The sequence below is a fragment of the Bidens hawaiensis genome, unplaced genomic scaffold (genome assembly GCF_021521415.1).
Source record: "Bidens hawaiensis isolate Kalapana, Puna unplaced genomic scaffold, B.hawaiensis_p1.1 tig00000458_1, whole genome shotgun sequence".
In the NCBI taxonomy this organism is placed as follows: domain Eukaryota; kingdom Viridiplantae; phylum Streptophyta; class Magnoliopsida; order Asterales; family Asteraceae; genus Bidens; species Bidens hawaiensis.
Window position 1 is genome coordinate 2,518,186 of NW_027491030.1, and position 144,179 is coordinate 2,662,364.

General features: G+C 37.8%; 6 protein-coding genes, 1 long non-coding RNA gene and 6 pseudogenes across 9 annotated transcripts in view; 8 read left to right on the plus strand and 5 right to left on the minus strand.

Annotated features, from left to right (window-relative positions):
• Window positions 1–16,883: 16,883 nt before the first annotated feature.
• On the plus strand, window positions 16,884–17,904 carry LOC143626633 (dehydration-responsive element-binding protein 1A pseudogene; annotated as a pseudogene).
• A 2,479-nt stretch (window positions 17,905–20,383) lies between these two features.
• On the plus strand, window positions 20,384–21,100 carry LOC143628188 (dehydration-responsive element-binding protein 1A pseudogene; annotated as a pseudogene).
• Window positions 21,101–24,379: 3,279 nt separating this feature from the next.
• LOC143628177 (dehydration-responsive element-binding protein 1A pseudogene) lies at window positions 24,380–25,329 on the plus strand (annotated as a pseudogene).
• A 5,592-nt stretch (window positions 25,330–30,921) lies between these two features.
• Window positions 30,922–31,650, plus strand: LOC143628166 (dehydration-responsive element-binding protein 1E pseudogene; annotated as a pseudogene).
• A 1,996-nt stretch (window positions 31,651–33,646) lies between these two features.
• On the minus strand, window positions 33,647–39,298 carry LOC143628196 (uncharacterized). The gene is made up of 5 exons (XM_077097847.1): window positions 39,024–39,298; window positions 36,643–36,907; window positions 36,367–36,563; window positions 35,156–35,343; window positions 33,647–34,309 (listed from the first exon to the last, which is right to left on the minus strand). Exons 1-5 carry the CDS (start codon window positions 39,137–39,139, stop codon window positions 34,023–34,025), a joined length of 1,053 nt encoding a protein of 350 aa, XP_076953962.1. The 5' UTR covers window positions 39,140–39,298; the 3' UTR covers window positions 33,647–34,022.
• A 3,411-nt stretch (window positions 39,299–42,709) lies between these two features.
• On the minus strand, window positions 42,710–60,150 carry LOC143626646 (uncharacterized; annotated as a pseudogene). Its single transcript, XR_013152454.1, has 2 exons — window positions 59,922–60,150; window positions 42,710–43,080 (listed from the first exon to the last, which is right to left on the minus strand). The product of XR_013152454.1 is annotated as an uncharacterized LOC143626646 (transcript).
• A 3,449-nt stretch (window positions 60,151–63,599) lies between these two features.
• LOC143625512 (nucleolar GTP-binding protein 1-like) lies at window positions 63,600–64,415 on the minus strand. Its single transcript, XM_077095833.1, has one exon. The coding sequence runs from the start codon at window positions 64,413–64,415 to the stop codon at window positions 63,600–63,602; it is 816 nt and encodes a 271-aa protein (XP_076951948.1).
• A 332-nt stretch (window positions 64,416–64,747) lies between these two features.
• Window positions 64,748–66,461, plus strand: LOC143626652 (MADS-box protein AGL42-like). The gene is made up of 6 exons (XM_077096659.1): window positions 64,748–64,833; window positions 64,922–64,986; window positions 65,060–65,159; window positions 65,236–65,277; window positions 65,348–65,410; window positions 66,224–66,461. Exons 1-6 carry the CDS (start codon window positions 64,753–64,755, stop codon window positions 66,317–66,319), a joined length of 447 nt encoding a protein of 148 aa, XP_076952774.1. The 5' UTR covers window positions 64,748–64,752; the 3' UTR covers window positions 66,320–66,461.
• Window positions 66,462–79,975: 13,514 nt separating this feature from the next.
• Window positions 79,976–82,451, plus strand: LOC143626662 (uncharacterized). The gene is made up of 3 exons (XM_077096668.1): window positions 79,976–80,323; window positions 80,864–81,607; window positions 82,206–82,451. The coding sequence occupies exons 1-3, from the start codon at window positions 80,066–80,068 to the stop codon at window positions 82,392–82,394; spliced, it is 1,191 nt and encodes a 396-aa protein (XP_076952783.1). The 5' UTR covers window positions 79,976–80,065; the 3' UTR covers window positions 82,395–82,451.
• A 3,246-nt stretch (window positions 82,452–85,697) lies between these two features.
• On the minus strand, window positions 85,698–101,867 carry LOC143626670 (putative fructokinase-7). The gene is made up of 8 exons (XM_077096679.1): window positions 101,743–101,867; window positions 101,603–101,654; window positions 87,672–87,889; window positions 87,391–87,603; window positions 87,016–87,213; window positions 86,790–86,930; window positions 85,921–86,037; window positions 85,698–85,838 (listed from the first exon to the last, which is right to left on the minus strand). Exons 2-8 carry the CDS (start codon window positions 101,622–101,624, stop codon window positions 85,707–85,709), a joined length of 1,041 nt encoding a protein of 346 aa, XP_076952794.1. The 5' UTR covers window positions 101,625–101,654; window positions 101,743–101,867; the 3' UTR covers window positions 85,698–85,706.
• A 6,501-nt stretch (window positions 101,868–108,368) lies between these two features.
• LOC143628205 (phosphoglucomutase, chloroplastic-like) lies at window positions 108,369–118,882 on the plus strand. Its single transcript, XM_077097853.1, has 22 exons — window positions 108,369–108,769; window positions 109,307–109,372; window positions 109,452–109,496; window positions 109,588–109,680; window positions 109,754–109,806; window positions 109,881–109,932; window positions 110,019–110,087; window positions 110,289–110,357; window positions 114,852–114,974; window positions 115,062–115,114; window positions 115,210–115,288; window positions 115,370–115,434; window positions 115,513–115,580; window positions 115,662–115,780; window positions 116,376–116,450; window positions 116,548–116,663; window positions 116,744–116,885; window positions 116,962–117,043; window positions 117,126–117,172; window positions 117,253–117,330; window positions 118,392–118,497; window positions 118,597–118,882. The coding sequence occupies exons 1-22, from the start codon at window positions 108,572–108,574 to the stop codon at window positions 118,662–118,664; spliced, it is 1,866 nt and encodes a 621-aa protein (XP_076953968.1). The 5' UTR covers window positions 108,369–108,571; the 3' UTR covers window positions 118,665–118,882.
• A 22,092-nt stretch (window positions 118,883–140,974) lies between these two features.
• LOC143626690 (uncharacterized) lies at window positions 140,975–142,632 on the minus strand. Its single transcript, XR_013152468.1, has 3 exons — window positions 142,449–142,632; window positions 141,665–141,974; window positions 140,975–141,626 (listed from the first exon to the last, which is right to left on the minus strand). It is a non-coding gene; the product is annotated as an uncharacterized LOC143626690 (long non-coding RNA).
• The window catches only part of LOC143626680 (gibberellin 20 oxidase 1-D-like), a 1,791-nt pseudogene continuing 65 nt past the window's right edge, over window positions 142,454–144,179 (plus strand). Inside the window, exons 1-3 of the transcript XR_013152464.1 lie at window positions 142,454–143,055; window positions 143,165–143,486; window positions 143,679–144,179. The exon at window positions 143,679–144,179 is cut by the window's right edge and continues 65 nt beyond it. The product of XR_013152464.1 is annotated as a gibberellin 20 oxidase 1-D-like (transcript). The remainder of the gene's footprint in view (window positions 143,056–143,164; window positions 143,487–143,678) is intronic.

Below are 144,179 nucleotides of genomic sequence, written 5' to 3' on the forward strand. Positions count from 1 at the left end.
TGATACGCGCGAGCATATGTGATGCATGAGCATATGTGATGCGTGAGCATATGTGATGCTTGAGCATATGTGATGTGCGCTGTGCGCATAAGTTTTGGCTTTGTGCCTTGATAATATCTTTGATTTCTAATGTCTTGTATATATCTTGTGGGTTGACCCGCCCCGCTCGATGTTGAGGCGGGTACATACCTCTTCAAGACCCCCCCCAGTCTAATGTGTGTCTTATCTCGCGCGAGCGCGGTAAGATAGATATTAGACTTACTGATTTGGTCTTTTAATGGGGTTTTGTCGTTTTGTTGGTTGTTTCTACCGTTGCGCGAAGTTCTATCCATTTGGTTGAAACGAAGGGTCCAAATACGTGGTTAGTTGGTGGTGACGTGCGCCGTAAACGTGTCAGACGTTTCGTGTGATCGAGGTGCTACAGTTGCCTTTCATGTCCCCTCGCACAGCTGTCTTGAACACGTGTCGCGCTCGCATTGGTTTGCACCTGCGAGTGGGGGCGCGTCTCTGCTCCGTGGCAGTTCCGTTACGTTTTCATGTCCCCTCAAACAGTGTCAAGGACACGTGCCGCGACCACGTTGGCTTACAGCTGCGAGTGGGGGCGGGTGAAATCCGATCAGTTGCCAAATTTCTCTCTCCTGGGCCTATAAAAGCAGGCCCTTAAGAAATTTTTTATCTTCATCTTCATTGTTGCAAATTTTCGAATTTCTGCCTTTCATATTCTGATTTGAGTGTATTCATCGTTTCGAATCCTCGATTATCTGCTGCTGCAGTTGTATGTCTGATAGTTCAGACTCCTCTAACCCCTCAATCACCTCTATTGCCTCTCGAAGACGCCGTGTGAAATCTGTGGTGATGTCGACATTGAAGCAAAAGGGCAAGGGGAAGAGGGTTGTTGAGACCACATCGGAGGAAGTAGGGAGGACCAAGGCCACGAAAAGGTGGAATGAAATCCCCTGCAAATTGAGGCAGGCCGATCTCGACAGCCTCATCTCGTCACAGGGTTTTCCCCCTGTGTTTGGCTGCATGTTGCCTGTGGCCGGGCAAACGGCGGCGGACCCGCCTCCCGGCTATATTTCACTGTACACCCATTTTTTCACCCACTGCAACATTCGTCTTCCGATGACAAGGTTTGTAGGCGCGGTGTTACGGTTTTTCGGGATTCATATATCCCAAGTCCATCCGTTTGGACTCGTGCGCATGACTCATTTCGAGTTCATGTGCAAATCACAGCGCGAGGAGCCCACCCCTCGGCGCTTTCAATTTTTTTACAAGCCCAAGATCCAAGATTCTTGGATCTCCTTTATTCCTCGCAGTCAGAAGGTTAAGTGCAGCACCGTATCATTCAAGAGCCTTCATGACTGGTCTGAGAGGTTCTTCTACATCAGGGCTGGTGTAATCCCCATCCGCATGACGATGCGCGCGATCGATTCTGCGCCCGCGGATGCGGATGTTATTAAGAACCCAACCGGCGCCTGGGTTAAGAAACTGACCGCCGAACCATCCCCCGCGAAGAAAATTCGCGAGGAGGCGCTGGTGGGGGTCGGCATGAGTAAGCTGTGGGCCGACAGCGCGCTTGAGCCCGTTATCCAAGTCGACGGGTTGTGTAAGTTTATTTCATTGCTTTATTTCTTTTTCTGCGCGAACATGATTCTTTTTGCTGATATCACTTGACTTGTTTTTGTGCAGTCACCAAGGATTATATCCACGCCGCTTATGATGATCAAGTGGAGGGTGGCTACGTCGCGCTTGGCGCTGGGGAGGTTGGTTTCCCAGATCGCTTCGATGACATATTCATCCCTGTGGATCTGGAATTTGATTTTGATAGCGACGCGCCTGGTAAGCCTTCGCACTTATGCTTATTCCTTTAGAATACCAAAATTTATTAACAGTTCTGTTGCTTGTATTTGCAGATGCGCTCGAAAACTACGAGCTGGAGCTCGCGGAAGAGGAGGAGGAGGAAGAGGAGGCGCCCCTACTAAAACGCAAAGCTAAGGGGAAATCTGGCGCAGGGGCCAGTAAGAAACAGAAGAAAGATGACACCCCTGTCGCTTATCCCCATGCTCAAAAGAAGGGACATGAGGAAACCCAGGTGTTTACCACCAAGGTTTCTTTAGCTTCCCTGCCCGTGAGAGTGGGCAGACCTCCTGTCCACTTGAGGTATGCTGGCGTGACCTCCTCCCTTCGCGCGGCTGAAGAGAGAAGCAGTGCCGCGGCTGCGACTGGTATACTTTGCTTATCCATAATGGTTCGATGAGGGCGATTCTGATTAAATCTTTTCGCATTTGAATGTTTGCAGGACCGGCGACGGTCGCAGATCAGCCGCAGGCGCCACAAGGTGCTGAGGCTGCGCCGGGGGCTGCTTCGAAGTCCCCTGTTCTACCCTCAGAAAAGGGTAGAATGAACTTTATGGCGATGTTCGCCGCGCGAACAGAATTGCGCCAAGGTATGTTTTGCACATTTGTCTTCTGAATTTTTTCTTTTGGACCCAGTCATAAACCATTTTTCCTTGTTGATTTGTTCATAGGAGTTGTAGCTGGCGTACAAGTTGCTGGTAACACTCCTGGCGCCGTTGCCGGCGCCGCTGGTTCTGCTCCTGCTCCTGCTAGTGCTGAGTCTCCCCTTATTGGGATTACAAAGGAGCAGGAAGCCGTATTGCGCGCCGAACTGGCGACGCCGAGACCTCCCTCGCCTCCTCCTACACGCAGCCCTCCCCGCGAGACTGGTTTGGAGCCCTCCAGGTCGCAGGAGAAGAGGCCTATTGAAGAAGATGAGGAGGATGAGGGGGTTCAAGCTGAAGACTCCTTGGGAGACCGCGCCAGCCCTGCGATGCCACAAGACTTCGCAGCGCAGACTTCTGGTGGGGCTGGCGCTGACTTTTCTGCTTCATCCCCGCAGGTATGTTTTAATTTGTTGCTCCGCTGCGCGTACCTCCATATAAGTATGTTTTATGACTTAGAACATTTCTTGTGTTTTGCAGGAAGGTGACCACGTTTACCGCCCGAGATGGAATATTAATGAAGACAGTTCCTTCCAATCCATGGGCGTATGCGAGGACTTCTGGGCTCATGCCGTGCCTCCTACTGAAAGGAGGTATCAGGAGGAGCGCACCCGCGCGGACTTGCTGAATGACCATATTTTCGCTGGGTCGGCTTTCTTTGCTGCTTCCCAAGAGCTTCATCGTGATTATATTAAAGTACGCGATGCTCTTGTGGAAGCCCAGCGAGAGGCTAAGGTGGCCGCCTGGAACCTTTCTGATGCTCGCGCGCGAGCTGAGAAACTCCAGGCGGAGCTCAGCGAAAACCGAGCAAGTGCCAACACCGCCTTTATTAAGCGCGGGCATGAGCTCCAAGCTGCGCGGGACAAGCAGCAGGTGGCGGAGGCCGAAGTTGCCAAGTACGCGCGGAGAGTGCGTGTCTTGGAACAGCAGGCGGAGGCGCGTGACCAAGCTATCGTCCAGAGTATCACTGAGAAATCATCACTGGAGAGTGAGGTTGCGCGCCTGAAGAAGGAGTTGGCGGCCGCGCAGGCCGATAGAGATGAGGCCTTGGCAACGGCAGCGTCTAGCCAGGAAGCACTTGATGCTGCGCAGGCGGAGAAAGAAAAAATTTTGGCGGCAGCAGCGTCTGATAAAGAGGAGCTAAAAAAGACCAAGGAAACTGTTGAGTTATTAAACTCCCAGGTTCCTGCCCTCGAGACGTCTGTTGCTGGCCTCGCGCAGGATCGCCAATGGCTGGTGTCACAGGGCATGACTCGTTGCGCTTTGGCGATGAAATATTCTGCCGAGTTTCAAGCCCTTGTGATGGACTGCAATGCTGCCGCGCGCTTGGTGGGTCGAGCTGAAGGGTTTACGGATGGGTATGAATATGGCATGTTGAAGAAGAACCCATCCGAGTACCCTTACAAGAGCGACGCGGCCTGCGCGGACATGGCCGCGGTGGGGGAGAAGTATATGAATACTCCCATCCCCATCCTTATGCAGGTACCTTGACCTTAATGAGTTTTTCTTGATTAATTTTCCAAGTGTTTTGTACTCAATACTTTTCTAATGATTTGCAGATAGCTGCGCTTGCTGACCAGCCCGACCTCGGCGCGCTAAAGAAGTTGCTCGATGAATGCGAGAGGGCTGGTGGCGATGATGGTGGCGCGGGGGATGTGGCCCCTGCCAGCGGCTCTGGCGCGGCGAAAGAATCTGCTCCTGACACCGTCGTGATAGAAGACTCCATTGAGGAGGAAGAACTTGACTATGGTCAGTTTGGAGATGAGGAGCGGGCCGCGCCAGATGCTGCGGGAGATGATGAGGGTGATGAAGTGGCTGACGTCGACGTGGAGACTTGAGAAGCCCTTCATCTTTCTAATTTTTTTTTTTTTTGTTTTCTGTTATACTTGTAATTTGTAACTCATCACACTTGTAAATTTCAATGCTATGGAATGAAATTTGTTTTCCCTTTTTCACATCTTGCGCATTTCCATTCATCTCTTCATGTTTGCTTGTATAGATATAAGATATGCTTGCACGTTAAAATAAGAACAAGGTTGTAAGGAAATTATTTACTTAACCATAGTCCTATTTTGTAAGTGGTTTCGCAGTATCTTGTTTATGCTGACACGCGCGATGACTTTTCACTATTCCTTTTTTGCGCGTCGTTGTCGCGCGTTTTTTATATGGAATTATGAATTTTAGCCATTACATGTCAGCATGTGTTACTCAGATATCCACTATGATTCCGCGCGCGACCTCGACCTGAAACCTTAACAACTATGATTTGGCATGTACTTTGCCTTAGTTGTGTTTAGGGATTTTTATGATCGGGCTGCGCGGGATGTAAGATGGATGTTTGTGAGTGTTTTGAGCTAAGGCTCTTTGTTTTGGGCTAAGGCCCTGACGTTTTTAGAGTTAAGACTCATTAACGTGTTTGAGCTAAGGCTCGTAGGTTTGGGCTAAGGCCCTGACGTTTTAGAGTTAAGACTCGTTAACGCGTTTGAGCTAAGGCTCCCGCATGTATGTTTTACTTCGTTTTATTTTGTTTTGAAGTCAATATAGTGTTGTCATATTGCTCCAAATTAATAAAGGAAGTGTGAAACATGTATGCAAAGGTAATAGAACAAATATTGAAAGATAGCGCGAATCATCATTCATGATGGCTTAAAAGCCTTGATTACATATTCGAATTTCTACATGAAGCATTTTCTAAGCTGTGCTGCGTTCCACGCGCGCGGTATCTTTTTTCCATTCAAATCTTTTAAAGTGTACGCGCCTTTCCCCAATTCTTCTGAAATTTGATAAGGTCCCTCCCAATTGGGGGACATTTTTCCTGGGGGTATCGCGCGGCTAGCTTCATTGTTTCGAAGGACAAAATCATTTTTCTTGAAGTGGCATTCTTTAACGCGCTGATTATAATATTTTTCCAGCTTTTTCTTGTATTTGGCTTCATTGATGATAGCCGCTTCTCTGCGCCCTTCAAGCAAGTTGAGGTCCAATCTTCTTTCGCGCTCGTTATCAGTCTTGCTCATCATGAGTACCCTATGGGATGGGTATCCAATTTCTGCTGGGATCATAGCCTCTGTCCCATAGGTTAGGCTGAACGGGGATTCGCCATTGCTAGTTTTGCTTAATGTCCTGTGCGCCCACAGGACATTAGGTAATTCTTCGACCCAAGAATGGGATTCTCCCTCCAACCTTTTCTTCAGCCCATTTAACAAACTTTGATTCGCGCGCTCCACTTGGCCATTCCCCTGAGGGTGGTAGACCGAAGTGAAGATTTGGTTGATGTGCAATTCTTTGAGCCAGCTGGATATCTTCCTGTCAGTGAATTGTTTGCCATTGTAGCTCACAATTTCCATAGGAAGGCCAAAACGGCAAATGATGTGGCTCCAGATAAATTGCTTCATCGCCTCAGCTGTGATTTTTGCTAGTGGCTTGGCCTCAACCCATTTTGTGAAATAGTCTACCGCCACTACAAAAAATTTCACCCGCCCTTGCGCTTGCGGCAGGGGCCCCACAATATCAATGGCCCATTTGTGGAAAGGCCATGCGGAGGTTACTGGAATCAAGTTGTTCTTTGGCCGCATGGTGTTTGGCGCGTAGCTCTGACATGCCTTGCATTTTTGGATTTCTTTTAGCGCATCCAAGTACATGCCTGGCCAATAGTAGCCTGAGCTCATTGCCTTGGCAACCACCATGCGCGGGCCGGCGTGTATTCCGCAGATTCCTTCGTGAATCTCCCTAATCACATAGCTTGCTTCTTCAGCATCCAGGCATTTCATGAGCGGTCCAAGATAAGAGCGTCGATATAATGTACCCTCAAGTAGTTCATAGTTCTGCGCCTTGTGTCTTATCTTCCTCGCCTGTGCGCGATCGTCCGGTAACTTCCCCTCCTTCAGGAATTCCATTATTGGAGTTATCCAAGATGAAGGGGTTTTATGAATTACAATGACAGATTGCGTTTGCACTGACGGGTTGCTCATCACTTCCACCCTGACATCTTTGCCAAAGTGATCAAAATTAGTTGATGCCATCTTACTCAACGCGTCAGCGGACTTGTTTTCGCTGCGCGAGATGTGTATGATTTTGAAGAAGTCAAACTGCTCAACGAGCTTTTTTGCCTGCTCTAGATATAGAGGCATGGTGTTCTCCTTGGCGTCATAAAGGCCGTTGACCTGTGCGGCTACCAAGTAAGAATCAACATGGGCCTCTAGCCTTTTTACTCCGAATTTGCGCGCAATGCGCAGACCAGCCAGCAGGGCTTCATACTCAGCCTCATTGTTGGTACTCTTGAAGTCCAACCTGATGGCATAAGTATATTCATGATTATCAGGGTCCACCAGTTTGAGGCCTGCGCCGGACCCTTCGCTGTTGGAGGCTCCATCAGTGAATAGCCTCCAAACATCTTCTTCATCATTTGCTCGCGGAGGGTCTACCTCGCGCTGAGCTTCTTCAATCTTTCCCTCTGGGATTTCCGTGATGAAATCCGCTAAAACTTGACCCTTTATTGCTGGACGTGGCTTATAGGTGATCGTGTGTTCACCTAATTCCAGCGCCCACTTTGTCAGCCTTCCGGAGAGCGCGGGGCGTCGCAAGACTTGCTGGATGTTGTAACCAGTCAGAACTTCAATAGGATGACCATTGAAGTATCTATGAAGCTTGCGCGACGCGTGTGTTAGTGACAAAACTAACTTTTCCATGATGGAATAGCGCGTCTCAGGGTCTGTCAGCACCCGACTCACATAGTATATTGGCGTTTGGATCCCCTTGCGATCCACCAATAATACTGCACCGATGGCGCGGTCTCCAGCTGACAAGTACAATGTTAGGGTTTCGCCAGGAAGTGGAGCTGTGAGCGCGGGCAGCTTTATGAGACATTCTTTTATCTCACTGAAAGCTTGCTCAGCCTCAGGCGTCCACTTGAATTGGCTCTTCTTCAAGCAGTTCCTCAAAGTGTTAACGAATGGAGTAGATTTGCTGGCGTGGTTCGCTAGGAACTTGTTGATTGACACCAATCTACCATTCAGCTTCTGAACCTCCTTCATGGTCGATGGTGAAGGCATGTCAAGGATGGCTTCCACCTTTTCAGGGTTCACCTTGAAACCATCCTTAGTGACCATTACACCAAGAAATTTCCCCTCTTCCGCGCCGAAAGTACATTTGCTCGGGTTGAGCTTCATGTTGACTTCCGTTAAGCGCTGAAGAGTTTCCTCGATGTCTTTGAGCATTTGTCTCTCCTCCCTGCTCTTGATCACCAAATCATCAACGTAGACCTCTAGATTTCTTCCGATTTGTTCACTGAAAACCGAATCCATAAGTCTCTGATAAGTGGCGCCCGCATTCTTTAAACCAAAGGGCATTTTTGTGTAACAAAAAACACCCTTGTCGGTTCTGAAAGCAGTCTTGTCTTCGTCTTGTGGTGCCATTTGAATCTGGTGATAGCCTTTGTAGGCATCCAGGAAACATTTGAGCTTGAATGGCGCCACGGAGTCCACCTTTGCGTCGATGTTTGGGAGGGGGTAGCAGTCTTTCGGACATGCTTTGTTGAGGTCCTTGAAGTCAATACACATCCTCCATGACCCGTTACTTTTCTTTACCATCACAGGATTGGCTACCCACGTCTGGTATCGGATCGGGCGGATGATGTTTGCGCGCAACAGGTCCTCAACTTGCTCATTCATGGCCTTCGCCTTTTCATCCCCCATGATTCTCTTTTTCTGAGCAATTGGCTCCACCGACTTGAACGTGTTAAGAGAATATTGCGCCAAGTCTCGCGGGACCCCAGTCATATCGGAGTGTTGCCACGCGAAGACCGACGTGTATTTTGTGAGCAACCTTTTCATTCTCAATCTCGTTTCGTCTGAAATGGTAGCGCCAATTGTGACCATTTGCTCTGGGAATTTTGTGTTTAAAATCCACTTCTCTGGCGCATTGTCCGCCATTGGAAGTTTCATTCTCCCTTCCCGCGGCGTACTTGTCACTGCGCACAAATGATCGCGGTAAACAAATGTTACGCCTGTTGGTGTAGGGAACCCCAATGCGCCGTGCGCTGGCGACGGTATAGCATTAAATTGGGCAATCGTTCCCCTACCCAGGATCATATTGTGGCATGACGTGGTGGGCAAGACCAAGAAGTTGACAACTTCGGCTCGCTTGTGCTCATCATCCCCCATAGTTAGTTCAAACTGAATTTGACCTAGGGGATGGATGATTTCATTTGAAACACCACAGATTGGTGCGTTCACAATTTCGAGCCGCGCTTGGTCCGCCGGGTCTAACTTTCTGAAACATTGCTCATACATAATGTCAGATTCGCTTCCAGTGTCCACCAGGACCTTTGACACTTCGTAATGAGCAATGTGTGTGGTGATGACGAGAGGGCTGCTGATTGAAGGGCCTCCCCTGATTCTTGGGAAGATAACTTGCTGCTCGCGCCAATCTCCGTGAATTTGCGCGCTTCTCTTTTTTGATGTCTGCCCTTGTCGTCCCCCCTCAGCCACACAGATTCTTTTGTATTTCTTGCTGGCAGAGGCTCCTTCCGGTTGCTCATCTTCTATTCTTGGGTTTTTCACCAAGTGAGCCAGCCTGCCTGATTTTACATCCTTCTCGATCGCATCCTTTAAATGATGGCATGCGTCGGTGTTGTGGCCCGGGGACCTGTGAAATTCACAATATTTGCCACTGTTTTGCGGTCCCTTGTAGTGTAGTTGCTTGGGGGGCTTGAATTGGACATTCTCAGTACTTAACACCTGTGAAGGTGTTTTAGTGAGGGGAGTCCATATTCTTGGCAGAGGTCTGCTTGGATCTCTGCCGCCCTCCCTCTTGTCACCCTCCCCGCGATTACGAACATCTTTTTGGGGCTGGGGTGAGCTTGGTTGCGCTTGCTTTTCTGCGGAAGAAAAACTTGTTGGCTGCAACCTGGACCATACAGAGTTCTGTTTGGCCCTCTTCTCTTTGCTGCGCGGTGATTCAGCCTGATGCGCTCTTTCTCTTGCCCTATCTTGGGCAATCTGTTTTTCATTTCTCGCGAAAACTCGCGATGCCTCCATTAACTTGGCCCACGTGGTGGGCATGCCATCTTTGCTTACGAGAGCTCGTCGTAGTTGATCACTGCGCGCGCCTTGTATAAAGGCCACGCGCAGGAGTTGCTCGGTTATACCTCCGATTGCCAGAGACTCCTGATTGAACCGAGTGATGTAATCTTCAATCGTTTCATCATTCCTGCGTACGCAGTGCATGATGTCATCAGGATCGCGCGTGTGCCTGCGCTGTTGTACGAAGTGGGCTTGGAACTTTCTAATAGTTCCTCGAACCCATCAATTTGCCCAGTCGGCAAGCTCTCGAACCATACCCGCGCCGCGCCCGTTAGGCAGCGAGCAAACATATGACACCATGTTGGCATCGTCCAGCTCTCTAGGTTTCCCGTGTTGTAAAAACCTTGCAAGAAATCGTCTGGATCTGTCGTGCCGTCATATTTACCCAAACCACTTGGCATCTTGGTCTTGTGCTGGATGGGAGCCTGCGCGATGCGCGCAGTGAACTTTGAGTGTTTCACCAAGATGGCTGGTCTGTAGGGTGTGGTTACGTCCACTTGCCCTCTGACCGGTGGGCTGTACGGCATGTGCAGATCCAGATCGGCTCTGGCTCCAGGCGCCATGTTCACAGGCGCGCGGAGCTGTGAGCCTCCTGCATGAGTATCCCGCGTCTTCCTCATGCTATGCACTTCTTCATCACTGAACTCAGTGTGTGCAGTGTGAACAGAATGTCCTTCTTCCGGCGCGCGCGGCCTTTTTGTAGTCTGCTTATCAAACGCTTGCCTTTGTGTTTGGTCGGCTTGCTTCTTCTGTTTGACCATTTCATTGTACTTTTCCATCAGACGCTGCTGCTCGTTTATGAGCCATTCATTCGGATCATTTGTTTCTTCTTCTGGACCCATTGGTCCTTTCTGTTTCGCGCCGGCCAGATTTTGTAACGTGAGATCGTCTGGAGGAGTTTCAGTCTAGCCGTGAGGGGTTGTGACGAAGGGACGGTTGCTGGTGGTACGCGTAGAATCACGCGGAACCCTCAGAACCTGCTGTCCGTCGTTAACACCCTCACGTTCAATATCCTCCAGAGCTTGATCAACGTTACGAACGCCAGAAACCATGGTGATTGATTTTTTTTTTATGTAGATCTGATGAGATCTGATTGCCGATGTAACAGTGGATGGCGCCAATGAAGAAACGTGGATCTACTCACTGGTAGCAGATCTACTTTCCTCGGGTGTGATTATACTATTTCACCGATGGTTCTTCTGGATCTGTGTTCTTCCACCTACAAAATGAACAACGCCGTTACTTACCCCTCAGAAAGGGACAGAGGGGTCCTCTTTGGGGTAACCCTCCGGCGTGAGAATAAGTATATGTAGGAGAAGATGATAATGTGTGAGTAAGGGAATTTGGAGAGTATTGCTTAATAGCTGAATACTGTATGTTACTCTGTATGATTATGTGATTGAATATGCTTCAATGTGAATCAATGTGTCTGTAACTGTGTACGTTATGATGTATTTATAGTGCTAGGGTTTCCACTGATTGAGCTGAGACCAAATTAGGGTTTTGTTGGCCTCCTCCAATCGATTTGCGCCACGTGTCCCTGGAGACACCTGGTGCTTTTTCATTGGTTATGATCACGTGGTAACCCATGAGTCATGCTGAGCTGTCCACCTTTCATTTAGCAGCTGTCAACATCAGCATATCCTTATTCCTTAAAAAGATGCCTTCTGGAAGGTTGTCTGACGTGCACAATCAAGGTTGCCCTAATCCTGATTTGGATAAGGACGAGGTTGATTATGTGCATGTGTGATATGCGCCCATCCTGAGGATGCGCGAGGTCTTCTCTTTATTCTCACGCGCAGATGTGATACGCGTCACGCGCGGATGCCCCACGCGCAGATATGGGTGGGCATGTATGATGCGCGAGCATGTGATATGCGCCGCGCGCGGATGCGCCACGCACGATGTGATATGCATAAGCATATATGATGCGTGAGCATGTGATACGCGCGAGCATATGTGATGCATGAGCATATGTGATGCGTGAGCATATGTGATGCTTGAGCATATGTGATGTGCGCTGTGCGCATAAGTTTTGGCTTTGTGCCTTGATAATATCTTTGATTTCTAATGTCTTGTATATATCTTGTGGGTTGACCCGCCCCGCTCGATGTTGAGGCGGGTACATACCTCTTCAAAGCCCTAATCCCCAATGTCACTAATCTGTTAGAATTAACTAACATGCAGCATCCTCTAACAGTCATTAGTAAAAGACCTTCTAACCACTTGTTATTTACTTATCAGTATTGAACCCCAAGTTTGACAACTTATACACGACTGGACTTAACAATAATTAATAACTTAATTGAATAAAGGCATCATTTCATGTTATAAATGGTGTTAAATATATAAACAAAAGTAATTAATAACTAACGAATAAAGGTAAGACAGAAATTAATTCAAACTCATCTTTTTAATACCAAGGTAATAAAACTTGAATAGAAGACATGAAATAAGAGTAATCATAATTCATTAGCTTTTTTATTTGTTCAACAGTTAAATGAAATAAATTATGTGTTAATTTGCAGGATTTAGCAATTTCAGTTATTTCATATAAAATCTACAAATTAACCCATCTATCATTGCCACCAACGTCCGCCGGAAAGTGGTTCTCGCAACGTACAATCAAAATGTGGACTTACCCAGATCGGTGGTGCATCAGTAAGAAAGCCTTTCTTTTCTAATTTGTCACTGATTCTTGGAATATTTTTATTTCTTAATTACTTTTTATTTGATTTTGGTAGGACAGTCGGTAAGTGCCAAGACTATGACATAGAACTATAATTGCCATTAGCCTAATCAAAAAAGGTGTTTGATTCAAAATAGACCCTAGCTCTTATCACAAAAAAAAATTACAAATAGAAAGACGAACAATAAGCATATGATTTAGTTGAAACACATAAAAATTAAGCAAGAAATTCATATCTATAAAAAAAGGAAAAGAAAAAAAAAATAGTACCTTTTGTATCTTCGTAGGAATGTAAATATTGAACCTTTTGTAAAACAAAGTTCTACCTTCAGCTCCAAATATATAAAAGTTGTGTGCACCAACAGTTTAGGTGTTTGGAAAAACATTATTTTTAAATGACTTAATAGTTTCACCTTTTTAATATTTATTAATTATTTAATATCTGTATTTTAATTATAAGATAAAGACAACTATGGTGTTTGGGAAAACATGATTTTTTATTATTTTTTTCTTAATTAACTTCATATCCTATTATTATTGAATCTAAGACTTCCTGCCAAGAAGTATAAGCTTCTACCAATTCCTTTTTTTAATATAAAGATGTTAACAGAAAAAAATAAATCAGCATACATTAATTTTGTTCAATTTAATGATTAAAAGATTCAAATGTAGTAAATACTTAAATGTTTTAGTTTGTCTTTGTTTTTAATTTAACATTAATTAAAAAAGGAATTTCTATTGAGTAAGTTTAATTTCGTCTATTAATTTTGTTCCCTAAAACTCATGGTGCTTGAAGAAACCATTAATTGATTCAATAAATAATTATTTAATATTTTGTTCTAAGAGTCAATTTATTTTGTAAATGGAAACAAAATGAGAATGATGAAAAGGATATGTAGCCCAAATAAAAAAACCAAACAAAAAATCATAACTCCAATTTAATAATAAAGCGAAAAAAGTAAAACACAAAAATGTTTTCACCGTCTTTCTCATTCTCAAAAAAAATAATAATAATAATGTTGAGTGAAAAATATCATTATGTCTTTTCGTTTATAATTGTGTTTTGTTTTTATTAAGTCATTTATTATTTCTATTTTCTTTGACATTGTGTCCATTTTTGTATTTTAACTTTACCTTTTGTTGTAATTGCTAAACATTGTATACTATGAAGATTGAGCCCTTTAAAATCACACCTAAACCACTTTAACACCCCACCAAAGTGTTCTAATTACATGTTAAATATTAAAGTCTGCTATAAAGTTAATGTAATCAATCTTTAATGCTAATTTAGTGGAAAATAATAAAAACAAGAAAATTTGGGAAACCGAGCTATCTGTGACATTAATATATCGTGGGTGTAAATTGAGAGGAAAACACATTTTATCATGGCTCAAGCATATTTAATGTTTTATTAAAAAAAACATAAAAAGTATAGAAGCATTACTAAAGTTATTAATCAGCTACTTTTTTTATAATAATCCTCAATATAATAGATCATTTTATATCATAAATCATACTAATATATATTAAATAAAACTTTTTTTTAACGACCAACTAAGTAACGCCGGGTACTCCGTACGCGGCCCCCATTGGCTAAAGAGAGCCCGAGCAGGCCACTAGTCCGGACGGACGAAGCCCCTAGCGGTCCACCTATTGAGGGATTCACAGGATAAAACCCGACCCCCACACCCGCCAAATGGCACAACAGCGAGGAGCCGGTAAAACCGGGTGAGATCAGGACTCGAACCCTGGCAAGCCATGGTCATCCCTCATATCTCCCATATAAATTGGTGGTAGTGAAGTTTGAGCCTCCTACCTCTCACTAGTAAAGAAAGTGCTCTACCATTGAGCCACAACCAATTTATATATTAAATAAAACTTAGTGGGGTAATTAAAAATACATATAAATAGTCAATGAGCGCTCAACTGTCGATGAAAGAAAGTGAAGGTTTAAGTCAGAGACTACAATGTCACAGTTTTAATCCGATCTCAACCGCGTTTTGCCGCAATGGGATTTCGGACGGCGGATTATCGTTAGAACTAGAGACAAGCGCGGTTTTCGATCGCGAGTGTATGAAGTCACATTTTACTGTCGGCTACCCCGAATAGACGAGGTTTATTAGTTGGTTGCTAAAAAAAATACTTATAAATCTACATATTTATCAATGATGTGACTTAAAACCTTAATCACATGTGAAAACACATTTTTATATAACATAATACCGCTAGATCATTTGCCTTTTGATTTTCAATTTATGTTTAATTCATATCGAATTTTATCTATTAATAAAATATTTTTGATCTTAATTTAAAGACATATGAACTCAATAGAAAAATTGTTTAGATTAAGCATAATTATCCAAGCATTTTATATTAAGACATATACAAATTTTATTATAAACTTATTAACAGAATGTAAACTTTATGCCCCATATAGTTGTAAATGGAAGATCCTTGTTAAATATTAATAAAATATTAATAATAAAATGCATTAAATACTTTAATTAATAGTAAAGATACACTACAAAACATTAATTAAAAACTTTATAAAAAGAATTTATATTAAAGACTTTAAAATTAATGTTTAGTCAATGTAAAATGCGGCAACAAAGGAAAAGAACCAGATTTATTTATAGAAAGAATTTATATTAAAGACTTTAAATTAATGTTTAGTCAATGGTTTATGCGGCAACAAAGGAAAATAACTAGATTTAGGGCATTCTCAGCAGGTCCTTCATATTATTGTGAATACGTTCTCTATATTATATAAAGTAGTTACAAGTAGTTGTAAGTGAAGAAGATAGAGAAACTTTTGTTAATGGGTAAATTTGAAGAAAACACTGTTTATTCTCTAAATTTTATAGAGAAGAAGAAAAAATATTGATAAAAGTATAAAAGATAATAATTAATTAACTGAAAACGGAGAGAAAGCGTAATAATTTTTAATGTAATATAAAGATTCAGGAGTAAACTTCATCAACATTAAGTGGATTGTTTAGAATGTTTTAGTTGACAAGAACACCATTTGGGGGTCGAAAACGATAGACTCCACTATTGGTTTTAAGCGATTGGCGAGCACCTTTGACACTACCTCCTAATGAAATAAGGTGAATGAAGGAATCCACAGCCCTCCTAATGAAACCGATTTAGAATGTTAAGAATATCTTGTTTAACAATATCCCAAAATTTTGATGAATTAAAAATTAAAACAAAAGGATTACTCGTTTCTACGGTCTCAAACTGCATCTTAGATTCTTAGTACTACAATGAAAAATATGTCAATAAAAATTAAAAAAAATATGTATGAAAAGTTTAACTGGTTTATTATTATATATAACATTTACAAAGTTTGGTGCCGCTAACTGCCGACTGTGTCACTTGGCGGCACCATGTTGGCCCATGAGTTTTGATTTTTTTTAGTTTCGGTACCGTGACAAATATAATGAAAACTGAAAGAATTCACATAGATTTATTTAGGTCCCAAATATCAATTGTTACCCCCGATTAGATATTTTAAATCATTTTTTGAATATATACAAAATTTTGGATCATTGTGGTATAACTGGTACTTGTAATCAATTTAACACGTAGTTGCAAATATAGGTAATCTTTGTGGATATATCTATCACTTTGGCCTGGTGGTAGGAAGGTTTGGGTTCTTTAGTGGAGACTTAAGTTCAATTCTCACGTGTGTCACTTTTGGTGGATTATGACAATAAATGATTTGAGCTAGGTCTTGTAAGTTTGTAAGTTCGAATCACGAGCCCACTCAGGTTTCTTCCCACGACCTATTACGCTAAAGAGTTTTGCTCTTGTGGCGGCACATACCTGGGGGTATGATTTTCCGGGGGAACGCTCAAACCAAACTTGAAGCAACATGGGCCTGGTTAAGATAACATAGTCTGACCAAAGCGGGTAATGGACTCTCTAATTTAGGTAGTACGGTGGGCTAAAAAACACAATAAAGTCTTAATTAAGTGTAAGCCTAAAGCCTTAACTTGTTTTCGTTATCTCACGAGCCACCACTGGGTGGGCGATTCATCATATCAAACTATCAACTCGGTTTCTGTCGTAAAAGGTCGGTCCTTACATGCCAACAAACACATTTGTGCGCTAGTTTGGTATTTGTAGGGTTGTCACACTTTGATAAATATCCTTCCAATGGCACGAAGTGAGTGAACCTGTGCACCCTCTGGTCTGTTCATAAAAAAACGTGTTGTAGCAATGTACGACAATAACCCTTTTTGAATTTGGTAGAAAAGAAAAAAGAAAACTCAAATGCTTGTATTCTAATATAAGTATGAGCTCAGTATCGAAAATAACGATACGGGAATCTCAAAAATGGGTACCAGTACGGTACCAGTACCGAACACAAATTTGGTAAAATACAGGTACCATACTGATCTCAAAACATTAAAAAATAGATGCTAAATTGATACTGACATTACTCGATTCAATATAATACCAGTATTTACTCGATCTCAAATATTATTTCGTTAATATCCTAATATGCAATTCTTGTGGAAACATAAAAATATTTTAAGGAATAAATAATAATAATAATAATAATAATAATAATAATAATAATAATAATAATAATAATAATAATAAAGCATCCACCGCGGGCTGCACCCGGTTTACCACGCCTTCTTCTAACCTTCCTTGCTATCTATCACACTACACACTCTTAACGTGTGTTCACACACATAATATACTAAAACCACTAACATGTATATATATATATATATCAATCAACATTTGCATATCATAACACTCCAAACTCAAACAATCACTTCACTCATAATAAAAAAAATATTCAAGCACCACCTTCTTTTAGTGCAAATTTCATTAAAACAACTAGCAAGTCGTTAGAAACCAAACAGTCAAACAATACACCTATGGACACTTTCATCGAACCACATTACAATGGAGACGGTGCGGGTTATCCAGAAGTAGAAGTAATGTTAGCTTCAAGAAACCCGAAGAAAAGATCCGGGAGAATAAAGTTTAAGGAGACTCGACACCCGGTTTACCGTGGAGTGCGAAGAAGAAACTCGGGTAAGTGGGTATGTGAAGTGAGACAACCAAATAATAACTCAAGAGTGTGGCTTGGGACTTATCCCACTGCTGAAATGGCAGCCAGGGCTCATGATGTTGCGGTTTTGGCAATGCGGGGGCGGTCCACGTGTTTGAACTTTGCTGACTCGGTTTGGAGGCTTCCGGTACCCGAGTCTAGCAATGTGAAGGATATACAAAAGGCGGCTGCTTCTGCAGCCGAGGCGTTCGGGCAGGATGAGGAGGTTGTGGTGGAAATGAAGGAAGTGCCGGAAGTTGTGTGTTATGTTGATGAAGAAGTGATGTTTGAGATGCCTTTGTTTCTTGATAGCATGGCAGAAGGACTAATGGTGCCCCCACCTCAGACATTATTGGGGCATGATGTGTTTTTGGATAATGTTGAATTCTACATTGATAATTTGTCTTTGTGGAGTTTTTAGGTGTTTTAAGTGTGTGTCCTTTTTTAAATAGATTTATTTCTCTTAGTATTGGTGGTTTATACTTTATACCACTTTTACACAAGTGTAAAATAATGCTACATAAAAATCTTGGGCTAAATTATTCATACAGAATAGACCAGGCTTTATTTATGTTCGTCTGTTAAACTTTTGTCGGACAAACAAATAATACATGACTCACGAACACAAAATTGGAGGATGCGTTCGTTCATTAAGGAAATAAACTTATTCGTGAACACGAATAAAGATAAACAATGTTTTACTTGATTTGGCTAATTGATAATGATATCATAATCAACACTTCGGTCCAGCTACCAAGTTATTGTTTTTGCTTTTTAACATTCATATTTGAATATTAATTAATATATAAATTAATCACATAATTCTCATATATATTTTTTGTTATATACAAGTAGTTAATAACTTTGCTTAAATCTACATGACAAGATTAGAAAAGCCATTAAAATATATAACAAAAAACCTTTGATGAACAAACACAAAAAAACAACAAATATTTGTGAACATAAACGGACGTTAAGGAACACATTTTCGAACGTTCACGAACGCAATTGACATACATTGCCTTTGTTCGTGTTTGTTAATTTTGCTAATCGAACAAAAATTCGTGTTCATGTTCATTCATTTATTAAAGGAATAAATGAACACAAATGAATTTTCTGCCATGAACAACTTGTCGAATATTTGATTCGTTTACAACCATATATAAATCTAGAGATAACTTACACTAATAATCTTCAAACTTTTTTTTTACATGAGAAAATAAGATGTAATATAACAAATTATTAATATCAACAAGCTGGCCCCAATGTAAAAAAGAAAAAAGAAAGAAGTAGACAATGATAATCTTTCACTTTTTATGTTTTAACTACAGCTAATATCGATGTATGTTCAATTATTCTGTGATCACAACTTCTCAACACTCAATATTCCTCGAAAATTAAATTCGAGTAGCTACTGCCAAACGATCAACAATGGTACTTGACATCCCTTTCGTAGAATGGCAAAACATAGATCACCGAAAGTCTCATGTCATTGAATTGTTCAGCTTAAAGCATCACTAAATCTTGGATTAAAAAAACTATGCCTTCCATGGTGACTTACATAGCATCATTGAGTAAATTAGAGCATTCTTAACCCGTTCTCTTTCACTATCTCTATAATTACACTAAAAAACACTATATTTCTTTATATTGTTTAATTAAATAATATTTGTTTATAATTTTATCAATACAGTTTTTCTTTTTTTCCTTAACTCAACCAATCCAACAAATATTAAAAAATAATTATGTTTCCCCAAATTATCAAAAAGTCACTATATTTTTCTCTACACCCTATAATTTACACTCACAATTACTCACAACCCCACCCTATAATTCCAAACTTCCCTCACATAATTATTGAGGACGGGCTGAGAATGCTTTTAGAGACATATACGACCCGACTGTTCATCTTCGTTTCCCAATGTGACTTGCCCTATATAAATGGAGATAACACATATAAAAAGAAGGTATTGTAATTTCAATATCACATACTCCAACATTTTTATTACCACCAAACCAACACCGAGGGCACAAAAAGGAGGCTTGGTGAAACGATAACGTAAATGGACCAACATTACTACCTCTAGAATCTTGGTCCGGTTTCTGATGGATGAGTGTCGAACACCATTTTATAGGATAACTGACCGGGATTCAAACCTTAGAAAAAAAAGGCTGGTGGACATAGTTATCATAATTCATATCATCGACAAACTTTACAATCATCGTAGCTTACTAGCGAATCACCAATGGCTCATTAAACTAAAAAAACTAATTGAAAGGAATTTGACAGTATCGTTGGTGATATCCTTATTATGACCTTTTTAATAGAAAATTTGTGTCGGTGATATCATATCCGCAATTTTATCCTCATATTAGGAACATATTAATATAATAAGGATATTCAAATTAAAACTTAAGAATTATTAAAGCGTAGCTATTAATTTTTTATTTAACTTAACATTAAGAATTTAACCAAGCGCAGGAAAGAGCTCAGTACCAAAAATGTTTGGTTATGTACCTGTACCACTGTAGGCAAAAATTTAATTAAGTGACACTATTATCAATCCACATTTCTGAAAAACTTAGTACTAGTACCTAGTATCATTTAGGCATTTACACATCCCAAACATAGCACAAACATTTTAATATACTTGTAACTTAAAGGAATACAAGTTTATTTTATTTTTTGAGAATTTGGTAAAGTTCCAAGACCCTCATAGTACCACTTGGACTCTTGAGTGGTAATACTTTTCCGTCACGTAGACCCAATCTTCACCTCCCATGTGAACTAGAAAAACTGTCAATATCAATCTAATACATTAAAATCCAATATTTTGGTCAATTTTCCATCAACTTACTAATATATATATATATCCATCCCCCCTGGCTGGATATATATACTATAACCCCACCACACTACACTTACCCATGTTCACACACGCATACAAATAACTATATATATCACACCAAAACAATTCACTCACAACTCACAACTTATTTACAAACTTCAACTACAAACTCAAAACAAAAAATAACTACCTATGGAAATTAATAATCAACTTGAAGACTGTAGCAGCAGCACAAGCGGTGTATCAGGTTACTCTAAAGACGAACTAATGCTGGCTTCAAATAACCCGAAGAAGAGAGCCGGGAGGATAAAGTTCAAGGAGACTCGGCACCCGGTTTACCGGGGAGTAAGAAGAAGAAACTCGGGTAAATGGGTTTGTGAAGTGAGAGAACCGAATACGAAGACAAGAGTGTGGTTAGGAACATATCCCACTGCCGAAATGGCGGCCAGAGCTCATGATGTTGCGGTTTTGGCTATGCGAGGGCGGTCAGCGTGTTTGAATTTCGCTGACTCGGTTTGGAGACTACCCATACCTCAATCTAGCAATGTGAAAGATATTCAAATGGCTGCGGCCAAGGCCGCGGAGGCGTTCGGAGAGGCGGATGATGCGGTGGAGGTGGTGGAAACAAATGAGTTGCCGGAAGTTGTGGTTTATGATGATGAGGAAGAGGTGTTTGGAATGCCGGGGTTTATTGCCAGCATGGCAGAGGGATTGATGGTGCCTGTGGGGTATGCTAATTTTGTGGATAATGTGGATTTTTGTGTTGACTTGTCTTTGTGGAGCTTTTAAGGTTTTTTATTTTCTTTTTTTAGATAGGTTTGTTGTTTATTTTACTTTCATGGTGATGGCTTATTGGCTTTAACCTTTTTGTATGCAAGCCAATGGAGTATATAATCAATTATTATTTCAGGTATGAAGTAAAAGATTAGTATTAACAAAAGAATAATATGAAAGAATATTGGTGACAGCTTTAATGAATTGTATTAAGAATTGTGTGTTGGGATGATAATGAATACATGAATGGTATTTTTTTTAACAATTCGTTTCAAACTACAGCAAATACTTGTGTGAGTTTTTCTGAAGTATGATATTAAGCGCCTGCACTAATTTTAGTGTTCTAGACTTGACTAACCTACAGAAACACCAATATTAAAAAAGAAACTCACAATTATGGGAATACCCCTTAAGTAAGGTTAATATTCCAAGTGTTAACCATCATATCCATATTTCATTGAACCAGAAGGGCAATTGTAAATACATGGCCTGACCCAATCATACCAAATACGAACTTTAATTGTGTGAATCGAGTTGATGATGAATATATGAAAGGTTGCAATATTTGTTATCTTGATAAAGAACTTTATTAGAAATCACGAACATAATGGGTCTTTTTTAAAATTAAATTGAAAACATATATTCGCAGAAATAACTATAGAATGCAATGGCTTTTACTTTTTTTGAACGACTATCTTCAGTATCATTAGGAGGTTGTAAATCGGCTTGCGGCCAACCCCGCTTTGAAAACCCCAAATAGTTTCTCACAAAGGGCATAACTTCTTATTCCCGGCTCCTCCCCGCATCCTAGGAGTAACTTTCCCTAATGTTACCACTTGACACCAGTTGTGTAACAACAAAAGTCGAAATCCTCTAGGGTAACACTTGCAAGATAATATCCTTGTTTAGCTCGGATTCAAACTGGCGACCTCCCGAAGAAAGTCTAGTTGTATTGTTTTTATATATGTATTTTTAATGGTATTGAATTTTTATTATATATCCTTTAAAGACATTGCAATTTTACTATGTTAAGTGATGCGCCGTGATCTGAATTATACATAAGTTATATAAATATTTACAACATTTTAATTGGTTCTTATTTAGATTTTACATGTTACCAAGAAAACAAGCCGAATTTGTTGAATAAAAGTTAGTTTTTACCGAGTATTACCTAAATTTGTTCATATATTATTGATTTTATAGCTTGCTATTAAGTTATACATGAGATAGAGAATTTCTAATGGTCGACGAGCATAACTTCATATCCTTTTTGTGTGTTATATTAGTCTCGGAAGTGAACTAGAAAAAGGAAATAAAAAGGCGATGATGTACTTGATTTTAATCACGAATGAATGAGCAAAATAAAATGGAATAAAATTGTTTAATAGTCGTATCAACATGATTGCAAAAAATATGAGTTGGAAAAAGGCATTAAATGTACTGGACAAAGATGAAATGGATGTGTGGACGGGGAGGATGATATGAACTTTCTATTTTTATGTTTTAAGTATTAGTGTGTTCATAACTTAATTAGATGAAAATATCTGGACTATACTATGTAATTTTTATTTATGTTTTACAAGATATTTATGTTTATAAATTGGTTTTTTATGCTTATGTCCAAAATATAAATTGTTCAAGTTAATGTAAACTTGTAAAATTTTAAAAAATATAGAAAAAAGGGATTATGGATCAAATGGTATATATCAGCAGCAACAAGCTAATGCCTTTTCTTGATGACATATGCATTTGGCTATTGGGCGACAACACTTGATGACTTGGCATTGGGTTTTAGCGCAGACATCCGACGATGACATTTGAGCTGTAGCGGCAACAATTTTCGACTTTACCAACAATTTTAACTAGTGGCAACGAAGAATTAATAGCGGCGACATTTTAGTGGTGAAAAGGTGCCCGAATTGCCTTTGGCGGTGATTTTCTGGGTTACTGCAAATTGTTGCTGCTATTGCTAAGTGGCATTTAAATAAGTCATTTATAGAAAAACTTGTGTATTTTCGTTCAAGTAAACCAAGCTATTTTTCACCTCTTCACAATATTGATCAGTAAAATTTAAATACCATCACGAACAAATAATATACCATATCTAACTCAAATTGACATCAAGTTAACTCGTTTGAAACTTTGAATATAAACCTAGTTAATTAAACAATCACTTCATGTTGACTAGTTCAATGTTATTTTACTAGGTTGTTATCCGGCGCGTTTTGCCGGGAGTAACTGTTCTGTGTTGGTGACACCCGGATGTTGTTTCCGTAAGTTGGCGCGAATTCGATTGTTATCAGCAACTTTCTTTACGGTACCAAAACTAAACCCAAAAAATAATTAATCAAACTAACGTATTTAAAACAAATTAAAAAACCAATGATCACACCCCATTACTTTTTCATTGCTTGATTTAGTATGAAATCTATAAATACAAGGCTCGAATTTGAGACCTTCTAGTTGCTACCATATATAGCAATAACACCATAGCAACTTCCTTTTTCATTATCTTGTTACTTTCAAATGAATAAATATTAAAAGTGATTTCAAGATAAAAAAAAATAAAAAATAAATAAATAAATAAAACCTTAATGATTGTCACATGATAGCCACTAATTAGACCACTACTATAGCTTCAAGTTTTCTTTTATATATAGAATAACTAACTTTTATCCCCCTATTACGGGTTTGTTTTATATTATTTATTTATAATATTTGTACATTATTTTGTATCTTAATTTTTTTATTGTAAGAAAGTTAATAATATACTTAAGGGTTTCAAAAATAAATAAAATGTTATAACCCGATTTAAAAGTTGTCCGGGATTGATGAGACACGTGACACATTTTTTTACTATAAAATTGTTTCTTAATTATAAATAATATCATTTTTAAAAACATAAATATTCATTTTTTGTATATTCCGATTTTATAGGATTTTATATCAAATATTTGGTAAGATTATTTTTAATTTAATGAGATGTTATAACCCGTTTAAGGGCTATCTGGGTTTGATGAAACTCATACACGTGAATTCGGATTAAATACATGAGAATTCTCCATTTACAAATAAAACAATATAATAACTTGAGAGAATGTAAAGAGCAACCAAAAACTTTTAAAAGTTTCTTTTGTATATATATATAACATAATTTTGTATCAATATAACTAATAATCAAGTATAGTTTGATATATTTTAAACACCAACCTTTAGAAAATATCTTTGCTAATATTCAAGAATTTAATAATGATTTAAGGATAACATATTAACACACCCATGCTCCACCAACATACGTGTCAAACATATAAATAAAGCCAAACGACAACCATCTAGTTAACCTTCCCAGTTCCCACCTTCTACTTACCTTCCTATACCACCAATCACCACCTTTAATCCACAGCCTGACACAACACACTAGAGTTAATTACCAGTGTTCACACACGCTTACAAAAAACTATATATATCATCATTCATACATCAATCACACCAAAACAATATCCACTCAAAACTTGCAACTTTCAACTACAAAGTACAAACTCAAAACAAAAAAAAAAAACCTACCTATGGAAAATAATATTCAACTTGAATCCTCTTCACCTTCTGACTCCAGCAGCACCGGGTACGCCGAAAATGAACTAATGCTCGCTTCGCATAACCCGAAGAAGAGAGCCGGGAGGATAAAGTTCAAGGAGACTCGACACCCAGTTTACCGGGGAGTAAGAAGAAGAAACTCGGGTAAATGGGTTTGTGAAGTGAGAGAACCGAATACGAAGACAAGAGTGTGGTTAGGAACATATCCCACTGCCGAAATGGCGGCAAGGGCTCATGATGTTGCGGTTTTGGCTATGCGAGGGCGGTCAGCGTGTTTGAATTTCGCTGACTCGGTTTGGAGACTACCCGTACCGCAATCTAGCAATGTGAAGGATATACAAATTGCGGCTGCCAAGGCAGCCGAAGCTTTTGATCAGAAAGAGGATATGGTGGAGGAAACGAATTCGAATCCTTCCAAACACATTCCGACCGAAAGTTTTGAAATTTCTGAACCCTATATCGTCGACATGTCGTCAACAAAACATGAGCTATACCAAGGACATGGTATCACAGAAGTTGTGGTTTATGATGATGAGGAGATGTTTGGAATGCCTGATTTTATTGCCAGCATGGCAGAGGGATTGATGGTGGCCCCACCTCAGACAGTGGGGAATGCTAACTTTGTGGATAATGTGGATTTTTGTGTTGACTATTCTTTGTGGACTTTTTAGGGTTTTTCCTTTTTAAGTAAGAGTAGATTTGTTGTTTGTTTTATCACTTTATTTCATGGTGATGGCTTGAACCTTTTTGTACACAAGCAAATGTATAGCATATATCAAGGCTCAAAATACAAAGATTATTTAGTAATGAAAGATTGTGATAACTAATTTTAATTCGGTTAAATTGGACTTGAGTATTTAGATCAAAGATGAAATAGATCATTTTTAAAGATGAAAACGTTTCAAGAGAGAACAATGTAAAGGAAGTTATTTACACTAACTAATCATGTATTTTTACCTTATTATTTAAGTTTAGTGCACCGTATTTTTTTTATTTTGCCGTTGTACCGTTGGTAGCCTGATTCAGTCCTACCTTATACTTTATAGAACTTAAATTGTGCAAACCATGCAAGTTGATAGACATCGATCTGAATAATACGTTGCTAAAGGAATGACTATCATAGACATATCCATCAAAGATCAAAGTGTGGGTTATGTGATTTACAATATACTACCGATGGATATCACTAACGGATTATGTTGGGATATTCACAACAGTACCGATGGATATCAATCTATCATGTGTTCGTGACTGCATCTTGGCAACAGCAGTATGATGATAAATGTAGGAAAAATTATTACGTATGTTAGATTACTTGAACAAAATGTTCTTTATATTGTAACAAAGCGCTTTTATAAAGATGAAACAAGTAAAAAATAATTATGGAATATATTGGTTTGCATTATCAATGGCTTTATCATAATGTTATTATTTACCTTTTTTTTTTGTTTCCTTTTAATAATTATGGAGTGTAATATTAGTTACCCGGTGAAAAGAATACTGGGATCGGTAACCGAAAGCTAATAATATTATATTTATATGTCTTACAATATTTAAATATTACATAGAAACAAATAAATAATCAAATGTGGAAACATATAAAAGAAAATAAATTGACGGTGAATATAAAACAACAATATGGGTAGAAGTGAAGAACAGAACCGGCCAAATCTTGGGTCGGTCGAAGTGGGTCCCACGTTTGAAAGACACGCATTTGCTTGCAGTAACTGATTGACAACAAGTGGCGGTTGATGCATATTAACTGTCACTCTGTCAGTGTTCTAACCGCGTATTATCCTTAACAAACAAGTGGCAGTTGAAAGATATTTATGACGTCATCTTGAACAGTCATTTTTGTCTTCATTTGTAAGAAACTAAGTATGTCATTAGTCAAAGACTAGGTCATCCACAACATTCTTTCAGCTTCGTCTCACCTTCTTCTGTCATCTTCTTCGGTCTTTATATGTAATAAAATGTTTATGATCGATGTATAAAGATTTAGGGGCCATAAAGTAGCTTATCTACATTTAATTTCTTTATTCTTCAATAAATGTTTGTATATCTGGTATGTCGTGACTCGTGGCTATCTTGTGACCTCCAAGTAGGTGTTCCCGGTTTTTCCGGATTAATTTACTTCCTATTTTCATTGACTATCATAATTTTCATCTTGTGATTCTTCATTTTCCCCCTCTATCAGGTGAATACTTCACGGAAGCCGGTGAAAAAGGAGGGGCGGGGGTATTCTCACTAGGTACTGATTTTTTCCCTTTATTTTTCACTCCTCACTTTGTGTGCTCTTAGGCTATGCGTAATGAACGACAATTTGGGGCAACAAGGGCGACGACACCGCCCCCGGGGTTTTTGTCGCCGGTGTGGGTTTTAATTTTAATAATATTAGTTTTGTGTGATATATATATATATATGTGTATGTGTGTGTGTGTTCAAGTAAAAATAAGAAGTTTTCTAGAAATGGTAAGAATTAATATATTTTTGATATGCGACATTACAACCTAAGATGAAAAAACAATTCTAGGAATTGAGCTACAACACCATTACACCTCTAAATTAAAAACCACACATTTGCTGACTGAACGGCACATGACAAATTGCCTCTTTTAGTGGCACCTCTACTACACGTAGCTTTACATATGAATTACTAAATATTAAAAAGAAAAAGTCTAGTTCGTTATTTTTAGGGTTTTTGGCTCTCAGTGCTTTCCTATTCACAAAACTTTCAAAGTAGCTACTAGCCTACTACACACTTAAGATCAATTTCAATCAATCGTCACAAACGACTTAATTTAATGGCATTTCATAAAGTTTTATCCCAACTATACACATAAACCGACTTTCATTGGCTAATGCAATAAAATCAATTCCAAGTTACTATTATAAATTTAATTTTTAAGTGTGTATAATGATGAATGTACGTAAACATTTTTTTACTGTTGTATAATTTTCTTTTCGTTTCTTAGTTTTCTAGCTATACTGCTTGGATAAGAAAAACAGTGTTTCTAGGCGGAGCCACACTAAGACGCAAGCTCCATCGCTTTAAACAACCTAAGGTGCACGTTGTCCAGAAAGCGTAAGAAAAAAAGAACCTAACGTGCGGGTGAGGCGCACGCCTTTTGTACACTAAATGTCTTTATGCATCAGAATGTTGTATAGCTAGCCTTTCAAGTAGTGCATGCGTGTTTTTATGTAGTAAAACTATTTTAAATATATATATATACACACACATATATCTTGGGTTAATTATTTAATAAAACATCATTTTCACTTTAACAGGGGTGGTAAGGCGGTTTTGGTGTGAAATAAGGGGTCAAGAGTTCAATGGCCATACTAATATACTATACAACATTTAACTATTAGAAAAAATGAAAAAAGTTTTATCAAAAGTTTTGAAGTTCAACAAGCCCATTAGATAGGTATTAGGATTGTTTTACATCGGTTATAAATAAAGGCCTTGGCATATAACGATAAAGGCCATCTCCCCTCTCTGTAAACCAATTTCACTAAGTAAATATGAACAGTATAAATAAATAAAAGATGGTTGGATATTTTTTTTTGAAAAATCGATGAAAATCATTTACAAGACCTAAATTTAATTTATTTTGAAAAGAATTCAAATTGTTAGAATTATGTCAGGATAGTTAGGGTGAAAATAAAAGTAAACAAAACTCTATATTTCACCTTTTTCATAGTACAAACGACTACAGGTTATTTAAAAAAATTCAAATATTATAGTAAAAAAAAAAAGAAGAAAAAAAAAACCACAAATGTGTATGTGAGTCATTAATTATTACTCAATTTAAATGTCATCGTCATCCCTTACATGGGCTCACTTCCGCAAGCTTGGTCACAACCTCACGTCTCACAACCACTTCTGCATATCATGCGTGAACACGGGTGACATGGTGATGATCTTTTTCATGGTTATGGGTGCAACTAGGGATGATAATAATGAAACCTGAATTCAATGGAAATACTCGAAACATTTAAGACGGGTATAAGGTCAGCAATTGGGTATGGGACCTTGTATCTGATTAGTTTTGAAAAAGAAAATTGTGATAGTGGATTTGGTAATATGCTTGTTTACCCAACTCGATTACTATAACGCATACCCATTTACTATTTTATATACCCGACATATTTTCTTTGTTTTTTATTTTATTTTTAGTATATAAGGTATATAATATTAGTTCAACTAACACAATTATACCCTATTTATTTGAAGTATACATGGTATATAATATACCCGAAAACTGTATATGTTCGCCCGACGGGTTGAGATTAGCTAAACCAATCACCAATAGACATACCTAAATGTAAACATATGGCTGGCCTTCCTGTGGCCACGTAAAAATATCATAATTCTTCTTGTTCCTTTTTCACTATCACAATCGTCCCATCATAGTCAATTGTAGTGGTGTGAGTTACTATCAGATATCAAAAGACAACACATCTCCCAGACCACACATATATACTTGAAACCAAAAATCTAGTAGTTCCATCTGATACACAATCTTTATAATTATTAATTTAAATAGTAAAATAATCTATCTAGAAAATCTATTCAACAACAGTAATACTGAATACTTTTTTAATAAAGAATAGAAGAATCACATCATCAATTATACATAAACTATACATAGAGTATGATAGATGATTACATGCAATAATACAATATAAGCTCATCAAAATAATTAAGTATTCTTTTATCACAAAAAACGTTAGGGAAAAATGTTTATATTCAGTTTTAAAATTAATATATTAGACTAGGGGGCTGTTTGTTTTCATCTGAATGGAACCATTCAGATGTAAACATCTGATTCATTCAGACTTCAGACTATTTGGTTTCAAACATAAAAACATCTGAATTGTTAAAATTAGGCTTGAATCATTCAGACGTGTTGTTGTTGCTGAATGTGACATATGTTCATTCAGATCTGACTCATTCAGATCTGAATGAACCAAACAGTCCCCAGGTGTAGCTAACTAACACCCATGCAAGTCCATATCAACAAAGAAAGGCAGGCACCCAAATGGACGTCACACCCCATTACAGAAGAGACACCAAGGGTATTCACGAAAAACCCGTGAGTAACTTGGCTGGCATTAGAAGGTTTGAAAAACTGCATGGTTTTCATCGAAGTGCATGTATAGTAGGACGTCAACCCGTAAACCCACTAACCATAGTCTTAAGTTAGTTTTGTACTAAATATCCAATAATATTTTAAATTCTAACTTTTTTTAAACTTTAATTAGTGCTTTTCAATCAAAAGTAGTGACCATATAATAAATTACCATAATGTATATACATGATATTACTTTATAGTTTATACTATACTAGTTTTTATCCCCCGTATTACGGGGGTTATTTTATATTATTTGTTTTTAATATTTATTTATTTTTTTGATTTTTAATTTTTTTATTGTATGAAAGTCAATAATATACTTATGGTTTGATGATAAATTGTTTCACGTATAAATGAGATGTTATAACTCAGTTTAAAAGTTATATCGGTTTGATGAGACTCAAGACCCGTTTATTTTTTTTACTATAAAATTGGTTTTTTAATTATAAATAATATATATCTTTTTTAAATAAATCATATATTAATTTTTATTATATCTCTACTTTATGGGATTTTTATATCAAATATTTGGTGAGATCAGTTTTTAATTTAATGAGATGTTATAACCCGTTTAAGAAACATCTGGGTTTGATGAGACCCATATCCATGAATTCGGGTCAAATGCATGAGAAACATTCATTTAAAAATCAAGCAAATACACTGACTCCAAAAAAAAGGGAGCGACCACATCGCGACACGTATGATTTTTATGTTTTCGTTTATATATATTATAGATAGATACAATATTATACAATTTCATCGTGTGAGGAGACAAGGATGGCATGTAGTTGTCCCCTTATTAAAAAAAGCCGAAACGTAAGTAGCTTCATAAGTAACTTTCAAAAGACACAAAAGTAACACGTGTTCTACCCCATACAACAACGTAGGACCCAGTTATATAACAGCTGTACACTAAAACATTATCCACTTTTGGTCTCACAACTATGACACTTTTCACTTACTCCCTACCTTCCTTTTCTGTGTGCTACTTTTCACTTATTAGTTATTACAATATCTTCTCCGTGTCTTAACCGTATACCCCCCCTCCCCCTTAGACACACATGTTATTTAGTTACATGTGTACATAACTTTAACTATATATGTGAATATGTTGATACACTTTGTGTCAGTTACAACTTACTTAACTTTCAACAAAGATTCAGTCAACAACAGTTTTTGAGGTTACTTTGACTTGATAGCTAGTAGCTACTTTCATATTTTCATATGGAGATGAATAATAATAATAATAATAATAATAATAATAATAATAATGGTTATAATGATTATAATAATGGTTATAATGGTTACTATGACCGATTTGAATATGGGTCCAGTAGCTGTTACGCTGACGTGGATGAGAGAGAGTTTTCTGGGACAACAACTTCATTAACGTCAGAGGAGGCGGTTATGCTGGCGTCGAGCCACCCGAAGAAGCGAGCGGGGAGGAAGAAGTTTCAAGAGATGCGGCATCCGGTGTACCGTGGCGTGAGGCAGCGGAGCTCCAGGAAATGGGTTTGCGAAGTGCGAGAACCGTATAAGCAGTCTCGGATATGGTTAGGGACGTTCCCGACCGCGGAAATGGCGGCCCGAGCACACGACGTGGCGGCTTTGGCGTTTCGGGGGCGGTCGGCGTGTTTGAATTTCGCAGACTCGTGTTGGCGGCTTCCGGTTCCGGCCTCGTTGGACCCGAAAGATATTCGGAAGGCGGCCGTGGAGGCGGCCGAGGGGTTCCGAGAAGGCGAAGATGGGAGCGGTGGTGGTTCGGTTGAACCCGCGGTCGGTTTTGGCGAAAATGTGGGGTTTGTGGATGAAGAAGAGGAATTTGGGATGCCCGGATTGTTGGTTAATATGGCGGAGGGGCTAATGGTGCCACCACCACCGGCGTATGGTGGTGATGACGTGGAGTACGGTGGTGACATGTCATTATGGAGCTATTGATACATATATATTTTTTTGAAATATTATTATGTATATTATAGATATTAATTTTTTTTGTTAAAGTGTGTGGATTGAGGTGGAGAATGAAAATATGATTGTTTTTAGGAAAACATATGCGGTGGTTAGGATTAAGAACGGTTATCCACGTGGCAAGTTTTTAAAACGTATAGTGATAGTTGATTAGTTAATATGTTATTTTCAAAAGAGGACGGTGGTGCTTTTGTAAACGTTCCAGAAAGAAATTGAAAACCATACTTCAACAAAATATCTTATTAGTAGTGTAATTCATATGCTGCTTTATTATTCATTTATGCTGCTAGGATTTCAATTGTTTATTGTTAGCTTGATGTTCGAGGATGACATCAACTTGTTTCAGGAATTTCCTGATTTCGTCTATGCGTGGAGAGCTCATTAGCAACCCTTGTTAATGACATCAAGATTTTTGTGCTGAAGTGGAAGTAGAACTTGCGATCTTAGGGTCGCAGGGTTCTTAATTCTTATCCACACCGTATGGTGTCAGCCAAATGTTCACCGATAAAAAATAAAGATTTTGGTGTTAAATGTTTCTCATGTTAAATATTTTACTGTTATTTTTATTATTTTATTAGTGAGAAATATAATTTCATTATTTTATAAAGATTTTCATCTTAAACGTTTCTCGTGTTAAATGTTGTTATGTGATCATTGACAACCCTATGATAGCAAAAGTTTTTAGCTGAAATTGAATTCAAACCATCAGATGTTAGAGCATCACATTTGTAATGGTCATCGGTTGGACCCATATATATAGAAGCAGGAAAAGAATCACCTTGATACTAAACAAGATCGAGTCTGGGATCTTATTTGAATAGGAAGATCTAAGATAGGCGGCCAACCTTCTGGAGAGAGCGATGTGCGACTGTGCATGGACCAGCTGAGTAGGGATGCTTCTATAAAGATATTTGAGTTAAATGTTTCTCATGTTAAATGTGGTTATGTGTTCATATAACCGGCTTTGCATCTTCTTTTTATTGTGCCTGAATACTGTTGTTCGTGTGGCTTTCTTGACTGTTCGTATAAATTTTATTTTCTCATCATACACGTAACCCATAAGTTTATAGTTAAGAACCCTTTTATCATACATAAGATGATGATAAGACCATAATTTTAAGAATTATTATTGGCAAATACGGTTTTAGATATCGATTATTAGCCAACGACTTCTTTGTCTAGTGACATATACTGTTTATCCCTATTAAAAACATATCAGTTATTTAAAGTGAAAAAAATAACATGGTTCACACGGTTTAACTATAATATTTATATATTAAACAATAAAAGTCTAAAAAAAGCAATACAAATTTTATATTGAATTGTGTAAAAGTTGGAAAATTCTCAAAACGTGTCACCTTACCATAAGAAAAGCTTTTCAAAATAACATGTGAGCTTATGAATTTATAATTATTTAAGATACAAATTTTAGATAATTTATTAATAAGTAATCTCAAAAATATTTTTTATGATTAAAACAGATGAACTTGAAATAGGATTTCATAAGTACAAGACTGTATTTGTTTGAAGTTTTGGAGCACAAATAAATATTTTAAAATTAGTCTATTGAGTGTTAGAACCAGTAGCGGCACAAATAACAAACCCCTGGCTCGAGCCAGTAACAATACGAATCAAGCCAGACATACTCGATACTTTCAAGCTCGCCAGAAACAGAACTCGTCTCCGGACACAACCAGCTCATGGTTCGACTGATTTTCATAGTTTTGATAATTTTGTTAACTGTTATGAATGCCTGAAATGACAAGCTAACAACAATATACTTTTGTTAAAACTTTATACGAGCCAGTCATATCAAGTTCTAACAGTCACTGAAACGTGACCCGGATATTTACACAAACTCGAGTTTTTAGCGAGCTAATTTACACGTGGCTCAAGTCAATCTCAGTGTCAAACTCTCTTTCTTGAAGCTTTTATTAACTTCATCTTCTTCACACTAGTTTACAATCATGGCAATAAGAAAAATGAAATACAAGATTCGCAATTTCTCAATCGAACCAAGATAAATTGTTAATAAGCACAAAAAGCATGAAATAAATTATTATCCAAACCGAAATACAAGCACATACAAAAGCTCCATAACAAACAAGCCAAAAGGAATCCCACACTAAGCGGTAAACATACCGACTTCTAAATCGGTAAAAACCAACGGCCCGGAGCTTTCAAAAAAAAAACGAACCCACATCGACACAAGTTTTTGATACAAAAAACTCGCGATAACCAGTGTTTTATATAAAACTATATAAAACACTAGTATGCAAGCAAAAAAGGCAATAACAAATTAGCAGTGTTGTTCCTTAATCAACAAGCATGTTGGACAATGGGACAATGTTGTTGTCCTACTTTGTTTTTTTGAGGAGTATTGTTGTCCTATATCCACTGTCATCATGAATGAAACCCCACCAAATGTATGATATGGGAATTGCAATGGCATGTGAAACAGCATGAGCATCCAAACACCCCCAAAAGGGTGGGAGGTCATATATTTGAAAGAAAATAATTAGACATTCTCCAACTGCCACCAACCGAATCTTCCAACGAGACGGGTGGTTAGAGACACCGGACCAAACTACCCACACGAGTAGTTGTGCTACCGCCAATATAAGACAAACCTTCACATTTAAACCTGAAATAAGTTTAACATTAGGTTTCATATGTTTAAAGGCAATTACGTAAGGCTGTTCAAAATGCTCGTGGCTCGGTTTGTAAACGAGCCTAGCCCGAGCTAAGATTGGATCGGCTCATGGCTCAGCTCAATAACTTGCTTGTTAGCTCGCTCGATTGGCTAGTTTAAATAAAATCCTAATTTTAATACATGTAACAGAAACTATAATAACATAAAAATATTGAAAAACAAACAAAAGTAATACATACAAAATTTTGAAGCTGCTTCTTGGTCTTTAAAAAAAAGTGAATTGCACGAATGGTCCTTATGGTATGTTCATATTTTATTTTCGGTCCCTAAGTATGGGAAAGTACACTACAAGTCCAAACTTATAATAAACATAACACAAATGGTCTATGGCATGGATGAACAGTAAAACTTTTCATTTAAGTGGTTTAAAATCACTAAAATGCCCCTTAATTAAAAAACAATATAAAAGCTATATTATAGAAAAAGAGGGACCATTCGTGTAAATTACACTTAAGCAATTTTAAAAAATAACGTAAATGATACATATATAGTTATAAACTCTCTAGTTTATACATTTTGTATTATGTGTATGTTAAAAAATCATATTTTTTGTTTTTTTATATATCAATATGCGTAAAGAAAAATAAAACTAAAATGAATGAACTGGCTGAACGAGCCACGAGCTGGAACTCGGCATTTCAGCTTGTTAAACTAAACGAGCTCAGCCGGTTTTTTTAAGTTCGAGCTCGAGCCACTCGTTTACAGCCCTAATCTGGCCATCTGGGTGATGTTTGGTTTGCAAAATGATAACCAAATATGTTCAAAACAGTATCTTACCGTAGTCGAAATTATAGCAGTTTAAATACAAGATATGGGTTGTTACAAAGGCGATTAACGGGGCTGCAACCATCACACGAGCAGCTTCACTTCGAATATTAAAAGCTCTTAGTATAGCTACTATAAGAGAAAACCCGAGTAATGCAGCAGCAGATGAATAGTTTAACTTTTCCGTCATTTCCACATCCCTGAAAAATATTAACCGGTTGCATCCAGCATGAAAGGATGTAAACATTTGCTTATTTATTAAAAAGGCTGCTTCTTATTTATGTATAACTAAATGACTAATAAGTAGCACTAATCACTTTTTGTGGAAGTAATTAGTAAAAAAGGTTGGTCATTAATTATGTGACACGCACGAGTAAGTTTTAGGTGCAACTTGTAAAACTGCTTATTGTTCAGAAACATACACTGTAGCACACTATCTAATGATATAAAAGAAAATTGCCAAGAAATGTAACCAAAGATCTCAAATATGACAATGTGGTGCATATGAAATTTCTTCTTTTATCGAAAGAACTAAAAGTTCAATTTTTGACAAAATTGGGTGTGAAAGTTGGTTTTTTATTAAAAAAAAAAACTGAAATTGCCTAAAAGGTAACCAGTTTGGTTCCCTATCTTTGTCAAAAAGATAACCTTCACTCCTAACTTTGTCAACCATTTTATTTAAAGTTTTTAACTCCTAACTCTGTCAAAAACTGAATTGTCACGCCTAAGTGCCGAACTTTGTCAAAATCTGAACTTTCACTAACAAAATTGAATTTTCACTCTTAACTTTGTCAAAAACTGAATTTTCACCCTTAAGTCCTAACTCAGTCAAAACTGATTTTTCAATCCTAACTTTGTCAGAAACTGAAATTTCAATTAAAACTGAATTTCCACTCCTAACCATGTCAAAAACTAATTTTCACCCCCCAAAAAGAGTATTTTACTCTTAACTATGTCAAAAGTTGAATTTTCACTCCTAACTTTGTCAAAACCATAACTTTCATGCCCGCTTCTGTCAATAATTTAACTTTTACTCTTTCTGCAGTAAATTTTGTGTACCTTGCATTTACCAATTTTGGGATCTTTGTTTGTAAAAATTGAAAATCAAGTTCTAACACCCTTCAATATCTATCCCACAACTGATGAACAAGTTCCTTTTTTATTTGTGTCTGTGTGTGTCACTGTGGGGTGGGTGGGGGAGTGAAGTGAGGATTGCCAGTTACCTGCTGTGATAAACAGCACTCCAAAATAAGAAGTTCATTGATAATGTCCCATATACATGCCACAGCCCAGTGTATTCGTAATATGTCTGTCTAGTTGGGCTTAAAGGCAACTTGTAGTTCACAAGGATGAAAAACGAAACCCACCCATGAAACTGCACAGCAAGATTAAGTGCAGAGAGTGCTACAGCCACGGGTTCCTGCATACACCAATAATACTTCTCAAAAATAAACATATAGTATTCGAAAATCAACATAAAGCACAACAATTTGTAACACCTCGATCCCAAAAGCGCGTTTGAGTGGCCATTTTCCATGATATTTGACAGGTTTGTCCCCGGCTTTCTCTCTTTTTCCCTCTCTAACAAGCATACATTCGTATCTGCAGCCACTAAGACACTCCCATTTTTTCCATTTTATATAAAGCGGTTCTTGTAGATACCACGGATCACCAACAGATTGTCCCTCAGATGTCACATTATTGCAGTGTTGGAAGCATATATCGCCGACACATCCAGTCTTCTCACATTGCTCAACACAATCTCTATTAAACCAGAAAGTTCAAGTGAAGAAAATATTAGTAATTTAAGAACCTAATCAAAGTAATGTTACCTTACTATATGTGTTCACATCATGAGTGCAGCTTCTTTGGAAGTCTGAAGAATCTACAGCAAAGTCAAGTAATGAAAAGAGACCGGTTGACTAACATTTAAGATAACTTTACCTTATTTGTCTGTTTCGCATTATCTTTATTTATAGCTTCCCTTTTCTTATTCGGATTTTCATAATAATTAAAGATACTATTTACATCACAAACATGGAGGATTGTCGCTTTGCACAACCAAAAAACCACAAACGACCACAAACAGCAAGACAAATTCAAAAAAATATTTTTCATAAATCTTAACTTCAAACAACTAAAGCACTACACGCGTTTTAAATTATGTAGACTAGTTATTTTCACACAACTCTAATTCAAAGCTTAAGATACACATGCAATCTAGCGGTTGCCTTTTGTCCTGCCTATGGCATAACATATGGTCAAGATTTAATGATTTATCATCACCATGCCGTCATGTCAAATCTTCAATAGCAGCTCAATCGGCCAAAATATTTATAGAATAGCTAACAATTGCAACATGTGAAATACCAGTAATGACTTCGTATTGATTTAACATTATACACGTTCTACCTCAATAAACTTAAAATCTGATTTTCATAATCATTAGAGATTATTAATAACTGGATGTTGATGCTTGTGTGAGTTTTTCGCATCTCAAATCTCAAATGTGAAAATTTGTGGCATTATGCAACCCAAAAGCCACAAATAATAAGACAAATACACAAACAAATTTAAAAAAAATCTTAACTTCAAACAGCTACACGTGTTTTGAATTCTATTTACCAGTTAATTTCAATCATTTATAATCCATAACTTAACAGCCTATCATTTCTATGCTTCATGAACTATAGAATCTGCACATGCATTCTAGCATAACTTATGGTCTAGGTTTATCATCACCATGTGGTCATGTCAAATCTTTAATAATAGGACCACCATTGACCTTTTCATAGCCACAAAAATATTTCTAGAATACCTAACACTTACAAAAGCATTGCTAAAATTAAACACTTAACCTCAATAAACCGAAAAACTACACAAAAATGAGATCGGCTGAAGTACAAAAGTTAAAAGAGTTAAAAAAAAACACACTAGAGAATGAATGTAAACATAAGCGAACATAAACGGAGGTAAAACGAACACATTATCGAATGTTCACAAACACAATTGAACAAACATAGCCTCTGTTCATGTCCGTTTATAAACGAACTTCCTAAGAATACTTAACAGTTGTTAAATATTTCTAAAATTATACACTTAACCTCAATAAACTTAGAATCTACATATAAATGGAGATCGGCTGAAGTACAACAGAGTTTGAAACGCGGAAAAAAAAGTAAACATAAACACACACATTATTGAATGTTCACGAACACAACTGAACAAACATAGCCTCTGTTCGTTCATGTCCGTTCATTTAGTTAATCAAGCGAAATTTCTTATTCATGTCCGTCATTTATCAAACGAACATAACTGAACCTCCTGCGAGACACATCACTAACGGTTCGTCAAAACATTCGGTTCGTTTACAACCCTAAGAATACCTAAATATTTCTAAAATTATACACTTATACCTAAACAAACTTATAATCTACATAAAACTGAGATCCGCTGAAGTACAAAAACTAAAGAGTTTTAACAAAATAATAAAATACATAAAAATAAATAAATAAAAACTTAACAATGAAAGTAAACATAAACGAACACATTATCGAATGTTCACGAACACAATTGAACGAACATAGCCTCCGTTCGTGTTCGTTCATTTAGTTAATCGAACGAAATTTCTTATTCATGTCCGTCGTTTATCAAACAAACATAACCGAACCTCCTGCGAGACGCATCACTAACGGTCCGTCAAACATTCGGTTCATTTACAGCCCTAATAGTTTCTAAATATTTCTAAAATTATACACTAATAGCTAAATCGGCTGAATCACTAAAGCTAGGGTTTAAAACTCAGATTCTCACACAAATCACGTAAAACAATTAGTCAAATTCGAGCAGTAAACAGAAATCAGAAGTCAGTGAAACTTACATATAAATCGGATCATGACCGGCATCAGTCGCACTAACACCAGCAGCAACAAGCCACAAACACGCAACAATAATAATCACCGGAACACGTATCTGAAATTGCAACAGTATCGCCATCGAAGATGACGTAATCAATGATTAATTAATAACTGATTGGATTGATTTGAATAACAGTTGGTGTGTGAAGAAGATTATTGATTCGATTGATTGATGAATGAATGAATGAATGAATGAAGAAATAATAATAATAATAATAATAATAATAATAATAATAATAATAATAATAATAATAATGAAAAAAAGAGGGACACGTGGCGGTGAGTTATCTGTCAGCGCGTGATAAGTTTGTTTGGTTTACAATTGCTTGCCTGTGATTGTGAGTTGTGTGTGACATTTGACACCAATAGTTTAATTATAATAATAAGTCAGATTTCGATATTGTCAATCTTTTTGCAGTCTAATTTTTTCATTAAAAACCCAAATAAGGCATAATATAGTTTTTAATAATATTCTTTTACGTTTAAAAACTGATATATTCCTCGACCGTTGTGAGACCATACCCTCTTATGCGCGAGAACCGGATGAAATCCGTAAACCCTGGCGCCATATTAGGTTCGAACATGGGATAAAGCTCTAATTCATCACTTCACCCGGATATCTATGGAAATGACACAAGTGGGAATTGAACATGCATCTCAACTATGAAAAGCAAACCAACCAACCAATAGATCAAATTCAAAATTACATTAAAAATCACTATTTTCTTTTTTTTTTCCAGTTAAATAATATTATTTTATACTTTAGTCATTACCATTTTATTTCTTTCACCCACAACCACTTTCAATATATATTAATAAATTATATGACTTGAATAATAATTTTTTAAATATACAGAAAAATCACTACATTTCTCTTCGATCCATTCATAACATAACACCATAAACCACTTCCAACATTATAAAAATTTCACTCATGTTTTTTTATGAATTTTTTGATGGATTGAATGTGAATGCTCTTAGAGACGTGTTTGTTTTCTTTCACTTTTATTTTTTATGGGTTTAAGGTTTTAATATTAGTGTTTAAAATTGTTTTATGGTTATATATAAGGATAAACATAAAGTACCAGGTAACGTCGGTGTCAATTTTTTGAGGTTTTGAAATTGGTACGATATGGTTTGGTATCATATTTAACCAAAATTTTGCCTTCAATGGGTACGTACAGAGCATTTTCGGTACCGGTATGTGTACCCATTTTTAGTGATTTGTGGTATAGTTATTTTCGATACTAGCACTGAGCTTATTTATGCAACTCAAAGTTTCACTTTCTATCCAATGTCAGCTGGGCTAAAGCTTTTAGGCGTTTATTATATCATTTTAGTTGGTGTTATTTATCATCTTTAGTTCTTTGCCTAGGATGTTATAATATTTAACATTATATATTTTGTGTATGTTTACACTTTAATCATGTGGTTTTAGTCCTTTTCTTCACAATTCTTGGGCCATCAAGATCTTTGCATGATTAAACCTGTGTACGGGTAAACTTTGCAGGTAAAAACTTACTATATACTCAACTAAGGCTGAGGGGTGTGGGGCGCTAACCTGGGCGCGAGAGCCCCTCCGCTCGCGCCCCCAGGCGCTAACCCCACACCACCGGAGCGCGAACCGGGGCGCGAACAGGGCGCGAGCGCGAGCCCCCAGGCAGGCGTGAGTGTGGTCGCGGGAGAAGAGAGAGAAAGAGCCGTTGAGCTCGCCCAAAAGAGCCGTTGGAGCTCCGAATTTTTTTAAAAAAAAACCTTAAAACCTCTATATAATACCCCAAATTACTCCCATTTCAACCATATCAAAACACAATTTCACCTTACAAACTCTTATATAATATCCCAAACTCCTATATAATACCCAAAAATGTCTGGAAATTGGTACCCCAAACCTAGATTCAGATTATATTGACGACGATTTATGGTCGTCACCAGACCAACCGATGTTTTATTCGGGGCCGCAAGAAACATCCGGCTTTCAACCATCCAACATACAACCGTCTCCTAACTTTGTTGTTCCAGAGACACAAGAATTTATGAGTTTTTTTAATAATACGTTTTTTGAATATATTTATAAAAAAATAAAAAAAAAATCCGCTGGAGCCCCTGCTGGAGCCCCTCCACACCAGGGCCAGGGGCTCCAACGGGGGCTCCAACACCCCCCTTATCCAGTTTCTCTCTCTGCCACACGTCACAATATTATTGGCTGGAGCCCCCACTCGCGCCCCCATTAGAGCCCCCCACACCCCTCAGCCTAAGAATATGGCCATCCACATCTAGACATAAACAAAGCAAATATTTCATGTGTACCTTGAATCATGATTGGTATATAGTACCACTGATGGTTGTGCATAAATGCATATAATGTGATGTCACTTCTTAATATTTATTTTCTTCTTTTACCGATAAGCAAGTTCTGTAACATGCTTTATGTCCTACAAGTTTAGAGTTCAGAGAGGCCTTGTCATTTATATTGAATTTCACGCATTTGTTCATCTTGGCATAATCGTCATAGCATAACAACACTAATATAAACGGTAGATGCTACATGGCAACTCACAAAACACAATTAGCAACTCCTCCAACCGGCAACCAGCATGAATCATATTAGGTTGGCTTTTATTCTATTTTTTTTAAAACAAAACTATAAAATATATATAATATTTAGTATATAGCTAGCTTTTACAAACAATATCTTACGTGTTCATGATTATTTAATCACTTCCCTCTTGTGCTCGCGGCGTTTATTAGACCTCATACATTCATTATAAAAAGTTTTCTAAGATTATTTACAAGAATCTAACAAGTTTCAATCGATTGTTAGGCACGATAAATTTTTATATAAAACCACAACTTACTACAAATAAAACATGACAAGCTTTTTGTACAACTGTGATTATAATTAATTACTTAAATCACATTTAAACCAATTATTCACCAAGTTCTTTGAAGCTCTTGTGGGCTAGTTGGGCTTTTTGTATAAAAATTTGTCAACTTATTTGGGCTTTGGACTACTTGACAAAAAGAACTAGCTTCAACCCAAGAAATCAACACAAGTTCAATAGATGGACTGTTATCTTAGGTAAGAAACTTATAATTAAATTAGCCCAACATCATGTATTGAGCTAGCCAGTTAGGTATAAAACACTAGGGGTGTTCTGGAAATTCGATAATAATCCGACCCGGATCGGATAGTTCGGATTATTCGGATAAATAACATGTGTTTTAACTATTTGAAGGTTGGCTTTATTCGTGCACTGTTTTAATTTTTAACATTATGATGGATCATGGATTTAACTAGAGTTTTGTTTGAATTTTGACTTTTGTTTGTGTACGTTTTATTTTAATTATCCGGTTTTTGTATTTTTATTTAGTTAGATGTTTGTTTGAATGTTTGTTATACGGTTTATTTCGGGTTATTCGGATTATTTTGGATTATCCAGATCCATCCGAAATCAATTCATATCGGATTCGGATCAGATCGATTTCGGATAGGGTCCTAAAAATTTCAAATCCGAACCAAACAAGCCAAATAATCCGTTATCTGATCCGATGAACACTCCTATAAAACACGGTATAACAATTGTGTATGAGACTTAGATTAACAATTCGGTCCTATTCTCACCCCAAATCCTAAATTATAAATAACTTAAGAAAAAACAAAGGAATCTTGTTTAGTAATCTTAACTTTGTGTATTATGGACAATGATAATAATTACAAATAGTTCATGAGTTCACTTAAAGTTCTTCATCTTTAGAGAAAGTAATTGTGGCATTTAAGATTGCAAGACATTAAGTTGGAAGATCAAGGAAAGAATTCATCAAAAAATCATCAATGGGTTCGACGGTTGCGAATCCAACTAACTTGCATCTTCCTTGTTCATCAAGTCTCTCTCCACTTCCACTCCGAATATTTCCTTTCGATTCTTCGGATGTTAATAAGGTTTCCACCAACAATGGTGGAGCTTTGTAGATACTCCCCATTGAAAACCAGAATTTGGCCTTGAATTTAAGATCCACCTATGTTAACAACAAATGTTCTTGTAAATAGCATAACCAACAATTATCTCCTTAAGGCAATCAAGTTCATGCTCGGTCTTAATATTTGATCATTTGAAAGTAAGTTATCTCACACTCGTTTCGTTTATTTGTTGATTTTTTGCCACCTTTTCATTTAGCCTAGGCTATTTCCGAAAAAAAAGTTGGTCAAAATAGGCTATTTTAGGAATTTCCCCTTCTATATATGGTTCAGTTTAAGGCAATAAGAGAACCGAACTAACCCTTCCCCACCCTAGTTTTATTAATATTTAAACTTTGAAGAAACACTAAGTGAACCCTGGGCAGATTATAGATAATCTGGGGGTTAAGTAAAGTTTCCCACGAGGATGAGGTCTAGCAGAGAAGGTTGTTCTTCAGGGGACCTGCAAAACAGACACCGTAAGCTCGTCACTGAGAAGGGGGGGGGGGTTCCTCCTTGTGACCACCCTCCGGCGTGAGAATCAGACTAGATTGCTCTGAATATAAGTGTATATTAAGAGATTGCTAGATAAGATTGAGATATCAGATGATGTCCTTACCATTCCAAGGTGTTGGAGTATTTATAGCCGAAGGTAGGTTTCCTAGAAGGTCCAGCCTGCTGAATAGTATTCCTGTTCTGCCAACAGTGGACTACGCACAGGCCATGCTGGCTGGTGGATAGGCTACGGCCAACAGTAAAGGTCGGCTGTATACTGTTCCTTTTCTGCCGGCTACGCACTGTTCCACCAACTGTAGGCTGCGCACGTCCCATCGTAAGGGTTGGTGAGTAGGCAGCGGCTAATAGTGACAAACAGTACTAGAGGGTGCTCCTCCTCGTATTGTTGTCGGTGAGCTGTCACCCTGTGATTGGTTCATGGGCTGCTCTGGTCAAATTGTCTGTTCCGCCCATACCTTAGTAGGTATAGTACGAAAGACCTTCCAGAAGCATACGGACTGGCTCATTTAGGCGGGAGTATTCCCGCCTTGCTCATTCCTTCATGTGACTGCTGAAGTAGCGAATGCCTTGTGCGTGTAGCCTTGCTGTTAGTGCGGGTAGCCTTCCCTGATGGCTTGTATCCGCAGCTGCGGGAACAGGCGGGGTACTTCGCCATTGGGAGGCTTTCCCTGCGGGTACAGCTGGCGTACTGCGCGTAAGGTTCTCTGAGCAAGGTGGGTCCTGCTGGAGCAGTTGGTCATTGCGCAGACGTCCCTGTCCAAGGTGAGTCTTGCGGGTCCAACTGGGCTCTGCTGGGACCTACCTCTTCAAGTCCCCCCAGTCCAATGTTCTTCTCATGAATTATTAATAAGTGAGGTGAACTTTTGGACTTAGCAAGGGGTTTTGAAAAGGGTTTAGTTTTTAGGTTTTCCGTGGTGATTCTTCCCGCGGTTTTCCTGATGTCACGCAGAAATTCCCGACTTTTCTGCTTGATCTTTGGGTGTGAAGCGGGTAGGTTTGTAACCTCCTCGCACGTCAGGAGCGTTGAGTCCCACTTGTGTGGATTCTCCATGGGGTCTTGGTAGTTTTCAACATAGTGATCAATTATGCTAAAACCACCAATTCCATCTTGGAGTTTCAAACAATATAGTTCTCGACGTTCCCGTCATGCGGGGATGTTATTCCCGTTTCCGCAAGCATGGCCCAGAAGATCCTTCTTGGTTTGAATTCCCTGCAGAGTGCTAAGTATGTGAAGGGTTTTGCCTTGACACTGTACCCGCACTTGTCTTACGGTTACTTTACTTCCAAGGTATTCCTGGCGTCAATTCCCTGCGGGTGCTAAGTATGTGAAGGGTTTTGCCTTGACACTGTACCCGCACCCGTCTTATGGTTACTTGGTTGCCAAGGTAAGGGGTATTTTCCCGCTTACTTTTGAATCTTTTTGCATTTTGAATTTCGAAATTCGAAGAGTTGGTGGAAGGATAAGAACAGTCCAAACCTCTGACACGTTGTGCGACGGTTTCTTCTGACTGTGTCAGGACGTGCAGGAAGTTATGGTGACGTGACAGTACATGGTCATTCCAGACGCTTTCTCAGGCGCTTTGGCGCGATTTTTCGGGCGCGTGGCCGCGAAATTAATGGTATGCGTCCTGTCAACAGCTGTTGCCAGCTTGCTTTTTGCCACGTGTCATAGTTTCATTGCACCTTTGATTTCTCTCTCTTCCGCATTAAATTCATCGCATTAATTGCGATTAGTATATAAAGGGGGAGAGGGTTCTTTGTAATCCACACTTTCACTCTTCTCTTCATCTTAAGAACGATTTCCGGCGAATACTCATCTTTCCGTCGAGCATTCTCTTGAAATCGTTTTCTTCTTTCTGCAAGATGTCTTCACGTGATCTCGAGTCTACAGCCGATGACAAGAGTACTGCTGGCGAGTGCCAGTGTGCTCTGCCTGGCGATCTGTACCAGTACGTCGTCAGGAAGTTCATGCTCGAGTCTCTCGAGCCTGAGTTTCCTGAACCCCATCAGACTGTGTACGATGCCCCCAGAGGCAAGATCGGGGTTTATGCTGCATTCTTTGTCTATGGGAATCTTAGGTTCCCATTGTAACACCCCGACCGATGGCGGATTATACATCGGGGCGCCACGTATTGTTTCATTACTCGTGACACTATTTGGGTGTCAATATTTAATAAATACATTATCATTGCGCACGCGCAGAACACGACATAAAGTAACATAAATCATATCATAACTTAAAATATTCAAATAACATAATTTGTCTTGTTACATTTTAATCTAGGTCTAAACAAAAAGAAAGCATCCTACGTGTCCTTGAGATTCCCAAAAGCAGCTACAGCAAACCTGAACATGTGTTAAAATAAAACGTCAACACTTGCGTGTTGGTGAGAAATCAAGTTTAATAGATATAAATAGATAATAATAAACACTGCGCAACATGTGCTTAACTGGGGTTTAACATAGGGTGTAATCAGATTGTGATCAAGCCTTAGATCATAGCTCATAGTTCAATCCGTGCTCCCAATTGAGCACAAAAACGATAAATCATACGTGCATGTGTAATAAAACAAGAAAACCGTAAACGATAGGTCTCCCGTGTTCATCTAATGGATCCATGAAAACTTCGGAATAGGCCGAACAAAGCGGTTAATGATTCACACATACAAATAAACAGCCAAGTAAACGTCCATAACACATGGGGTTTTGCGCACATAAAGTTCATAAATAAGTTTAAGACTCAAGTTGTACGAACACATGAACATCCCAAATCGTTAAAAATAAAAGGGGATTAAGTACGAGATTACTCACCTGAAAAAGGTGTGTTGAAGGATAATGCAAGAATCAACTTTTAAACAAGCACAAGTTAACCTATAATTAAGAGGTTATTGGTTTAACGATTGGTTTTTATGTCTTTAATATATGCAGTAAGTATCGATTTCTGTTAGTTAAACAAATTAAAATATATGTATTTATATTTACCGAGATTCCGGGCAGAACAGAAGAGAAGACGGAGGCAAAGAGAGGAGCGGCGATCTTCGGCAGAGAGCAAAGGGAGAAAGGTTTGGGGAGTGTTTAAGTGTAGTGTGTGTAGTGTTAATAAACAAGAAAATAGCTTTATTTATAGGAAAACCCTAGGGAACACAATCTTTTGAAAGGGGGAAAAGATCTTATCAAAAGATATTAAAAAGTACAAGAAAACAAAAGCAAAAGATATCAAAAGATATGCCGGCAGCTGCAGGGGATGGGGAAAAGCTGACAGGTACAGGTTAAAGCATGGGAGGTGTCAGATGAAACACTGTTCAAGACATGCAAAAGAAGATTTCAAAAGATTATGTCAGTCACTTTTTCTGTCAACCAAAAGGATTGGTGCGCATGCTGCGCCGAAAGTGGCTTTTCGGACAGATGTCGGAACTGACCTAAAGAGCTCAAACAAAAGATAAGATATCTCAAAAGAATACAGGCTGACCTAAATAGAAGAAAAGACTTAAGGTCTAGCGCGAGAAGACTCGAGCGCACGTGCGAGGGCGAAGGCAGACAGAGAACAATCCTTAGCGCGTCGCGAGAAGAACTACAATCCTTAGCGCGCCGCGGGAGGAACTATAATCCTTAGCGCGCCGCGAGAAGAACTACCATTCTTAGCGCGTCGCGGGAAGAATTACCATTCTTAGCGCGCCGCGAGAAAAACTACAATTCTTAGCGCGCCGCGGGAGGAACTATAATCCTTAGCGCGCCGCGAGAAGAACTACCATTCTTAGCGCGTCGCGGGAAGAATTACCATTCTTAGCGCGCCGCGAGAAGAACTACAATTCTTAGCGCGCTGCAGGAACAGTTCGCCTCGTGTATCGCAGGAACAACTGGTCTTCACGCAGGCTTCCTTGTTAGGAGTCTGGCGCGTGGAGCTGCGCAGACAACCTTAGGCGGGAAGAACCAAAGGACAAGCAAAGAGTTAAGAGAAAAAGGGGTTTCAAGGCTCAAGGGTTAAGCAGAGGGGCGGGACGGCGACAAGAGAGAAAAGAGGCGGGACGGCGACAAGAAAGAGAAAGAGGCGGGACGGCGACAAGAGAGAGAAAGAAAGGGACGGGTCGGCGGAAAAGAAATTATTATTATTAGTAAGTAATAATAAAAGAAATATATATATATATATATATATATATATATATAATTTATTTAATGTTAAATTTACAAAAATTAAATAATCAAATTTTAAATCATAAAAAGAATCGGATTCGAAAACGGGTACCTGGGTCGGGTCGGATTAGGCAGTTGTCACAGTCTCCCCTACTTTAAGAAATTTCATCCCGAAATTTATCTCGAAGTAGGTTGCGCAGAGAAAAGGTGCGGGTACTTGATCTTCATTTGATCTTCCCTTTCCCAAGTGAACTCGGCTCCGCGCTTGGACTGCCAACGAACTTTAACAGTAGGGATGCGACTGCGCTTGGTTTGCTTTACCTCGCGATCCATAATCTCAACAGGCTTCTCAACGAAATGCATAGACTCATCAACTTGAACTTCATCAAGTGGTATGTGAAGGTTCTCGTCAGCTAAACATTTCTTGAGATTGGATACATGGAAAGTTGGATGCACATTGCTGAGCGCGGGCGGCAGGTCCAGTTTGTAGGCAACTTTTCCCACCCTCGCAAGAATCTTGAACGGACCAACATAACGAGGTGCAAGCTTACCTTTCTTCCCAAAGCGGACAACACCCTTCCAGGGCGACACTTTGAGGAGAACAAGATCACCAACTAGAAATTCGAGAGGCTTCCGCCTGCGATCTGCGTAACTCTTCTGTCGGCTTCTGGCAGTCAGCAGATGATCACGGATCTTGGCGATTTTATCGGTTGTCTCTTGAACTAGTTCGGGTCCTGTGATTTGAACTTCACCCACTTCGCTCCAACAAATCGGTGAGCGGCACTTTCGACCGTAAAGTGCTTCAAATGGGGCCATACCGATGCTGGAATGATAGCTGTTATTATAAGAGAACTCGATCAGAGGTAGGTGTGAATCCCAATTACCTCCAAAATCAAGAACACAAGATCGAAGCATATCCTCAAGGGTTTGGATGGTTCGCTCAGACTGTCCGTCAGTCTGAGGATGATATGCAGTACTCATGTCCAAACGAGTTCCTAAAGCAGATTGGAGAGATTTCCAAAAGCGAGATATAAAACGGCCATCGCGATCGGATATGATGCTCAGGGGAGTGCCATGACGGCAGACAATTTCCTTGACATAAAGATGCGCAAGTTGTTCAACACGGTAGGTTTCACGAATGGGCAGAAAGTGAGCAGACTTGGTCAATCGATCCACTATTACCCAAATGCTATCATGTTTGCTTGCGGTCAAGGGTAACTTGGTGATAAAGTCCATTGCTATACTTTCCCATTTCCACGTAGGAATTTCAGGTTGTTCGAGCAAACCAGATGGGCGTTGATGTTCAGCTTTTACCTTAGAACAAGTTAGGCATTTAGCTACGAACACAGCAATATCCTTTTTCATACCAAGCCACCAATAAGAAAGGCGCAAATCTTTGTACATTTTGTCAGCACCAGGATGAACGGAATACCGGGTTTTGTGCGCTTCACTCAGTATGACAGAGCGAAGAGTCTCATCATTGGGGATCCAGATGCGATTGAGATAACAAAGAATTCCATTCAGGTTAGGGACTAGATGTACTTCTGCACCACACGCTAACTCGGCGCGTAGGTTGCCTTTGCTGATCGATGCGCGCTGCGCGTCGCGAACGCGCGATTCAAGATCGTTTTGGATCGGCGCAAAACGAAGCTGCGTGCGCGGCATGATACAGTTGAGTTGGCTGGGTTTACGGCTGAGCGCATCGGCTACCACATTAGCCTTTCCAGGGTGATATCGGATCTCACAATCGTAATCGCTGATGAGTTCGTTCCATCGGCGTTGTCTCATGTTAAGTTCCTTTTGATCAAAAATGTGCTGAAGGCTTTTATGGTCTGTGTAAACGATGCACTTAGTCCCATAGAGGTAGTGTCTCCAGATTTTTAAGGCAAATACAACTGCACCAAGTTCGAGGTCGTGAGTCGTATAATTCTTTTCATGAATTTTGAGTTGCCTAGACGCGTAAGCGATAACCTTGCCTCGTTGCATAAGTACACAACCGAGACCTTGGTTGGAGGCATCGCAATAAACGACAAAATCGTCAGTACCCTCAGGTAACGCTAGAACAGGAGCTTCGCACAACAATTGCTTGAGCGTTTGAAAAGCTTCTTCTTGCTTAGAGCCCCAAATATACGGTTTGCCTTTGTGCGTTAATGCTGTTAAAGGCAAGGCGATTTTGGAGAAGTTCGCAATGAATCGCCGGTAGTAACCAGCTAAGCCCAAAAAGGAACGGATTTCGGTAGGAGTGGACGGTGTAATCCAGTTCTTGATTGCTTCAATTTTGGATGGGTCGACATGAATACCCATCTTGTTTACAACATGACCAAGAAACTGTACTTCATCCGACCAGAATTCACACTTGGAGAGTTTGGCATAGAGTTGTTCGGTTCGAAGCTTTTGCAACACCAACTGAAGATGTTGTTCATGCTCGGCCTTGGTTTTGGAATACACCAGAACGTCATCGATAAACACGATCACGAATCGGTCCAAGAAAGGCCTACACACCCGGTTCATTAGATCCATGAAGACAGCGGGTGCGTTGGTTAAACCGAAGGGCATGACCAAGAATTCAAAATGACCGTAGCGGTTTCGAAAGGCAGTCTTGGGAATATCCTCTTCGCGGATACGCAACTGGTGATAGCCAGAACGGAGATCGATTTTGGAGAAACAAGAGGCACATTGGAGTTGATCAAAGAGGTCGTCAATACGCGGTAAGGGATACCGGTTCTTAATGGTGAGCTTGTTCAGCTCGCGGTAATCGATACACATGCGAAACGAACCGTCTTTCTTTTTAACGAACAACACCGGAGCACCCCATGGCGAAGAGCTAGGGCGAATGAATCCTTATCGGTCAACTCTTGAAGTTGACTTGCTAATTCTTGCATTTCAGCGGGTGCAAGTCGATAAGGAGATTTGGCTACGGGGGATGCACCAGGGACAAGATCAACACGAAACTCGACTTCCCGAGCGGGAGGTAAACCAGAAAGATCATCGGGAAAGACTTCAGGAAAGTCACGCACGATGGGGATTTCAGAAAGTTTCTTCTTTCCTTCATCGGGTTTGACCACATTAGCTAAGAAAGCGACACATTTCTTTCGCAAAAGTCTTCGGGCTTCAGAGCATGACATAAGTTTAAGACCGTTAGATGGTTTCTCGCCGTAGATATGAAGATTTTCACCATTTTCCCGAGGAATGCGAATCAACTTCTTGGCGCAGATTACTTCGGCGCGATTTTGCGAGAGCCAGTCCATTCCAATAATCACATCAAAACTTCCAAGAGGCATAGGAATGAGGTCGATTAGAAAATCGTGTTCGTTAAGGTTAAGCGTGCAATCTTTGATCACGGAGTTTATTAAAATAGTTTCACCATTAGCCAATTCAACTGAAAAGTTTTCGTTTAAGTTTACTCGCGGTCGCGCGAGTTTTTGTTCAAATGCGCGAGAAATTAAACTTCTATCGGCGCCAGTATCAAAAAGTATAGATGCATATTGTCCGTTAAGTAAAAATGTACCATTAACCACATCATTATTCGCTTGCGCTTGGTGCGCGGTTATATTAAAAGCTCGGCCACGCGTCACTTGGTTTGAAATTTGGTTAACCGGATTAGCTTGCGTAATTTGTACTTGCAGTCTCGGGCACGCGTTCCGGAAATGACTAGGGTCACCGCAGTTATAGCACGACCTGGGTCGTGGATTAGGGTATGCTGGTTGTGGGTTTTGCGGGTAGGTTGGTGGTGTTTGCGCGATTGGGTTGGCGGGAAGGACTCTACAGTACTCAGCAGTGTGACCAATACGGCCACATCGGTTGCATTGTCGACACGGGGTTTGAGTTGGGTGATGAAGTCTACAGGTTGGGCAAAAAGGTTGGTTTCCTGTGTAAGGTTTCTTAGTTGACGGGGCAGGGAGTGCGGGATTGGTCAAGGCATAATTATGGACTACAGGGGGTGTTGGGTAAGTTGACAGTGGGTTAGGAGCGTGTACTGGAGGTTGGTAGGCGGGTTGCTGGACAACGAGTGGGTTGGTAAGCGCATAGGCTTTGCGCCTGCGCTTGAGGTTGTTACGGTTTGAGGGTTCTGGCTTGGTTTCTGTTGGTTCTGGGACAGTCTTGGTGGGTTTGGTCTTCTCGGTTCCTCGCAGGAACAGGGTTCCTGCCCTGACATGGTTGTCGCTGAGCACAGCGGCCAACTCGATGGCGTCAGAGAGGGTTGCTGGGTTCCTGGCCCATACAGAATCTTGAATTTCCATGGGGAGACCCCCAAGAAACTTCTCGATGGCTCGGCGGGAAGGGGTAACTAGGTGTGGGACAAGCAAACTAAGTTCGTGGAAGCGCGTAGCGTACTCGCGCGCTTCGCCACTGTACTGCTTCAAGTTCCAAAATTCCTCCTCAAGGCGCTTTATTTCGTTGGGAGGGCAGAATTCTCGAGTCAAAAGTTCCTTGAATTCTTCCCAGAGCATGCTAGAAGCAGCCTCTGCGCCACGCGCATGAGCTACTCCGTTCCACCAAGTAAGCGCCCTTGATTCTAGGACACTTGAGGCGTATAAGGTTCGTCGGTCTGGAGGGCATTGGGTATGGAGAAAGGTGTTCTCAATTTTCTCGAGCCATTGGAGCATTACGGTGGCTCCTTCAAGTCCTGTGAATTTCGGAGGGTTACCCGCATTAAAGGATTTAATATTGTATCCGGAGGGGTTGGGATTATTTTGGTTTAAGGATTGGGCTATCGCGGCGGCCATTTCCTGGGAACGTTGCTGCCTACGTCTGCGCGAGGCTTCTCTCCTCTGATAACGGCGAGATAGCGGAGGCATTCTATAAAAGTTTTAATTTTTGTTAATATCTTGGTATGGGAAATCGTTTTAGCGCAAGTTATATCGTCGTAAAGCTTGTTTCGCGGAGTTAAATGCTATCAAATTTTGAAGTAAAATATGAATTTAAATGCAAACTTAATACAGGTAAAGAATTCGAATTGAAAATCGACAATTCATGCATCACCATGACTTTCCGAATTCTCAATTTAAAATATCGAGTAAACGAGCATTGAAGGTTGACAATTCATGTATCACCATGACTTTTCAAGTCTTCAATTTAAAATATCGAGTAAATGAATATTGGAGATTGACAATTCATGTATCACCATGACTTTTCAAATCTTCAATTTAAAACATAAAGTTAATGGTAATTGAAAATCAACTATTCATGTACCACCATGACTTCTCGGATTTTCAATCCCCACAACAAACGAATATGTAAGTACAGAAATAAATTGAAATTTAATAAAAATCGAAAGATCGCGAATAAAACATGAAATCAAGTGCTGCATATACGCAAGCATATTTTATAAATATCGAGTAATTAACAATTAGCGCGCAAACATGAGATATTTCTCATGCGCGAGAAGGGACTCTTAGGTATTCTAGGTCGTTGTCTAACCACCTATCCTAAAGTCACGGAGCTCTGATACCAATCTGTAACACCCCGACCGATGGCGGATTATACATCGGGGCGCCACGTATTGTTTCATTACTCGTGACACTATTTGGGTGTCAATATTTAATAAATACATTATCATTGCGCACGCGCAGAACACGACATAAAGTAACATAAATCATATCATAACTTAAAATATTCAAATAACATAATTTGTCTTGTTACATTTTAATCTAGGTCCAAACAAAAAGAAAGCATCCTACGTGTCCTTGAGATTCCCAAAAGCAGCTACAGCAAACCTGAACATGTGTTAAAATAAAACGTCAACACTTGCGTGTCGGTGAGAAATCAAGTTTAATAGATATAAATAGATAATAATAAACACTGCGCGCAACATGTGCTTAACTGGGGTTTAACATAGGGTGTAATCAGATTGTGATCAAGCCTTAGATCATAGCTCATAGTTCAATCCGTGCTCCCAATTGAGCACAAAAACGATAAATCATACGTGCATGTGTAATAAAACAAGAAAACCGTAAACGATAGGTCTCCCGTGTTCATCTAATGGATCCATGAAAACTTCGGAATAGGCCGAACAAAGCGGTTAATGATTCACACATACAAATAAACAGCCAAGTAAACGTCCATAACACATGGGGTTTTGCGCACATAAAGTTCATAAATAAGTTTAAGACTCAAGTTGTACGAACACATGAACATCCCAAATCGTTAAAAATAAAAGGGGATTAAGTACGAGATTACTCACCTGAAAAAGGTGTGTTGAAGGATAATGCAAGAATCAACTTTTAAACAAGCACAAGTTAACCTATAATTAAGAGGTTATTGGTTTAACGATTGGTTTTTATGTCTTTAATATATGCAGTAAGTATCGATTTCTGTTAGTTAAACAAATTAAAATATATGTATTTATATTTACCGAGATTCAGGGCAGAACATAAGAGAAGACGGAGGCAAAGAGAGGAGCGGCGATCTTCGGCAGAGAGCAAAGGGAGAAAGGTTTGGGGAGTGTTTAAGTGTAGTGTGTGTAGTGTTAATAAACAAGAAAATAGCTTTATTTATAGGAAAACCCTAGGGAACACAATCTTTTGAAAGGGGGAAAAGATCTTATCAAAAGATATTAAAAAGTACAAGAAAACAAAAGCAAAAGATATCAAAAGATATGCCGGCAGCTGCAGGGGATGGGGAAAAGCTGACAGGTACAGGTCAAAGCATGGGAGGTGTCAGATGAAACACTGTTCAAGACATGCAAAAGAAGATTTCAAAAGATTATGTCAGTCACTTTTTCTGTCAACCAAAAGGATTGGTGCGCATGCTGCGCCGAAAGTGGCTTTTCGGACAGATGTCGGAACTGACCTAAAGAGCTCAAACAAAAGATAAGATATCTCAAAAAAATACAGGCTGACCTAAACAGAAGAAAAGACTTAAGGTCTAGCGCGAGAAGACTCGAGCGCACGCGCGAGGGCGAAGGCAGACAGAGAACAATCCTTAGCGCATCGCGAGAAGAACTACAATCCTTAGCGCGCCGCGGGAGGAACTATAATCCTTAGCGCGCCGCGAGAAGAACTACCATTCTTAGCGCGTCGCGGGAAGAATTACCATTCTTAGCGCGCCGCGAGAAGAACTACAATTCTTAGCGCGCCGCGGGAGGAACTATAATCCTTAGCGCGCCGCGAGAAGAACTACCATTCTTAGCGCGTCGCGGGAAGAATTACCATTCTTAGCGCGCCGCGAGAAGAACTACAATTCTTAGCGCGCTGCAGGAACAGTTCGCCTCGTGTATCGCAGGAACAACTGGTCTACACGCAGGCTTCCTTGTAAGGAGTCTGGCGCGTGGAGCTGCGCAGACAACCTTAGGCGGGAAGAACCAAAGGACAAGCAAAGAGTTAAGAGAAAAAGGGGTTTCAAGGCTCAAGGGTTAAGCAGAGGGGCGGGACGGCGACAAGAGAGAAAAGAGGCGGGACGGCGACAAGAAAGAGAAAGAGGCGGGACGGCGACAAGAGAGAGAAAGAAAGGGACGGGTCGGCGGAAAAGAAATTATTATTATTAGTAAGTAATAATAAAAGAAATATATATATATATATATATATAATTTATTTAATGTTAAATTTACAAAAATTAAATAATCAAATTTTAAATCATAAAAAGAATCGGATTCGAAAACGGGTACCTGGGTCGGGTCGGATTAGGCAGTTGTCACACCCATTGACAAAGTTTGTTTTCCGTGTCCTGTAGAGGCACGGTGTGCACCTGACCGAGGTGCATCCGATGGAGATTGCCAAGGTTCGCCACTTCGAGTGGGTGTGCCGGATACTGGGCATTGAGCCCTTCGTTGACCGCCTGATGACCTTCTACACTTGGAGGTGCGTCCAGGGGTGGTATACGTTGACAACCCGGATTAAGGGTTTGAATATTTGCGCGACCGAGCGCAGTCTTCGCTCGTGGAAGCGGGAGTTCTTCTACATCTCTGCTCGCGCCATCCCCCTTGCCATGAAATTCAAGAATGGGCAAGCACTTCCCAACCTTCACGCCTCCAACTACCAGGAGGCGGAATGGTTTGCGAAGATATCCCGAGTCCAATCTCCGGTTTACCGGTTTGCGGAGTCCGGGATGGTGATGCTGGGGATGAGCCGGGTGTGGAAGGCTGCGGATGCGCATAAGATCCCAATCGTCCTCGAATATGGTTCGAACTCTGTTCCTTACGGTATGCTTCGTTTCTTTTTTGTTGATTTAGAATCTCTTCTAACTTTTTTTTTTCTGTTTATTTCAGAGGGGAACGACTTGCAGTTATTCCTAAACCCGCGGGAGGCTGACGGTCCCGCTCGGATGGGTACTCGCGCTCTAGACGAGAACGAGTTGCCCATCCTAGAACAAACGGCGGATCGGTTCGTGGAGGTCTATCCGCAAGGCCATGAGATCCTTAGCGCCCGGCGGCCAGGTAAGGCGCTATTCGACCCTCGACCCCTCAATGTTGAAACCTCTGCTGGAATTCCTCTAATCGTATGTTCTGATGAGGAATCCACAGATGGTCCTCCGTTGGTGCGGAAGAAGAAGGCTTCCGGCGGGAAGGCGAAGGAGAAGGTGGCCTCCACTGCCGATCCAGCGCCTCGGTCTGATTCAGAGACCGAGAGCGAAGAGGTGGCGCGGAATCCCGGTGGTGATAAGATCACCATTCCGGAGGCTGTGACGACTGTCGCCGCCGGAGAGGCCAAGAAGACGACGGTGACCGGCGCAAAGAGGCCGGCTCCATCGGGTTCGTCCCCGCCTCTCCGTACCTTTTGGCTCAAGAAAACCCGTAAGTACAAACTTCCTTTAGCTTTTATCTTCATAGCTTAATATCATTTAACACTTATCTTCTTTGTGCAGGCGTGGATGTTGACGCATTCCAGGGTGGAGCGCAGAGGAGTACCTCTCCGCCCATGACGGTAGGCTTGGTCAGCCTACCTGAGGCGACGACCCAGGCGCCTGCCCCCGCTGGTTCAGTTGCTCACTCCTTTGAGCCGACTGTTTCAGCCGAGTTGACGTCACCGCCGGCTGTGAGTGCCATTTTTACGGCATCTTTCACCGAGCCGGCGGTTACTTTTGCTGCGGATTCCGCGGCGGCGACCGCGGCAGCTGCTACCATGCCCCCGTCATCGGCAACGACGGTCGATCCATCAGGTACGCATGGGGCTTCACGCCAATCTCTGCCACCTTCCCATCTGCCTGACCTCTTGGATGGATTTCCCTTGGGTTCAGGTGATGGGTTCGGCGGCTATCGGCCTGTTATTGACCCTACAGGTGCGTAGGGTTCTTTTGGCCCTTTTCATATTATTATTATTATTATTTTTTTTTATATCATCTTTTCCTAACTGCTTTATGTTTTTGCAGTGTCGGATTCCAATGAAGTGTATGTTCCACGATGGAACATTCGCCGAGGAACAACCCTTCGAACCCCTGTGGAGTGCGTGGAATGGGTTCGTCACGCTGCTCCCAGTGGTGCGTTGGGGGAAGCCATGGCTAGCTACCAGGAGGGTAGGCTAACCAATGAGCTTCGGGTTCTCCTGGCCCGGATGCAGCCGCGCGTCGAGTTGCTTTGTCGTGAAAACGACAAGTTAAAAGCAGCTCGCCTTAAAGAAGTGGCTCAGGCGCGGGCTGTCCGGGAGGAGAACCAACGGCTGTCCGCATTGGCCGCGGAAAAGGAGAAGGCCTTCAAGGCCCTCGAGGTTGAAGTTCAGGCTCGACTCGAGGCCCGTTCCAAGGCTGCCCAAGCTGTTAATGAACAGCTTCGGCTGGCTAAGGAAACTGCGAGGAACGCAACCGAGAGGGGCACCAAGGCTGAAGCCGTTGCTGAGCCTCTACGCGTGGAGAATGAAGAGCTTAAAGCCAAATTAGAGGCTCTCCAGCAGGCTCATGATGCCTTGGCGATGGAAGACGCCAAAAAGCTCCAAGAGATCTTGGACCAGAGGGGGGTGCTTGACCATACTGAGCGGAAGTTAAAGGGCGTCGAAGAGGCTGTTGCAAAGGAAGTGTTGCTTGCCAACCTCAACAAGAGTGAAGCCGAACGCGCCCGTAACGAAGCTCAAGCTGCCCTCCAAGAAGCTCTGGTTGCCAAGGAATGGCTTCTTCGAGAAGCGTTGTCTCAAGTAAGCTTTCATGTCTTTACGCTTTTCTTTGTAAATAGAAAGGATTCTGATACTTGTATATTTTCTTGTAGGTTGTGCATCGGGTCTTCTCAGAGACGTCTTATGACGATGCTATGAGCGCAGCCCTCAACGCTTCTCATGAGGATGGGGAAAAGGCCGGCTTCCTGCTTGGTCTAGGGTTCGTTGAGAAAGGCATCCCGCCTTCCAACTTCCCTTTGTACAATGTTGATACTGAAGCTGTTTACGACCAAGCAGTGAATCAGTATGCCGCCTTCCCGCATCCTGTGGTGGAGAAGGTGAACGAAGTCGCTGCTGCTGATGATGGGCTTGCTATCCTTAAAGCTTTCCTTGAACCACCACGCTCTACTGATGGAGCGGGTCCAAGTGGGAGTGGTCCTGAAGCTTGATTCTGAAGATCCCTTTCCACCACTAGCGTAGATTTTTGCTTTTGTATAGCTCTTTGTAATATTTGAATTTTGATGAAATAAAGACTGTGTTTGTTCTTTGCCTTGTTTATTTTACGCATGTTTTGATCTATCTTAGCAATTTCTTTAGTACTTAGACAAGTTAACTTTTTAACGTGGTAAATTATAAGTTTGTTTCGCTTCCTCTTTCATGATTGTGCGGGTATGACCGTCACTTACACTTAGTAGGATGGCTTGACTTTACTTATATCTGACCTGCGTGGAAGTTTTCCTCATCTTTTCCTTTGAAATTTTCTAAGTGTTCAGAATAAGTTAACCTTTGAACGTGGTAGATGATAGGTTGAAGTTTTGCTTCCTTGTTCGTGATTGTGCGGGTAAGACCGTCACTTGCACTTACAAGGATGGCTAAACTTTACTTACATCTGACCTGCGTGTAGGTTTTCCTTAAAACTTTAAGATTTTTAGCGTTGTCCCACGGATGGCGCCAATGAAGAAACACTAAGTGAACCCTGGGCAGATTATAGATAATCTGGGGGTTAAGTAACGTTTCCCACGAGGATGAGGTCTAGCAGAGAAGGTTGTTCTTCAGGGGACCTGCAAAACAGACACCGTAAGCTCGTCACTGAGAAGGGGGGGTTCCTCCTTGTGACCACCCTCCGGCGTGATAATCAGACTAGATTGCTCTGAATATAAGTGTATATTAAGAGATTGCTAGATAAGATTGAGATATCAGATGATGTCCTTACCATTCCAAGGTGTTGGAGTATTTATAGCCGAAGGTAGGTTTCCTAGAAGGTCCAGCCTGCTGAATAGTATTCCTGTTCTGCCAACAGTGGACTACGCACAGGCCATGCTGGCTGGTGGATAGGCTACGGCCAACAGTAAAGGTCGGCTGTATACTGTTCCTTTTCAGCGGGCTACGCACTGTTCCACCAACTGTAGGCTGCGCACGTCCCATCGTAAGGGTTGGTGAGTAGGCAGCGGCTAATAGTGACAAACAGTACTAGAGGGTGCTCCTCCTCGTATTGTTGTCGGTGAGCTGTCACCCTGTGATTGGTTCATGGGCTGCTCTGGTCAAATTGTCTGTTCCGCCCATACCTTAGTAGGTATAGTACGAAAGACCTTCCAGAAGCATACGGACTGGCTCATTTAGGCGGGAGTATTCCCGCCTTGCTCATTCCTTCATGTGACTGCTGAAGTAGCGAATGACTTGTGCGTATAGCCTTGCTGTTAGTGCGGGTAGCCTTCCCTGATGGCTTGTATCCGCAGCTGCGGGAACAGGCGGGGTACTTCGCCATTGGGAGGCTTTCCCTGCGGGTACAGCTGGCGTACTGCGCGTAAGGTTCTCTGAGCAAGGTGGGTCCTGCTGGAGCAGTTGGTCATTGCGCAGACGTCCCTGTCCAAGGTGAGTCTTGCGGGTCCAACTGGGCTCTGCTGGGACCTACCTCTTTAAACTTAATTAAACTTGCAAAGCTTAATAAAATGTAAAATGCCCATATTTTATTTTAAGTTAGATATGATATTATAATGTTTTTAGACCAGCACAATCGGTCCAACTAGTAAACCAGAAGACGATATATATTTTCAATGTTTATATTACTTATGACGCTATCCAATTTTTTTAAAACCGGTACAACTAGCCTGACTCAGGGCTCTAAACAAGCCGAGCCAGGGTGGGCCCATGCTTGAAGTTAAATGAGCCAGCTCAGTTCAAATTAACACGTTCAACTAACACCAAATACTATAGTTATATATCAAAACAAACTCTACCTTCCCGGATTCTAGGTTGATGATCCCTCTAAATATATCGGGAACGATCGCAATCTTCAAAAAAGGCGGTAATGGCAAGCCGAGGAACTTCGTTGTCGCGGTCGTTAACGACGGAATATAAAGTGTTTTAACATCAAAGTCAACGGAAGTCTCACCATTAAAGTCAACTCCCACCATCTTCTTTCCTATTCCATTGCCCTCACCACCTTGAGCATTATATTCAAAATCAGGATATAAAATAACGCTGAATGGGATTCAGACTTCTCTTGTGGCAACCATCCTCCCTTGATCTCCAAGCGCAAACAGGTATGTTTTCTTGTGGCTAATTGATGTTCAGTTTAGTTGAATCTTGATTTTGATTTTATTTTTTTTTAACTTTGTCAACCAATTAAAGTTTTATATGGGAAGATTACAGGACGAAATTGATGCTCAATTGGTTTGTATCTTATATATAGAAAGCAATTACAATTAGCGTTTGTGGTTGGGTCAGGACGGGTTTATGTATTCCCAACCCCGGACCCGATTATTATAGCCCGTCCCAAACCCGGCCCAAAACCCATCGGGTATTTATCGGTTATTTACCCATCGGGTATCAAGCATACTTGCGGGTTTCAGGTATCTATCGGGTTTGACAAATGACCATTATGTTATCTTTTGCTTCTATTGTCTAAGAATTATCAAACTGTAACGAACGGTTTGGTTTACGGTTTATAACGAAAATCGGCCATATAAACCAGACTGGACCGTAAGATTTCATGATATATGTATTTAATTATCAGTATTTTATAACATGGGCTAAGTTTAGTAACTTGGGAGCATTGTTTGCAGAAATTGCAGCTTACAATCTAGGTGGGTTGTTTCTAATTAAAGTGTAAAGGTTTTTCTATTTAATCTCATCTAGCATTGTGTCTTCTTAAAGGTTTTAAATCAATTGCTTCTATTTCAACAGCTTATACTAATATATTTCAAGAGCTTGGTAATCTTTATCTTGATTGGCATCTACAAGTTTAACTGATATTATATTGGTGATGAAGCATCAAGATTAATGGCTAACTAAAACTATCAATTTTGGTTTACAAATATTTTTTCGTTTGTGATGGCCGATTATTTTAATCAACAAAATATACTATGTGTTTTTATAGATGCATAACTAGTCCAAACCATGAAACCAAACCGTTAGTAACGGTTTGGTTTGGTTCAGTTTTTATTTTCAACGGTCATGTTTCAGTATTCGATTATCAAAAACCGTCAATAATGGTTTGCTTTATTTTATGCTTTTACTTTTATAGTTTATGTTTGTCGCATATGTTGTTATCTGTTATGATAGAGGTGGAATGGTTTTGTGTTTCCAGCACAGGGAAGGTGGAAGTTTCCCATGTTTGTTTTGTTCAAAAATCTCGATTTTTTGCATTTGGTTAGTCAGATTTTTAATAAAAGCTTTGTGCAGTTTGTTAAATTGTTAATTCATTTTATATTGTTCTTTAGTTATGCATTTATTATATGGCAGTAACTAGTATGATGCAATAATCATCTTGAGAAGTAAACTAGCTTTGTTTGAGATATCGGCTCAAACAAAGATTTTAGCAGCATGCCTTGTTCTTGTTTAAAGAGTTTTTAAGGAAAAAATAATATTGCCTTGCAGTCTCAAACAAATTGTTAGCAAATTGTGCAACTAATCTTACACATTAGATTCAGGTCAGGCTAGCCCGCCTGTGTTGGTCAGCTTGCGCACGCAGGTGCAATACAGCTCGCGCGTGTGCAGATCAGTTTATGCTTTGTTTTTTGGTAAATTAGTTTATGTGAACTATTTTATACACGCTGACCAAGTATATACTAACTTTATGAGGTCAACTGACTTCAATTAGAAGTTCAACTAATATAATGATTTTAATATTCTGATGATTACTATTTGCGTAATAATATTTGTTTATATCCCAATTACAGGATAAGCTACACAAATGAGGAAGTAATGTAACGGATATATTTGGACAACATGATGTGCTTACATGAACGAGATCGTTCAAGGACATGCCATACTCGTCAATAACAATGTCATTAAAAACATTCTTTCTAGTTGTGTTTGGTATATTTGTTGACAATCTAATCATTTCTTTGTTATTTTAGATTTTTAAGCCTTGTTTTGTTTGTTGAGATATAGCTCAAACCTAGCTCACATAGTTTTATAGATTTAACTTAATTTCCTCTCAAGCTTTGCTCACATAAATGATTATGAACTAAACAGAAAAAATTACATTTTATTTAAGCAAAATCGAATAAAAATCAAATCTAGATCAAGTGTAAATCCATGTTGAATAGGCAAGTAGAATTAATGATGAACTCGTAAGTAGGAATTATTATCCACTATTGAAGTATATATTAAATTATTACAATTCAATTTATTTTAAAATCATTAGAACTCAATATATTTTAAAATAAAAACAATAATGATATGAGCATATAGTAAACAACTATGCCAATCTAGCCGTAGCCGAATTCAAGACCCGTAACCCCTAACCATTGGCCTGGAACCTTATGGATTGCTAAGGCATAGTCCATGGAAAGTTGTTCCCACAGACAAGACCAAATATTTTATGTTATGTACTCAAGTCGATGTTCACTCATTAATTCGTCGATCATAATATCTACTTCTTAAGTTGTACCATGCATCCATTCTTGATCCATTAGTAATATTGAGTTATATCAACTTTTGATGAATTGTTCTCAATGGTACTCATTAATTCTGGCGGTATAAACTTTATTTTATATTCCCTTTTGCACTCAATAAGGATCTCGATGATTTACTTGACCTCTAGAATTAAATCCACTAGTGCTTTCAAACGGAATCTAAAAAGTTATTTAGTATTAACATGTATTATATATAAGGTGTACGTCACTTCCTCATCGGGTTTAATATCAACATACAATAACAATGTCAACTTTGTATGAAACTTGTTTATATATGTGATTCGGGGTCGGCGGTCCTCTCTTCATCTCAGGACCGTCTCCAAGAATCATTAACATGTTTTGGGCCGAAAGAGCGAAAAAAATTGGGTTTTAAGTGAGGGTCTTTTGTTAGATTTAAACAATTAAAAATTTTAAATGCGCTTATTGGAAATGATTTGGGTTGGGCAAATTTTGTTTTTATAAAAATGGGTTTAAAATAAATTTAGTAACTAGGTTTAAACATTATAAACACATTTTTTTTGGAAAAAAAAAATTAGACCCGGGGTGTTCAGGCCGGCGCCCCCCTCAAGCCAGTTGTGCTTCATATTCATATTCATATTCTTCTGTATTCACTTCGTTCAGATTATTCTTCTGATTGCGTTTAAGTTTTGTGTCGGTTTCTAGATTGTGGTTGATTTGTAAAAAGAAAAATAAATCAAACAAAGAAAGGAGAGTTATTTGATCCATAGAACATTATTGCTTTAATACCATGAAAGAATTCAAAGATTCGAAACAATATTGTTGAGTTATATGTTATGTGTGTTGAGTAACTAAAAATCAGATCGATCCTTTTGTAACGAGAGATATAACAGTGAAAACAATAATGATAAAGATAATTAACACAATAATGTTAGCGATAAATATGATAAGTAACAAGTCATAAAATATCTCAAATAACAAAATCATAACTCGGTTCCTTGACAATAATAAACCAAAAAACATTCTGACTGCAAATCAGTCTTGTTGCAAACAATAATCAGAGGCTTGTTCATTAAACAAAGACTTGATACTGTGAAAGAGTGCTGCTTGTTGAGCAATCGTGTATCCACACGAACCAGAAATATCAAGAAAAAACAAAACAGTAGCCCCTAGATGTACTAACGCAGTTATACTACACATTTCAATAATGTTACGGTCTTCAAACGGTCTATCCAAAATCCCTGGTGTATCAATCACTTGATACCTCAGGTACTTATAATCAGTATGACCAACAAATAAAGACTTTGTTGTGAAAGCATACGGCTGCACATCAACATCGGCTCTTGTAACCTTGTTAATAAACGAGCTTTTACCAACATTTGGATACCCGCATATCAATATTGTTCTCGTGTTGGGGTCAATAGAAGGAAGTCTCGCAATGCGTTGTCTGATTTGGTCAAGATATGCCAAACTTGGACCGATTCTTTTGGTGACAGTACACATACGACCAAGAGCAGCAACTTTCAAAGCTTTGCACCTATAAAGCGAGTCACCATATTTCAACAACTTCACATAATCTTTTGTGATTTTGGAAACAAGATTTCTTGCGGTGTTGATTTGATCAAGGACGAGGTTGTAATGATCTTTGTTGTAAAGAATGTGAAGAAGATCACCGTAGAAAGGATGAATGTCATCAAGCCTCGGGAAATCTTGAATGATGGTGGTAAGCTTTTCGTGAAAAATGGTCTGTGTGAATTTCACTTTTCGCATGTAAACCTGCCGAATGCGATTGATTGCATAGCCCTTGTGAACGACCGTAGGTGTCTGCCTTTGTGTTCGACTGAGTACCATATCTACAAAATCTTTCCCCGTCGGTACTTAAGTGATTTTCTTGAAAAATACTGCACCATATCTGAAAATTATACTGCAAAAATGAAAGTCAGTCATCAAAAAAACTTCAGGTCAAAACATCCAAGCTGCAAGGGAGCCCGAGAGCTTGAGATTTTAACAATTAATAAACAAGCTGAGCCAAAGGTTGGGATTTTATAAATTTAAAAAAAAAGTCTAAACAGGTAGTTTATAATCACTACCAGAGAAACATGTAGCTTGAAACAAAGTACGTATAGCAAATCGAGCATAGATAACTTGTACCAAAGTAACAATCATATTTGCATTATGAGATTGCAGCATGCAGAAGATAATACAGAAGTACCGTGAATATGTTACAATTGATGATAACTGCAAACCGGAAACTGAAGTATACACTCAGGTTAAGATTCTAAACACAACTAGGATACTTTGTGTGTATGCCATCATCACTCAAAAACTTCAAAAGCGAAAAAATCATCATTTTGCAGCAATTGAAGCACCAAGATGCAGCCAGAATTCAACATGAAATACAGCAACTTGAAGCTTCAAAACGGTTCCTGATTTAGTATTACTTTACTCATTTTATAGGGACTTTTGATCATATTAAAATTGGTTGTCATGAATAGGAATTTTCTGGGACAAGACTTGGTATCATGTTCATTGGACGAAATAAGCGAGTTAGGTAGTAAGCTGGAACATGCGTTGAGATTCGTTTGGGCAAAAAAGGTGCATATAGTATGTTCGTTAACGTTCCATCAATAAGTTTCGGTTCCATTAACGTAGTTTGTTTGGTTGATTTCAGGCTACTTTATTTAAAGAACAAATTGAAAACTTAAAAGCAAAGGTTAGCATTGTGCTAGCTTAGCTCTCTAGAAATCAATATATTCTTCCTTTTACACCATTTTCATGTTCAGGAAAGATGCCACTTGGAAGAAAATGCCAGATTATGGCAAGAGAAAACAAGTTTAGGCCAAAAGGTACTTCTTTTCTGTAATAACCAAAGGTATTTTTGTTGCATTTTATAGCGATAAAGGGAGAATATATTAGTTATGTCGTCACATAAACGAGGGAGGAATATTGTCGACAACCAACCAAGATTTCTCAAGGCACAGGATTGATAAACACTTTATTATTTCAAGAAAAAAATAACTCAAAAACTCGTTACAATAATTTTTTACACAATCACACTTCCAAAGCCTCTAGCAAATTAAGCACTATATTTATAGATCTAAGTATAACTTTGTGATCAAGGCATTACCATATTAATTATATTACAATCGGGAAACTAAACCAACTTTTCAATTTAGGTTCTTCATTTAGTTAGCCAGATCTAGAAGAAATATTCATGGGTATCCAAATTTTATTTTATTTTATTTTATTTTTTTTGATCTAGGAGCATTCTAATATTTGTGTAGAGGTATCCAAATACATAAAACACATAAGAAGAAAAAAATGTACTAGTTTTATACTTCGTCAAGAAAGTTGATGAGTATCCTAGGATATCCCTGCTTTCATTGTAGATCCGCCTATATACTTCAATATTCATCGAATTGTGAATACGGTACGGAGTTACCATCAGTTTCATGATCATGAGTGGACATCAATTTAAAAATAATGAAAAATGTGTGACATATTGTGTATAATTATCAATATAAATTATTAATCAACAATATATATAGTGATACAAATATATTTTATATCTAATATCTTTTTCATTACAAAGTAAGAAAAAAGAATGATAGTTTTTAGTTAAATTATTATATCCGCTTGTTGGCATTTCATCCCTACAGTTTACAAAGGTGGTTGCACGCAGCGAAAACATTAAGGAGGTGGATACAAACTTGTTTATCGGTCTGCGCCTCTCTCAGAGTGCTCGAGATTTATAGTTCAAAAGTTTTTCTATATTTGATCAATGACCTGACGGAAACTGCATTACTGTTCTAAATTATTGATTGAGAACTCCGCATATTACATATAATAAAACTGTAATAATGTGAAACTTGTGATACATTTTTAGACTAAAAATTATTGATATATACAAACCATGTGCACATAGATCCTAATTTCTTATACATGGTATACAATTAAATAGGCCAGTTTTTTTATCTGATGATTAAACACTACCACACACTGGTAAATAGAGTGCTTATATTATTATATATATTTACCAATATCGGATTAGGCTGCTGAGACTATAGGCTTTGATTATAATATATGATCGACCTTATTATGAAAAACAAATAGTTGCAGATAAGTAGTTCAACAGTCCTGGTTAAAATATCATGAGTTGTTAAGGCCTTTTGGGTTGGACGTTTTTCACAAGGGGTAATTGGGCTTAGTTTCAAAATAGAAAAATTATAAACTGGTTATTGTTGTAAACAACAACCTATTAGCTAAAGCATAGGAGAAGGAGATGTAGGGTGAGAGGGAGAGATTTCATTAATAAGGTGTGTATTACAAAGAGGTACAATGAATTATATATAGGAGAGGAAAACTTGTAGAAGAAGCTAATCTATTTTAGGTGTTGATAACCATAATAATAATATATATTTATAACACTCCCCCTTGGTTATCAACTTAATACGCTTGGAGATGCTGCCTCATTAAAAACCTTGCTAGGAAAACCCAGTGGGACAAAACCATAGCTAAGGGAAAAAAAGTGCAGCGCGTATTGTCTCCCCCTGATTTATATATCCGTTAAAATGATAAATATCGATCTTCTGTGAAAGTTGCCCAAAATTTTTGTAGTCAATCATTTGCTTCTCCGTCCCTTGACATTTGAATCCTCAAGTTGAATAATGTTGTATTATCTTCACGTGAAAACTTCTATTGTTTCATCTGGTAAACACTATGATCCTGTTGTGTTTCTCTGCATCGACAATACTAGCCAAACTTGTTTTGATGGGTTAGTAAAATAAAAGCTCATATATTTCATACCTATAATATATGTATTAACCCATTCTGATGTCTCCTAGCCAGACACATGCTGATAAATATAAATAAAAGATATAAAATTCATGTATAGTTAGCATCGCATATTAATGCGCATATGCATTTAGTTATGATACTTTTGAACCAATAATGATTCATATTATGATAGGAAATGATATAGAGTGCATTGTTGGATATCCTTTAACGTACTCAGAGAATGAATCTTGTCTTTGGTAAATTGTCTCAACATTTTAGATGGACTTTGATAGATTGATACACATATAATTACACATATACTCAAACTACAGGTCGAGCAATAATCACATCGTGTCAATGTATTTCAAAAATTCTCATTCTAAAAGTTCTGCAGTTTCTCTCGATGATGTGTACATCATCACTGTAAACTGTGATTATATAAACCTTTAAGAGTAGAATTTTGATAAAAGTATGACAAATGACATCCAACTTATCTCCCCCCCTTATCAAAATAATTATTGATTGTACAATGCTCAATCCGACTATATTAGTCCATACGCAATAAGCATAACTCTATGCATTTTCCAATCTATTATGAATTTCTTTCCAACTTGACAAATTATGCATGTGTGTTCACTTTTCTAGGATTTTTGTTGCATAAACTTGCTCATTTAACACATCAATTTTGTATCACATATCAAAAATCCATATTGTACAATTTCTTTGTTTATTGAGATATTGTACTCATCATGTACATTCTCTTCTATGTGTGTGCTTATTGATGCAAAGAATTACATCATTAAGATTTAGCAATTAATCTTTCAAGTATTCAGTTACCTTAGGAAACTCTTCAGGAGTTTCATTAATGTTCAACATATTCAATAATCGTAACGTATTCAACTACGACTCTATACACAACAATCATTGTGTTTTCGAGAACTTACTTTACATGATTTGATAACTCAAATCCTTCATAGATTTTCTTGTAAACTTTCAGTATCAACTGAATAACAATATTTATTGGACGCATATCAATTCTCTCTTTATATTACCAGACTGTTTAGTTATCGGAAAATCATTGCTTCCACCATTGGAGAATGTGTCTCCTCGTATTTAATCATGGGTCTTTGCAAAATCCTTGTGCCATCAGTTTTCCTTATATCACTTGATAAATTTTCATAACTTATATACAAGACCCGATTTTACAACTTTAGTTGTACGTACTGCTGGTCCAACAAACTTTCCGTTATTTAGAGAATTCAGATCTGCCCTGTTTGCGTCTTTCCACTTTGGCCAATCATTTTTTATAGGCAGATTTAGAATCTTGATCCTCATAATCATTTCAAGCGCTAATTATATATATAAATAAGTATAGCGACGTCGACTTTATTTCTATTCCATATATCTTTGTAGACATGATACAATATAATTTATTGAGAGCTCTTTGTTTTCAGGTACCTGAGGTTCTTCAAGAACCATCATGTCTAACCTCTTTTAAGAGACCTTTTTATTGCACCTCGACTTGACCATCTTCATTACTTGCTCCAATTTTCGAGGAAATTTTACCTTTGGAACCGATCAGTCTACCACGCTTCACGCGTGCGTTAGACTTATTATCAATACGTGTTTGTCCTTTTGGGACATTTATTAATTGGAGCATTAGCAGTCGTATAGGTGTCTAGTTAGACACTCTCTTTTGGTCAGTGAATCGTCTGGTAGATGATTCGTTAATCTTTATACATGAATTATCCTTTGAACTTTTAGTTCATATAATTTAGTTTGAGGATCAATGATAATTCATTCCAACTAAATTTGTTTTCCAACTGCTTTATATCTCCCCTGATGTTGGGAATGTTGATTCACTATAATGAGCCGAAAATAAATGTCTCATTAATGGCTCTAATATAATCATAGATATCGATATGAATTCCCAACTTCCTTTGTGGTCTCATCTTTGTGTCTTGTGGTGGATTAGTTTTAGTATATAACACACACGAAATATTAGATGAGAAATACTTGGTTTCTGACCAAAACCAATTACAATGGAGAGGAAGTATCATAACTTCTTGGCTTGATGTGAATTAGTTTTCAAGACATGTAAAATCATATGTACTCAAATACAAACATGAACATTTGTTCTTATGATAATTGCCTTTGCAATCAATTATAGATGTTGAGTAATCGTCTTTAAATAAACAATTTTATGTAAGAACATAATCTGTTATGAAGTTCTACACTTTTCCAATGATCATTATTAACTTGGGAATCAAATTCATTATTATAACCGAATATATATATATACCAATATGGAATAATATGCTTGCTATCTTATTAGCTAAGCCATAGATCATGCAAACATGAAGTTGCGATCTTGATATCCATTTAGACGATGCATCGATTTTCAAAACACTAAATGGTATCATGTTAGGATATGCGTATCATTTTCTCAATTCCATAACATCTAGGGGTTCACGCCCACTTTCAGTCGGTAAATAAATGATTTCCCTTGAGAGCAATATACATGTATAATTATTACGAAGAATAATTTGGTTCCTCAATATATTTCACATCATTGACTCGGTGTGGTCTAACCGGTCGTGCCATTAGATAATCATGATCCATAAACTTTAGGTTTATGATCGTATATGTAGTATGCTTCTTTAATGGAAGACTATAAATAATATGAAAGAACATTGCATTATCGTTTCAAACGATCATGTGATTTCACTTTTGTATTTCCACATTTTGTTCTCATATATGATCAATCTTTTTGTGACTTGTGGTGGTTGATCTCATTATTAGTATGACCATCATTATAATTTTAATGATCAATCTCATTACTAATATAATCATCGTTACAAGTTTATCAATTTTGTTCATGATTGCAATGATCAATACATTATCACATTCACTTTAGGGAATGGTATTTATTCATAATTTTCTCAAATACGGATACTAAATAACCTCAAATGTTTCATACGTTTTAATGATACGCTACTTCAGGGGCATATTTGAGGTTTGACAAATGAAAATTTGTCTTATCCGGTTTTTTCTCATAATTAATTTTTTCTTCATATAACAAATATTGAGAAGTAATTACATAAATGAGTCATGTAAAATTTATCTTGCTCGATCTCATATGATCATCCTTACAATCTTTTCAATTATGCCAATGATCACAACGATCAATATATAGTCACATTCATTTTAGGAAATGGATAAAACCACACAATTTCATATCAAAGCATATATATACTTTTAATTGAGAATGGCTAATATGCTATTACTTTTGGTTTAAACTTTCTTTCCAATTCTATTTATATAAATAAACCATAATATATCATTAAGATATATTATGTATTAACAACTAGTTGCAATAAAATTGAGGTATTAAATTTTCATCAGTTCTAAATGAATATTTATACAACTAGCGTATAAACCACATATATATCTTATAAATATTTGTCATACTTTGAAACATCAATAAAGTGTCATATCTAATCTAAGTCATATTTAAAACAACTTTTGATTTATTAACCATGTATACAAACTTTAGATATACATACATGCGTGTAACAGAAGAATAGATAAGCAACTATTATTGTTGCCAGATTTCCGTTCAAGTTCATCTTCTTGATGTTCAATTTTTTCTTTATATTTAACTAATCATATAGTAGTCTACATAATAACTTACAATTTGAATTTTTATTTTAATATTTTTTAAATTTTTTCAAACTCTCGATGCGTGCAACAACTATTTAAAACAAGGATGGTAGTATAAAAAAATACTCATTTATTAGACATCACATTAAGAAAATCACCAAGTATAAAACACATGATACAATGATCAAATATATTATTTAAGAGAAAACTACATTGTTTTAACTTTTATAAAATTGAGACTAAGTTAAAGATATCAATCAAGTAATACAATATATCAAATATTATTTCACAATATATAAACACGTTATTATCATAAGTATTTATGATAATCATATAATAATCATAAAAGCAATATTGAACAATTATTTGAACTTCTCCGACAAGAGGTCTACTTTATCAAACCAAAACTTTTAATTTTATATAATTTCCAAATTGATGAATTCATACATCTTAAAACCGGTAATAATATCTTAATATTATTTTTGTTAATATTATAATGGAAATATATTCACTTTCATAGAGTACATCGTATGATTCAATATTGTTTTCAAATAATAAGCAAATATATTTAAAAGTTAACTAACTATTTATATGAAAACAAGATATAAGATTTATAAGCTAGCTGTTTCAGAAAATCATATCGAATGAATCACTAAACTTTTTTTTTAATTTGGTTAACACGCCATTATATAATAGGCTACTTGCACCATTAATAATTTTTACATAAATGAGAATGAATTCATGAACAAGCTGAACTGGTAGCCCCAAGCCCATACTATAAATCAAAATTGAAAACCATGTCTAATTAACATCTTGTTAGCTTTAAAAAGAATTTCAGTTGACCGAATAAGCCCAACCGACTTAATACCAGTTAAATCTTAGGAAATCTAAACCAAAAAATTTGATAAGTTGTAATTCAAAATTATTATAAATAATAAGTATTAATCTCGTTTAACCAAAATTGTGTAGTCTCAATACATATAGTTTTGAGATATTTAAAAGAACAAAACAAATCTCAAACGTAACCCAAAATTATATGACTCCTAATATCATGTTTGAGAGAATTATGTTAAATATCTACGTACCTTATGATGTGTGAGTGTGACCAAACTTCAAAAGCAGCTCGTGCTGATAACGTGTTGTAAACAACAACCTATTAGCTAAAGCATAGGAGAAGGAGATGTAGGGTGAGAGGGAGAGATTTCATTAACAAGGTGTGTATTACAAAGAGGTACAATGAATTATATATAGGAGAAGAAAACTTGTAGAAGAAGCTAATCAATTTTAGGTGTTGATAACCATAATAATATATATGTATAACAGTTATACTATACTGGGCTGGAAAATAAAAACTAAGTGAAAATAATCTAGAATTCTAGACATGACATGAGAATTTAGGAACTAATATAAGATGACTTAGTTAACATTCACTTGAAATATTATATTGTTTAGTACCCTTAACTTCTTACACAACGCCGGTTATCATACAACTTCTTCTGAACTAATATCTTGTCAAGCAACAAAGATTTAGCGCGCGCGCACACACACGTATATATGTGTGTGTGTGTGTGTGTGTTTGTGACATGACTAACAGCTAGATGGTGTATATTCACGGTTAGATTTTTCATATGTCGACAAGGACGGACCTACCCTTGTGGTGCAGGGTTGGCTGTACCCTGTGAAAAAAAAATTATAGTACTATTATGTATATAACGATATTCAACTGAGAAAATTTCTTGTTGATGTTGATTATACTACACCATTTCAAGATAACACCTATAAGTAAGTGTGTGTGTGTAAACTAGAGAGTAGATTAAACACATAATCCAAGTGAGTTATAGTTTATTATTGATTTTTCCCTTAATTGCATGGAATTAAACAAACTGTCCAAAATTTTGATATAGCTAAGTTCCAAAATGAAGACCATTTAAACAGGAGGTTCTATTTTTTAAAGATTGGGTGAAGGAATGCTTATGTTCTAAGTTTCAGAAGTGATCAGAACAATTATCAGTGTAACGTACAATTGTTATCTTATATCTTTTAAGAGTTTCAAAAGGTAACATTAATGGTGTAATGAGTCATGGAGGTTTTCCCTAAGGGTTACCTCCATAGGGTGGTCATGTGTTCGACTCCCGATCAAATGGTTTAATTTTTCCAGTATCACAGGATTAGGAGTGTTTGTTGTTCAATTAAAAGAAAAAAAAAACAAATGTAATGATTGCTTAGAGTTCAAAGTACCAGTGGCGGAGTCAGGATTTTTTTATATGGATTCGGGATTTTTTAGTGCTCGATTCTTTTCCGGCGCCAAATTTTTCGGGCCGGGATGGGTCGGGCCCGTCATATGGTCAGATAAATAAGGTGTCATATCACTATCATAACAAAAGTACATCATTAACATTCAAAAATGCACAAAGTCATTTTAAATAAAAAGAAAGAGCCGGCCGATCATTGTTGTATGGTTGAAGTCCGTCAGATGAGCGCTGAGGTTGTGAGGCGATGGTTGAAGCCCTGAAGCGAACTAGCGAAGGCGATGAGACGAAGAACGTACTCTCCTTGTTGATATATAGAAACATTAGTTGGCCGGTCTTGTTTTGTTTTTGATTTTTTTACTTAATTTTTATTTAGGTATTCTGTTTAAAAATGTTAATTGGGTTGGGTTAATTAACCAATTCTATTAATTATTTTAGAATTTTTTTTATTATATATATGCGGGTTATTATTGGCCAATTTATATTGTTTGTTATTAATTTTTATAGTTTATTTTAAGTTTTTTATATTTTATAAAAGAAATCTTCATTACTAAAAAAAATTTTAACTAAAAATTTCATAATCAGTGTAGGGATGAGCCGAACCAGTACTGAAATGTTCGTTTCAGTACCGGTATTGAATGCAAAATTTGAGAAATACCGGTACCGGTACCAAAAACTCAAAAACTTGGTATCGATTCGGTACCAACGGTACCAATTTCGGTATACCGTTATCTGTTTTGCTAATACATAAATTAGTGGGTTCGAATGCTTTTTTTTTTTAAATGATACCAGGTTCGTTCGCCTATTAAGAATAGGTTTGCTTGTTAGTTCTACACTAAATGTTGTATATAAAACCGAGAAAAGAACCTGTGTACTCAATGTGGCTCCTCTACTAGTTCAAACCATAGATGACCCAAATCCAGCAATAAATAGATGCCCGAAATCTCCCTCTTCATAGCCATATGTTGTATAAATCTAGTACACATAGGGACCCTATAGCAGTCCTTAGCTACAACCAAATAAAGACCAAACATCATAACGTTTCCAATTAAGATAACATGTCCAAAAAAAGTTAATACGCCGGTCCACAAAACCTAACTAGGTCGATCGGACTTATTCTTTTAGTTGAGGACTTGAGGGTATATATTACCAAACGAAGCTAATTTGCTAACTTTTCTACGAGTCATCAACCACGTTTCTCATCAACCACGTCCCATTAAAAGTGAATATTTTTTTTATCTCATTACAAATGTTCACATTCAAAATTTATTAATCAATTTCCAAGTTTACCCTTAAACACACGCAATTAACATTAATAAACAATATTGATGGAATCAATTTCCAAGGGTATTATTGTTATTTGGTAAGCAAAAGGAGAGTACCTAATTTACCGAAGATATTAATACTATAGAGAAGATTGCCTTTTTATAAATTGACAAAATGTTAAATTGCAAAAGATTGGATTAAACAAAATCAAGATGCACGCACGTACACATAGATGCATTTTTTGTAAAAAGAAAAAATGAAGAAGAAAAATACAGTAAAATATGATATATATTGGGATGATATATATGGAGAACTAAACCAAACTATACTTTTTACCGACGACTAAAAACTATTCACTTCCTACTCCTAAATGCATGAAATTATCTACACCCATGTCAGAATTTGGATCATGATCTTCTTCTTAAAAGCCAAGTGTCGTTACCAAATAACAAAGACTAGAATGTCAACTAAACCAAGCTTAATGACGATTCTAACTCAAAGTGAAATGTGACAATATATTTTGGTGAAAAACATTTAACTATTTAAGTCATATAGTGACTTTCCTGTAATAGCAACGCATGCATAGTAGGATTACAAAGTTAAATGTTGACCTAACAAATTTATTCCATCTCATCCATAAAAAAAATGTTAAATGTTTTGACCAAACGACCAGGAAACAAGAGCAGAATATTAGTACATCTAGTAAATATAACCAGGACACTCCTACCTACAGTGTTGTAAAAATCGCTAGTCGCTAGTCGAGCGGTGGGGTGGGGACTAGCGATTAATCGGGATTAGTCGAGATTAATCGGGATTAATCGGATCGGACTTTAATGTGTAATTTTCAGTTTTATATATACATGCACACATTTTTATATGTAGTTTTCAGTTTTATACATACACAAACATATTTTGGTTGGAATTTCGCTTGAAACCACGGGTTTTTGCTGAAATATCCCGTGGAAAACGACCGATTTTGGTGGGAATCACACCAGATACCCGTTATTTTTGGTCGGAATCTTGCCGGAAGCCGCCAAATTTGACCGGAAACCGTCGATTTTGGCCTGATTTTACCATTGGTCGATTAATTAGCCGACTAGCCCGAAATTAATCAGTGAAGTGGAGACTAGCGATTAATCTGGGATTAATCGGTGACTAGTCGGGATTTTTGCAACACTGCCTACCTATCAGTTCCGTTACCAAGGTAATTAATCACAATTGTATCACAACAAAACAAATGAGTATCACAACATTTGCCGTTGGAAGGTTTCGACAAAAATATGTCAATTAAGGACAATCGTAGGGCAATCTCACTTGCGATAATGACGAACACTACTGACTACTGAGGGATCATTGACTGAATACCATGCCGACGTATCACCAACAACTTTTATAAGGTTGTCCAAATTAAACTTGTCTTTTTCCGACTGCTTCAGTACTGATGATATCTCCCTTGATAAAATCGATCGGAAGTAAAACTTTTAGCCGTATAGAAACAATACGTTTAAACAAGTTAAACAAGATTACCACATCGCATAGAATGGTATACGTCGGTTACAATGTGCGCATAGTATGCAAGATTTGGAAAAAACTCATTTTTTACAAAAAAGTAAAAATTATATATGTGTATATACGATGAATTTTATTATATATTAAAGAGAAAAAAAAAATACTCAGTTTTATGGTATATTGAAATATTGAAGCACAAATGTTATTTGAGTTTAAAATCAATGAATTGGTACTTACCAAAAAAAAAGTCAAGACTGGAGCTAAAAAATTAATTTATTTTGTTTTTACCTTTTTCCATCTTTACTAACTTTCAACTAATTATAAAGCGCAATTTCGATTAAAATTTGACAATTTAAAAGATAAATGATAAAAAATAATTCTACAATATATGATGAAAAATATAAAATAAGAAAATGAGAATATCCCACTTTGAATAAATAAGAAGATAGGTTTATCCCACATTGGTAAATTAAGAAAGTAAAGTTATCCCACATTACTATAAATAAGAAATGATAACTTATCCCAAATTGCTAAAGAAAATTTTGTAAGCTCTTTATAAGGAAGAAAGAGATTTCACATGATAATATTATTTTTATGACAATACACACTCAAATGGTTTTAGCGAGGGTGGGAGCACGGTCGAAGTGCGAGAGACGCAATGTGCAATGGCGCACGCTCGCATCGCCGTAAGCCGCTTCAGAGGCACCTTAGTATTTTTGGTGAAAAACAAAATTTTTATTCCCATCATGCTACGCGTCGGTGGAGTTAGGCCTCGTCGCAGTGCGCGAAGAGTTATAGTTATTCGGAATATTTTGTTGTTCATCGCACTACGCGACGGGCACTTAGATGACCCATTGCGATACGCGACATGGAGGCTACGCACTTTGACATGTTGTCTACCACGTGGCATAGCTAGTGCTGGCTCGGCAGACCTATATGGTCGTCGCGCTAGACGATGACCTTATGTTTAGGTCGTCGCAATATGTGACCGATTTTAAAATCAGCTATAAAAGGGAGGTGATCTAGCCTTCATTCTTCGGTCATTTCCTTTCGTTCTATTAGACTTTCTTTATAGTATAAGTGTCGGTATAATACCTTGAGTAGCTGCAACGATACGTTATCCGATTGATCGAGACTTTAATACACGAATCCAAATCTCCGCCTGAACAAGGTGAGATTTTGTGCCATCGTGCAAAGTTTTCAATCTTGTGATGATCGTTAAAGCTATTCCATTTATACCAATATATATGTACTACATTATGTGCTTAATACCTGGAAGCTCATCAACAATAAACTTGTAAGGTGAGACATTCGAGTTTTTAAACAACTCATATTTGTGTGAAACAAATGGTTTTTCAATATTATCATGATAATTTTTAAACTTATTAAACTCATGACAGATAGTCCAATGCTTTCAAAATATTTTTAAAAGTTTTTAATTAATTACTTTACAGTGATCAAGTATCTGTAGACTTACAGGATGGTTACCACTGGTATATATTGTGAGGTTTTGTATACAATGCTTGCATAATGGACTATTACACGTTACTTATTGGACAAGTGTTAGCAAATACGTAATATGGCCATATATAGTCACAGCTACAGTTGAGTGACAAGTACTTTTTGGTATTTTGTAAGCAGGCAGGTGTAAAAACATGTTAATGTTGTAACTGTAAAAATATATCATTTACAAATAAATGTATTCACTAGTATTTCCTACTAGTCAAATATTTTTTAAACATGTTTCAGATGACTTGTTAAAGACAAAGAAATGATACACAGGTGTCTTCCAGCTTAAATAAGTGACACACCACCAGAATAAAGAAATATATTTTGCAAATTAAGTTTTATCCCTATAAAACCTTTTTACACATAAATGTAGATTTTGTCTTAGTTTATAAAACAAAAGTCATGGTGTTTTATACTTTGATAAAAATTTTCTAATCACGATCTTGATGCTACCAGATATTTAATACACCGATACCACTATTCGTGTTCACGGTCGGGGACTGTGACACAAAATCAGTTTTAACCATTAAACTAATTTGAATACGGGTCTATTTTGTGAAGTTACAAAACTAAAGTTAATAGAAGTTCTCTAGTTGATTTTTATCTATTTGGAAGTGACCATGGATTGGAATTTGATGATAAAAGGAAGAGACTAAAGAAAGAAAGCATTATTGGTAGGTAGGAATAGTCCATGTGATAGGCTCCATATAAACTTGGACTACTGAACCAACAGGACAAAAGAATATAACCGGACGCAATTCATCTTACAAGCAGCCTATGACCCAACCTGTTCACTTTAAACTAGGCCATGTAATAATAATATCATGGAATGAAAACCCAAAAAAATAAAAAATAAAAGTAATAAATAAATTAACTTTATAAATCACGAAAGTAACATTTGAATTTAATTTAACCATTGACTGGTCTTAAAAGACATTAATAAAGAGCTTTTGGATCATTTCTGATGCTTCGTTTGTAAATAGATCAAAAAAGAGAAGATAGAGAGGAGAGAAGAGGAGACATGGCTCAAAAACCACCGTTTTTGCTATTCCCGTTGCTCATGCTCTTTGATTAAGATTGCAACATACATGGTGCGGACGCTCTATAAAACGTATAACTTCCTTATCATATGTGTTGTCGAACTTATGTCAAAGAGTGAAAACCAGCCAATGGATGATTACAATGACACATACATACTTCTTTGTTTTTTTCTTCCTTTTGTTTATTTAATTGTTTTCAAGTCCAAATTGAGTTTTATGATTAGTGAAAGCGAGTATGGACATGACACCCTCATTTGCATGATCGGTTTATATACTAGACCAAGTTTCATACCTGTAAGGTCCCGTGCACATCCAAATGTGTAAGGCTCGTGCCTTAATTGATGATTATGTGACAAGAAAGTGTCCGGCGGCCCCTTAATGGATCTATACAGTATGTGCACGTTAAAGCTCGCATGAACCGTATAAACCCCAAAAATTTAGGGAAGCTCCTTTTAAACTGTAAGTCGTCATGGTGAAGTGAAGCGATCGGGAGAATTTTGAAGGCGACTGACGCGAAATACGACTTCTAAACCTGATTTTGGAGCTTCATATCAGTCGAGGAGGCTAAGAACTAAAGATCTGAGCTCCGTATACGCTTCTCCATCATTCTCTGGTTCTAGATTCTACGTTATAGATTTCCTTAAACGTACTTTTATTTTTTGGGCTAATAGCCATAGTAACTATCTAGACGAGATGATTCATGTTTGATTTGATTCTTTTGGATGTTTGATTTATCTATGTAGGCTTGATTTCAATGGTTTGTTAACTTATGATAATCTTGTGGATGTGTATGATTGCATGATATAAGTGTTTGTTCTATTGAGTTGTGTGAATTAGATATGTCTTTCAAAGAAGTGATTCTAGTTAGATTCGATCTATTTATCTCTAGGTTATATTGACGTCCGTTAATCTAGGGCTTAAAACCTAACACTCGTAAAATACAACACGGTAAAATAATCATCAAAACATGTGAGCTACCTACATAAAAGTTTATAATAATTTGAAAACTAGTTAGTGTTTTCTTCTAGCTAATCTTATATAGGTCTTAAATCGCACCATGTTGAGGTTGAAAGACTTAAGTCATTGATCTGCACGAGTATAGTTGATAAATTCTAAATCACAAATGTTCATAACAAACCTAGTCCAATTTAAGACATATAAAAACATATCTTATTGCTTATTTATTATCTGTTTCAATGTGATCACTACTTTTTAAATAAAGATATATTGCGGGGGTAACGGGTACATATAAGGTTTGGATCCCCATATATTTAACTAATTTAAAACAGACCCCCACCACCTCGTATTACGGTAGCCGGATCCAAAACAACCACCACATCTATCTCTCTCTCTACATATGCCAACAAAGAGATAAATTAAATATTAAAGCTGCAAAAAAGCATATACAATTCATCATCTTCTCAATTCCCAATGTGTGAGTTTCTGTGTAATCATAATTAATACTTATATTATTATTATTATTATCCATATGGGAAGAGGAGAGTGGTTGTACAAGGCTTCCGGCGGCGTAGACGGCGGTCGGAGATCACCGGCAGATAGTAAACCGATGAACAGAAAAAAAATTAAAGATAAAAACACTTCTGGTTGCATGAGTGTCATCTTCAACATGTTTGATGTTCAACACCACCAGTTTCGGTTTCATCATCCTTCTTTCATGCCGGAATCCACCGTGGACGTAGCTCCGGTGTCATCAAAAGTTAAAGAAGAATCAAACTTAAAGTTACCGGTAAGTTGATTTCAAAACTTTTGAATATTAGATCTACTATCAAGTTATGGTAAGAATGGTTGGTGTGTGATCATTTTCCAATAGTTAATATTTTAGAACAAAAAGATTAAATGTTTAGACAAATTTAAATGTGTATACAATGCTTTGTTTTTTTTGTTTTTTTTTTTTTTGTAAGTGGTTGCGGATTTAAGCTTCATGATAGATAAAGGTGTGAAATCATAGATATGGTATGATTAATTAGTTGGTGTGTGATGTGATCATTTTCCAAAAGAAAAAAGAAAACACATTTAGAATAAACAAGTTAAATTTAAATGAATGTATATGTAGTAGTGTTTAAGTGGTCGCGGATTTAACTCTCATGATAAATAATAAATAAATAAAGGCATAAAATCATAAATATAGTTGGTATGTGATTGTTTTCAAAAGTTACTTTTAACAAAAAAAAAAGTTGAATATTTAGATAAAGGTGTATAACGTTTGTTTTTTAAGTAATTGAGGTTTTAGTTTTACGATAATTTTAACATGAAAATCTTAATGTAGATGGGTAAAATCCAAATCAAGACAAAACGAATGACTTTCACCGATGAATTATCAGAATGTAGCAGCTCTCCGGGTACTAAGACCCCTAATCTCGTCGCAAGATTAATGGGACTCGATATTCTCCCGGAATATTCCTCCCCAAGAGCATCGTCTTCCTCCACTCCCGCGACCTCCCACCACCACACTCGTTCATTACCCACGACTCCCAGAATGTCAACTGTCAGCCGATGGTCAACAGACAACATCGATCACAACCACCACCACAGACTTTCTCTCCAAATCAATAAAGAGAACTACAACAACAAAAGTAACAGTAACAATAACAATAACAGTAATAATAATGTGGGACAACGTCGTTTGGATATTATGGTCAACCGGCAAGTTGACCATTTGAAAACTCAATATGCAAAGGAGATTACAAACCAAATCAGCCGAAGATTAGGTACGGACATTACAAACACATTGTCCACGGCGAAAAGTATTGATCGGAGAATAGATTCCGATCTTGTTTTGCTTAAACCTAAGAAAGATCCAACTGTAAAACTATCAAAACCGGTGAAAGATGAAAAGATTAAGAGAATTGCAAGTGAAATTAGATATGATTTGAGGTTAAAGAACACAACAAAGAAGAAGTCAACGGCATTGCCTAAACATGTCTTGAATGTGAAGAACACAACAAAGGTTGGTTGTTACAAAAGAGAGATGACGTCGTCTAGCTCAACCGCAAGATCATCTCAGTTGAAGGTACTTTAATTTGGTTGTACATTAGTTCTGTTAGTTCTGATGTCATTCGTTATATTCCTAATACTTTAGGGTTTGGGATAAGGACTAAAATGTGTCAAAAATATCTATTTGACCAATCAATTTATATATGTTTGTTTAAAAACTCGTTTACTCGGTCACCTTTTAATAATTGCTCAACGTGATTTTTAAACGATCCGGTTTTGTTGCGCGTCAAAAAATCGACGGTCGCTAGTTTTTTTTCTTTTCTTATTTTAAATATCTTCAGAGGCGATGAGCTTATTATGGCTTTCCAATGATTATTTTAACTTCTGACGATATTTAATTTGGCTTCTGATGAGATTTACGTACTTTGGCATTTGACAAGATTTTTTTGTCCTCTACGAGATTTTTTTGCTTCCAACGGGATTTTTAGAACAAGGGGCAGATGCTTAGTTAAAAAACTAGTCTGAGTAATTATTAAAAAGTAACCAGGTTGACAAATTTCAGAGAGGATATTATAAAAATTAACAAGCTGAATAAATGGACATTTTGGTTATGTGCCGTTTAGTTACTATTGGTTTAATTTAAGTTTATGGGAATATTTGATTTTATTTTGCAGGTGTCCTTACCTAGTAAACTAAACTCATCGTTCAAAGATGTCACTCACAAGCCCAAAACATCTACCGTCACCACCACCACCACCTCCGTCGCTAAAGGCGGCTCAATCTTACAACGGTTGAGGGAGATATGGGGAGGAGTACGCGTAAGTTGTTGGCGACGGCGTATGCGAAAGAGGCGGAGGATATAGTGAAAGAGATGGAGAATGAGATCATGGAGAATTTGGTGCATGAGATTGCTACGGGAACGGTGGTGTGACATGTTACATGTTGAGGTGATCAAATCTTTTGGCACAAAAAGACACGTATGGAAAGTCACCTTTCATCATGTGACAAAGTGAACAACATTGGTTTGTACAAGCCCATGATTATCGTAGTTATTTAGTTGTTTATTTTTAAATCTTTTCATGTATAAATATGTGTGTATGTTAATTGATATATGGGGAATATAATATGTTTAAATTTATTTAAACAAATAAGGCATCAATAGTCTTTTGTGTAGATTCACATGTGCTACTACATGCATATTTATGCATTTAAGAAAGTTTAAGAGGAAATGAAATTAAGAAAAACAGTGAATTTGAGTTATAAAAATATGAATTAAACAACAATATAAGTAATTTAGGCTCAAGCACATCTGCCTAAGCTACTTATATTGAGTTAAAAGAATATGAATTATACAACAATATAAAATTAAGAATAACCTGCATAAATATGGTTAGGTGATATTTGTGGTTCACTATACAACATTGATTGTGAATAATTCAACAAGTTTATTTCAACAATATAAGTAGTTTATGTGCACATCTTACGTCACGCATCATGTCGTCCCCACAATCATACAAAAAAAAGGTAGTTTGGGCTACTTTTCATGAATATGGTTCTAAGATTTGTATTTTCAAATTTATAACATACCAAAGTAATTAAAAGCTTGAAAGGTGGTGTTTCCAATTTAAATAAGTGCCATCTTCTCCATTGATTTACCTTTCATGATTCAACAAAAATGGAAGCCTATTAATGTCTACAGATGAAAGTGGATGTCTTATAGCAATATAAATAACTTGCATCATTATTATTTTTCAAATTGAAATAGTAACGCTCTCTTTCAACTTCTAAATTTTCCCAAAGTAATACAGCACAACCACACATAGAGGTATATGCATAACCTTTTATTTTTTTCATAAATTTATAATGATGTGATTTTGTTTCATTTTTATTTTTATAGTTTTAGATTTAGTAATTTTATAACTTACTTTTAATATTATATATTATATATATTTCCTTAGAATTTCAATAACTTTTTTACAAAAAATTTTTGTTCATATTATATGTATTTAGAAAACGAATAAAAAAAAAGCTAAGAGGATATGAAATCGAAGAAACAGTCATATATGGTAAAGAAAACGTATTAAAGTTATCTATTTCACTAAATCGACACATAAACGTCTTTATATGATTCATGTTATTCTCAACGTAATATCGATTGTGAATAATTCAATAAGTTTGTATCAACAATACAAGTAGTTTAGACTCATTGTCAAAAATAACTTTAAATTTCAGAGGTGGTGCTTCCATTTTTTATTTTTTCTTTGATCTGTAAACTTTTAAACTAACGACCAAAACCGAACAAGACCACAACCACCCCTCCAAAACCCGGAGGAGTAGCCTAAACACATTAGATTCAAAACAACTTCTCTTTTTACCTTTACATAATATATTCAACAAAAAGAGAAGCCTATTAATGTCTACAGATGAAAGTGGATGTTAATAGCATTACAAATAACTTGCATCATTATTACTTTTCAAATTTAAACAGTATGGCTCTTTTTCAACTTTTAAAATTTCCCAAAATAAAACAACACACCCACTCACGCATAGAGGTATATGTATAACCTTTCAAACAATATTATTTAACAGTTTCTCTTTTTTACATAAGTTTAAAATGAAATGTTTGTGCATGTGTTTAATTTTCATTTTATAGTTTTGGATTTACTGATTTTCATGACTTACATTTAAATAAAATATATACATGTCATAAGAGTTCTTTTGAATTTAGAATAAATAATTTGTCCAAATGTCACCTAAAATGACCATCAAGGAGCGTGATTCCATATGCTGACTCACTACCACAGCAAGAATTCAAAAACTCAAGAATCTAATTCAGAGAGTGACAGTGACCCCATGATGAAAGCACACTTCAACAACCCATGTGGGTAATGAAAATATGAAATACATGTATGCATAATTTCATCATGTGATGTTTATAGTCTTGAGCGTGAGTAAAAAGTGTTGTCACGTAGACGTCACTTAGTCAAGACATGGTAATTAATGAGTGTGTCAATATATTTAACAATCTCATGATGAGCGGATTGTGAAGATAAGTGAGCAAATAAGACGGCCACGGACATATGATAATAAGTTTATGGCCTTTTAAATGAGTGTTTCGATTGTCTTAGGTTTGATACTTGGGACCCTAATTTTTTTCTTTATTTGTGTTTGTCATAGCCTTAGCGGTGTCTTGACATAGAGATTTTTTTAAGATAATATTTTTTTAGGAGCTAGTGATACATTTTCTTGTCTATGTGCTCTTTTATCGATTAGTTGTTGCTTTAATGCTTTTGGTCACGTTTTATATTACCTGGATTACTATATTGTCTATGCATACGTCAACAAGGGTTTTTAAGTGGTAGTTTATCTAGGAGTAGCCTCTCTAATCATCGAGATATAAAAAAGGTTTGCTTTAATCCCACTCTCCCGGGACCATACCAATACCTTTGTTATGAGTAACATTAGATGTTTGTTTGTAATCGGTGAGAAACAAGCGAAGTTTCTTAAGTGCAAATTTTAGGCGGACTGGCAAAACCGATTTCTCCTCCAATTCCACGAAGCAAGTATTTTCAGGCAAAGGGGATCGATTTGATCATCAATGGATTGGGTGGAGTGGTCACCTGTTTCATCATCAGTTAAGAAGATAATTAAACACAATGATAAGACAAGAAGTGGTGATGGTGGTGGTGGTCGTATGATTGAGAAAAGGGTGTGTTAGTGGTGATGGTGGTGGTGGCGCCAATTTTTCAATTCAAATAATATGATAATATCCTCCCATTCAAAATCATTCATGAAAGCCACAATGATTTGATCCAATCATATAAACACAAAGTTATATTATCATCAATTTGCAAGAACACCAATTAATATTTCTTAAAACTTATTGCAAGCATACAAAACTTGCCTACAAATAGCAAAACAAAGCAAAAAAAAAAAACATCTTTTTTCATTACCAACAGTGTTGATATATCGAAAAATAGTACAAATTTGACTCGTGTCTAGAAAACGTCTTACAAATCACCAAAACAGAACCCCCTTCAACGTACAACTAAAACCGCCACCGATGCAGATACCACTTGTACATTGCAGGGTTTGATTCAAATAAAACCCTTTTTTTTACCGCTCGTTTTATTAACATCACACCGACTAATTCCTCAACCGTCACAACTAATTCCTCAACCGTCACATTTCAAGATTTTGTAGACTTCATCGCGCGTAGGCATTGCCGGAATTGCTCCTTTTTTTGTCACGGTTATGGCCCCACACGCGTTTGCAAAAAGAAGCGCTTCTCTTAGTTTTGTTTCATCCTACATTTACAATAACAAAATATTATTATTGTGGGCCCCATTTAACCAACAAGAAGAAGGCGAAAAACAGTTAATATTGTACCTTATAAAGATCTGTATCCAAAGCTAAAACACTTAATATTCCACCGACAAATGCATCACCAGCACCCGTCGTGTCGACGGGCTTTACTTTAACGCCCGATACTCTTCCCTTGAATTTCTGCACAAAACATAATATTATCCATTTAAACGGGTCCATCATAATTAGAGGTGCTAAATTGGTTGTGTTTACGGGTTGGTGGGTCCGACCCAACACGACCCAAAAATCGTGTTTTTTACCTGTTAATACTTTATTACAATTTTGCAACAAAATTTACAAATGTATATTTTTATAAACCAATTATATTTTTATTATAAAATCTTATTTTGATTTAACTTATGACACAAAAAAATAAAAAAATAAACATGAACATAAATGGGTTAAAAAATAAAATAAAATAAATGGGTTAAAAAAATAAAATAAATATAATTATATTTTTATTATCTTGATTTAAAAAATAAAATAAATGGGTTAAAGTGGCCAACCCAAGAACCCGTTGGGTTGACATGAACAAGACCCGTTTATTTAAAAAGGTTCGCTGGTCAACCCTGAACTGACCCGAACTCGTTTAACCCGAATTTATTTTATTTCTCATTTGTTCAACTACTAATACTTTAAAACTGTAAATTACAATTTTACAACAAAATTACAAATGTATATTAAAGTTACAACTTTATGTCAATTGATATTTTAAGTTTTAAATGTTACCCAACCAATTTAACTTATGACATCAAACACATTAATAAAAATATAATGTGACACGAACACAACTCGTTTAATTAAACGGGTTCACAGGTTCGACCCAACCCGTTTATACTAAACCGAATCTCGCAAAACACAAATAAAACCTTAAAAAAAACAAGAATCCTTACCTGTGTGTAATATCTACACCCATCGGGCCCTTCACTCACAAGCAAAAGCTTAAGATTGGGATGAAAAAGCTTATTCAACACCACATTATCATCATACGGATCGTCACCTCGGGTCAAAAACGTAATTTCATCCTCGCTAACCTGTTTATATAAACATATGGCTTCACCATTAGTTAAAAAGGTGATAAGCGTGTAATATGTATATTTACTTTTATGTCCTTGGTACCTTGATGACATCAGCTTGATCCCAAATGCTCATTATACCATCTCTAGCTGCATCTTCTGAGGGCCATAATGGTAATCTTAAATTCACATCATACGAGAGAATGCTACCCGATTTCTTTGCGATCTCCATTGCAGCTAAATGTGTTGATTTGCACGGTTCTTCTATTAAACTAATAGAACCATAGTGGAATATACTTGCCTGTTAAAATATATCATAACTTAGATCATTAGCTGATTATTATATGAAAATATATATAAAAAAAAAAAAATCAGATTATTTAGGAGTCAAATAATATGTTCACAAGAATGACTATTTTGTGTACAAACTTACACAATTAATTATATGATTAGTACAAACTTAAATATAAAAACTCACCTGTTTAATAAGATTGACATCAAGTTCTGATTCATGAAGAAGCATATCGGCACTCGGATTACGAAAAAACATAAATTCTCGTTCACCATTCGATCTAAGAGTAACGAAAGCAAGAGCGGTTCTTGCTTTTTGGTCAAACCGCATACCCGAGTTGTTGACTTTGTTTTCCTTTAAAATGTCAGCTAACATATGTCCAAATTCATCATCACCCACCTAAAAAAATGTAAATATTAAATCAAAAATAATAAATTTTAGTTTTAATTTTTTTTTACTCATTATACCTTGCCTATGAAAGCAGATGAACCACCTAATCTTGAAATACCAACAGCAACATTAGCAGGGGCCCCACCGGGGGCTTTTTGGAAGGCGGGTGCTTCTGCAAGTGACACCCCGGAAACTGAAGGCACGAAATCGATTAACATTTCCCCAAAACATACAACGAGTGAACCGTTTTTTTCTTGGCTTCCGTTTGAATACACAGGTAAGTGTTTTGAACCATCTGAGTGCACGAAAGTTTGTCCTGATTAGTACAAAACAAGCAGAAAATTTTGACCCGTTTACTTGTGACTAAGACAAATGGGGTCATCATTTTATTTCTAACGGATCAAATGGGTTGAAACTGGACCAAAGTGTATTTTTATTAAAGTGTTATAGTTTTATTGTCATTTTATTTGACATGATAAATAGCTATGGAAAAATTAATTTTTGACAAAAACTGATGTGTGTCATCCAACCCACTCCGAATGGTACCTAAATATTTAAAAAAAAATGAAAAAAAAAACTCAATTTTGACCGGTTTACTTATGATTGGATCAATGATCTTCATCATTTATATTTCTAAAGGGTCAAATAGGTTGACTAGTCAAATACATCAAAACTAGACCAAAGTGTATTTTTATAAAGTATTATGGTTATTATCATTCTACTTGACACTAAATATTTATGAAAAACTTAAATTTTAGACAAAAACTGAGACGGGTCATCCCAATACGCCCCAAATGGTACCAAAAAAAAACCAAAAATAACTCCCGTTACACAACCCGTTTAGCCTGTCGTATCGCCACATCTTGATTAGCCGCTTAAAAGGACCAGTCTTGATTCTTGAAGCAAACATTAAAGATATGTTATAAGAGATGGAAATCTGGACCCATTTACTTAGATGGGTCAATTGGATTCATTATTTTATTTCTAACGGGTCAAACGGGTCAAAACTAGACCAAAGTTCATTTTTATTGGAAATAGGCCATTGTCATTTCATTCTACTTGGCACACTAAAAAACTTAAGAAAAAAAACAATTTGTTAAACAAAAACTGACGCGGGTCATCCTAATCCGCCCCAACCGGTACAAAATACCAAAAATAACTCATTTTGACCCGAGTCAACTTTGACCCGTTACACAACCCGTTTAGCCCACCACATCTAGCTAGGGTTGACAATTACTACACATACAACTATAAAATCAATAACCGGATCTACTTAGGTGAACAAATTATTTTCTTGAAAATAAAAAAAAATCCAAAATTCCAAATCATAACAAGAATTACACAAGCTGTTAACTGAAATCACAACAAAAGAAACCATTAACAATCATCTATCTGTAACTCTGTGTCTAACTGAAGAAACACTAATCGACCCCGGGCAGATTACGGATAATCTGGGGGTTAAATAGATGTTTCCCACGAGGATGAGGTCCAGCAAAGAAAGTTGTTCTTCAGGTGACCTGCAAAACAGACCGTAAGCTCGTCACTGAGAAGGGGGGGATTCCTCCTTGTGACCACCCTCCGGCATGAGAATCAGACTAGATTGCTCTGAATATAAGTGTATATTAAGAGATTTCTAGAGAAGATAAGATAATGCGATATCAGATAATGTCCTTACCATTCCAAGGTGTTGGAGTATTTATAGCCGAAGGTAGGTTTCCAAGAAGGTACAGCCGGCTGAATAGTATTCCTGTTCTACCAACAGTGGGTTACGCACAAGCCATGCTGGTTGGTGGATAGGCTGCGGCCGATAGTGACAAGGCCGGCTGTATACTGTTCCTTTACTGCCGGCTATGCACTGTTCCACCAACTGTAGGCTATGCACGTCCCTCAGTGAGGGTTGGTGAGTAGGCAGCGGCTAATAGTGACAAACAGTACTAGAGGGTGCTCCTCCTCGTACTGTTGTCGGTGAGCTGTCGCCCTGTGATTGGTTCATGGGCTGTTTTGGTCAGATCGTCTATTTTGCCCATACCTTGGCAGGTATAGTACAAAAGATCTTCCAGAAGCATACGGACTGGCTCATTTGGGCGGGAGTGTTCCCGCCATGCTCATTCCTTCAGGTGACTACTGAAGTATCGAGTTAGTGCCTTGTGCGTGTAGCCTTGCTATTAGTGCGGGTAGCCTTCCCTGATGGCTTGTATCCGCAGCTGCGGGAACAAGCGGGGTACTTCACCATTAGGAGGCTTTCCCTGCGGGAACAGCTGGCGTACTGCGCGTAAGGTCTTCATCTCTGAGCATGGTGGGTCCTGCGGAAGCAGTTGGTCCTTGCGCAGACGTCCCTCTTCAAGGTGAGTCTTGCGGGTCCAACTTGGCTCTGCTGGGACCTACCTCTTCAAGTCCCCCCAGTCCAATGTTCTTCTCATGAATTACTAATAAGTGAGGTGAACTTTTGGACTTTAGAAAGGGGTTTTGAAAAGGGTTTTTAGTTTTAAGGTTTTCCGTGGGGATTCCTCCCGCGGTTTTCCTAATGCCACGCAGAAATTCCCGACTTTTCTGCTTGATCTTTGGGTATGATGCGGGTAGGTCTGTAACCTCCTCGCAAGTTAGGAGCGTCAAGTCCCACTTGTGGATTCTCCATAAGGTTTTGGTAGTTTTGAACATAGTGATCAATTATGTTAAAACCACCAATTCCATCTTGGAGTTTCAAACAATATAGTTCTCGACGTTCCCGCTATGCGGGGATGTTATTCCCGTTTCCGCAAGCATGGCCCAGAAGATCCTTCTTGGTTTCAATTCCCTGCGGAGCGCTAGGTATGTGAAGGGTTTTGCCTTGACACTGTACCCGCACTCGTCTTACGGTTACTTTACTTCCAAGGTATTCCTGGCGTCAATTCCCTGCGGGTGCTAAGTATGTGAAGGGTTTTGCCTTAACACTGTACCCACACCCGTCTTATAGTTACTTGGTCGCCGAGGTATTCTTGGCTTCAATTCCCTGCAGGTGCTAAGTATGTGAAGGGTTTTGCCTTAACACTGTACTCACACCTGTCTTATAGTTTTTTGGTTGCCAAGGTAAGGGGTATTTTCCCGCTTACTTTTGAATCTTTTTGAAATTTTGAAATTCGAAGAGTTGGTGAAAGGATAAGAACAGTCCAAACTGTTGAAACGTCGTCCGACGGTTTCTTCTGACTGTGTCAGGACGTGCAGGAAGTTATGGCGATGTGACAGTACATGGTCATTCCAGACGCTTTTTCAGGCGCGTGGGCGCGATTTTTCGGGCGCGTGGCCGCGAAATTAATGGCACGCGTCCTTTCAACAGATGTTGCCAGCTTGCTCTTTGCCACGTGTCATAGTTTCATTGCACCTGCGATTTTTCTCTCTTCCGCATTAAATTCATCGCATTGATTGCGATTAGTATATAAAGGGGGAGAGGCTCCTTTGTAATCCACACTCACTTTTCTCTTCATCTTCTAAACGATTTCCGGTGAATACTCACCTTTTCAGTCGAGCATTCTCTTGAAATCGTTTTCTTCTTTCATACCTGCAAGATGTCTTCTGCTCACGATCTTGAGGCTACAGCCGAGGAGGCTGGGGTGTACGCCGAGAACCCGTCATCCACGTCCGACAAGGATGACAAGAGTACTGCTGGCGAGTGCCAGTGTGCTCTGCCTGTCGATCTATATCAGTACATCGTCAGGAAGTTCATGCTCGAGTCTTTCGAGCCTGAGTTTCCTGAACCTCACCAGACGGTGTATGATGCCCCCAGAGGCAAGATCGGGGTATATGCCGCATTCTTTATCTATGGGAATCTTAGGTTCCCCTTGACGAAGTTTGTGTACCGTGTTCTGGAGAGGCACGGTGTACACCTGACCGAGGTACACCCGATGGCGATCGCGAAGATTCGCCACTTCGAGTGGGTGTGCCGGATTCTGGGCGTTGAGCCCTTCGTCAACCGCCTGATGACCTTCTATTCTTGGAGGTGCATCCAGGGGTGGTATACTCTGATAACCCGGATCAAGGGTTTGAAGATTTGCGCAACCGAGCGCAGTCTTCGTTCATGGAAGCGAGAGTTCTTTTATATCTCCGCTCGCGCCATCCCCATTGCCATGAAGTTCAAGAATGGGCAAGCACTCCCCAGCCTTCACGCCTCCAACTACCAGGAGGCGGAATGGTTCTCAAAAGATATCCCGAGTCCAATCTCCGGTTTACCGCTTTGCGGAGTCCGGGATGGTGATGCTCGGGATGAGCCGGGTGTGGAAGGATGCGGAGGCGCAAAAGATCCCGATCGTCCTTGAATACGGTTTGAACTCTGTCCCTTACGGTATGCTTCATTTCTTTTTGTTGATTTAGAATTTCTTCTAACTTCTTTCCTGTTTATTTTCAGAGGGAAACGATTTGCAGTCTCTCCTGCAGCCGCAGGAGAGTGATGGTCCCGCTCGGATGGGTACTCGTGCTCTCGATGAGAACGAGTTGCCCATCTTGGAGCAAACGAGGGATCGGTTTGTGGAGGTCTACCCGCCAGGCCACCCTATTCTGAGTGCCGCGCGGCCAGGTAAGGCGTTATTCAACCCTCGACCTCTCAATGCTGAAACCTCTGCTGGAATTCCTCTAATTTTGTCATCTTCTGATGAGGAATCCGCAGATGGTCCTCCGTTGGTGCGGAAGAAGAAGGTTGCTGGCGGGAAGGGGAAGGCGAAGGTTGCCTCCACTGCCGATCCGGTGCCTCGGTCTGATTCGGAGACTGAGAGCGAGGAGGTGGCGGGGAACCCTGGTGGTGATAAGACCACTGCTCCGGAGGCTGAGATGACCGTCACCTCCGAGCAGCCCAGGACAACGACGGTGAGCGGCGTGAAGAGATCGGCTCCATCGGGTTCGTCCCCGCCTTTTCGCACTTTTAGGCTCAAGAAAACCCGTAAGTACAAACTTTACTTTTTTCATATCTTTTCGCCATTGTACTTATATCTTCTTTGTGCAGGCGTGGATGCTACCGCATTCCAGGGTGGAGCGGGGAGGAGCACCTCCGGACCCATGACGGTAGGTTTGGTCAACCTACCTGAGGCGATGACCCAGGCGGCTGCGCCTGCTTCAGTTGGTTCAGTTGCTCACCCAGTTGAGCCAACTGTTCCAACTGCGATGACATCTCCGCCGGCTGTCAGTGCCATATTTACTGAATCTGTTACTAAGCCGGCGGTGGCTATTCCTGCGGGTACTTCCGCAGCGGCGACCACGGTTGCGAGTTCACCTCCGGTGAGTTCACCTCCGTTGGTTTCTACCGCGGCGGCCTCCATGCCTCCTCCGACGTCGGCAGCTACGGCCGATCCTTCAGGTATGCTTGGGGCTTCTCGCCAACCTCTGCCTCCTTCCCATCTGCCTGACCTCTTGGATGGATTTCCCTTGGGTTCAGGTGATGGGTTTGGCGGCTATCGGCCTGTTGTCGACCCTACAGGTGCGTAGGGTTCTTTTGGCCTCTTTTTTTTTTTTTTATATATCATCTTTTCCTAACTGCTTTTTGTTTTTTGCAGTGTCGGATTCCAATGAAGTGTATGTTCCACGATGGAACATCCGCCGAGGAACAACCCTTCGCACGCCTGTGGAGTGCGTGGAGTGGGCTCGTCACGCAGCTCCCAGTGGTGCGTTGGGGGAAGCCATGGCTAGCTACCAGGAGGGTAAGCTAACCAATGAGCTTCGGGTTCTCCTGGCCCGGATGCAGCCGCGCGTCGAGCTGCTTTGTCGTGAAAACGACAAGTTAAAAGCAGCTCGTATCCAAGAAGTAGCTCAGGCGCGGGCTGTCCGGGAGGAGAATAGGAGGCTCTCCGCCGTTGCTGCGGAGAAGGAGAAGGCCTTCAAGGCCCTTGAAGTTGAAGTTCAGGCCCGTCTCGAGGCCCGTTCCAAGGCTGCCCAAGCTGTTAACGAACAGCTTCGGCTGGCTAAGGAAACTGCTCGGAACGCAACTGAAAGGGCCACCAAGGCTGAAGCTGTTGCTGAGCCTCTATGCCTCGAGAATGAGGAACTTAAAGCCAAACTAGAGGCGCTCCAACAGGCTCATGATGCCTTGGCGATGGAAGACGCCAAGAAGCTCCAAGAGATCTTGGACCAGAGGGGGGTGCTTGACCACACTGAGCGGAAGCTAAAGGGCGTTGAAGAGGCTACGGCTAAAGAAGTGTTGCTTGCCAACCTCAACAAAAGTGAAGCCGAACGCGCCCGTAACCAAGCTCAAGCTGCCCTCCAGGAAGCTCTGGTTACCAAGGAATGGCTTCTTCGAGAAGCGTTGTCTCAGGTATGCGTAATTTCATATCTTTACACTTTTCTTTGCACATAGAAAAGGTTCTGACACTTGTATTTTTTCTTGTAGGTTGTGCATCGAGTCTTCACGGACACATCATACGACGATGCCATGAGCGCAGCCCTCAACGCTTCTCATGAGGATGGGGAAAAGGCCGGCTTCCTGCTTGGTCTAGGGTTCGTTGAGAAAGGCATCCCGCCTTCCAACTTCCCTTTGTATGATGTGGATACTGAAGCTGTTTATGACCAAGCAGTGAACCAGTATGCCGCCTTCCCGCATCCGGTGGTGGAGAAGGTGAACGAAGTTGCTTCTGCTGATGATGGGCTAGCTATCCTTAAAGCTTTCCTTGAACCACCACGCTCTACTGATGGTGCGGGTCCAAGTGGAAGTGGTCCTGAAGCTTGATCCTGAAGATCCCTTTCCACCATTAGAGTAGATTTTTATTTTTGTATAGCTTCTTTTGTATGCGGGTATGCACCCAGCAATCTTTGTAATATTTGAACTTTGATGGAATAAAGGTTATGTGCTAATTCCTTGCCTTGTTTTTTTTTTAACTTAGCAATTTCTTTAGTACTTGGATAAGTTAACTTTTTAACGTGGCAGATTATAAGTTTATGTTTCGCTTCCTCTTTCATGATTGTGCGGGTATGACCGTCACTTACACTTAGTAAGATGGCTTAACTTTACTTATATCTGACCTGCGTGGAAGTTTTCCTCATCTTTTCCTTTGAAATTTTCTAAGTGTTTAGAATAAGTTAACCTTTGAACGTGGTAGATAATAGGTTGAAGTTTTGCTTCCTCGTTCGTGATTGTGCGGGTAAGACCGTCACTTGCACTTAGTAGGATGGCTAAACTTTGCCTACATCTGACCTGCGTGGAGGTTTTCCTCATCTTTTCTTTTGAAATTTTTACCGTTTTGTGTTTATGCGGGTTTTGCCGCCTTCCACACGTAACGACTTACTTCTTCCCATATTTATGCGGTGAATACCGGCACATCAGTGTGGGAAGTTCATAAGTATAAAGGTAAGGCTATCAACATATTGTGAAAGGAGAATCATTTCCATTAGAAGTGGCTCTAGGCCTTTTCTTTACAAGTTTGGAATTGATCTACATGTAACATTTGCGTAATTGAGCTCCATTCCATGTTCTTGGGATGGAAGTGCCATCGAGCCTTTCGAGCCGGTACGCGCCCTTTCCCAGAACTTCTTTGATAATATATGGCCCTTCCCAGACCGGGGCCAGTTTTCCTGGGCGTTGTTGGTTCGAAGCCTCGTTGTTACGCAGTATGTAGTCTCATACATTGAAGTTGCAGAGTTTTACCCGCGTGTTGTAGTACTTTTGCATTTGTCGCTTGTAGTTCTCTTCACGCACTGCGGCTAAGTCTCTGCGTTCCTCGGTTAGCATAAGGTCTAACCGTCTTTCCGCATTATTGTCTTCTGGCTGAATCAAGACCCTTGGTGAGGGTAAACCAATTTCGACCGGGACCATGGCTTCAGTGCCATAAGTGAGACTGAACGGGGTTTCTCCCGTACTGGCCTTTTTCAGCGTTCTGTTTGCCCAAAGGACGTGCGGAAGCTCGTCCACCCAGCCGGATCTTTGTTCCAAGAGTCTTTTCTTTATGCCTTCGACGATGCTCTTATTTGCTCTTTCTACCTCACCATTACCCTGCGGGTGCGCCACTGAGGTAAAAGTGTGGGTGATTTGAAGTTCTTCTAGCCACTTTTGTAGCTTCTTGTCAGCAAAGTTGGTACCGTTATCGCTCACCAAATTCTGTGGAAGTCCAAAACGACAAATAATAAATTCCCAAATAAATTTTTTGATATGTTTCGCGGTTGTTTGGGCTAAGGGTTTTGCTTCTATCCACTTGGTGAAGTAGTCGATGGCTACCACTAGGAACTGAACATTTCCTGCTGCTGTAGGAAATGGGCCTGTCACATCGATGGCCCACTTCTGAAATGGCCATGAAGAGGTGACTGGAACAAGTTCATTCTTCGGGCGATGCGTGTTGGGTGCGTAGAGCTGACAAGACCTGCACTTTCTGATGTATGCCAGCACATCCGTATGCATCCCCGGCCAAAAGTATCCCGCGTTGTTTAGCTTAGCTACAACAGCGCGTGGACCTGCGTGTACTCCACAGATGCCTTCGTGTACTTCCCTTAGGAGGTAGTTAGCATCTTGGTTGTCCACACATCTTAAGAGTGGGCCAAGAAAGTTACGTCTGTAAAGGATGTCATCGATGAGTTGATAATTCAGTGCTTTACAGCGTAGTTTTCTTGCCTGTGTTTTTGACTCTGGTAGTGTACCTGCCGCAAGGTAATTTATTACTGGTGTCATCCACGTTTCTGTGCCGGTTTGGATGACACAAATTTCCCTGTGCGGGACTGAAGGTGCCTCGAGGAGTTCAATGCGGATGTCCTTTCCCAAGTGGGTGAAGGCTAATGATGCAAGCTTGCTTAACGCATCCGCAGATTTGTTTTCACTACGCTTGACGTGTATGACTTTGCAATCGTTAAAATCGCGCATAAGGGTTTTTGCTTGTGCGAGGTACAGGGACATTGTGTCGTTCACGGCCGTGTACGTCCCGTTGATTTGGTTGGCTACTAACATGGAATCTACGTGGGCTTCCAAGTGTTTCACTCCCATCTTACGCGCAATTCTCAGCCCGGCCAAGGATGCTTCATACTCGGCTTCGTTATTCGTACTTGGAAAATCCAGTCGAATAGCGTAAGTGTATTCTTGGCCTGCTGGGTTGGTTAGTTTCAGCCCTGCGCCTGAACCCTCGTTACTGGCTGCTCCATCAGTGTAGAGTCGCCAGACATCATTGATGTCCTGTGCTGGAGAGGGTTGAGCCTCTTCCTGGCACTCTTTTTCCCGCGATGCAGGCACTTCCGCAATAAAGTCGGCCAAAACCTGGCCTTTTATGGCTGGTCTTGGCTTATACTTTATCGCGTATTCCCCCAAGTCAATTGCCCATTTGGCTAGGCGTCCCGATAACTCGGGTTTGCGTAGAACGTTTGCAAGTTTGAAGTTGGAGAGAATGGTGATTGGGTGGCCCTGGAAATATCGTCTTAACCTGCGTGAAGCGTGTATAAGTGCTAAGACTAATTTTTCGAGGGTAGAGTACCGGGTTTCTACGTCTGTTAGGATACGGCTGACATAATAGATTGGCATCTGGATGCCTTTCCGTTCAACTAGCAGGACCGCCCCGGTTGCTCTATCTGTTGCGGAAAGGTATAGGATTAACTCCTCCCCCGCTTTTGGTGCTGTGAGCGTTGGGAGTTCGATCAAGCGTGACCGAATCTCCTGAAAAGCTGCTGCCGCTTCTGGTGTCCAGCGGAAGTGCGTTTTCTTTAAACAGTTTCTCAACGTTGACACGAAAGGAAACGACTTATCCGCGTGGTTTGCCAAAAAGCGATTAAGTGCGACTAGTCGTCCATTCAGTGTCTGAGCCTGTTTGATGGTAGTAGGTGATTCCATTTTGATAATGGCTTCGACCTTTTTAGGGTTCGCTCTGAAGCCATCTTTAGTGACGATGACCCCCAAGAACTTCCCTTCTTCCATTCCAAAGGCACACTTGCTTGGGTTGAGCTTCATGTTTATCTTCCTGAGCGTGTTGAAAGTTTCTTCGATGTCTTTCAACATCGCTTCTGCGTCAGGGCTTTTGATGACCAAGTCATCCATGTAGACTTCCAAGTTCCTCCCAATTTGGGCATGAAACTGGTTGTCCATCAGGCGTTGGTATGTGGACCCGGCGTTCTTAAGTCCAAATGGCATCATTTGATAACAAAATGTGACATCGGGCGTCCGAAAAGCGGTTTTGTCCAGATCATCAATGGCCATGTGGATTTGATGGTACCCCTTATACGCATCCAGGAAGCATTTAAGGCGAAACGGTGCTAACGAATCCACCTTAAGATCAATTTCGGATAACGGATAACAATCTTTGGGGCATGCTTTGTTTAAGTCCTTGAAATCTATGCACATGCGCCATTGTTTGTTATTCTTCGGTACCATAACGGGATTCGCAACCCATGTTTGATATCTGCTAACGCGTACGATGCCTGCGTCAAGGAGTTCCTTGACTTGGGTTCTACACGCGTTAGTTTGTTCTGGCCCCATTACTCTGCGCTTTTGTACGACTGGCGTAACAGCCGGGTCGCACTTGAGCTTATGCTCTGCCTTACTTCGGGGTACGCCAGTCATGTCAGCTGGTGTTCACGCGAAGATGTCAGCGTTTTTCTGTAGTAAGCGTTTGAGTAAGGTGCGCGTGGGATCAACAACTGTTGGGCCAATGGTAACGGCCTGGTCAGGGTATTTGCCATTGAAGGCCCATTTTTCCGGTTCGGTGATGGTTGGTTTAGCCATCTTTGGTTTGGGTTTAGATGAGACAGATGCGATGCATACCTGGGGAATGCCGGTGATCATCGCTACACCCTCAGCTGTTGGCCATTCCATCATGCCGTGGACTGAAGATACCACGGCGTTGAATCTTGCCATCCCGTCTCTTCCGAAGAGAATGTCGTATGTGTGGTGTGGCTTCCTCATCACGACAAAATCCACATCTTCTGTGCGTGAGTGATTCCCGTCCGTAAGAGTGACGGGGAAAGATAGGATACCCAGGGGGGTGTTTGTGCTGCCGTCGAACCCTTCCATCGAGGCGTAGACCGTTTCCAGGCGTTCCTTGTCTTCGTCATCTAGCTTGTCGAAGAACTGCCTGTACATCACCGTTGACGAGGCGCCGTTGTCAGCAAGAGTGCGAGAAGTGATGTAGTGCCCCAGCTGGCTTTTGATGACGATAGGGCCTTCTTTGCTGGGTCCTCCTGGCACTCGCGGGAAGCGCACTTCAGCTTCCTTCCACGCGCATGGTTCTGTCGCTCGCCTTTTTCTTCCTCTGATGTTGCCATGAACCATGTTGATGCTGATGTCAACGGGCTTTCGTCCGTTGCCTCTGTACCGGTTATCATTCCTTCCTCCCTTCTTGATTGATGCCACAAGGTGTGCAAGTCTTCCATCCTTGACGAATGTTTCAACAATATCCTTCAAGGATGTACACTCCTCCGTACTATGACCCTTTGTCCCGTGGAAGTCACAGGATTTGCTTTGATCCGCATTAGGTCGCTGCCGGATCATTGGTGCTTTTGGCCATGGTAGTTTTTCGGTGGCAAATATCTCCGTGACGCTTTTGGTGAGTGGCGTCCACCGGTGTTTTCGGCTTGAAGGGTGTGTGTTATCCCTTCCGCCAACAAGAGGGCGAGAGCTGGATGAGGTGTCAAAGTTTACCCTTGACTGCCAAATACCTAGCTTCCTCTTTTTGTTCTGCCGGGCGATCCGAACATTGTTTTCTCTGGTCCTCTGCGTGTAGAGGTGTGTACTCTGGGGAAGATCCCTACCCAGTTGCTTCTCTGTCTCGGCAAAGCGCTTGGCCGCCGTCATGATGGCATCCCATGTGGATGGCATGCCGTCCTTACCCGTCAACGTGCGGATAAGCTCTGGGTATTCGGCGCCCTGGATGAAAGCGGCGCGAACAAGATCTTCACTTATGTTGCCCAGACTCAGCTTTTTGGAGTTGAAGCGAGTGATGAAGTCTAGTAAAGATTCATCCTCCTCTCTAACGCAGTTGAGGATCGTCCACTGTTCTTCAGTATATTTCCTCTGTTGGCTGAAGTGTTGGCTGAACTTGTTCTGAAAGTCCGCCCAATCATAGATGTGGTGGACCGGTAAACGATCGAACCATGCCCTGGCCGCTCCAACCAGAGTCATCTGGAACATATAACACCACGTGGGTTCCGTCCAGTAACTGACGGTTGCCCCCGCAATGAATCTGTTCAAGTGGTCGTCTGGGTCGGATAGACCATCATAAGTGCCGATGTTGGACATTTGTTTGGCACTTCTCGGGGCGATTGCTTCCGCAATGTCCCTTGCAAACTTGGACTTTCCTGCATTTGCAGCAGTTGGTCTAAAGGTTTTGGAGAAGTCACGTGGGTTTCTCCCCGCGTTCGTTGGTTTAAAGGTTTCTCCAAAATTCCTTGTCGGTTGGAAGTCCATTTCCTTACGCTTCCCTTTTGCCTTATGGCGAGGGTTTGCGTCGGTATCGGATTCTTCCCGCTCATCGTCCGAGTACTCGCACTCACTGTTCATGTTGAGATGTTGGCGAGTACTGCCGAATTCGTCAGCCTGTTGAAGTGAACGCAAACGTTCATCCAACTCAGCTTGGAACTCTTTCTGACGTGTTTCGGCCCACGCCTTAACTTGATCGAGTGTTTGGCGAGGGACCCTCGTCCGTTTCTCCAACTGGGCATCAGTGAACCCCAGTGAAATATTGTTTACTGCACTTGTCCTGGCTTGGGTAACCGGGGTAGTGTTCGTAAAATTTGTATAACCGCCGGTGTTCCCCCCAGTTGCTGGGGTTGTGGTTACCGGGGTTTCTTGGTCACTTACTGGCTTTGGGACCGGAGTAACGTTAACCATTTCTTCAGAAATTTTGAAAAAACTAAGAATTAGTTCTAGCTTTTATGCACGGATGGCGCCAATGAAGAAACACTAATCGACCCCGGGCATATTACGGATAATCTGGGGGTTAAATAGATGTTTCCCACGAGGATGAGGTCCAGCAAAGAAAGTTGTTCTTCAGGTGACCTGCAAAACAGACCGTAAGCTCGTCACTGAGAAGGGGGGGATTCCTCCTTGTGACCACCCTCCGGCGTGAGAATCAGACTAGATTGCTCTGAATATAAGTGTATATTAAGAGATTGCTAGAGAAGATAAGATAATGCGATATCAGATAATGTCCTTACCATTCCAAGGTGTTGGAGTATTTATAGCCGAAGGTAGGTTTCCAAGAAGGTACAGCCGGCTGAATAGTATTCCTGTTCTACCAACAGTGGGTTACGCACAAGCCATGCTGGTTGGTGGATAGGCTGCGGCCGATAGTGACAAGGCCGGCTGTATACTGTTCCTTTACTGCCGGCTATGCACTGTTCCACCAACTGTAGGCTATGCACGTCCCTCAGTGAGGGTTGGTGAGTAGGCAGCGGCTAATAGTGACAAACAGTACTAGAGGGTGCTCCTCCTCGTACTGTTGTCGGTGAGCTGTCGCCCTGTGATTGGTTCATGGGCTGTTTTGGTCAGATCGTCTATTTTGCCCATACCTTGGCAGGTATAGTACAAAAGATCTTCCAGAAGCATACGGACTGGCTCATTTGGGCGGGAGTGTTCCCGCCATGCTCATTCCTTCAGGTGACTACTGAAGTATCGAGTTAGTGCCTTGTGCGTGTAGCCTTGCTATTAGTGCGGGTAGCCTTCCCTGATGGCTTGTATCCGCAGCTGCGGGAACAAGCGGGGTACTTCACCATTGGGAGGCTTTCCCTGCGGGAACAGCTGGCGTACTGCGCGTAAGGTCTTCATCTCTGAGCATGGTGGGTCCTGCGGAAGCAGTTGGTCCTTGCGCAGACGTCCCTCTTCAAGGTGAGTCTTGCGGGTCCAACTGGGCTCTGCTGGGACCTACCTCTTCACTAACCAAAATCCAATAACAAACTTTCATCTTAATCAATTTCAAAACAAAATAAACAGAATGTGTTTTTAGTTTTAAGTTTTAAGCAAGAAATTAGATCATATACTCATACATGCAATCAAGAACAGATCCGATCCAGAAACAAGTAAACATTCAATCAATAACAGATCAAAGAATACCCAACTACCCAAATAGAAAAAGACAAAGAAAATATTACTAACCTGAAGTGGGTATGTCCGCCATGTGGGTGTGAATTGGGTACACAATTAACACCTGTAAATTTGAAATTAATGAATTGGGTAATTACAGTTAAGGGTAATGAATGTGATCTTGATGATTTGAATAAGAGAGAAAGAATTACCAGAAGAGTGGAGAAGAGGGTGTGTTTGTAATTGTAAAAATGAAGAGAAAATGTCTGCGGGTATTAATATTGAATTGAAAATGTGTCAAAGATGATGAAGACGAAGATCTTGATTGATTCGATTTTTCCTCTAGATTTCAGTTGTCATACGGAGACTACGAGCACATAGATCGCACGCTTGTTTACATACATACATACACCTTGTTTTTGTCTTTTATTATTATTTTATTATTTTTAACTTTTTTTTACCCACGAGTCCTTCAAATATGAAACTGGCTAAATTGTGATGTGCTCGTCTTTCGATCTGAGGAAAACCCTCACCTAAGGCCAACGCCCGTAAACATTCGTCCGAAGGCACAACTGTACGGTGAGGTAAAACTCGTTCGGTTCAAGGACTCAATTAGTGAATGTCACGTACTCGTCTAGTCTCATATCATCACCCTGATACGGTTCAAACTGAATGACGGGAGTATGAATCGAACCTGGATGACTACTACACCATAAGCTTATTGATGTTAATTACAATTTATTATTACTAGGGTGGTTTAGAAATTACTCATATAATATGTTTAGTCTTTTTAAGTATTGATTATTGACGTATCAATTTTTAACACTTTTTATCCCTTAATGTTATTGATTTTAATGATTCGGTTAGCTCACAGTTATGTGATTTTAATGATTCGGTTTACATCCTTTAAGAATCCGAACTATTCAACCTAAAACGGCACGCGTTCGCTCGTGTCGGCCACATTTCATCTTCGGGCCTTCGTTGGTGATTTTAGTCAATGAGGTACAAGACCATGATCAGTTGTACCCATCGCGACAATCAAAACCCATATCGGGAGAGATCAACGAAGGTGAATAGTACATGGTGGTTGATGCGGTTACAACGATTCCATCCAACTTCCATCTTTAACGAAAGGGGGCAAAAGGGTTGTTCGCCTTTTCATGGTTGGGGCATTCCTTGTGATAGTCTCGTTAGCTGGTTAGCAGATGGGTCAATCAACAACACCTTTGTGGGGCTCAAGGAATATCTCAATAACCTACATGATTTGTATAACCGAATATACACGACCCAACTAATTTCCCGCAACAAATGAAAACGTGAAATGACAATATTTCATAAGATGGTACAAACAAAATGTTAACCAAATTTCGTGAATAGATATATACTATCATTTCATATTAAAAAAAAATACAAGTACACGCATAAACTTTATATTCAAGATCGAAAAGTGACAAACAAACTACAATAATTTCTTTGTATTTTCTTAAATTTTGTTTGTCTAAATCACTAGCTAGATTTTGTGTAATTTGAGACAACTATGCATCAAAATACTAGTTTTGAAGAGTGTTTTGAGACAGCCCACTATCTAAAAAGTATAAGCCGTAAGCTCAACTTAAAAAGAGAAGTCAGTAAACAAATATGACACGATACAAACAAATACTTAAAATAATAATATAGAAATTCTATATTAAATACATGTAAACACTAGAAGCCAAAAATGGCAATGGAATTTGCTATGTAAGGCACCATGGTGAGAAGCGACCTTAAAGATGGCATGACTTTTGGATGGTCTCAAATCATAATTATAGCTATTATTAAAACTAATTTTTGTTTGATTCTTTGAGATTAATTGTTTTATAGTTTTTTAAGCCTATTTTTTGTTTGATACTTTAAGGTTAATTGTTTTATAGTTTCCAAACCTATTTTATGTTTGATGATGTTAATTGTTTTAAATCATAGTTAGGCATGTTTTAACATGTAACTCTTTTGTTAATCATTGTAAACGAATTGGAAAAATGTTTTGATGTTGTGTTTGTATTTATTATATGTAGAACATAACTATTTTTTTGATGTTTGGAACGTGTTTATGAGAGTATGAAATCCTTGTTAATATCCTCCGTTGTCCATGTGTCATATAACCATTTTAAAGAAGTGCACCCACTCATCGAAATGGTAGAAAAAGACATGTCAGTATGTCACCACACGTGTTCAGAGTTCAGACGCAGAACTAGGGTTCGAGTCCAAGGACCGCTGACCCTAGCCACCTGAATTCGTCTTTGTTTTATTTTTCAAGCTATCCATGACATGATCGTGTGCAAGCTTGCAACGTGTTTGTCTATGCAACAATGAGATTTGGATTGATATTTACTTGACCCTTATTAAAGTGTTCTTATTCATTTTGGAACCTTATTGGAGGGTTAAGCATATCGAACGTTATAATATGAATAGGTAACCAATGGTACACAGTGGATAAAGCTTCTCGAGGCTTACTAGCTGGATGTGAGTCGACAAAGTGCACAAAATTTGTCAGAACGAGCAAACACATCAAAATAGTTTTTAACACGAAGTTATAGTCTTATATTATAGTTGCTTATGTTTAAAGTAGTTAATAATAGTATATGTTTTTTTATTAAAACATATTAGCATGCCTTTTAGCACTGTGTTAATATTCTAATTAGTGTTATCAACTACTATCGTGGATAACATGCATCCTGCCTTCTATGTTATATAATTAGCATGTATCCAACTCGTGTTCATAACTATAAATGGGGACAAATGACGAGTATCTCGCCCAAGATGTGGGTATGAACAACATCTAGTTATTGTGTTTGTTATTTTATAAAAAAAATATTTGTCTTACTTTTTATGATATCTAGTCATGCTATGTGTGTGTTGTTAATTAAAGTTGTTAAAAAATGGACAATTAAACAATGTTTACTCCTACTTTTAATATCTGTTTTTGTTACTAGGTGATAGAACATTTTTTTTTACCTTCCATACTAGTACTATATATATACTGATGTATAAATTTGAGATCATTTTCCGAGGAGAATTTGATTATAGTCTTGTTCATTCATGGATTTTCACGGATGCAAGGTACTATATATATACTGATGTATAAATTTGAGATCATTTCATTACCTTCTATTTTGATGTAAACATTACTCCTTAATGAATGATTATTTGTGATTACACCTAAAAGAAGAGGCCAATGCTAATTAAAAAGTAAGTTGCATAATGGTTGTTTTGTTTATAAGCGCATAGGAGTCCTCCCAAATTGCCGCATTTTATCGGTTTATCTAGCATGCCATATCACGTTTGCTCTTTTTTTCTTTCTATTTTTCCCTAGACATCATGGTGTCGTTCCACATCCCCGAAATTCTTCCCAAATCCCAAAAATCACTCAAAATAGAGCTGAGATAAACCGACTTGTATAGCCCGGATTCCGTGGAAAAATATCCTGGATAGCCCAAAGAAAGGGGGGGGGGGGGTTCCGTCCGGACCCTCTTTCCCTTCCTTTCCCATGCTCCATGAGTCCACTCTATATGCTCTAATAGTCTAATCACACAAAGTCTAGTTATTTTATTTTGCGTACTTAATGAATAAAGAGTGACTTGATTTCTTCCTTCCATCACTCTATATTCCAAACTTGCTATAACTTTTTTACGTGTTTGCTATTTAGACGGCCTAGTTGTATTATTTGTAATAATCTTTTGCCATAATGAAAGTTATTAATAAAAACTTTATATGGATCTGTTCTCATTGTTACGTAATTCTTTTATCATCTTAAATTTGCATGACACAGAACTCTGGAAACAAAGCCTCTTATAATTGCTACAAAACCGTGCATAGATAGCTTTGGTATAAGTTGGGATACGTAATTTTGAGTATTAGAAGGCTGACTTAATACTTGTAGTCATTAGTCATTATGAGATATCTCATAGCAGCTATCTCATATAGGTTGAGGGGTAGCCATGAACATATCTAGCAACTTTTTTCTCTTATTCATTGAATGTATCTGTTATATTTAAACAAAAAAATTATAGCCCACGTTACTCAACTTTTTCTTCAAGATCAGCTACTTATTATTATTAGGAAAATTGGATTTAAATAATCTCACCTTTAATGGATTGGCCAATAATAATCCCATCTTCGGTATTTTCCGCTGGCAGTCCCACCTTTTCAATGTTTTTTGTTTTATAAACCAGCGTTAAAAAAACTTAACGGGGTTAAGTTTTTGCTTATGTGGCGAGTGACATGGTTTTTTCAATATCCTACATGGCTTTTCCCTTTATATTTTGTTTCCATCCTTATAGTTCAGGGATCTCATTGCAATTTCTGTTATATTATTATATTATTAACCCATTTACCCAAAACCCATATGCCCGTCCCCATGATCCAAAATTAACTATTGAGCCCTAATTAGCTTTTCCCTTTGAATCCGATTGAATCCTCAGACAAAAAATTGTCGATTGGATCCCAAAATGAGTTCGTCATCTTCTTATCGCGCACAAAACCTTAAGCTTTTTAGGAGATGAGGGCGATATAATATAACCAATATAACCAGACGTTAACATAAATAGTTTGAACAAAGAACCCTAAAAAGATCAATCGATTAATCCAGTCATTGTTCAATCAATTAAGCATAGGGTTACTGATGAGGAAGAAACGACGATCATAACCATATAAAATAATACATGTAACAATTTTATTTGAAGGGTTTAACTGTTAATAACAGAGCCAACCGAAGAAAAATCAAGAACACCAACTAACGATTGTCATAACGCAATTAGGTAAAGGGGTTTGTTTGGCGATGGCACCAAGATGATGTAGGCCTGATTAATTGAATTATTATTGACGAAATAGGTATAAACCAGTTTTACGTTATGGTCGGTTCGTTTAACTTAGCAATACTATCATCCATGATTGTTATTACCAACTTAGAGACGTCGGTGAGGCCGATTTGGCATAAAGAATAATTCCCCTAGATCAATTCCATAATTTGGACGAGAATTGTGCTTCAAGAATACTAAACGGGTCACGGGTTGGTACTTGGATCATGGGTACGGGCATATGGGTTCTGGGTAAATGGGTTAATAATATAATAATATAACAGGAATTGCAATTAGATCCCTGAACTATAAGGATAGAAACAAAATATAAAGGGAAAAACCAGGTAGGATATTGAAAAAGCCATGTCACTCGTCACATAAGCAAAAACTTAACCCCGTTAAGTTTTTTTAACGCCGGTTTATAAAACAAAAAAACATTGAAAAGGTGGGACTGCCAACGGGAAATACCGGATGTGAGATTATTATTGGCCAATCCATTAAATGTGGGATTATTTAAATCCAATTTTCCTTATTATTATCACATCACGTGGTGTAAACATTATATAACCTTATATTCTCGTTAATGAATTATTTAAAACAGAGTATCATAATTGTATAAATTTTGTTATGAACGGTTGCTTAAGTGTCTTGCTCCTTAAAGTGTATTTAGTCTATTAATGTTTCTATCTTGAACAACTAAAAGTTTGTTAAATGTTTCAATCTTGCACAAGTAAAAGTTCGTCAGATTATATGCATTGCACACACCATTGTGGTGACATTGACAACTGTGAGTCTGTGACATTAACACTTATCATGTGACAATACCTAGCAACAGTTATCATGTGACAATAGCTTTCAGCTTTCTCTTTTTGGGAGCATTATTAGAATAGGTTAGTATTTTTTATGTTATTACTTGTTAAGATGATAGTTAAGCTAGTAAGAATATATTTACTTATGAGATGAATACCGGAATCATTTATTCAGTAGCAATTTTGGTGTATAGAAGGAATGACAAAAGTATGCGGTTTTGGTTGGATATATGGATTGATGAAGTACCTCTATCAAAAAAATTTCCATAACGAAAAAAAATGAAACGTTGCATGATTGAGGACGGGATTAATAATACTCAAAGGGATATGATCCTCATACATCATTCTTGTGGTGAATTTACATGTCTATACGGCTTGTATAGGGCTATGGCCGTCACGCATGACTTACGAGTGTATAGAGGGGATACAAAAAACAGTTTTTTTCAGCCTATAGCCCTATACAAGCCATATAGGTCTTCGACAACTCAAGTTTTATTCGGCAAGTACAGCCCTATACAAGCCATATAGACGAAAAACGATGTATGAAGATCCTTGATAGATTTTGTACTTTTGTTGATCTTGAAAAAGAGAACTGTTACTTCTAGTGGAACAAAAGGAAATCTTGATTGTACTTTTGATGTTGGGACATATTGTTATAAACGAGAATTCATATTCTTGGACATGGCTTGGTAACTATGAAGGGGTTCACTCGGTGTGTTCGTGTAGGCAACTAGGCGGTTAACATCTTCAGTTCTAGGTAGTTAAGAGATTCAGTGGAACAAATTTGTCCCTTTAAATGGGATGCACCGTTACCACAAACGTGTTAAGGCGCAAAAATTTATCAACGGGATTAAACATAGGGCTATTCAGGATTCTCTGCAATGGAAGGATTGATGCGCTTTTAAAATGTAATTTTGCACACGAGGGACAAACCTCTTAAAATGGCCAATCATAACCGATAGTTTTTGGACACTGAAATTTGTAAAAAGTCAAGAGATCCACATTCTGATCAACCATTACTCGACATGTGTCCCAACCATTTCCCTGGCTTTTTATAAATTTCAATGTGTAAAAAGTGACGTTTAAGATTAGCTTCATACGCTACGCCTACGTAGTCAAACATGTCTATTATTATTATTACTATTATTATTAAACTAAAAACTACGTCAAAGACATACCCTTTGATGAGACGCATGCTTCCCACGTGAACAACCCAGTCCAGTCCAGTCCAATTACCGAAGCCGTGATCTTGGCGCCAGCTAACCCACACCAACCTATCACATCCCGCCATGTAATCTCACATCAACACCCGATAAGCTTTTCGTCGAACATGTGGCAGGCATCCCATTTCCATTACAAATCCAAAACACTAAACTCCACCAGTCCACTCCACCGTACCAATGGCTCACACGGCCACCGGAGCAACCACCTCTCTCCTCTCTATTCACCGCCTCACCACCACCACCGGTTCAACCGCCAATTCTTTCTCATCTCTTCGTACGTCTTCTCCGTCACTCTTCTCCACACGATTGCGTTCCGTAATCCGACCGATCAGAGCTTCTTCGTCTACTACGTTCACCGAGTCTAAGGATCTGAAGGTACGGTCCGTACGGATAGTTAGGTTATTTAAATTGTAATTTATAAATATTATGTAGTGAAAAGTTGCTCAGTTTTGAATCTATGAACGTTTTTTTGTATAATTAGGTTTATTAAATACAAATTAAATTAACTTGCTAATCAAGTAGTGTAATTATATATACAACATATTGTAATGATAGTGTAGTGTAATTACAATATAGTGTAATTACACTTTGATGTAATTGCATAATTGTATATATTAATTACACTATTTGATTCTCACAGTAGCAGTTAGCAGCATGTTAATTTAATTTGTATGTTAACGTGCTCAGATTTGAAATTTATGAACGTTTTTTGTATAATTAGGTACGGATAATTAGGTTTGAATTTAATCAATCTACAATATTATGTAGTGAAAACGTGTCTAGATTTGAATTTGTGAACGTTTTATGTATACTTAGTTACGAATAATTAGGTCTGAATTTAATCAATTCATAAAAATAATGTAGTGAAAACGTTTTTCAGATTTGAGTTTATGAACGTTAATGTGTAAGTAGGTTAATACGATTCCTACGAAGCCGATTGAAGGACAGAAGACCGGAACGAGTGGTCTGCGAAAGAAGGTTTGGGTTCTGTTTCATTTTGTTATGATTTTGTGTTTTCTGTTGATGTGGATTGATCTTTCATGTTGATTTTGGTTAGGTTAAAGTGTTTATGCAAGAGAATTACCTTGCAAATTGGATTCAGGTTTGAATTTAGTTGTTTAGTCATATTGTGAATTGATGCATGTGCTAGGGTTTTGTGATGGAAGTGTAGTTGGTTTTGTGTTTGTGATTAGGCGTTGTTTAATTCGTTGCCAGCGGAGGATTATAAGGATGCGTTGCTAGTGTTGGGAGGTGATGGTAGATATTTTAATAAAGAAGCTGCACAGGTATTTAACGTTATGCTTTATGAACTGATTAGTATGCCTGATTTTCTGATAGATTAAATGATTGTCAATGCAGTTGATTATAAAAATTGCAGCTGGGAATGGAGTTGGTAAATTCTTAGTTGGCAAGTGAGTCGATTGATGCTTTATTAGAATTATTTTTATTGCTGCTGAATCGTAATGTTATGATACTGTCATTGAAGGGAAGGTATTTTGTCAACACCTGCTGTATCTGCCATTATAAGGAAGAGAAAGGCAAGTTTCCATATATGGTTGTGATCTATATACCAGGAACTGAAGTTAAATTAAACGGAATTCATAAGTTTCGTTGCATTTTGCAGGCAAATGGTGGTTTTATAATGAGTGCAAGTCATAATCCTGGTGGTCCTGAATATGATTGGGGCATCAAGGTGGTTATTTGATTATTTAGTGCTTGTATTTTTTCATTACAAATTTGGCATCACTTTTGACTTCCTTGGTAGATTGGTTTTATCCATTATATAGTCATTTAGCTTGATTGGTGTTAGAATTTGGTATATGAACTTAATATGGTTAACTGCTCCAGGTTTATTAGTAAGTGTATCTGACACATATTGTTGTTACTTGTACAGTTCAATTACAGCAGTGGGCAACCTGCTCCAGAGTCCATCACTGATAAGATTTATGGAAACACACTTTCGGTATGTTCTCTCTTTTATTTGTACAATTGCCTTGTCTGCTATTTTTGTTTCTGAATACATACATGCATGCATATATTTGCGTAGTATATGGCTTGACTTAGTGTGCTGCTAGATTAAACATTTTTTTTGTGACATTAGGTAAAAAGAAAGTTTTTAGGCTTAATATGTAAGGCCCCGTTACCGGTAGCCCTACTTTCGTGTTGGATTTACTCATAAACGCAGTTCTAAATATCAGAGTTAATTAAAACATTCGCGGAATATAAAAGCTTTCATAAAACATTTCATAACAAAACACCTCTTGTCTTAAAACAACATCTTGTCGTTCAAAATAAACAAAACATTAAACTTAAACGTCTTGCGTCTTCCGATGCCAGCCCCTTATTCAGTGCCAGTGTCTCCTCACGCGAGCTGCCTCATCCTACTCACCTGCGTGCATACTAAAAGTCAGCTACGCTGAGTGAGTTCTAGTTAATCACATAATCATACAATACCTTCTTACATTTCATATTTAACCTCTTAACTTTCTTACATACACACGTAAGTGCATATACTTTCATTCTTACCTTCATACTTCCTTTACATACATAATCATACGTTTTAAAGAGCCTTTCGCCCTGTAACCTCACAGATATTAAAAGGGTCCGGTCCCTAACATCATAGATATTATAAGGGTCTGGTCCCTAACATCATAGATATTATAAGGGTCTGGTCCCTAACATCACAGATATTATTAGGGTCTGGTCCCTAACATCACAGATATTATAAGGATCTGGTCCCTAACATCACAGATATTATAAGGGTCTGGTCCCTAACATCACAGATATTATTAGGGTCTGGTCCCTTTGTTTCGTGTAACTGTACAATACCTGTTCATACATGCTTTCCTTGACAATAAGTGCAATCTCCGAAGAGCGTTCACGTACCATCATCATAACATACATACATTATGCATACATCATATATTCATACATACATCATATCTCTCATCATACTTATCAATCATATCTTAACTACCACCTGACGGTTCATGCAATATCTGAAGATCGTTCACGCACCGTCAAGCAATCATCATACGTAAATCATACAAGGCATACACTTATCACTTAAGATAAGTGTATTCACTATCACATCGAGTATGCACACAGCCCCGAAAACATAACAAGGAAGTGGGGCTAGAAACTCACCTCAAGGCGGTTGCGTTCACCGTTTACGGTTATCCCCTTCTTTAGCTGTGCGCGACTAACTGTATAATAATTATACGTAAATAACTATCACTACACATCTCGTCTTTCTAGTTTAATTATTACCCTCAACGAACGGGGGTCCGGGGGCAGCGCCCCTGGCAGCGGGGTTCTAGGGGCGGCAGCCCCTAGCGGGGTCCAAGGGGCAGAGCCCCTGGCTGGGGTTAAGCTGCCAGGTCAGCTTGGAAAAAATTTATCTTCATTAACTGTCTTAACACATTTCCCATTAGCATTTTGAATCATTAATTAATTTGCTACTTAAAAGTTCAAGGGCCTAATTGTAATTAAATCATTCTTTTCTAAGTCCAGGGACTGTTATTGTCATTCAGTTAAACTTCTAATTCGTTATTGGTTCATAGCGAATTGGATTATCCTAGCGAACTGGTTCTTATAACGAATTGAACCCTTAACGAACTGGACTTCTTAACGAATCAGTCCATATAGCGAATTGGACCTTCTAATTCGTTATTTCTTTTAACGAATTAATCATAATGAATCAAGGGTAATTCGTTACCCTTTTCCCTTAACGAATCGGAGACGAATCATAGGCGAACTAGGGCTAGTTCGCTGTGCCCCCTTATGCGAATCGACTAACGAATCATCCTCAGTTCGTTAAGTCCCCATAGCGAATCACCCTCAGTTCGTTAAGTCCCCATAGCGAATCACCCTTAGTTCGTTAAGTCCCCATAGCGAACTAGGGTTAGGTCAGGAATGTCAGAACATTCCCTGACATTCCCTTTAACCTCGTACCACTATTCCGGCGCCGCCTTTCCGGCGCCGCCTTTGCCGGAAAGCCGCTGGAAAAACGCGTTTTCATCGGAAAAACGGGTTTTAGCTCGTTTTTCACCGTTTTTACATCCCGTTCGATCCAGATCTGAGCTAGGGTGACTCCTAAGCTCATCATAGGTTCGGTTTATACCCGAATCCACCCGGATCTCGTGACTTAAATGGTTTAACGGTGTCGGCTCGTCGTTTCATGATTATATCTAACGGATTTAAGCTCAAACAATAAAATACTATCATTACCTCGGGTCGGTTCTCGGTTTCCTTCTTGATATCGGTTTAGAGAGAGAGAACTAGAGAGAGAATCTTAAGTGTGTGTTTTGGGTGGTGTATGGAATGTGTGAGAATGAATTAAATGAGGGATTAATGGTTTATATAATTATGGATCATGGGCTTAGGCCCACGGTCCTTTCCTCTTTCTTTCATAATCCAAGTCCATAATCCATCTCCATTTAACCCAACACTAGCCCAACTCGTATTCTATTTCTCTAACCGATAACGACCCACTATAAAATAGACGATATTTATTCTATTAATAAAATCGAAATTAGGATGTTACATAATAAGAAAGGTTGTTTAAGTTTGCTGGATATATTACTTGTCTTTTTTTAAAGTTTCCCAGAAATCCAAATTTTGGAATATGACTTACTATGTTTATTAACAAATCTACGACAACTTTGATATAATTTGAAATTTGAAGCACTTCCATTAGATGAGAATAACCAAAACCGTAACAAATTACATTTTTTATTCCCTTTGTTCAAAGGATGTTTGATTCCTTAGTTCTTAGAATCATTCAACTCTAGTAAAACTAACAAAGAAAAGGGGGGGTTTTTTCATACGAAATCCGCAGCAATATTTTATGTTGATATTCTGAAAATTCCCCAAACCGGTTTTTTTATCAAGCAATATGAAGTGGAAATTTTTCTAGTTTTCACAGGGGAGCATGATACATGTATGTAATTATATTACAGATCTACAATGTCAACCAAAATTATTGAAATAAGAATTGCCCACAATGAATCCTAGAAGACTCCGAAGTATTATGATCAACAAACGGCACACAAATGATTATTGTCATACTCTTGTCTTTATTTACTCAAACCTTCAAAGTTTTATTAGAATTTCTTGCACAGTACTCCCAAAACTCAGAAATTTGACTTTTTTTATACAACAGGAAATAAATAATCGATGATCTTTTATGTGATGGTGACTTTATAAGCAAAAAAAATGAGAAAAGTAAAATTTAGGCTGATGCTTAAAGATGGCTTATTCTATAATGTTTTTTTTAGAATTGGACTCGATAAGTTTTTTTTAATAGAATTTAAGAAAATGAATCAACACGATATAGGAAGAGAATTAAGTAAGTTGTAAGCTTGCCGAATTCTAAACCATTCCCTTTCTCTTTCTTTTCTGGAATGAATTTCTCATTTATGTTTTTCCATTTTTTGGTGTTCTTCAAGTTATGTGTGTTTATAGAATTGGATTAGTACTCACCTATAGAGGCATAGAGCCTATGGATGTTAAATGGGTCATGCTCATGGGCTGGTGGGTCAAATCCAACATGAACACGGAAATCTGACACGAACATGAATACGTGACGAGCTCAAAATTGTCACGCATTACACACCAACCCGAACACGACATTAATATTTGCGGGTTACCACAAAGATGACCCTTTTAACCCAAAACAACTTTTTTGTTTGTTTGTTTTTTTTCCCGCGTTTTGATACTCTACAATTGCATTCACAACCAAAATTATAAAATAATTATGTGCTTATTTCTCTTTTCATCTTGTAAATTTTGGCATAAAATTCCAATTCGTTTCAAGTTAAGATATGAATATACATATAGCCTTTAAAACTTATAAAAATAAGCAGGTTAAATGGGTCAACCAGCCAGATCGACTAGAACAGACATGTTTGTGGGTTCAACCAGAAAATAGACCTGTAGAGACTAGTGGGGCCCAAACAAGGATTTTGGTTATTGCAGATCAGTTTATTTTGTATCCAAAATGGCACTCCGCATTTCACTTGGCTGCATATATGATTATCAACTATTTTGGAATTGGTATAACATATAGTAGGGCTGTGAGAATGCAGATTTATGCATATCCAATTTGTACCTCTGATATTGAATTCATATCCATATCAATACGCAGCAGATGTAAATCTATTTCTGATATACAATACACGTCAATAATCATTATACATAAAGTTTGATAGGGCATTGATGATTGGAATATCATTCTTATCTGAAAATTTTCAAAAGTTACAAAAGTTTTGGTTTATACAAAAGTTTATGCCAAAGAATTTTTGGTTGAACAATTTTTTGGACAAATTTGCATTTCTGCTCAATTTACCATGTGGGGTTTTTTATGGTAATATTATGTTTGTATTGCATTGATTCTTTAAAGAAATTAATTTTCATACTTCCGCAACTGGATTTTAATTTCTATTACCTTCTGCAGATATCTGAGATAAAGTTAGCTGATATTCCAGATGTGGATCTATCTAGTGTTGGAGTTTCACAATATGGCAACTTCAGTGTGGAAATAGTTGATCCAGTCTCTGATTATTTAAATCTAATGGAGGTAAATAAAAGATTTCAACTATAATAATTTAATAAGTACAATATTCGCTATACAATTTTGCTTTATTTATTTGTTGTGCTTTTGCAGGAGGTCTTTGATTTTTCACTAATCAAAAGTCTAGTTTCTCGTCCCGACTTCAGGTACAAACAATATTGTTATCCTCTAGCATGTTAGGTTTTTTTTTTAACTCTGTATACTTATATTTTTAATCTAATGTTTTTTTAATTTTTTTCAGGCTCACATTTGATGCAATGCATGCGGTTACAGGTGCTTATGCAAGTCCAATTTTTGTAGATAAACTTGGAGCTAGTCCGGTATGTTATGACAGTGTAATATCTTATAATTATGTAATAGTGTATATTATTGAAGTCAGTATCTTAAATTTGTAAATGTAGGATTCAATATATAACGGAGTGCCTCTAGAAGATTTTGGTCACGGTCATCCTGATCCTAATCTGACGTAAGGGATTTATATAATTTAGACATTAGAACTTTATATATATATATTAGAAAGCTTTTAAACTTTTTTATTTTATAGATACGCAAAGGATTTGGTCAACATTATGTATAGTGACAACGGGCCTGATTTTGGAGCTGCAAGTGATGGTTAGTTACAGTGATAAATCTTATATTAATAACAGTAATTTTAGACTTATCTAAATTTTTCATTCCAATATATATTTTCAGGAGATGGTGATAGAAATATGATTCTTGGTAGGCAGTTTTTTGTGACGCCTTCAGATTCTGTTGCTATTATTGCAGCAAATGCACAAGAATCTATTCCATATTTTAAAACTGGGCCAAAGGTAAACGATTTTACAATTTCATGAATTTCATGTGATGTTTTAAAAACTTTTAGCTGAATATAGGCCTGTAAACGAATCATACATTCAGTGAACTAGTGAACCGTTTGATGGGAAGCTCGTTTATGTTTGTTAGTTTAATAAAGAAGCGAACATTTTGTTCATTTAGTTGAACGGACGAACAAGAACATATGTTTCATTCGTTCATTTATGTTCGTGAACGTTTGGTCATTTAAATTTATTTATGTGCTCGTCAATACATTTATTTAAATTTTTAGGCCTATTACAATTTAGTCTAGTTTAACTTTTTAGGCCCAAAAACATTGTTGTTCACATTTACTTTAAATGGTTCTAGTTCAGTTTGGTTTGTTCATCCATGTTCAGTTATGTTTGTTCACTTACGTTCGTGAACCGTTCATTTATAGTGCTAACAAATGAATATAAACGAAAATTAGCACGCCCACTCTCTTAATAAACAGACACGAAGAAGAAAACTTCGTTCATTTAATTGCTCGTGTCTGATTGTTTATGAAAAATATGAACATGACCTCTTCGTGTTTGTTTGGTTCATTTACATGTCTAGCTGTAATATATGTAGGGTTTAGCTCGGTCTATGCCAACAAGCGGTGCTCTTGATCGTGTAGCTGAGAAACTGAATCTTCCTTTCTTTGAGGTTCTTTTTTATATTCATTTTATTTTTCTACATTTTAAACATTATTTGTGACTTCAACTAATTATTTTTTAGAAAAAATTGCTTTTATTGTTTACAGGTTCCTACTGGATGGAAATTCTTTGGAAACTTAATGGATGCTGGAACGTTATCAATTTGCGGGGAAGAAAGTTTTGGAACGGGTTCCGATCACATTCGTGAGAAGGATGGTATATGGTATGCGTTTTTTTTAATTTAACCCAGTTATTAATTATTTTAAAGTTAATTAAATTGTAATTATATATTGTGATTTACAGGGCTGTGTTAGCATGGTTGTCCATTATTGCATACAGAAACAAAGACAAGAAACCAGGAGAGAAATTAGTCTCGGTTTCCGATATTGTAAAAGAGCATTGGGCTACTTATGGCAGAAACTACTTCTCTAGATACGATTATGAAGTAATCATTATTATTATTAATTTTAGAAAACATATGTTTTCATGTTACATGCTGACATTGTCACTGGTGAGCCCAGGAATGCGAGTCGGAAGGAGCTAATGAAATGATTGATTATCTTAGAGACTTGATTTCTAAAAGCAAACAAGGAGACACATACGGTTAATTTAACTTTTTAATTTTATCTCATTTTTGTAAATTTTGAAATATGCGTTTAATCTTAGTAGTGGTATACTGTTGCAGGCGATTATACTCTTCAACTTGCTGATGACTTCAAGTATACCGATCCAGTATGTTGGTGTATTTACAAATTTAAAATTTTGGGAATTCACATTAGTTGAATTTTTTTAAATATCTTGAAATATATTAGGTAGACGGGAGTGTGGCTACAAAACAAGGTGTTCGATTTGTCTTCACAGACGGTTCAAGAATCATATTCCGTTTATCGGTATGCAACCACCCACCCACCCACCTAGGCTTGTAAGCGAACCGAGCTTTCGGTGAAATGAAGTTTGTTTGTGTTTGTTTTTTAATAAACAAATGAACATGAATAAGAGGTTGCGTTCATTAGATTTAAACGAACAACACATGAACACATGTCTTGTTTGTTCATTTATGTTCATGAACTGTTCGTCTAGATATTAATGAACAATTATAGACGAACATGAATACGAAAGCGTTCCATTTTTTCAATGAGTGAACATGACAAGAAAATATGTTCGTGTTTGTTTGTTTGGCTAAAGTTAGCGGATGAACACGAGCAAGCCTTATTCTTGTTCGCTTATATTCTTTTTCTGATAAGCAAATGAACATGAACAAAAAATTGTGTTCATTAATTTAAACAAACAAACATGAACGAAAAGTTGTGTTTGTTTTTTTAAACGAACAAACATGAACAAACATTTACGTTCGTGAACCGTTCGTTTAGATATTAATGAACAAGCATAGACGAACACAAAAACGAAAATAGACAAGTTCATTTTCTAAATGAACGAACATGAACAAGAAAATATGTTCACGTTTGTGCGGCTTAAGTTAATTGAACGAACACGAGTAAGCCTCGTTTGTGATTGCTTGTTTATGTTCTTTTTTTCAATAAACAAGCGAACATGAACACAAAATTGTGTTCATTAGTTTAAACAAACAAAAACAAACAACTGTGTTCATAAATTTGAACAAACAAAAACATGAACACACATCTTTTTCGTGAACGTTTGCTCATCTATGTTCGTTAACCTCTCATTTATATATTAAGGAACAAACATAAACGGACTGTCAGACACGAACAAGAACACATTCATTTTCTTACCAAACGGACATGAACAAGAAAATATGTTCGTGTTCGTTCGTTTGTTCAGATAAAGGTAAACGAACGAACACGGACAAGCCTCATAGGAGTTCGCTTGGTTCGTTTACATACCTACACTCATCCACCTACCTACCAACCTACTTTTTCCTTTTACACAACTTCATTAAAAAAATAATTTTGTAAAATATATTATAAACTAGGGGACTGGATCAGCGGGTGCAACGGTTAGAATCTACATAGAACAGTTTGAACCAGATGTTTCAAAACATGACTTGGATGCCCAAGTGGCACTGAAACCCTTGATAGGTTTGTAACTTTGTATAGTCTGTTCATATCTAGTTACTTTGATTATGTTGTGTTGTCTTGCTCCTATTGGTTGATTAATTTATGTTGTCATGTTGTCAGATCTGGCACTAACTGTCTCAAAGTTGAAGGATTTCACTGGCAGGGAAAAGCCTACAGTAATCACATAAGTTCTGATCTTCCAAGGTTAAAAAGTCTCTTCAGAAATGCCATTGTAGCAGGTGGTCTTCCACTTCCACTTCCTCATACATTATTATCCTATTTATATATATATATTTTTGTTGAGCTTTTTATTCTATAAATAAGAATCTAGTTCTACTACTACTACTACTAACGAAGATGCATATTGTAAATTTTTATTTAATAATATTTAATTAGTACCGTAGAAGGTCACGTGACGATGAGAATAAGCTAGTCGCTACTGCCGTTTACCTAGTCCCGCTAGTTAGACTATAAGGGTGTACTCCTCACTTCGCTTCACTCCACTACGTGCCATGTTAGTGTCACGTCATACTGCATTTTCTTCCACTTTGTTAAGTACTCCACTCCCTGCTCTCCTCTTTTTTCATTTTTTTAATAATATAATAGTTTTAGGTTTTAATAATATTCATAAAAATATTGTGAATAGTATTCATAAAAATAAAACAAAACTTTAAATAATATCAGGCTTTTAATAATATCAATATAACTAAAATAAAACCTAAATTAAGAATTTTAGGCTTTACATTATGTGAGGCCGTGGGTCCGTCAGTGTATTGTTCATGACAAAATGTCGTGCGTGACAAAGGATCCAGGGGTTTTACCATAGTGGACCTTCGGGCAATGGGTTTTTCTTAGAATTAGCGGACATGGTTACCAGTGCCGTTTATGATTGTTGGCTAAGATGGTCTTCTGCCAATGGATGTACCTGTGGCCGAGCTTTGTAGGTCATTCAAATTTAAAAATATTGGTAATAATTTTAATCAAACACCATTCCGTATCCCATTCTCCTCTCTCTCTCTCTCTCTCTCTCTCTCTCTCTCAATATGAAGCTTTAAAGCTATTGCCGGTGGTGAAATGAGTGTGGAATTTAGATTCCCAGCAACTGATCTTGTTGGGCGCCTGGGCGGCCCCAATTTGAAAGGGGGTTGGTGTGTGGCGCCATTGCTCACGTACGCTAGGGAGCAGGGAAACAACATTCACATTCAGTCTTGGCAGAGTATTAGTGAGACCCATGAGTTTTTCCTAATAAGAATAAAACTTAATTAGTGTCATTGAAAGTCACTGATTAGTAAACTGTTCTATTATTTGACTAAACGTGTCACCACAAATATTGTGTTGATGGCTCTTGTGAAACTTATATATCATCTTTAGATATAAACTACATGCATATTATGTAGTGAGAGATCATGAAAATGGACAGGTTAGACCAACAAAATTACCGAAATGAAGATTTGACTTTTTCCATCAATAAAACAATTGCACATAATGCCTATTGTGCCCAAAGGTTTCAAGCATGTGTTGTTATTTCATTGGATGAAACAATCAATTTTCATTTTGGTGATTTTCTCTTTACAAAAGGACATAAGGGTAACCTTTTTCTGGATGTTTCTATTGAGTCTGTGTCATCAAGTTTTCTCTAGAGTTTATGCCAATCATTCATTCATGATGGTGCTTGTTGACACACACCCAAGTAATGTTTGTAATCGACGTGACAACAACGATGGTGATAACGATGATGTTTAGCCGAGGTTGAGTAACTATCTTGTATTATCAAAAGATGAAACAAACGGTTAGGCAAAAAATACTATAAACATGTTTCTCCCCAAATAGTTTGATGTAACAACACTAGATTAGATCGAGTTGTATCGTATAAAATCCAAAACCGATATCAATGAGGATTTGTTTGTTCCCCATTTGTACTGTAAGTTTGACCCACCAAAACATAATGGTTTAGTTGAGAAAGTAAACTATCTTTATGCGGATAAGAGAATAGTTAACTGTGTTTGTCGTTAATACGACACACCTAAACTCAGATTGAGTTGCAAAGTGAGATCCTAGTTTGTTGGGCATATGATGATGTGTTTATGTCTCACTTTATATCTGCAAAACATTGTGATATGTGACCATTCCACCATCATGTTAGTGATGGACCTTCAAGTCTGTCCCCATGTAACTGTGTCTTGTACTAAATCACATGGAGTTTATAATTAATTATTATTTGCTTTTGCTTTTGCTTTTGCTTTTGAGACACGACAAGTTTAGCCACTCAACACCACTTCGTGCACATACATACCTTCGGCTCATTCTCTATACTGTTTTGCAGGATAACTCCACAAAACTTACTAATATGATTTTAATTATATTTGGTTTTGTTGATCGTAAACGGGTTTGATATCAGTTTTGGGTAAAATCCGGTCGGGTTGGTGACCACCTGAACGTGTGAAATATCTAATTATAATGCCAACTTGCATGTGATTTTCAGTTTTCGGTCGGGTTCATGCTTTTTATTTTGTATGAAAATCCACATAGTAAGTGTATATATGTCGTAGAACAAGAGCAAGAATAAAACAACGAATGTATCCAATAAAATCTTACTCATAGCAGAGCTATTTGTAGGGCCAGGGAGTGTGTGTCGGTGAGAAACCTTAGGCTGATCCCGATGAGTACATCAAATTAATCACCTTTTTTTATGTGTACAATATAGGATAGAATAAACCTCTAGAATTGCATAACAAATAGAAAACACTAATAGTTGACACTTAGGGTAGCAACCATACAAGAGTACTAATATATCAAGTACAATGCCATATAGTGAAGTAAACTACGAGATACGGAAAAAAAAGTAAACGGACATGCAAAAGAAGCACTAAACACTATTTCAAGTATCTATATACTCCCGTAGAAAGATTTACGTCCAAACGAACATTAGGGCAAAGCTCATGCTTAGGAAAGCAAAACTATACGAAAAGCTAAGGCCTCCAAGCCAATCTAAGCCCTGCCCTATTTGTCCTATCCCTAAAGTCCGTAACCCTAATATGACGTCTCTAAGAACTTCTATCTTTGTTTATGTACTCTGAAAGGTGCAAGTCTAGCAAATACTGTCCAATGCGCTTATCCTATATTAGTTTGGATTTGCCATTGTTTCTCCTCCCCTCCACAAAGAGGGTTTCCACTATTCTCTCATGGGAGATGGAAAAGCCATCTCAATTTCCCGTCCCTTATCTTATCCATGATGCATGTCACCCCAATTTTTCCCCAAAAAATTCATTTCTTATTAGGTTCATTCTTATGTGCTCACCATTCACCTATGTATGCTATTGTTGGTCAAACGGCAACTCCTTAAGAAAATTTATTTAATATAGTTTGGGAATCTTGTCACACAAGACTTTTGTGGATTCTCTCTACATGTACCAACCTGCATGAACAGGATGGGCTATGCCACTATCAGTGTCCTTGACTCCCCTGCACTTTGGACACACGTTCCTAAATACTTGAACCTGGTTATCTATGGAACGACTAGGGCTTCAATACTGGTTTGAGTGTCCTCCTTAATGTTTGTACCACTAAAGTTATAGTAAAGGTATTGAGTTTTAGAGCAACTTATCTTTAACCTTTGCAGTCTAATTATCGACACTCTTCTAGCCTCTCTTTACCATACTAGCACAATATCATCAACGAAAAGCAAGCACCACGAAAATGACTCCAGGTTCAAACCGAACAACTCATCTAAGACTACCTAAAAAGGAAAAGACACAATGTGGTCCCGTGGTGAAGTCCCACCTCCATCATGGATTCTTGGCGAGCCACTCTTCTTCTAAGAGAACTTAAATAAATGTGTTCTGATGCTTGTTTTCTTAATTATCTCTACTTACCTATGGGGTGGGGCTCTCCCCTTAAAACCATCCCAAATCATTTGATGCTGTTGTCAAAAGTCTCATTATGGTCAATGAACACCATATGTAAATCCCGCCCTCCCCCATACTTTTCCATTAATCTCCTTAACTATAACGTATATCACCTCTGTAGTATACAACCCATATATGCATTTAAAAAGGTTTCGTAACATGAGTATCCCGTATTATTCTTATATCAATTACCAATGCCCTCAGTTTTATAGTATGACTTAAAAGCTTAATCCCCATAGAAATGGGCGTCTCCTTTATTCTATAGAGAGTAACCAAGCCATTACACCTCCGTTGTTCTGACGTCTTTCTATTTTTGAAGATAGTGTTGAACTCCTTCCTCACCCAAACACATACCTTTTTGGACAACCGCCTTACAAGGCATTACATCAAGCATATTTTATGGGGTAAATTTAAATTCGTAATAGTCAAATTTCCAAAAACTGATTGATTTCATAATTATGAAAGTGACTTTCTAAATAAGCGCGCGAATTTCTCAAATCAAGATTCGCGCACTTTTACAAAGAAAATGACATAAATCAAAACTCGTAACATTAAGGAAAAACGCTTAGTCAGTGCGGCTCTAAGGATAACTCGTGGGTACACATGATCATGCCTGTTGATACGTTTTCGTTCATTACTTATGACCATGCAACTCTAGACCTAGTTCAATTATGAATATTAGGTGTAGTAAGTGCATATAGTAATTGAGATTTTTATGTTAGTTATGAAATTCTTTTTGCAAAAAGCATTGTGTTTGCTGTATCGAACTTGCAATAAAGGCGAATCAACTTTCTGTCAGGTTTTATCTTGTCACTGTTTAAAGATAACTCGTGGGTTTTCTATTTCTAGTTGAATATGGTTAGTGGAACGTTTCTGCTGACACTAGGTTTGCTTGTTTTTGTCTAATAATGCATGAATTTCACTATCACTTCCCTCACCCTGAATACTAACATTATTCACTATTAATTTTTGTCTTGTCTTTTCAGACCATGATTCGTATTCGTTATGTGTTATACATCTTGCCCGGATCGAAACACTATTCGCTAGTAGTTTCTCCTTTTAGATTGTGATTCTTAGCTCATTATTTATTAACGTTTATCCTTTTAACATCAACCACTTTATAAAAAACATTTACTACACACATTGAGATTGCTAGCTACGAGCCTTTTGGTGTTTGTTAGTAATTTATCCTTTTAACATATGATTCTTGACCGGTTATACATTTTTCATTTTAGACTATGACACTTAACTCGTTATGTTAACTATTAGAGCATCCACAATAGGGTGTTTTTGAGTTTATGTGGAGGAATGAGAGGGCGTCATTAAGAACAAATAGAGCAAGGATGAGCGTTCTTGTGCAAAAACGGGTTATGTAAGAGAGGAGCTAGAAGAGTGCGCAATTTTGGAGCCTTTTTGGCTGTGAGAGGGGCAAAGTTCGGGCAAACTACGTTACGAAGCGCCTGTTTTTAGCCCTCCAATTTTGGATGCTAAAAGGGTTCCTTTTTCTTGCATGGACAAATTATATATTAAATTTGGAGGTCTATCTTTGTTTATCTACCTGTGAATGTTTTGGCTTTGTTAGGCACTAGGTTGTGGTTCATCTAATCTGTGCATTTGGAGGGTCCATGGCCTGGTTCTATGTTAGTTTCTGAACCGTAAGTAGCCTACGATGATAAAGTGGGTCATAGCTTCAACAACAATTAAGGAAAAATATGTCATGACTAATAAAAAGACGATCAATGTCGCTAATGTTTTCTCCGCCTATAACTAGTCTAAATAGAAAGAAAATGAAATAAAAATTCGTTACATCAAACGATAAAAATATAGGTAGTGTGAGAAAAGCATAAAGTTTTTAACGAGAGAGAATAAGAGCTAGCATCAACAACACTTAGTGATGAGCGATGTAGAGCGCCAATAGTAAATGTGACACCGACTAAGGCTACTGATCTATATATATCAAGGAAGACACACAATATCAAGGGAATCATAACTAAAAAATGTCTTTTTGAAGACTGTCTTATGTTTTATCTCCTCGTAATTATAATATCGCGTAGATAAGTAGATTATTTACAGAATAATAGCTGGCTTTAGCTTTGAAATTGCACATGAAAACAGTGTAAGCATAAATAAACATTCATAATTCACAAGTTACTTTTATGTTCATCTTGATCTTAATATTGAAAATACTTGAGTTCACATGGTTGAATTTGCTGTGGCATTTGTATAGTGAGCTCAGACTCCATGTCGAACATAGGGCCGGGGCTGCTAGATCATAAAAATGAGCTAGGTGTAGTGGGTCTAAGAAAATGGTTGCTTATGCATGATCAACAACATATCATGTCCCAGTAGAAACCACCAAATGTTGGCTGTCTATATCCACCACATATTGTCTCACCAAATCAATTTCTTTCTCTCCATAACTACACATATATATCCTTATCACAATCCCATCTATAGCCCACAAAAACCCGAACCGTACGTAACACCAGCTTATCATAAACTTTTCTTATTGCATTATTATTTGGAATTATAAGAAACATTAAAGAAAGATTCTTTTGTAAAGGTTGTTTGGGTCATGTCCGGGTTACTTGAGTTTCTCGGTCCATGCATATTCATTGGGAACCGAACCAAATTCTTCCGAATTCGAGCATTGCTCAATTTTGGTCTTAACCTGAAAATCCAAATCCAAATTTTGAAAACTTTCAAGAATTTAGGTATTGAGAAATTTCAAAAACTGGAATTTGACTAAAGGCAAAGCAACCGTTTGGCAAGTAAATTTGATTAATAACACGCGGCTTGCAAATCGATCACAACTCACAACACTGGTATGGTAAAAACAAACATTTAGCTAGAATCTTTGATTTTATGAGAAGAGGGACAAAAATACAAAATAAGATGGCTAGGATATGCTAGGACTTGAGACCTCAATAAGACTTTGCAGCTGCGCACACGCTGGTCAAGTGCGCCAACACCCAAGATGAAGTCAAGTTCTGTTGGCATTACATACTTATCAACGGTGATGACGTGTACAGAGCTGACATGGCATATTTAACATCTTATTTAAATTCTGTTAATAGAGTTAGTTAGCAGTTGGTTTGTTAATGAGCGTTTAGCTAATCTGTATATAATGAGTATGTTTTCATTTGAGATGAATAATGAGAAACCAATTGTTCATCAATCTCTTTCTCTGATTAAATTATTTTCATGGTATCAAAGCGGTGATTTCGATCATTTGCTCGCTTCAGTCACTATCCCGCTCAGTGGATTTCTCTCTTTAATCGTTCAGTCGTTTTTCTCATTTTGCCCCAAATCATGCCCACTTCCGCAAATTCAGAAAGTACGACCGGTAATTTTGTCCAATCCTTTGTATATTCATCTTTCAGATCATCCCGCTATGCTGTTGGTTTCCAAATTGTTTGACGGATCTAGATTTGGAAGAACTAACGATCGATATGGTCAAGCTAATGAGGTCACACTATATCAATTACAAAAGAATTTATGTGAAATTTCAAGGTAAGTTTTATATCAATTTGAACAGGGCCGTCTCCAAGAATTTATTTACATCGGCCGAACCGAAATAAAAAGGCCCTACAAGTAAAAATAAGTAATGTATAATAAATTTATCATATATCTTAAACAATATCAGTAATAATCGAAATACAAAGTTTATCTACTGTTTTTAGTTTTTAAAATAGTAAAATTTGAATTGGTTAATCTAGATAAGCTAAAAACGATAATCACACAATTTACTTAAACTTTCTGTTATCTAAAGAAGAAAAAGAAAGTCCATTTTAGAAAAAACAAAAAAGCATGCAGTACAAAAGTAAATACGTAATAATAACGTTCTTGATCATCTTGTCTCTTCAAAAAATGAAATTCTGCTGCAAGTTTCCACGGGAAAATTTTCGGTCAATGTTTCTTTTTCTTTGTTATATCCTTTTCCTTTCTCATTTCTCATTATTTCATAAGCTCATAGCCCAATTTCACTTGTTAATGTTTAAAAATTTTGTGCCCTCTACCAAAGCCATGGGCTGAGGGTTGCGGCTCGTACACCTCAAGAGTCAGCCCTGAATTTGAAATTCGGATAAAACTTAACGCCATTAAGGTTTTTTAACGAATGTCCAATAAAATAAAAATGTTTAAAGGGTGGCACTTTCATGGTTGGTTAATTTTTATATATTTAAGTTCGTTTGTTTCCTATTTTTATCCGGTTATTGTGGGAACTTCGATACTTCATATTTGTTTATTGTATTTCAGATTACAGACGTTAAAGCAGTTAATTTGGACATGCTGAGGCACAGAATGAAGACCCGGCACGTCTAGCACACAAAACAAGGCAAATACATTTGTTGCTGGTGAAGAGACCTATCGCGATACGCGATGGGAGAGCCTAAAGACCCATCGTGTATCGCGATGGGATTAAAATATTGATTGTTGACGTTGGTCCATCGCGATACGCGATGAACCCCAGAAGACCCCATCGCGTATCACAATGGGTGGCGAAGACGGGAATGTTAGAGTTTTTATCATATTATTCTTTTCACGACTCGATTCTCTCCCAGCTGATTTCAGGCAATTTCTAGAGCAAAGAGAAGGCAAATCCATCATACCAGTTGATCATACCGAGATCACACACATGTTCCTTATCATCATAATTGAAGATTTTGTGATGTCGAGGCTCGGCTAAATCCTTCGAATCATACCCGGCCGGGATGTAAAATTTGTATCATTTTCAGTTTTCTCATGTACTAAGAACGAATACTTTGTAGCTATTGTTGATTAATCTATGAGTATTGATGTTTAGTATTGTTGTGCATTCAGTCGGTTTAGGTTTACATTGATTAGAACAATTAGTTTGTCGGTAGGATTGTTTTGACTAGTTGAATTCAGTGAAGCATACAATTGCCCTTAGGTGAGTCATAATGGTAGGGACTGTTCGATAACCAGTGCCGTGTGTTAGCGATTGTTGACCACATACTACTCGTGGTTTGACACCCTACTTACCCTAGCTTGCTTAGGTGCTTAGGAACTTGATTTAATTGTTTTTTACTAAATAGCGACAATCTAGCATCAGACTTGTAGCAGGAATATTCTCAAGTGGATTATTAATAGTCAACCGTCCAAATGTGTGATTATTAAAATTCAATTTGGTTTTTATATATTTTTTTATGCTCTAAAGTCCCATTGCTAGGTGTAAAGGTATAGGTTATCTTGTAACTATACGCCTTGCAGTTTATAACATCAGGATTGCTTGATCAAACTGCAGGAAGCTTAATGGTAAAAAAAAATGTCAACTAAGCAAATGGAACCATTTAGTAGGCAACCACTAAAGCAACTGAAAATTATAGAGACATAATAAATCTTACTAAAGTAGCATTATGGGCAAACATGATGGTGTAGCATCAATGTTTATGACTTTATGCTCAAAGGGCCCTATCTTGCCAAGTCAAAATCTTTTCTGTCCTCTTTAACATGAACATATCCAACTTATTATTAAAAGCTTCAATATTACTTACGCAGTTAAAAAAAAAAAGTAAATCGTCCTTCATGACAATACCTAATCATGAATAAAAAGGCATCATCAATATTAAAGATTAAACATGTTCATGATATGATCACTGCTAGAAAACCAAATCGTTTTTTATGACAAGATTCGTCAAATTTATGTTAGAGACAACCTTTAGCCAAAGATATTCCGACAAAAATAATTTGATCGGAAAAATTTTCAAATGAAACCTTTTCTAATGAATTTCCGACATTATTTCTTAAAACATGTATGAAACATACTTTTCTACACATTTTTCCTTTATAATTTTGATACACACCTACACATGTAAATACCAATAATAAATTTAATAGTAATAATGATGAACAATAATTATAATCGGAATAATAACACTTATAAAGTTATTACATGGTGATATTTAAAAATTTCGAATGTCCTAGATAAATATAAAAAATAGGCCTATAAATAATTTTTTCCTTCTATTTTCACTTGTTACTAGGCCCTTTTTACCCAATTGAATATAACCAGACTAAACTAGAACATTTTTTTTTTAAATTATTTTGGTATAATTTCATTTGATACTAGACCATTTTTTTTCCTATTTTATTGACCTAATTAAATATTAAGAGATTAAACCATGCCTTTTTTCTAGTTTATATGGCCCAATTTCATTCCATAATTTTTCAAAAATTCTTATATGTATATACATAATGGTTTTTATTATGCCCTGACGCCCCGGTCCAAAACCGTGCCCTAAACGGTTGCCCAACCCATACTGTAACATTTGTCAAATTCTGAACCCGAAAGCCTAACCTGTTTAAATTAAGATTTTCATTCTTGTTCGTTTATGTTAACTTTATCAAATTATGTTCATTTATATTTGGAATATTTTACAAACTCAAATTTCATGTATTTTATGTCATAATTGTATTTAAATAAAGTATAGGGGTCTAAATTGTCAAAATTCAAATTATGTTTTCTTTTTCGTTCTTTGTGCTACGCGAAGCCCACAAGGGTAGTTTCCCCGACTCATAATGTTCTCCCTCTTCCAGTTATTACGAAAACCTGTCATGTGTTCAAGCCTTAAGGAGAGATGATTAAAAATAAAACTGTGAGAATTTTTAAGGAATTTCTCAGAATAAAATAATAAAATCTACGGTTTTGAACATGATTATGAAAAATGAGACATAGCCTCGGAATTGTGTGTGTTTAGTGTACAATAGTATAAATAAACAATTTAATAATTAAGCTATGAACAAAAATTAAACAAGTATGTCACACATATAAACACGTATATGGACCCTACGGATGTTATTAAGTCGTTACGTCTGACCACCTATCCTATAGCCTTCGGCTTTGATACCAATTTATCACACCCCACCTAACGGCGGAACATGCCTGAGCGCGACATAATTTGTATCATAGTTCAAAATACACTAAAATAAAAATAATGACAATAACTAATTAATTTATTTCAATCATTCAAAACTATTACATCAAACTAAACATATAAATTGTTCTATATTTTAATAAAGCCTAAAGTCCAACTAATTCTTCATACGTAACTTCACTTCATGTAATATCCTGCAATATGCGTAAAAATAGAATATGTTTTTCAGCATAAAGTTGAGCAATCAATCACCAATTCAATAATAATATAATATAATAAAATTCGCAAATCAATATCATGAGTATCAATAGCTAAAGATAGACAAATAAATTGTGACGTTTGACCATGCCTCACGAACACGAGCTATGGTTACTAAGACGGCGTAAAACAATTAAATACAAATAATAGTGTCGGTTAACCATGATTAAACGAACACAATCGATGGCTACTAATATGGCGTATGATCATACTTTAATGTGATTATGACGTACATCTCAGAATGCGATAAACAAACAATTGAGCAAATAAACAAGTAACATTTAATTGATCAATCACACAATATTCAAGATTTGCAATTGATATGCTATGATATATAAATCATAGCATATCAATTGAATCATGAAATTTATACAAAAAATAACTCTAATTAATCAGTTAAATCATGAAATATGTAGTATAAGTTATGGAATTAAGTTACGGAAAATTTGTAATTATAATAATAACAACGAATAATCTAGAAAATCCGCGAAAGCGAGCCTCCGAATCAACAAAAAAAACGACGGGAAGACCCACAAAGGGTCGCAATGCGCGACGACACAAAAGAAAAAAAATCAGATTTTTAAAAGTTACATTTTTGACCCATGAACTTTATAAAATGTGATTTACACGTAAAATAAGCGATTTTAAGTGTGAAATTGGATCTAAAATACCTAATTAATATAAATGAACAATTTTTTCTTATCGTAAATGGACATAAAATAATATTTAAAAATTTAAACGGGCTGAGTTTTCAAATTTGAAAAATAGCAAATGTTACACTATAAATGAATTGTTTAATTTTGGTTTCTTGCAAACTTACCTGAACGCTTTACCTATTTTCAAATTGATCACGTTTATTATCTTTTGTGCTATTTACATATACAACTTTGAATTATCTGATTTACACTTAAGCCCCTAAACTTTTATAAAGTTTTTTTTTTCTTTTCTTAAAGTTCCATTTACACATTTGGTATTTCTTTCCCATTTTTACCAACCAGCTTCGATCGTGGCATCTGCACAATTGTTCTTTATTTCTCAAATAGATTAAATAATGATGTTGTTTTTTATAAAATTCTGAATATAACACACCGATATAGTTACTTTTTACGCTTATTTTCATTTTTAGCTAAGTATTAAAAACACTAATGAATCGACATTGTGTCAAGATACCTGTAGGCATATTACGACTTTATTTCAGGGGTTTTCATTTACTCTTGTACTGAAAAATCTTTGTGATATTGACTGCATTCTAGGCATTGAAATTACATTGTCTCAACGAGCATCTCCGAAGTCTTATCTCTTGGAAACAACCCTCTATTCTCTTAACCGGACTAGTATCAACAACATATCGGGACATGCACTCCAATGTATTACTATCTCAAAGCTGGGCATTGTCTTTGCAGTCATCAAAGTACGTTAGTATGACAGAAAATCACTGGTCTACAATGAAAAGAATACTACAGTATCTAAAGGGCACCATGCAATCATGGATCATTGCCAGCTCATTCCCCACAACTCTGAAACCACATTACGGGTCTTCAACGAATTTCACTGGCACTCATAAAGCCTTTTCAGATGCGGACTAGCCTGCGAGCTCAGATAACCATCGACCCACAAGGGGGTTTCTATATGTTTGGGTTTTAACCTTATCTCACGAACCTCACGAAAACAGAAAATCATTTCAAGGTCATTTATTAAGTGAGTTAGAATATATTGCTCAAGGTAATATGTAACATCCGGCCCCTCGCACCACCAATATTGTCCGCTCTGCCCACGAAGAGCTCACGGATTTGTTTTTGGTTACCCAAAATGCGTTGGTGATTGAAGAGGCAGGACATTTACTTATGAACCAAGGATCTCTCTTGTCCACGGCCGATGTGGGATAGCCTAAGAGTGGGACGGTGTTGTTTTTGCCAAGGGTGTTACAAACAACCCCCCCCTTTGGACTCATCGTCCTCGATGAGGCGTGTCCCATCATCCCGAACGGCACAAGAGTGGATCTGATATCACCTGTAACATCCGGCCCCTCGCACCATCAATATTGTATGCTCTGTCCACGAAGAGCTCACGGATTTGTTTTTGGTTACTCAAAACGCGTTGGTGATTGAAGAGGCAGAACATTTACTTATGAACCAAGGATCTCTCTTGTCCACGACCGATGTGGGATAGCCTAAGAGTGGGACGGTGTTGTGTTTGCCAAGGATGTTACAAAATACAATTACAAAATCAACATGGCTATACATAATACAATTACAAAATCAACATGGCTACAAGCTCTTCTTCAAGAATTTGGGATAGATACAAAATCTACTCCCACTCTATGGGGAGATGATCTGGCCTACCTTGCGACTAGGGCGGTCTTTTATGCTTGTGATGTGCTTAAAACAGTCAATTAAATATTAACTAAATTAACAAGTAATAAAAACTAGACTTAAGACTCAACTGCACAAAACACCGGCAAGTGAACCGGTCAATTGTACTAAAGCTAATTAAGTCCGGAATATCGAACCCACGAGACTCTATAAATTACGTTAATTAACTAATTAAACTCGACTTACGACACGACTATTTATTATTAATGTTTAAAGGGGGATTTTTAAACTAAGAAAGTAAATAAACAAGTTAACGAGAAACAAGCAACTAAACACAAGATCGAAACCAATCAGAGAAGGAATCTACCTAGGTAAGAATCCCATGCATCAACAATCATCAAGAAATGGACAAATAATATGATTATGGAAACTGATTTCTAAACGTGTTTATCTAACAAAGCCTAAGGACCTTTGACTGAATCAAATGAAATCCCAAAGAACAATTATTAGATTATTAAACAATCAATTGAATTGATTTTCGCAAAATCATCAATTAGGGTTAATTAATAGTATCTAAAGCAAGCAATCTTACGAAACACTAAACCCTAGATAACTTGATAAACTAACATGACATCATGAACATGGATCAACACAATAAGCAAGAATATTGTCACTACTATCCTAGCATGCAATTGACCAAGACACATGAACAACTCCTCACCTTACAGCTATTGGAATTTAGCAAAACATTTAAAACCTTAACCAACTATCAACAAGCTTCTATGATCTAATGGGCCCATTTAATCACAATAATCAAAACATCAAGTAATGATTTAAACATAAACCCAAAATCTAAAGAACACAATCAAAAGATAAAAGATCTATGTGAAGCTATAATTAACAATCAATCAAGATAATAAACATTCATATGCATCATGAAAGCAAAATTAAGTCTTTTACTATTAAATCAACAAACCATAATCAAAGCATAAGTCCAAAGCAAGAATCAAGTCTCAAACATGTTCATCAAACCTAGGTAGACATGAAGTCTAGCCTAGAATCATTATTAAAAACAATCCTAAACAAGTTTTAAAAACAAAGAGGAAAGACATCAAGAATAATGAACAAGGAACGAAAGTTAGAGCGATAAAACCCTTTGCGATTGATCTTCGAACACCCGGATGAAATCTCTCTCGATCCTTCTTAGTTCCTAGCTTCAAATCACCTTCAAAACCTTGGAAAAACTCTTGAAATCGGCTGCCAAAAAGCTTAGGATCGGCTAGGGAATGAAGATGTTTATATAAGCGAGAATGGGCTTGGGCTTGCAATTTTTGGCTGACCAGAAGGCCTAGGCGCCCGGACTAGGCATCCTGGGCATTTGCCTAGGCGCGGCGCGGCGCCCTTTTGGAGGGGGTTCCGGATTTTGTTGTTATTTGTTGCTTAATCGTTGCTAAATCGTGTGTAATTCTTTCTTGAACTCCAAGCTACGATAAGAACCTTCTAGACCTTCTTTCCCTTGACCACCATGCCACCATCTACATGAAAACAAATCAAAACTCTAAGTGTACTAATCATGTAGCCAATGATGAACAAAACGAACTTAAAACTTTGCATAAAAAGATAGAAAGAATTAAGTTTAACATGCAAGACACCAAAAGATATAAAACATGAAAAACATATCATACTTGACTCAAAACCTAAATTAATAAAAGATAAACAAAACTCGAACTTAAACGAACTTAAAACATTACATAAACATAACTTTACAAGGGATCCAAGATGTATAAATAGACGTATATCAGCTTGAATATAGCACGTTGAAATTGATTATCACTTTGTTCGCGAAAAGTAGTAAAAGAGAAACTAGGTGCATTGTTTATATTGAGGGAAAATCAAAATGTATACGTCTTTACAAATGAGTTGTCAACTCAAAGATTCAGATTTTTAAGCTCTAAGCTACAATCGTTCTTCACCCTTAGCTTGCAGAGGAATATCATATCGTGTTGTAATTAACGATATTAAGATGTGGATTTATGTAAATAAGTTATCTTCACTACGTGAAAAAGGGCTTTAGCCACACATATGCTGAAATCGGTTTGCCACACTTCAGATTAAATGTGTGGCTAAAGGTCACCAATCAAAGTTTCAGCCACACAACTTTTATTTGTGTGAAAAAAAAACACGCCTGCTAGAACTTTTAGCCACACGTGCTTGGTTCATGTGACAAAAACACACATGTTCTGAACCTTAGTCACTCATGTTCGGGGCTTTAGCCACATATGTTTGGTCGTGTGACTAAAAAATATACATGTACATAGGTGGTCGAAACCTTTAGCCACACTTTAACAAAAAAAAATGTGACAGTTACTAGCCATGTGAAACTCGTCAATTTCAGATTAACTCCGTTAATCCGAACTCCGTTAATTCAAAATTAAGATCACACGAACTATAACGCATATCTCATTACATTTAAACTAGGGTTTAAATGACGCATGACAATCACTACATAAGTAGTCTTTCAGAACTTCACCGAAACACACACGAATCGACTCAAACCGTTGGTGAACAAACAATAAATATCATGAACAAGTATTTGATAATTAATTTGTTAAGCTTATGTGTTACTTGGTAATATGTGTATAAAGTTTACTATAAATTATATAGACAAATGTGTGCTAGAAATTGGTTAATTAGAATATTAGAGGGGCTAAGTGTAATATAATTGATATTAATCAGATTATTACATAACCCTAATCCTCCTCCCTCCCATATACGATCATCTCTTTCCCCCTCCCTCCTCTTGGCAGCCGTGAACACACACACACACACATACAATCTCCTTGCAAGCTTGTTTGAAGAATTAAAGTGTTAGCTAGGTAAATTACATCCTCTCTAGTTTATTTCATTGAGTTAATTGCATGATTAAGCATAATAAACATAAACCCTAGATGTTAAAACTAATGATTTTTGATAGATTATGAGTCTAGAGGTTTGCTTGCATGGTTAATTGTTCATAGGATGATAGTTTGTTGAGTTTTGATGAAAACTGATGCTAGACAGATTGTTGAACTCGTGTTTGGATGACTGTAACTCGATGTTAATTACATGTTTTGATATGATTGTTGATCCTATAATTTACTAGGTCGAGTCTAGTTTCTGAAAACTCCGAGTTTGTAAATTTTGGACGTGTAAAAGTTTGTTTTTATTATTTTACAAAACTGTTGTGCAAGGCTGATTCGGGAGACTTGCTGTTAGGCTGTTTTGAGACTAAGATATCTCATAAACGATAAGACCAAATAGGTTGGTTCCTCTTCTGGAAGTTAATATTTTGAGTTAGGAATCTAACCCAATTGGTCTTGAATTAATTGGATTTTTCATTTAACGGGAATAACAAATAACATTCTGTTGCGCATGATAATTATTACTGTGTGTTTGCTGTGATGTTTTAATCATTGTGATAAAACCGAAGATCATAAAAATATAATAAAAAAAATTTTAGAGACCTAACTCAAATATGTTTCTGTGATGATTTTTGGTGATTTATTGGACATGTTAGGATATGTTAAATAGATTAATCTTGTCGAGTGAAAATCTGCCTGGACAATTTAGCTGCTGTATTACTTGAATTGTCATGAAAAGTGCACAACTGATCAATGTTTGTTATGTTTTGACCAAATTTCCCTTGTGGGGGATAATTGCTAGTAATGTACAATTTTAATACTTGACACTTAAATAGTTGTTCACACATGTAACGTATCACCAACGTGTTTGTCGAGTCGCACTTATTTCACAAATGGAACACGAAACGCATCTCATGCATAAGTTGTATGTGTCGAGTCTTGGGACTCACTTGTAGTTTAAATAATTAGAAAATCTCATTTTTGTTGTTAGAGCACTAGTGAGGATTTTCTGTGACGCACACCTCTCTCGGATTCTTTTTGATTTTTCTTCACAAACAGTGAGTTTCACGTCCCCTTTTTACTCTTTTTAAACGCTTTTATTTGGGGGAGATAACATACTCCAACGCTGTAGATTTTGTTTAGTTCTTATATATCACTTGTAAGGCTAAGTGGCAAACAAACCAACTAAAGTCCTTCATAACATCGAACCGGTTAATATTTGTATAATAGCGAGTCACTGTTGAGTAGTACTACTGGGTTTGACAAACCCCACCCAACTCTAAACTCGACTGTAGGTTGAGTGGGTGTAATCTTGGCTAACACATTACCATGGTCGTGGTAGACATGGTGGCAAGGCAATTGATAAACAGTCAGCTTCGGTGTCGAACACTTAGTAATACTTGTTGATAAGTTAGCTACCTATTGATATATAATTGACTTAACACTATCTGGTAACGCAAAATGTAAACGCAAACGCAAACGCTTTATTTATTTAAACTTGTGAACTCACCAACCCGTGTTGACACTTTTAGTATGTTATTCTCAGGTAGCCGAGGCGGGCGCGCGGTATTGAAACATGCATTCGCTAAACACCATCGCTTGAAAACTTCTTTTAATTTTTATCTTAATAACTTGGGTTTTTAATTCGTCCTGTGTGGCGCAAACTTTTTTGTTTACAATTTACGCTTCCGCATTTTATTTAAGACTTAATGTCTTGTTGGTTTGAAAACTTTAAAGAGGTGTTTGATTATAACTAATGATTCCGATCCTATTAGTTCACACCCTCTGACGGTAAAACTCCGTTAGTGGATTTTGAGGGTGTGACAAGTCACACTTAGAAAAGTGTGGCCGAATGTGATCTACGGCCACAATAGGTTTCAATGATGTGGCTGAATGCTAAAACATACTGTCACACTTACGGGTCAATCTGACCATATAACATTGTTTGTTAGCCACTTATATGCTTTTATGTGTGACTTAAAGCTAACGGTGATATTAAAACAAAACGCGTAACTATTAACATTTAATGGTCACATTTTAATTATTTCATATGTGGCTAAAAGCTAATATACATGGTTATACTTACGTGTTTATGTGACCATAAAGCATTATTTGATAGTTGATGGTTGGTTAATGTGTATATGTTATAGTTCGTTTATTTATTAGTTTTAATCGTTTATTGTAGGAACTTTGGTACTTCATACGTGCTTTTGTATTTCAGGTCATTGATCGTTAAAGATGCTAAATTGGAGACTTGTACGAGCATGGAATGATATCTCGGGAAGATCGGAGCCACTACACAAGTTTTGGAAATGAAAAGAAACAAGTAGGAGTAGAGAGAGGATGTAATTACGAGAACGTGGGCGAAAACGGCGAAGAAAACGGAGTTGAAACGAGAAAGATATGAAGAAAACATGAGCTTGAGCAAGTGTTCCACCGTGGCCCACGGTGGGTCAACCCAGCTCAAAAACAACAGTATACACCGTACCGTGGGTTCTTGGACCACCGTGGGCCACGGTCTGGACCGTGGGTCACGGTCCAGAGTTCGTAACAGCATATTTAAAAGGGTTTTTGGCTGCATTTTTACCTAGCTTTCATTCCATATCATTCTTGGCGGCTGGAGGCGACTACTAGCAGTTCCAAGAGGCGATTTCCACCACCATAGCTCGTGCCAAGACCCTACATATGATTCACATCATCCGTATCGAAGATTCTATGATGTCGAGGCTCGGCTAATCTCCTAGAATCGCACCCGGGATTTATAGTTTGTAATCTTTATTGTTTTTCTCATGTGACTAATAATATCATTGTGTTATTATTGATGATTGATATATGATTATTGATTTTGGTATTTCTGAGTGTTCGGTCGGTTTAGGTTTACGTTAGTCTGAACGATCTGTTACCAGTTGCTAGATAATTGATCATATGACTGTTTGGTTAGATTGAATACAATAAAACATACAATTACCCTTAACTGAGTCACACTGTCAATGATTGTTTGATAACCAGTTCCGTGTGTAAAGTGATTGTTGATGTCTAAGGTTTTATCTGATTAATCAGTCTTTAGTTAATCGTTTATAATTAATTTGATAGGTTGCATGAGATAACTATTGGTTGTTTACTTGAATTCCCGGGTGTGATTTGTTTGTTAACTGCTTAATACTCATTTACTTGTTCGTGGCTTAGTTCTCTAAATTCAAACTATTGCTTGTGTGATCAGCACTAAAAATAATTCACTTCATAATTAGAAATCTGTTACACGAATACATTGACCACATACTCCTTGTGATACGATACCCTACTTACTCTAACTATTTAGAATAATTAGGTTTTTGATTGACTTAAACGACGGTCATCAATAGTCACTTATAATATTTGATGTGTGGCTAAAAGCTAATAGTGACAGCAAAACAACAAATGTGACTATTATTAGTGACAGCCACACTTATTGGAGAGGTTTCTTGACTGTACCCTTTAGCCACACTTATAACCACATAAGGCCACTAAAAACTGTGTGTGGCCATATCATACCCACGGTGTCGCGACATTTGGTCACATATGACCTGAACTAAATGTGTGTGGCTAAAGGTCTACGGCCACACTTTTTTCGTGTGACCAAAGGTCAATTTTAACGTGGTGCTTATATAATCTCATTAGTGACCGTAGTCAACATACGATTATCAGTATAATTTACATTTGCACACACTTAGGTTAGGTTTATCTTTGTGTAGTAAAGTTTGTATTCTCATTGGTTAAACATTTTCTTATGAATACCTTTAGTTCCTTAGTTAGGTCCAAATAATAAGTGATGTTTCCTACACGTGTAAACCTATATACTAATCCTACTCGAACTCAAAACTTAATTAAATGTACAAAAGTAACCAAACTACTAAACCTTAACAAATTCAAATAATATATTAAACAAAATAACCTTATATCTAATTTATCTTCAAATTCAAATCGTTATCTTCTTTTGTTAATCTTTATCTTTGAATCGCCCTTATCGCAAACCTATCTACATTACTCTTAACCTAAATTTCTTGAATTAATTTGCTTATGCTAATTGATCCCTTATTGATTTAACACAAATGTTTTTAGGTTGCAGGATATTGTGATTCCAATGTAACTAGATTGTTTGTTGGTTAATTGCATGTTAAATCTTAGAAATTTAAATGTTAATTAATTACTCGTATTTAATTTGAAATTTAGTGGACAATTTCCAAATATGAAATTCAATCTCACAATTTTCTAATGCATCTTGGAGATATCACAACAATTGGGATGAGCCCAATTCTATTTATACATTTTTTAAATAATTTAGATTCCTTTCTAGCGAGAAAAAAAACAGAAAAAGGGACAAAAGGTAGGGTGAATGGTTATTCATGGCATCTAATTGGCTTGAGATAACTCAGAATTTTGATGACAGAGATGTATATTAATTAACCATTCATTGATGGAGAAATCTTGAAAGAAATAATGAGAAAAAATATGTCAGTTTAAGCGACACATGCTCCAATACGAACTGCATATATTGTTGTGTCTCTTGGAGTTTTATGGGGGTTTTTGTGCACATCCCAAACATGATCTTGCAAGGAATTAGCGGACCAAAGTCTATGTATGCAGCTTTGAATAGGTCAGAGATAGAGTACGCTTATTCATTTAAAAGACATCTCTTAATAATTCATCGAACCTATAATATGTAAGTCTTAAAAATATTATGACCGATTTAGATCTATCTCTTAATCGGTCAGTCCTCTTAATGGCTTAGCATAAAGTTGCCAAACAGCCCCTAAATGAATAAAAGATAGCCTCATGGTCCAACCCTAGACATAAATAAGGCTCGAGCCAGCCACCATACATGTCACTTGATCATATCTTTGAAATATTTGGAGTTCATACTGTTAAGCTGTTTGTTAGGCCAGGGTTGACTAGATTAACTATGGACCCCCCCCCCCCCCCCCCCCCCCTCTCACACACACAAAACACACTTAGCAACCTTTTATGACAGGGGGTTTAAAGACAAAAATGCCCATGTCTTATGTGGCTCCCACATCTTCCAACAATGCACATATCAAACAAGTCATTGATTCATCTATATATATAAAGTCCTAGTGGTTTCTAAAGATGTTAACTGTTGGGCTAACAAAAAGATTAAGTCTTTGAACAATTTAGCATATTAACATCCATGACATGATAGCACCTAATCCCCCACCCCAACTCACACTGCTCTTAGTGGCACATTGACTGCCAATACAAGTAGGTATTATGGACTTCATTGTCAACATTAGGTCACAATTAAGTTTAATCAGTACTTAAGTAGAAATAGATGCCATAACTAAAAGTCATCGCCTTACCACTGATTTATGGAGGGGGGAGATCGATAGTGCGCGGAAACTACTTGGCAATTGATTGATAATGTATGTACGATTCCACCAATTATACTCATAGTTCTTGATAGAGATATATTCTCCATTGTAGTAATGTTGGTTGTGGAACTTGACTTCACCAATGGGCAAATTATGTTTATTTCACCGTTAGCTAGCATGATCAAGATCGAGATCTAAAGTGTTGTTGGCCAGTATATATACACTATAGGTTAAAAGGATGATGAAAATTGAGTGGATAGTACATTATAATTTCAATGAGATCTCAAGAGAATCATGTTTGTCTTCCACAAAAGTGTCTTTATTGGTGTTATATATGTAACCAAAGTCTTTCATTCCACATATTATAATGTCGTAACTTTCTTGGATTTGTATATAGATATAAGCTCATATATGCACTATATAACCAAAGAATACCAACTCCAATAGCATTTGTAATTTTGTAGTCATGAATTTAATTAAAAAAAGAAAAAAACTATATAATGGTAAGATATACCTGCATCCCACCCTTGCCTGACTCTACTAATAACATTGTTATTGGCGGGATATTTCTAGGTATAGTTGTTGTATTAACATGGATAACATATTAACATAAATATATGATACTTGAGGTTAGAATGAGTGCTGAGAACTATTAATCTTTATTTATTTTAAAATGTATATATTTCAAAATATACCATAATAGATTAATAGTGATTTGAACAATAATTTTAAGAGCAATGAAAAGAAGATCAAACCCCGGCTAAAGTTGCTTTTTTAGATGATTGAACTCCATTACTTTGGTGATCAAAGCCCCTCCATTTTATCCCTAATGGTGGACCCTCTCCCACCCCCACCCCCACCCCTCTTCAAGTTCAAACTCTAGACAACAAACAACGGGAAATTAAAAATAGAGTTTTACAGTGGGAAAAAAACAGGATTAAAGTCCCAAAAGAAACGCCAAAAGTCCATCGGGAAGTGTTTTCCTGTCAATATTACAAAAGACAAAAGAGGTTTAATATATGCCTGCAATTTGTGCTAACTAGAGGCCCTTCTTTGCAACACCAAAATTTACCTATATAAAAAAAATTTCATGACTTTTGGAACGAAAACATAAAAATTTACATAACTGCGTAAAAAAAGTGAGCCGGAACCCCCTAGGTCCTCACTAAGTTTCGCTCTTGTCAGAAAATGCAACATTTTTAATCCAGAAGACATGTTTTTTGCACATTTTGAATCTAAGGGTGAAAGGGATGCTTCACGACACTATCCTAAGTTCCACAAATCTTGCATTGTTATGTCATTTATACCATTAACTACCCTAAAACCCTTAATCACTAGTAACACTCCTATCAAATACTATAAAACTGTTTTTATTTAAAAAATTATATTATAAAGATGATAAATGATTGGGTAGATAAATATTGAAAGTCACTTGCACATCATGCAAGTACCCTACTCCGTAGCAAGGGGTGAGGGTACTTTACCCGATTCTCGTAAGGGTACAGTGACCTTCCTACCCCTAATATATAATTCGAGTATAATCATATCAACAAGAGTTATTTGATTGTATATTTATTAAATGTTTGTTTCATTTATTAACAATGAAATATATATTATTTTGACACACTTAAATCTTCTTTTATAATTAAAGAAAAAGAAGAAAAAAACAAGGGTCTTTTAACAATTGATTGATGATGCAATAATTTATTTATATATTTTGTTTGTTCTGTGAATGAGTATTATTTTGCACTATGCATAGAGAGGGGCCTGTGTAATAAGATTCCAAATAGGGAGGTTCACCGATTACCCATATAAACGGCCTTGGCGTTTCTTTTATCACACCTCTCAAACTCAATCTACCCTTCTGTAGGTTCCCGGACGGATCATACACGGGATATCGCTATCTGCGCAGGTGCGGAATCCCTGCGTAGGTAGTTACGAGCGTAGAATACGTAAAACACGAACACACGATACAAACGAAACCACGTTATATTATAACTCGAACCACGTCTATTACAGACACTTGACACGTGAAATGATCACACACTATCACTAACTCTTAAACAAACTCTCGAAAAACCAACCCCAAAACAGTAACCCGTAGGTTACTTAAATACACGACAACTTCGCCTCAGGCGAAGTTGTCAATAACTTCACTCGTTGAACAAGTTCGCCTAGGCGAACTTGTCAACAACTTCGCTTGTTCAACAAGTTCGCCTAAGCGAACTTGTTGACAACTTCGCATACATACATAAAGATAAACTTAAACACAATTACATTACAGACTCGATTACAAACGCTAGACTATGAACTACTGACATCTATGTACCAACACCTTCATCAGTTCTTTCCATCTCTCTATTTACTAAAACAAACATAATTAATTATTAATGCAATGGCTATAGAATGCATGATCAATAATCTATCAACCATGTCTTCCCTCAAAGAAGACCAACAAAGGTCACTTGTTTTCGATGCATCGGTCCTGCGGCACGAAGCCAACATACCCCAACAGTTCATATGGCCCGATCATGAGAAACCGAACTCCCAAAAATCAAAGGAACTTGAGGTTCCTTTGATAGACTTAGGAGGCTTCCTTTCTGGACAGTCATGTTCAACTGAGGAAGCCTCCAACCTCGTTGGCGAGGCTTGTCGGAAACATGGTTTTTTCCTTGTGACCAATCATGGAGTTGATGCAAACCTAATATCTGACGCCCACCGGTATATGGACTTGTTTTTTGAGCTCCCGCTTTCAGAAAAGCAAAGAGCTCAAAGAAAAGCTTGTGAGAGCTGCGGCTATGCCAGCAGCTTCACTGGACGGTTCTCATCTAAATTGCCTTGGAAAGAGACACTCTCTTTCCAATTCGCAGATGATAAGAACTCGTCAGACATAGTCAAGGACTATTTTAAAAATAAAATGGAGAAGAATTTGTACGGCTTGGGTATGTTTAATTCTAGTTATATATATTCATCTCTCTTTTTATTTGAATAAACTAGTCTTAATATATACTTTATTATTACCATATGCTAAATGATTTGATATTATCAAAGGAAGGTGTATCAAGAGTATTGCAATGCCATGAATAGACTTTCGCTTGGGATCATGGAGTTACTTGGGAGGAGCCTCGGTGTGAGCCGCGCTCACTACAAGGAGTTCTTCGAAGAAAATAACTCGATTATGAGACTAAATTACTATCCACCATGTCAAAAGCCAGACCTTACCTTAGGGACAGGGCCTCATTGTGATCCAACATCTTTGACAATCCTACACCAAGATAACGTTGGTGGACTAGAAGTGTTTGTGGACAACGAGTGGCGTTCCATTGCACCCAATTCAAATGCTTTTGTTGTCAACATCGGCGACACATTCATGGTAATCAATTTGTTCATGATTATGTTTTCTTTGTAATAGTATAGGATGGAACCTAATTGGATTATTTTTTTTTTCCTTTGGTCTTGCATTGTTTTTGTTTTTATTTGTTGTTTTGGCTTTTTTTTCCAGCACTATTAAACTGTTTTTTTTTGTAGTTGGTTATGTTTTAATCTGATTACATGTAATTTTCAGGCACTTTCAAATGGAAGATATAAAAGTTGCTTACATAGGGCTGTGGTAAATAGCAAAACTCCTAGAAAGTCACTTGCTTTCTTTCTATGTCCAAAGAAAGATAAGGTGGTGAGCCCACCAGAACAATTGGTGGATGAAAAAAACCCTAGGATATATCCAGATTTTACATGGTCTACCTTTCTTGAGTTAACTCAGAAGCATTACAGAGCTGACATGAATACCCTCAAAGCTTTCTCAAATTGGATTCAACAAAAAACAAGTTGAACTTGATGTACTCTTTCTTTTTCTTTCTTTCTTTAAAATGCTATATATTTAAGAAAGAAGACATTGAAAACTGTAACAAGATTGTGGCCAAGAGGGTGCATGAAGATCTATGCATGCTTTAAAACTTTCCCTTTTTTGTTTCTTTATGGTCAAAAATTGAAGGAGGAAAATGTGCAAGATTTAAATCTTCATGGAGCAAAACTAGGAACAAAGAGAAGCATATAAATGAGCCAACTT

Bases quoted from the DNA above. Each gene is read 5' to 3' on its own strand.
- LOC143628196 (XM_077097847.1), bottom strand. From the start codon at position 39,139: ATGGCGATACTGTTGCAATTTCAGATACGTGTTCCGGTGATTATTATT. The intron at 36,564-36,642 runs GTGTTACAAATT...TGGTGTATGCAG, and splicing joins AACGCGCTTTTGGGATCGAG to GAACCCGTGGCTGTAGCACT. The intron at 34,310-35,155 runs GTAAGATACTGT...AACTTATTTCAG, and splicing joins CTGCTATAATTTCGACTACG to GTTTAAATGTGAAGGTTTGT.
- LOC143626670 (XM_077096679.1), bottom strand. From the start codon at position 101,624: ATGGCGGACATACCCACTTCAG. The intron at 87,890-101,602 runs GTTAGTAATATT...TCGTGCACTCAG, and splicing joins GGCGGACATACCCACTTCAG to ATGGTTCAAAACACTTACCT. The intron at 86,931-87,015 runs GTACCAAGGACA...TTATATAAACAG, and splicing joins ATCAAGCTGATGTCATCAAG to GTTAGCGAGGATGAAATTAC.
- LOC143626652 (XM_077096659.1), top strand. From the start codon at position 64,753: ATGCAGAAGATAATACAGAAGTACCGTGAATATGTTACAATTGATGAT. The intron at 64,834-64,921 runs GTTAAGATTCTA...ATCATTTTGCAG, and splicing joins AAACTGAAGTATACACTCAG to CAATTGAAGCACCAAGATGC. The intron at 65,160-65,235 runs GTGCATATAGTA...GGTTGATTTCAG, and splicing joins GATTCGTTTGGGCAAAAAAG to GCTACTTTATTTAAAGAACA.
- LOC143625512 (XM_077095833.1), bottom strand. From the start codon at position 64,415: ATGGTACTCAGTCGAACACAAAGGCAGACACCTACGGTCGTTCACAAG.
- LOC143626662 (XM_077096668.1), top strand. From the start codon at position 80,066: ATGGGAAGAGGAGAGTGGTTGTACAAGGCTTCCGGCGGCGTAGACGGC. The intron at 80,324-80,863 runs GTAAGTTGATTT...ATCTTAATGTAG, and splicing joins AATCAAACTTAAAGTTACCG to ATGGGTAAAATCCAAATCAA. The intron at 81,608-82,205 runs GTACTTTAATTT...TTTATTTTGCAG, and splicing joins CAAGATCATCTCAGTTGAAG to GTGTCCTTACCTAGTAAACT.
- LOC143628205 (XM_077097853.1), top strand. From the start codon at position 108,572: ATGGCTCACACGGCCACCGGAGCAACCACCTCTCTCCTCTCTATTCAC. The intron at 108,770-109,306 runs GTACGGTCCGTA...ATGTGTAAGTAG, and splicing joins CCGAGTCTAAGGATCTGAAG to GTTAATACGATTCCTACGAA. The intron at 109,681-109,753 runs GTATTTAACGTT...TTGTCAATGCAG, and splicing joins TTAATAAAGAAGCTGCACAG to TTGATTATAAAAATTGCAGC.